General features: G+C 53.9%; 49 protein-coding genes across 49 annotated transcripts in view; 21 read left to right on the top strand and 28 right to left on the bottom strand.

Moving 5' to 3' along the window:
• CC84DRAFT_1161718 (uncharacterized protein) overlaps window positions 1-1,373 on the top strand; it is a gene marked incomplete at its 3' end in the record, with an annotated part of 1,380 nt that extends 7 nt beyond the window's left edge. Inside the window, exon 1 of the mRNA XM_018177816.1 lies at window positions 1-1,373. This exon is cut by the window's left edge and continues 7 nt beyond it. Within this exon, the coding sequence (XP_018041258.1) occupies window positions 410-1,373 (964 nt within the window).
• A 699-nt stretch (window positions 1,374-2,072) lies between these two features.
• On the top strand, window positions 2,073-3,396 carry CC84DRAFT_496959 (uncharacterized protein). Its single transcript, XM_018186535.1, has 2 exons — window positions 2,073-3,219; window positions 3,268-3,396. The coding sequence occupies exon 1, from the start codon at window positions 2,556-2,558 to the stop codon at window positions 3,117-3,119; it is 564 nt and encodes a 187-aa protein (XP_018041257.1). The 5' UTR covers window positions 2,073-2,555; the 3' UTR covers window positions 3,120-3,219; window positions 3,268-3,396.
• CC84DRAFT_1081241 (uncharacterized protein) lies at window positions 3,272-4,113 on the bottom strand (the record flags this gene model as incomplete). The annotated part of the gene is made up of 4 exons (XM_018173922.1): window positions 3,272-3,631; window positions 3,682-3,812; window positions 3,862-3,993; window positions 4,047-4,113. The coding sequence occupies 4 exons, from the start codon at window positions 4,111-4,113 to the stop codon at window positions 3,272-3,274; spliced, it is 690 nt and encodes a 229-aa protein (XP_018041256.1).
• A 3,698-nt stretch (window positions 4,114-7,811) lies between these two features.
• Window positions 7,812-9,233, bottom strand: CC84DRAFT_1139785 (uncharacterized protein; the record flags this gene model as incomplete). The annotated part of the gene is made up of 2 exons (XM_018176255.1): window positions 7,812-8,831; window positions 8,898-9,233. 2 exons carry the CDS (start codon window positions 9,231-9,233, stop codon window positions 7,812-7,814), a joined length of 1,356 nt encoding a protein of 451 aa, XP_018041255.1.
• Window positions 9,234-9,713: 480 nt separating this feature from the next.
• Window positions 9,714-10,819, bottom strand: CC84DRAFT_1214177 (uncharacterized protein; the record flags this gene model as incomplete). The annotated part of the gene is made up of 2 exons (XM_018182609.1): window positions 9,714-10,403; window positions 10,466-10,819. The coding sequence occupies 2 exons, from the start codon at window positions 10,817-10,819 to the stop codon at window positions 9,714-9,716; spliced, it is 1,044 nt and encodes a 347-aa protein (XP_018041254.1).
• A 316-nt stretch (window positions 10,820-11,135) lies between these two features.
• Window positions 11,136-13,233, bottom strand: CC84DRAFT_1184783 (9-cis-epoxycarotenoid dioxygenase-like protein; the record flags this gene model as incomplete). Its single annotated transcript, XM_018180774.1, has 3 exons — window positions 11,136-11,359; window positions 11,523-12,269; window positions 12,321-13,233. The coding sequence occupies 3 exons, from the start codon at window positions 13,231-13,233 to the stop codon at window positions 11,136-11,138; spliced, it is 1,884 nt and encodes a 627-aa protein (XP_018041253.1).
• Window positions 13,234-13,722: 489 nt separating this feature from the next.
• CC84DRAFT_1214175 (amidohydrolase-like protein 2) lies at window positions 13,723-14,862 on the top strand (the record flags this gene model as incomplete). Its single annotated transcript, XM_018182608.1, has 3 exons — window positions 13,723-14,429; window positions 14,486-14,679; window positions 14,735-14,862. 3 exons carry the CDS (start codon window positions 13,723-13,725, stop codon window positions 14,860-14,862), a joined length of 1,029 nt encoding a protein of 342 aa, XP_018041252.1.
• A 295-nt stretch (window positions 14,863-15,157) lies between these two features.
• CC84DRAFT_1113543 (uncharacterized protein) lies at window positions 15,158-16,032 on the bottom strand (the record flags this gene model as incomplete). The annotated part of the gene is made up of 3 exons (XM_018175359.1): window positions 15,158-15,799; window positions 15,846-15,908; window positions 15,979-16,032. 3 exons carry the CDS (start codon window positions 16,030-16,032, stop codon window positions 15,158-15,160), a joined length of 759 nt encoding a protein of 252 aa, XP_018041251.1.
• A 566-nt stretch (window positions 16,033-16,598) lies between these two features.
• Window positions 16,599-21,139, top strand: CC84DRAFT_1184780 (aldehyde dehydrogenase-like protein; the record flags this gene model as incomplete). Its single annotated transcript, XM_018180773.1, has 9 exons — window positions 16,599-16,646; window positions 16,695-17,028; window positions 17,088-17,257; window positions 17,302-17,379; window positions 17,437-18,240; window positions 18,857-19,280; window positions 19,328-19,848; window positions 19,961-20,215; window positions 20,267-21,139. 9 exons carry the CDS (start codon window positions 16,599-16,601, stop codon window positions 21,137-21,139), a joined length of 3,507 nt encoding a protein of 1,168 aa, XP_018041250.1.
• Window positions 21,140-21,680: 541 nt separating this feature from the next.
• On the bottom strand, window positions 21,681-26,487 carry CC84DRAFT_1161712 (uncharacterized protein). Its single transcript, XM_018177815.1, has 4 exons — window positions 26,016-26,487; window positions 25,800-25,897; window positions 22,699-25,746; window positions 21,681-22,563 (listed from the first exon to the last, which is right to left on the bottom strand). Exons 1-4 carry the CDS (start codon window positions 26,265-26,267, stop codon window positions 21,921-21,923), a joined length of 4,041 nt encoding a protein of 1,346 aa, XP_018041249.1. The 5' UTR covers window positions 26,268-26,487; the 3' UTR covers window positions 21,681-21,920.
• Window positions 26,488-27,932: 1,445 nt separating this feature from the next.
• Window positions 27,933-29,974, bottom strand: CC84DRAFT_1161710 (uncharacterized protein). Its single transcript, XM_018177814.1, has 4 exons — window positions 29,647-29,974; window positions 29,549-29,576; window positions 28,977-29,493; window positions 27,933-28,924 (listed from the first exon to the last, which is right to left on the bottom strand). The coding sequence occupies exons 1-4, from the start codon at window positions 29,856-29,858 to the stop codon at window positions 28,284-28,286; spliced, it is 1,398 nt and encodes a 465-aa protein (XP_018041248.1). The 5' UTR covers window positions 29,859-29,974; the 3' UTR covers window positions 27,933-28,283.
• Window positions 29,975-30,536: 562 nt separating this feature from the next.
• CC84DRAFT_1214169 (uncharacterized protein) lies at window positions 30,537-32,045 on the top strand (the record flags this gene model as incomplete). The annotated part of the gene is made up of 1 exon (XM_018182607.1): window positions 30,537-32,045. The coding sequence occupies one exon, from the start codon at window positions 30,537-30,539 to the stop codon at window positions 32,043-32,045; it is 1,509 nt and encodes a 502-aa protein (XP_018041247.1).
• A 2,597-nt stretch (window positions 32,046-34,642) lies between these two features.
• Window positions 34,643-36,917, bottom strand: CC84DRAFT_1161707 (uncharacterized protein). The gene is made up of 3 exons (XM_018177813.1): window positions 36,598-36,917; window positions 36,408-36,544; window positions 34,643-36,347 (listed from the first exon to the last, which is right to left on the bottom strand). The coding sequence occupies exons 1-3, from the start codon at window positions 36,891-36,893 to the stop codon at window positions 34,774-34,776; spliced, it is 2,007 nt and encodes a 668-aa protein (XP_018041246.1). The 5' UTR covers window positions 36,894-36,917; the 3' UTR covers window positions 34,643-34,773.
• Window positions 36,918-37,052: 135 nt separating this feature from the next.
• CC84DRAFT_1139765 (uncharacterized protein) lies at window positions 37,053-39,445 on the top strand. The gene is made up of 2 exons (XM_018176254.1): window positions 37,053-38,824; window positions 38,909-39,445. The coding sequence occupies exons 1-2, from the start codon at window positions 37,169-37,171 to the stop codon at window positions 39,254-39,256; spliced, it is 2,004 nt and encodes a 667-aa protein (XP_018041245.1). The 5' UTR covers window positions 37,053-37,168; the 3' UTR covers window positions 39,257-39,445.
• A 678-nt stretch (window positions 39,446-40,123) lies between these two features.
• CC84DRAFT_496797 (PR-1-like protein) lies at window positions 40,124-41,630 on the bottom strand. The gene is made up of 2 exons (XM_018186534.1): window positions 41,369-41,630; window positions 40,124-41,233 (listed from the first exon to the last, which is right to left on the bottom strand). Exon 2 carries the CDS (start codon window positions 41,176-41,178, stop codon window positions 40,171-40,173), a length of 1,008 nt encoding a protein of 335 aa, XP_018041244.1. The 5' UTR covers window positions 41,179-41,233; window positions 41,369-41,630; the 3' UTR covers window positions 40,124-40,170.
• Window positions 41,558-42,817, top strand: CC84DRAFT_1161704 (uncharacterized protein). The gene has a single exon (XM_018177812.1). It carries the CDS (start codon window positions 41,949-41,951, stop codon window positions 42,675-42,677), a length of 729 nt encoding a protein of 242 aa, XP_018041243.1. The 5' UTR covers window positions 41,558-41,948; the 3' UTR covers window positions 42,678-42,817.
• A 1,691-nt stretch (window positions 42,818-44,508) lies between these two features.
• CC84DRAFT_1084542 (alpha/beta-hydrolase) lies at window positions 44,509-45,784 on the bottom strand (the record flags this gene model as incomplete). The annotated part of the gene is made up of 2 exons (XM_018174058.1): window positions 44,509-44,715; window positions 44,771-45,784. The coding sequence occupies 2 exons, from the start codon at window positions 45,782-45,784 to the stop codon at window positions 44,509-44,511; spliced, it is 1,221 nt and encodes a 406-aa protein (XP_018041242.1).
• A 569-nt stretch (window positions 45,785-46,353) lies between these two features.
• Window positions 46,354-47,840, top strand: CC84DRAFT_1256617 (cellulase; the record flags this gene model as incomplete). The annotated part of the gene is made up of 3 exons (XM_018184639.1): window positions 46,354-46,604; window positions 46,663-46,844; window positions 46,896-47,840. The coding sequence occupies 3 exons, from the start codon at window positions 46,354-46,356 to the stop codon at window positions 47,768-47,770; spliced, it is 1,308 nt and encodes a 435-aa protein (XP_018041241.1). The 3' UTR covers window positions 47,771-47,840.
• A 160-nt stretch (window positions 47,841-48,000) lies between these two features.
• CC84DRAFT_496750 (NAD(P)-binding protein) lies at window positions 48,001-49,593 on the top strand. Its single transcript, XM_018186533.1, has 3 exons — window positions 48,001-48,844; window positions 48,892-49,272; window positions 49,321-49,593. The coding sequence occupies exons 1-3, from the start codon at window positions 48,230-48,232 to the stop codon at window positions 49,381-49,383; spliced, it is 1,059 nt and encodes a 352-aa protein (XP_018041240.1). The 5' UTR covers window positions 48,001-48,229; the 3' UTR covers window positions 49,384-49,593.
• A 1,653-nt stretch (window positions 49,594-51,246) lies between these two features.
• Window positions 51,247-52,110, top strand: CC84DRAFT_496745 (uncharacterized protein). The gene is made up of 2 exons (XM_018186532.1): window positions 51,247-51,541; window positions 51,597-52,110. The coding sequence occupies exons 1-2, from the start codon at window positions 51,441-51,443 to the stop codon at window positions 52,096-52,098; spliced, it is 603 nt and encodes a 200-aa protein (XP_018041239.1). The 5' UTR covers window positions 51,247-51,440; the 3' UTR covers window positions 52,099-52,110.
• A 273-nt stretch (window positions 52,111-52,383) lies between these two features.
• On the bottom strand, window positions 52,384-53,955 carry CC84DRAFT_1238036 (Clavaminate synthase-like protein). The gene is made up of 3 exons (XM_018183922.1): window positions 53,723-53,955; window positions 53,441-53,644; window positions 52,384-53,369 (listed from the first exon to the last, which is right to left on the bottom strand). The coding sequence occupies exons 1-3, from the start codon at window positions 53,927-53,929 to the stop codon at window positions 52,638-52,640; spliced, it is 1,143 nt and encodes a 380-aa protein (XP_018041238.1). The 5' UTR covers window positions 53,930-53,955; the 3' UTR covers window positions 52,384-52,637.
• Window positions 53,956-54,546: 591 nt separating this feature from the next.
• On the top strand, window positions 54,547-56,597 carry CC84DRAFT_1238032 (pantothenate transporter liz1; the record flags this gene model as incomplete). The annotated part of the gene is made up of 5 exons (XM_018183921.1): window positions 54,547-54,740; window positions 54,922-55,200; window positions 55,261-55,515; window positions 55,568-55,720; window positions 55,769-56,597. The coding sequence occupies exons 1-5, from the start codon at window positions 54,717-54,719 to the stop codon at window positions 56,594-56,596; spliced, it is 1,539 nt and encodes a 512-aa protein (XP_018041237.1). The 5' UTR covers window positions 54,547-54,716.
• A 254-nt stretch (window positions 56,598-56,851) lies between these two features.
• On the bottom strand, window positions 56,852-58,670 carry CC84DRAFT_1139754 (MFS general substrate transporter; the record flags this gene model as incomplete). The annotated part of the gene is made up of 3 exons (XM_018176253.1): window positions 58,385-58,670; window positions 57,698-58,338; window positions 56,852-57,586 (listed from the first exon to the last, which is right to left on the bottom strand). Exons 1-3 carry the CDS (start codon window positions 58,524-58,526, stop codon window positions 56,852-56,854), a joined length of 1,518 nt encoding a protein of 505 aa, XP_018041236.1. The 5' UTR covers window positions 58,527-58,670.
• A 1,117-nt stretch (window positions 58,671-59,787) lies between these two features.
• On the bottom strand, window positions 59,788-61,697 carry CC84DRAFT_1139750 (amidohydrolase 3). The gene is made up of 2 exons (XM_018176252.1): window positions 60,482-61,697; window positions 59,788-60,428 (listed from the first exon to the last, which is right to left on the bottom strand). The coding sequence occupies exons 1-2, from the start codon at window positions 61,656-61,658 to the stop codon at window positions 59,989-59,991; spliced, it is 1,617 nt and encodes a 538-aa protein (XP_018041235.1). The 5' UTR covers window positions 61,659-61,697; the 3' UTR covers window positions 59,788-59,988.
• A 651-nt stretch (window positions 61,698-62,348) lies between these two features.
• Window positions 62,349-62,838, bottom strand: CC84DRAFT_1173198 (uncharacterized protein; the record flags this gene model as incomplete). Its single annotated transcript, XM_018180016.1, has 2 exons — window positions 62,349-62,623; window positions 62,661-62,838. 2 exons carry the CDS (start codon window positions 62,836-62,838, stop codon window positions 62,349-62,351), a joined length of 453 nt encoding a protein of 150 aa, XP_018041234.1.
• Window positions 62,839-62,985: 147 nt separating this feature from the next.
• Window positions 62,986-66,016, bottom strand: CC84DRAFT_1238011 (uncharacterized protein). Its single transcript, XM_018183920.1, has one exon. It carries the CDS (start codon window positions 65,745-65,747, stop codon window positions 63,018-63,020), a length of 2,730 nt encoding a protein of 909 aa, XP_018041233.1. The 5' UTR covers window positions 65,748-66,016; the 3' UTR covers window positions 62,986-63,017.
• Window positions 66,017-67,385: 1,369 nt separating this feature from the next.
• Window positions 67,386-68,867, top strand: CC84DRAFT_496702 (uncharacterized protein). The gene has a single exon (XM_018186531.1). The coding sequence runs from the start codon at window positions 67,580-67,582 to the stop codon at window positions 68,711-68,713; it is 1,134 nt and encodes a 377-aa protein (XP_018041232.1). The 5' UTR covers window positions 67,386-67,579; the 3' UTR covers window positions 68,714-68,867.
• Window positions 68,868-69,453: 586 nt separating this feature from the next.
• Window positions 69,454-71,080, bottom strand: CC84DRAFT_1161701 (sulfide,quinone oxidoreductase/flavo-binding protein). Its single transcript, XM_018177811.1, has one exon. The coding sequence runs from the start codon at window positions 70,827-70,829 to the stop codon at window positions 69,627-69,629; it is 1,203 nt and encodes a 400-aa protein (XP_018041231.1). The 5' UTR covers window positions 70,830-71,080; the 3' UTR covers window positions 69,454-69,626.
• A 2,034-nt stretch (window positions 71,081-73,114) lies between these two features.
• Window positions 73,115-73,917, top strand: CC84DRAFT_1173194 (uncharacterized protein; the record flags this gene model as incomplete). Its single annotated transcript, XM_018180015.1, has 2 exons — window positions 73,115-73,137; window positions 73,188-73,917. The coding sequence occupies 2 exons, from the start codon at window positions 73,115-73,117 to the stop codon at window positions 73,915-73,917; spliced, it is 753 nt and encodes a 250-aa protein (XP_018041230.1).
• Window positions 73,918-74,125: 208 nt separating this feature from the next.
• CC84DRAFT_1173193 (uncharacterized protein) lies at window positions 74,126-75,413 on the top strand (the record flags this gene model as incomplete). The annotated part of the gene is made up of 3 exons (XM_018180014.1): window positions 74,126-74,419; window positions 74,590-74,978; window positions 75,089-75,413. 3 exons carry the CDS (start codon window positions 74,126-74,128, stop codon window positions 75,411-75,413), a joined length of 1,008 nt encoding a protein of 335 aa, XP_018041229.1.
• Window positions 75,414-76,246: 833 nt separating this feature from the next.
• Window positions 76,247-77,877, bottom strand: CC84DRAFT_1214152 (uncharacterized protein; the record flags this gene model as incomplete). The annotated part of the gene is made up of 2 exons (XM_018182606.1): window positions 76,247-77,541; window positions 77,592-77,877. 2 exons carry the CDS (start codon window positions 77,875-77,877, stop codon window positions 76,247-76,249), a joined length of 1,581 nt encoding a protein of 526 aa, XP_018041228.1.
• A 543-nt stretch (window positions 77,878-78,420) lies between these two features.
• Window positions 78,421-81,458, bottom strand: CC84DRAFT_1113501 (RabGAP/TBC). The gene is made up of 5 exons (XM_018175358.1): window positions 81,177-81,458; window positions 79,746-81,117; window positions 79,409-79,671; window positions 79,037-79,355; window positions 78,421-78,965 (listed from the first exon to the last, which is right to left on the bottom strand). Exons 1-5 carry the CDS (start codon window positions 81,321-81,323, stop codon window positions 78,631-78,633), a joined length of 2,436 nt encoding a protein of 811 aa, XP_018041227.1. The 5' UTR covers window positions 81,324-81,458; the 3' UTR covers window positions 78,421-78,630.
• A 156-nt stretch (window positions 81,459-81,614) lies between these two features.
• Window positions 81,615-82,756, bottom strand: CC84DRAFT_1161697 (uncharacterized protein). Its single transcript, XM_018177810.1, has one exon. It carries the CDS (start codon window positions 82,643-82,645, stop codon window positions 81,788-81,790), a length of 858 nt encoding a protein of 285 aa, XP_018041226.1. The 5' UTR covers window positions 82,646-82,756; the 3' UTR covers window positions 81,615-81,787.
• Window positions 82,757-82,803: 47 nt separating this feature from the next.
• Window positions 82,804-83,906, top strand: CC84DRAFT_1161696 (uncharacterized protein). The gene is made up of 2 exons (XM_018177809.1): window positions 82,804-83,701; window positions 83,752-83,906. The coding sequence occupies exon 1, from the start codon at window positions 83,055-83,057 to the stop codon at window positions 83,520-83,522; it is 468 nt and encodes a 155-aa protein (XP_018041225.1). The 5' UTR covers window positions 82,804-83,054; the 3' UTR covers window positions 83,523-83,701; window positions 83,752-83,906.
• Window positions 83,907-84,014: 108 nt separating this feature from the next.
• On the bottom strand, window positions 84,015-84,285 carry CC84DRAFT_1161695 (uncharacterized protein). The gene has a single exon (XM_018177808.1). It carries the CDS (start codon window positions 84,179-84,181, stop codon window positions 84,020-84,022), a length of 162 nt encoding a protein of 53 aa, XP_018041224.1. The 5' UTR covers window positions 84,182-84,285; the 3' UTR covers window positions 84,015-84,019.
• CC84DRAFT_1161694 (uncharacterized protein) lies at window positions 84,192-85,085 on the bottom strand. Its single transcript, XM_018177807.1, has one exon. It carries the CDS (start codon window positions 84,950-84,952, stop codon window positions 84,272-84,274), a length of 681 nt encoding a protein of 226 aa, XP_018041223.1. The 5' UTR covers window positions 84,953-85,085; the 3' UTR covers window positions 84,192-84,271.
• A 135-nt stretch (window positions 85,086-85,220) lies between these two features.
• On the top strand, window positions 85,221-86,567 carry CC84DRAFT_1161693 (uncharacterized protein). The gene is made up of 2 exons (XM_018177806.1): window positions 85,221-85,939; window positions 85,987-86,567. The coding sequence occupies exons 1-2, from the start codon at window positions 85,398-85,400 to the stop codon at window positions 86,456-86,458; spliced, it is 1,014 nt and encodes a 337-aa protein (XP_018041222.1). The 5' UTR covers window positions 85,221-85,397; the 3' UTR covers window positions 86,459-86,567.
• A 44-nt stretch (window positions 86,568-86,611) lies between these two features.
• CC84DRAFT_1081854 (uncharacterized protein) lies at window positions 86,612-87,466 on the bottom strand (the record flags this gene model as incomplete). Its single annotated transcript, XM_018173951.1, has 1 exon — window positions 86,612-87,466. The coding sequence occupies one exon, from the start codon at window positions 87,464-87,466 to the stop codon at window positions 86,612-86,614; it is 855 nt and encodes a 284-aa protein (XP_018041221.1).
• Window positions 87,467-87,762: 296 nt separating this feature from the next.
• CC84DRAFT_1113489 (Cse1-domain-containing protein) lies at window positions 87,763-91,201 on the bottom strand. The gene is made up of 3 exons (XM_018175357.1): window positions 91,062-91,201; window positions 88,460-90,824; window positions 87,763-88,411 (listed from the first exon to the last, which is right to left on the bottom strand). The coding sequence occupies exons 1-3, from the start codon at window positions 91,129-91,131 to the stop codon at window positions 87,970-87,972; spliced, it is 2,877 nt and encodes a 958-aa protein (XP_018041220.1). The 5' UTR covers window positions 91,132-91,201; the 3' UTR covers window positions 87,763-87,969.
• Window positions 91,202-92,046: 845 nt separating this feature from the next.
• CC84DRAFT_1083035 (uncharacterized protein) lies at window positions 92,047-96,524 on the top strand (the record flags this gene model as incomplete). The annotated part of the gene is made up of 2 exons (XM_018174000.1): window positions 92,047-95,361; window positions 95,409-96,524. The coding sequence occupies 2 exons, from the start codon at window positions 92,047-92,049 to the stop codon at window positions 96,522-96,524; spliced, it is 4,431 nt and encodes a 1,476-aa protein (XP_018041219.1).
• Window positions 96,525-97,514: 990 nt separating this feature from the next.
• On the top strand, window positions 97,515-99,199 carry CC84DRAFT_1256601 (peptidase S10, serine carboxypeptidase; the record flags this gene model as incomplete). Its single annotated transcript, XM_018184638.1, has 2 exons — window positions 97,515-97,854; window positions 97,914-99,199. The coding sequence occupies 2 exons, from the start codon at window positions 97,515-97,517 to the stop codon at window positions 99,197-99,199; spliced, it is 1,626 nt and encodes a 541-aa protein (XP_018041218.1).
• Window positions 99,200-100,627: 1,428 nt separating this feature from the next.
• On the top strand, window positions 100,628-102,409 carry CC84DRAFT_1082460 (sugar transporter-like protein; the record flags this gene model as incomplete). Its single annotated transcript, XM_018173985.1, has 4 exons — window positions 100,628-101,053; window positions 101,108-101,764; window positions 101,815-102,114; window positions 102,167-102,409. 4 exons carry the CDS (start codon window positions 100,628-100,630, stop codon window positions 102,407-102,409), a joined length of 1,626 nt encoding a protein of 541 aa, XP_018041217.1.
• A 5,133-nt stretch (window positions 102,410-107,542) lies between these two features.
• Window positions 107,543-108,814, bottom strand: CC84DRAFT_1084406 (uncharacterized protein; the record flags this gene model as incomplete). The annotated part of the gene is made up of 2 exons (XM_018174052.1): window positions 107,543-107,944; window positions 108,002-108,814. 2 exons carry the CDS (start codon window positions 108,812-108,814, stop codon window positions 107,543-107,545), a joined length of 1,215 nt encoding a protein of 404 aa, XP_018041216.1.
• Window positions 108,815-109,410: 596 nt separating this feature from the next.
• Window positions 109,411-111,299, bottom strand: CC84DRAFT_1184756 (beta-lactamase/transpeptidase-like protein; the record flags this gene model as incomplete). Its single annotated transcript, XM_018180772.1, has 4 exons — window positions 109,411-110,268; window positions 110,323-110,567; window positions 110,617-110,754; window positions 110,810-111,299. 4 exons carry the CDS (start codon window positions 111,297-111,299, stop codon window positions 109,411-109,413), a joined length of 1,731 nt encoding a protein of 576 aa, XP_018041215.1.
• A 262-nt stretch (window positions 111,300-111,561) lies between these two features.
• Window positions 111,562-114,540, top strand: CC84DRAFT_1139713 (glycosyl hydrolase family 3 N terminal domain-containing protein). Its single transcript, XM_018176251.1, has 3 exons — window positions 111,562-111,659; window positions 111,739-112,008; window positions 112,056-114,540. The coding sequence occupies exons 2-3, from the start codon at window positions 111,818-111,820 to the stop codon at window positions 114,187-114,189; spliced, it is 2,325 nt and encodes a 774-aa protein (XP_018041214.1). The 5' UTR covers window positions 111,562-111,659; window positions 111,739-111,817; the 3' UTR covers window positions 114,190-114,540.
• Window positions 114,541-117,702: 3,162 nt separating this feature from the next.
• CC84DRAFT_496509 (uncharacterized protein) lies at window positions 117,703-118,221 on the bottom strand. The gene has a single exon (XM_018186530.1). It carries the CDS (start codon window positions 118,149-118,151, stop codon window positions 117,843-117,845), a length of 309 nt encoding a protein of 102 aa, XP_018041213.1. The 5' UTR covers window positions 118,152-118,221; the 3' UTR covers window positions 117,703-117,842.
• Window positions 118,222-118,374: 153 nt separating this feature from the next.
• CC84DRAFT_496508 (uncharacterized protein) lies at window positions 118,375-119,123 on the top strand. The gene has a single exon (XM_018186529.1). It carries the CDS (start codon window positions 118,437-118,439, stop codon window positions 118,893-118,895), a length of 459 nt encoding a protein of 152 aa, XP_018041212.1. The 5' UTR covers window positions 118,375-118,436; the 3' UTR covers window positions 118,896-119,123.
• Window positions 119,124-119,555: 432 nt separating this feature from the next.
• Window positions 119,556-122,195, bottom strand: CC84DRAFT_496478 (uncharacterized protein). Its single transcript, XM_018186528.1, has 4 exons — window positions 121,719-122,195; window positions 121,505-121,668; window positions 121,081-121,457; window positions 119,556-121,030 (listed from the first exon to the last, which is right to left on the bottom strand). Exons 1-4 carry the CDS (start codon window positions 121,988-121,990, stop codon window positions 119,684-119,686), a joined length of 2,160 nt encoding a protein of 719 aa, XP_018041211.1. The 5' UTR covers window positions 121,991-122,195; the 3' UTR covers window positions 119,556-119,683.
• A 1,415-nt stretch (window positions 122,196-123,610) lies between these two features.
• Window positions 123,611-124,911, bottom strand: part of CC84DRAFT_1161688 (phosphoserine aminotransferase-like protein) — a 1,976-nt gene continuing 675 nt past the window's right edge. The window contains exons 1-2 of the mRNA XM_018177805.1: window positions 124,109-124,911; window positions 123,611-123,856 (exon numbers count right to left, since the gene is read on the bottom strand). The exon at window positions 124,109-124,911 is cut by the window's right edge and continues 675 nt beyond it. Coding sequence (XP_018041210.1) covers window positions 123,789-123,856; window positions 124,109-124,911 — 871 coding nt within the window. The 3' untranslated portion in view covers window positions 123,611-123,788. The remainder of the gene's footprint in view (window positions 123,857-124,108) is intronic.

The following is a 124,911-nucleotide window of genomic DNA, read 5'->3' as shown; positions in this document are numbered from 1 at the left end:
CCTAGCTCCTCATCAAAATAGTCACTGCGATCTTCTGTCAAGCTCTTTGTGACTACCATCTCCTGATTTGGCCAGCCAAGGCCCTCCCAACATGAAGGTCTCGCCCCTCCTTCTGTACACCGGACTTGCTGCCGCCGCAGACGTCCTCGTATGTACAGACGAGTCGTGCTACGCGACTGATCCTTCTCTTCCTCGACCTACAGCAATCACTGGTCCCGATGGAATATCCTCCTCTCTGATCCCATTCGTATGGACAGACTTGACGCAGCTATCGGTCACAACCACCATCGAGACGACAATCACGCAGACTGATAGCGGTGCGCTGCTCATTACACCTACAGTGAGCGTGGTTGTCCAACCCAAAGGATACTGGTGAGATGGTTTTTGTCTCAGGGCAACATTTTGACTGATGTTCTGTAGGTGGCGTAATCAACTCCTCGGGCCGCCAGTGACACCGCCTGGTCCACAAGCTGGCAGTACGACGGATATAATTATTGCTCCACCTGGCACCGGAGGAGGTGCAACACCGCCGCCTGGAACTCCGACGCCTGTGGTTTCGACTTCGAGCTCGACTGATGCTGGTGGAGTGATTGTACCGGTACCGATCACTTTGGCACCGCCAGGCCCTCCGCCGAATCCAGATCCTCCAGCGCCTGGTAACCCAGATCCGAACAATCCTGATATTCCCGATACTCCTAGTACTCCCGATACTCCTAGTACTCCCGATACTCCAGACCCTAATACTCCAGACCCTAATACTCCAGACCCTAATACTCCAGACCCTAATACTCCAGACCCTAATACTCCAGATACTCCCGATACTCCTGGTACTCCCGATACTCCTGGTACTCCCGATACTCCTGGTACTCCCGATATTCCAGACACTCCAGACACTCCAGACACTCCAGACGACCCATCCAATCCAGATAATCCATCCGACCCAAATGATCCAAACCCCAACCCCAACCCAAATCCCAATCCGAATCCGAACCCCAACCCAAATCCGAACCCAAATCCCACCCCAGGTCCCGATCCAGACCCATCGAACCCTCCTCAGCCCAGCGATACCGGCAGCGGCGAACCCACCAAGACGGACACCACAGGCGGAGATCCGACACAAGCGCCAGAACCTACGGTACCTCCAGAGCTAAACTGCGATGAGCCCAAGACAGCAGAGCAGTGCACAGCGTCCTGTATCGCTAGCACGGCATCTCCAGATACCACGCTTACCACAGAATGTACGACAACCGTGTGTCGCACCGATATCGCCTGCGACGCAGTGCCTACGACAGTATCCGAAATCCGGACAAAGCAAGACAACCCAGCTTGCACGCTTGCGCCTTCGCTCAGCCCGGACGGACGCAGGCCGCTAGGGGACGCGCAGGCCATCTTGGATGGCGCGGACGCGATTGAAGAGCTGCTAGGAAGGATAGATCCAGATCTAGCCGAGGACGGAGACGGACGTCCGAGTAATGCGTCTGCGACGCTCACACTGACGACGCTGGCGACGGTTGTGGTGTCCTCGACGACCGTAGAAGCGCCCCCGCCTTCAACGAGCGAGGAAGCACCCCCACCTCCCCCTCCCCCTTCGCCCACACCTACCGATCCTATCACGGATAGATGGACCATGAAGATCCACCAGCAGATCATCGGCGACATCTGGCAAGTCGAGTAAGTCCCTCCGTCGTCAGTCCTCCTCCTCTCGCGCCACTAACTCTCCCAAGTTGGTCCCTCATCGACTCCAACAACCAAGAGCGCAATCACAGCATCGGCTCGCCCATCATTGCTGAGCCGGCCTTTCCCGAAAAGAACCCAATCTACATGGACGTCTCCGAGCCGCTGGACAAGGACAAGACATGGATCAAATGGAGCTATAAGGGCGGCTGTGGACCGTTGGGCTGTTGCGATGCGCTGTGGAGCACGGCTGGACACGTTGATGGGCAGGGGCAGATTGGTGGGTGTGGGGATAACGGGGACTTTGATTGCGACGATGGAAAGGTAGAGTGGCAGGCATATGGGAGCGGGTGGGAGAGGTATTTCGATTGTAGGATTAGGAGTGGTTTGAGCGGGGGGCAGCTGTAGAGGATTGAGGAAAGAGCAAAGGCATATGGGAAGAGATGGCGTGATTTTGAGTCTGGGGAGTTCTGGAGCTTGAACGCAGGCAACGTAAACTACGGTATTTGGACTGGGCCACCTTTTTACCCGTTTCCGCAACCGCGTGTAGACTATTGTTCGGAAGAGTTCAATCGCAAATGATGGACAGAGCCAGGTGCATGTGCGCGGTCGTACCCCGTGATTTTGACTCGGCCACCGGCGGAAGGCGCAATGTGACGTAATGACCAGTTTGGAAAATTCCAGCCCTGTGAGAAATCTGATGCCCATCCGCAAATAGGGAAAGGACCGACCGAGAGTTGCTGGAGTATTACTTCGTATATCACGAGCGAGGTTAGTACTTGGCGGAACATGACTCAGTCCTTATCGATAGAGCGCTCTTCCTCATCCAGCGAAAACATCACGACAGAACTCGACCGTAATAACCCACCAAACCCGGCAGAATGTCGCTCACAGAATCCGCTCCTCCGGCACCAGCGCCCGTCCAATCGCTCATCGCGCACGACACATCCCCCCAGACTCACGATGCCGCGCTGCACTCGCTCGCGATTCAGATCAAACACAATCTCCAATACCAGCACAACTGGACTGCCCTCGACACACACACCCACTCGCCGCTGACGGGCGCCCTCCTCCCTCGGCCGCTCCTCTCCGGGCTCCCACCGCACCGCCTCTACGTCCACCCCGACGAGCAGATCGAGTTGCTCAAAGACGCGGACCGCGCGCGCAAAGCGAACCGGGAAGGCGGGCCGGGCGCATTGGAGGTGAAGGCCGCGCCGGAGCGCGAATGGATACTGCCGGCGCGGTTGAGCGAGAAGTGGACGCTGCGCAGGCTGGCCGAGGTCTTTGATGGCGTTAGTGAGGTGCCGCCCGAGGAGGATGGCACCGTGGGAGAGACGAGCAAGTGGAGGCGGACGAAAAGGGTGGTGCTGGCGACGGTGGACACGGACAGCACCGTTGTGTACTATATCGTCCAGGACGGTGTCGTGAAGCCGAGGCAGAACTGATTGGGCACAGCGACGAGGTTGCGACAGACTTGCGGTCATTGGGAAAGGCCTAGTAACGGGTGGGATACAGCCATGCGGATGCGTCTGTGAACCAATATTGGTAAGCTCATGACTGCTGCTACGTGCACACTTTCTGACACTCAGGCAGTGCTCTACGGTATCGCCGAATATATCGTATCCCCCGGCCCCGGCATTCGGTAGAAATGCTCCAGATCCACCTCCCTCTCATCCGGCAGCTGATGCCTTTCTGCCCACGCTCGCACGCCCTCGAAGTCTCGGCACCGATGCTCTGTGTTGAAATCGACGAACGGCATCGGCTGCGGCATGCTCTCCAGCTTATACCACACCTGTCCAAGAACGCCAATATCCGGCACACACATCAGTTGTTGCCGCAAGATGTCCAGACAGTGCGTGACGTGTATACGCACAATATCTTCGCTGTTCGAGAACGGTGGCTTCTTCTCCGTCAGGTAGTACTCGTAGTTCCAGCGGAGCGACTTGCGCAGGATGTTCTGCACACCATTAACGATACTACGTAACGAAGCGAGAGATGTGCGTTTACCAAGCAATGCAAGTGGTGCAGTCCTTCCACGTTCGCGACGAACCCGCCGCCATGTATATCTTCCACTCTCACCTGATCACGGCGAAGTCCAGTCTTTTCAGCCTCCTCGAGCGGGACGACGATTGGTCGGTCTTGGGCTCGCATCAGCATCGACTTATTAGCACCGTCTTGTAACCTTACAATCAACCCCGAGAGCTTCCCACGCCGCATCGACCTCCGGCCCAGCGCTCTGCCGATACACGTTCTCGTGCAAGAACGTGCCATTGAATCGCACATCATGCCACTTCGGCTCGACCTCTTTCACCAGCAGCGCTTCCCCTCGTTAGTGTCAATCTGCTTTGGGCACGATAAGCGAAGCTTCTTACAATACTTCGATGTATGCTCAAGGCAGACCTCGTCTGTCGCTTCGAGCAACACTCGCTTTTCCCACATGTTCAATACCACGACGAGAACAAGCAGCCAGACGCAGCTGGTCACCACGCATGACTTGAGACCTACGCGCAAGTCTCGCTTGAACCGCTTACGTTGAGATCTTATCATGCGCGCATTGGGTCTGGAGGAGGGGAGGAGCGTCTCCGTATCCTCGGCGTCTGGCGGCGGAGGTGGCTCTACGGGAACATTGAGAGGATGGAAGAACATGCCGGCAGGGTGTGAGTGCAGAGCGGCCTGGAGTCTGCCTCTCAGGTACTTATTGACGATAATGGTACATTCAGCAACAGCAAATACATCTTTCGCAAAGACGGTGTACACATGCAAATACCCACCTCATAAACTCAATCGATGGTGTAATATACCCTTCCGCGTCAATCAATTCGCTAGCCGTCTTAAAAGAACGCGGTTATGTACGTACCCACGGCGACAGCTGTCAGTGCGACGCGCTGCGGCACAAGGGAGGCCCTTGGTTCCCCTTGGTAGCAACACGTTGCGCCTGGTCGACGGGTCACACGTCGCCCGAGACAAGCAATTTCCTCAACAGGAACACTTGAGTTACGGGCGTACAGATGAGTTCATGATATAAGATAAAGCTGGCAGTAGTCAGGTATCTGTTTTCGCGCGGGCTTCTGAAGAAAAGACACATCCTTATCTCCCCTCTCCCCCGCTCCCTCTGCTGCTTGAAAAAGTCAATCAGCCTATCTGGTCAGATCTCAGATATCAAGCAAGGGCGTGTCTCCGCCTCCACATCCAAGCATCACCACGGTACCTCAGCGCGCTCGTCGACCACCATGCGCATTCTCACACTCCACTTCCTCGCCACCACCGTTACCGCAGCAGCGCTACCACCTGCGCAGGGCCAGCTTAGCAGCTACGGCCGGTACCTCAGCTACGGGCATTACAGCGGGCCGTATGGGGATTATCCGAGCAGTGCGCCTGCGGCAGACGAGAATAAGGGGGCAATTGAGGGGAAGGGTGTCGAGCCAGCGTGCTCGTACGGGGGTGGGAAGGGGTGTGTTGGATAGGGGCGCGGCATAGAGGCAGGAAAGGAAATGGAAGGTGATTAATTAAGGTTGATGGGTGGGAGTCGTTGATCCAGGGGATGTAAACACACGTGAGGGAGGTGATTTGCTTGTCAGTGCCACTTCGTCATGTGGTGGGCAGAGACTCCGCTGGTTACTCACGCAAGTGAATCCTCAAACGTACACATGATGCAACTGCACCTGCAAAACTTGGATGTAAAAGTTGGGTACATTTGCAAGCCTGTTCTCGCCTACGTTTACTACAGCACAACTCGCTAATGAGTCGAAATGTACACTGTCTGCGTCAGAACTCTACGTGGCAAGTCATCTGTTCGCCCAATGAAACAAGACCCGGCTCCTCTGGCAATGATCTGGTCATACTGCGTATGCCGATCATTTTTTTGCCGCAAAGGTCTGACAGGATACAGAGTGCTGAGCCATACCACCGTCGACTTGGCCTGACCCCGTACTTATCGATACTACAACCATGTTCATTCAGTCATCCATACAATCAGAGCTCGACATTCGCTCAACTCCTCAGGCCCAGCGAGGCGGTCCCTCCCGCAGTTGTACCGCACCGGAGACTGCAAGACTCTAATTACCGCGATCCCCTTTCTCGTATCCGGAACTTGAGAGACACTGGATCTTATCCCAATGTTCTTGGAACCGGGTAGAAGTATCCGGATTGTAGTTGGGGCAGTTCAATATGAAGTATATGGGAGACCCTGGCAACACCTGCTTTCATTTCTCGACAAATGTCGCTCCTAAATTTCTTTTTCGTTTTTTTGGCAACCATTGAGCCATCCTCACAACGCGATCATGTGGGTGCTTACAAGGCACAAACTTGCACCGTCCTTGTAAACATTTCCGCACTCCCGGTCCTATGATCGGTGTTGAGGTAGGCTCGAAGTTCGCCGGCTGTGGACGAGCTTTCTTCTCTGCTCTTGGGTGTTGTCCGCCGAGGCTGCCGTCTTGGTGTGATCGTTTACGTGACCTCTACCGTCTCCGTAGTGCCGCCTCGGTTGGAACATAACGGGGAAGCTCGAACGAACGGGGAGGCGCAAGCAAGCAGTGTTTAGGTTGTAAGCTGTGTGAGGTGACAAGGCCGAGATAATTGTACCTATTGCGAGACATTAGCGGCGTTGTTTGCAAGCTTGTTTAGCGCTCTGCTTGTTGTTGTGTCGGCATTCTTCGATACGACAACGCGACCGCCCTACGGATCTGCCGGTATTTCTCAAATAGAAGTGAGAAGTGAGGCTCTCGCGGTAGCCTTTGCGGCCGTGTAAAAGAGCTGTGGACGCTCGTGGGCCACCGCGCATTTGCAACCGCCCCACAACGAGCACACATTTTGAACATCTCTCGCATATCCCATTGTATTTTTCGCGTAATTCTTCCCCATCTACTATATTGTGCTTGTTTTTCCTGGCGCGCCCCGGCTCCCGTTACTCCCAGAGCTCGACACACCCGCCTTCACTTGCACGATTTCCTAATCGGGCCTGCAAGGCAGAACTTTTAGCGCCGTCACATGACGCGCCAGTACTAGCGCCCCAAATACGTATATTAGAGATCCCTAGACTCAGTCGGGCCTTCTTCCTTTCCCTCCACTCTCATTCGACAAGCATTTCGAGTCCTCAAGTTGCTTCGACCTCTTCAAGCCTCTCCAACATGACATCATTTCAACCACCTTTCATAATGTCTCATTCCTCCTTCACTTATGAGGTTCCTCCATACCCAACTTGAGTGCCGCCTTCACTCCACTTCACCTCATCCAACCTGCTTACCGCACATTCACCTGAGTCACAACGACATGTCGACCTCACTTCAATTTTTGGTCTGGTAGGTTCTTCAACGGTTCCGTTACCCCCCTTGCTGACTGACTCTAGTCGATTTTCGCCTCATATCGGCATCATTGATCAACCTTGATCATCCTTCATCGGCATCCTTCATCAAACTCCATCAACCCCCTTCGACCTTCTTCGACATCTTTCATCAACCTGCTACTTCCTTCATCAACACCCTTCATCATGGCTTGGATGGTACAACGTGGTCAAGAGGTGGATCGCATCTCATGCTCGGTTGCAGCGACTGTCTTGCCTCTCAAGGTCTTGCACATGGGGCATGTAATACCTACCAGCTTGAGCACGTCAGGTTCGACTGTCATGGTTAGTAATTTGCAGGCTGTGTGGAATCTGAGGGCTTCGTGCCTGGCCTACCTGCAAACAGAACACCAAGCGACTGAACAGGGCTGTGCTCGCGGTCGAGTGCCTAGTCCTGCTTCTTGATGCTCAATGCGCGGTATTGTGGTTGGCTTGGAGGGTGGTCTTATGAATGGTGGTCGGTCTTTGGGAAAGTGGATGGCCTTTGGGCTTGGTGGTTACTTGTCTCATTCACACACTGGTGTACATGTATTGGAGGATGGTGGGTGGTCGCTTGGTCACATCAATGTCATCACTCGCAAAGAGTTTCACATCATAATGCCTTTCTTCTTATGTCTGTGATTACTTCATCGTGCGATCTCACTGTGCATGCCGTGTGCTAGCTACGCCTTGTTGTTCCCCTTCTTGTTGATCGCTCGCTGTAGCCTTCACTACATTAGATCATCGCGCGCTGCCACACTGTCGCATACCGCCCGCTATGTCGTATGGTGCCTAATTGTACCAAGCTATCCATCGCAATTCAACCCGCAGACTTTCTGCGCGATCTTTCGCTCGTACTGGCCACCTGCTTCAGCAGCCACGTCTCATATCTCTCCCCTATGTCTTTCTCCCACTCATCGCCCTTGACTACGCTTACCGCCCATGTCTTAATCAGGGCACGCCAGTAACACACTTCCGCCGCGGCACTGAGATAACCTCTCTCTACAACCGTCTCTCGCTGGTTCCGCGCGATACGCTGCGCGACCTCTGGGTGCGCTCGCAGGAGCATGATAACCTCTTCAAGGTCCTCGAACTTCGATGAGACATAGATCGCGTTGGCGGCCCGCCAGTCCCTCACAGTCTGCAGAAGCGGCAATGGCGCTTCATGTCGCCCATTACTGTGTCCCTCCCCACCGCCTTTCGCAAAAGCTGCAATCAAATCTTCCGCCACGATCGGCTTCATCAACCAGGCAGTATGCGTCAAGTACGTCAACGGCGAGGTGATTAGCACGCTCTCGCACGCCTGGTGATAGGGCAGCCTGCCACTATACGTCACGCCCTCGGTGTACATAACGTACTTGTACCTGCAGAAGTCTTCGATGGCCAGCGCGTTGTCGGTACTCGTGTTCAGCGCTGCGACATCCGCCCACTCCCTGTGCCGCGTCGCTTTCAGTAGATCTTGGCGCAGCGTCGGGTGTCCGAGGGGATTGAACCACGGGGTACCGCGCCAGGCTACTTTGTCAATTTTTCTGTCGAAGGGAGTGGTTTCTTCGAGCGAGGCAATGCGCGAGACGGTGGCGTCGAAGGCGCCGAGGGTGGGACTGGGCCAGGACCAGAAGGCAAAGGAGGGCATGACGAAGAGATTGTAGTCACTTTGCTTGTTGGGTCGGGAGAAGGCCCAAGAGTGGTTTCTTGGGCTGTCGTTTACGACAAAGGCGAAGGGCGTGTTTGGTAGCCGAGCGGGCGAGGTGAGGAGCGCGCGGTGCAGCTGGGAGAGGATGGCGGTGCGTTGGTGGAGGATTTGGGAGGTCTTGTCAGGCGCGGTGGTAAGGATGTAGAGCTGTGCGAATTCAGCTGGTAAATATTCCTATGGGCCATACAATGCAAATGATGGAGGGCGACCTACGCGGTTATCCTTGATCCAGCCTTGTACGAGGCCTTGGTAGTCGCCGTCGTCTTTTGTCAACATGACCTTTCCGCTATTTGCAGCGTATTTAATTTCTTTGAATAGCTCCGGGAAGCTTGCTCTGCATTCAGTTTCGGATAGATCTAAACGCTCCGTCACAGGTTGTCCGCCGCCCTTGTTAGGATCCTCGAAAGGCAGTCGACGCTGCGTAGCGAAACCATCGCGAATGATCAATGGAACGTACTCATGCTCATGAAATAGCACGATGAACCATATCCCCAAGATCAAAGAGACGATTAAGAGATAGCGAAAGCCAGGCTTTGGATAGTGCTTCATCGCTGGCGGGCGATATCATTTTCCCAAATCAGGCGACAGAAAAGCAAGAAGAAAACATGCCTCAATCGCGATGAGGAAGGGCTCCTCAGGCCATTCCAAGATGGTCTTGACGTTCGATAGATGCAAGTCCATCCACTAGTGGTCGGCAGTCAGGGTTAATTAGATTGCCTCACCCACGGAAAAATACGGGGACGCCTAATCTAATATATTGCAAAAACGTGAGTGGCCGATCGCAAGAAAGCTTGTGCAGAACTAACAAGCGATATTGGAGAGTTGGAATACAGATGGAAAAAAAAGTGCGGGGAAGATATCGTAGGAAAGAAGGATTTTTGACACGCACAGAAAGGGCGCCTGATTAAGTTCAGTTTGTTTTATGTTCCCGTCATCTCTCTCGGTAATTTTCTCATCGTCTATTATACAGATGATGCATTGCATTTGTCCAGGACGACCCCCTCTTCAATACAAGCGACAGCCTGATGCCTATGCTGCGTGCATGCTCGCTTCTTCGAATATCGGCACAACGATCTCAGTGTCAGGCATATACTCTTCGAGAGGCATCAGCTCCTCAAGAAGCAGATTCGAAACAGGCGGGGTTATTGTAATCTTAACCTGCGATATTTCTTGCTTGGTGCCTTTCACCGTATTGACGAACGGTACGATGGACAGGTCTTCTTGACTGGTCTTCAGCTTGCGGAAAATACGCAGATTGATACCGTGTCGCTCGGCTGCACCTTGTAGCCACCCATGCATCGCTTCGGGTGCGTGGCAGCAGACCTCAAGTTCTTTCAGGTTTGGTATGATCGGAGGTTCTGCATCGATGTAGTGCTGCAGTGGTGGGAGGATATGATGCTCCTCGCTCTTGTATACCAACAAAACAAGCTTTTGGAGACTGGCAGGAAATCTCTCGCGCATGCGATCATCGGTCAAGGATTGAGCACCTGATTTGCTTCCAAGGAACACAGAGATCGAGATCCGCAGATGATTCAAATTGCCTAGAGAACTGAAATCGATTGGAGTGGCGGTTTCGTGGCAATCATCGGGATGGCCTCCAATGGACAAAGCAGTCAGAGTTTCAGCACGAGTAGAAAGCACTGATATCAAGGCGTTGAAAAAGCGGGGATGTTCCGGTATTGCACTTTTGCGAAAGTCGAATGCAAAGGTACGCAGCGCCTATTGATCAGAAGGGTATCCGCGTTAGTGCACTGTAGCAGGGGATGGCATGGAGTTCTTACCGGAAAGGCGTAGATTAAGTCCACTAAAGAGAATGAATCCAAGTACGCATCTGAAACCTCCAAATGGGGAATGGTGATGTCTGGGCAGTAACGACTGCTAGTTTCATCGAGCCTCGATCGAATCGACGTCATGACATGATTCATGTAAATGAGATTGTTCATCTCGAGCTGGCGGAAATGTAGATCCCGATCCCCTTCTAGAGCCTCAAAGTTGTAGACAAAGACGCTCTCCAGCTCTGGAAGATCGAAGAAAACGGAATGACTGAATTGCCGATTACGTTCGTGTTTTGCATCTTCCACAATTGCGATTTCTCGCAAGTTGGGTAATAGGTGCTGAGCTAGACCGATGAACATCGCCCAGTGCTGTCTGGACTCCGCTGGTAAGCTGCTGTTTAGAGTACGAAGTTTACATGCGAGACGGAGGAGAACTATTAACAGCGCCTCCGCTTCGTCCCAACGATCTCCTCGGTCCAAAAAGAGACCAGCTATTGAATTAATATTCTCCCATAACACTGGATCCCGACTTCTCAACGGAGTTTGTTGGATAGGTGTACATGGCGGCCACTGATCCCCAATTTGTAGATGCTCGATATAAGCCGCGTACTCCGGATGTTGCAGCAAGTGTATGACCAGCAAGCGAAGCCGTTTGTAGTTTACTTCTGCATCGCAATCATTGAATGCGATGCTGTGGTACAAGTGTGCTGTCGCGATCCGGTTCAGCAGTTTCGATGCAAGGGCGAGATTGGCCAAGGCTGGAATCGAGGCACACGAAGCTATGGCAGAGATAAGCTCTTCTGGAAGAGCTATCAAAGAAGCGGCCATGATATTGCAGTCTCTCTTGGGGTGGGGTTTGGGTCGAAGGGACGTAGGCAGCAGCCAAGGAGGACAGAACGACTTACATAAGCCACACCTTCCCCGAAGTAGAGACCAGGTGTCCTTTGAAAATGCAGGTGTATTGAGTGAGCAACTCGTCACGTTCATCCCTAATGCCTGTGGGCTCCACTCGTGCCATTTGCCTCCGACTTCCCAATCATCTGATTCAACTTCCCCTCCTCACCTTTAAATTCACCTCGCTCCACCATCCTCTTCTGCCAAGGCAACGGTTCCTTCGCTGGTACCGCAGGCCCCACCTTGCCGCCCTCCTTCCTCCTCTCATACCATTCGTCCACCTCCCTCTTCTCAATGAAATTTCCATGCAGCCCCAGTCTCAGCTTGACCGGCAGATGCACCGCAGCGAGCGGACCCTGACTAAGATTCTGCGCGTCAAAGATGAGTATATCATTGCGTAGCACGTCGAGATGATTCAGCAGCGCCACAAGATAGCCTTCACCCTCAACAGTCGAGCCTTCTTTCGGCACAAACACCGGTTCTTGGAATGTGCATGTAGGACCAGCCCACCATGTATCCTTTTTGCCCGTGTCCCACTCGTAGTGCCCGATGACGTTGAACAGGCCTCCCGCTGGAGGTCCACATTTTTGGAAGTCGTAAGGCTTGGTCGGGTCAATATTGCACTGCCAGAAGTGGTTGTACTTCTTAGTCAAGACGCGGTCATCTATGCGGGAAAATTCGCCATTGATGCCGAAGACTCGCGCGGGTTGAACGCGTGTGTGGGTGGGTGTCTTGGGGTCAAAGATCCAGCGATAGGTATCGGAGACGAGCTTGTTGCGTTGGAGGAGGGTTGTCGGTGTGGGTGTTGGGTTGTCCGGCGGGAAGAAAAAGAAGACGTTGTCGGAGGCGACAGTAAGATCGCAAACAATGTGGCCCTTCTCATCTTCGTAGCTACCAGCCACATGGCCGTGAAATCCTGTAAACATAAATCAAGCTGTATCTCCTGAAGTTTGTCATACGTGCTTACCGTTATCGGCGCGAAGCCACACAATGTCTTCGGGCTTCCCACCCCGACGAGGCACGATTCCATACCACTGGTCTTCATTCGGATCCCATGCAAACTTGTTCCCTCCTTTCTCTACCCGTTCCTGGTTGACTTTTATCGGCGTCAGTGGTAGTATGAGATAATTTTTTGTGATTGCACAGTCGTGTATCATGCCGCAAAAAGGTGCCTTGTACCAGCACTCTTCCGTCTTCTTCCCATCCTTGTTTATGGTATACACAACGATGTCACAGCTTGCATCATATCCATTGCCACCAGCCTCATACCCAAAGCATATCATCTCACCCGTATCCGGGTCAAACTTCGGATGTGCGGTAAAAGTAGGGGACAACACTTGCCCATCGAAATCGTAACGGCCAATCGTTTCCAATGTAGTCGGGTCCATCGCGAACGGCGGTCCATCCTCCTTCGTCGCCAGCAGAACGCCTCGCCAAAACACGATATTGGTATTCGATGCCGTTCTTATTATACCCTTAACCATCTCATTATCGGTATATGGATTCCGATACTTGCCTAGAAGCGCCTTCCTCGCGCTTCTCTCCGCCTTGAACCGATCCGTGTGCACGAAGCGTTGCTTGAAGTCCACATGTCCGTTCTCGAACTTGAACGCTGATACTGAGCCGTCACCGTTAAAGTGGATGTCTTCTTCGAATAAAGGCGGGAATTGGTGGTCTGGCTGCACTCTGTAGAAAGTCCCGTTGATGTCTTTTGGGATTGAACCTGTGGTCTCGCATTCAAAGATGTCCGCTTCCAAGCGCGAGGGCTTGTTGAAGCCTTGGAAGAAACCGGTGTCTGGGAACTTCACTTGACCTCCCGTCTGATTACCCTCATGGTAGGCTGGTGGAGGCGGAGAAGCAAGTGAGAAGATGTGTGCCATGGTGAAGACTGCTGGTGCGAGGAACAGCGAAGCTGAAGCTCCGACTTAGGTACGCGATATTGATCGTTCAGTGTCACAAGAACGGCATTTGGACCATAATGTCTCGTGACGGAGTGTCCAGTGGGTCTGCAAGGCATCCTCCAAAACGCGGGCGATGTGGGGAAAGGGTAGCGCGCGGGGTAGCGAACCGTGAACGCGCATGTGTAGGCCGGGTCTATGGAACCGATGAACGAAGGCGCAAAATTAGAATTCGGTCTGATGAAGCCGCGATCATATGCGGGTGTTAGCGTACATGGTCGCTTAGCGGTAGGGTAGTGCATACAGGGGCGTTTACGCTGTGGGGATGCTCTTGGTACCAGCCTGCTCTGTATGCTGAGACTATCGATACTGAGACGATAATAACTTGCTCTCTCAACTACGTCTTTCTCCAGCACAAGGATATCGACTCAGCGTACAGTCCCTGCGGAAGCCATAAAACTGTTCGGCAAAATGAAAGGCACGATAGCAGTAGAAGAGGCGATTATCGACCAGGCCGGCGTCGAGGCACATTCATTCGCACAATTTCAAAATCTCATGCGTCCAGGCAGCGACCCGACCACGGGACTTTCAGCACACGAAAAGCGACTCTTGGACATCCATGGCGAACGCCTGAAGAGCATGGACGAACACGGTGTCGAGTACATGCTTCTCTCGCTTACATCACCAGGCGCGCAAGGCGAAGCAGATCCAGGAAAAGCGAAGGAAATAGCGAGAGTGGCAAACGACTATCTTGCTGGCGAAGTGAGGAAGAACCCAACAAGGTTTGGGGCACTGGCAGCACTCTCGATGCACAACGCGAAGGACGCTGCGGATGAGCTGAGAAGAGCAGTCAGGGAGCTGGGAATGTTCGGCGGTCTGGTGAACGACTTCCAATCACAGGGAGCAGATGCAGAGGAGAAGGTTTACTTCGACACGCCAGATTACGATCCGTTCTGGCAGACCGTTGAAGAGCTGGATGTGCCGATATATTTCCATCCTCGATATGCAATCCTGCAGGATTTGAGGGAAGGCACGAAGTATGGCGACCGGAAGCATTTGCTTGGTGCGGGTGTGCAGTTCCATCTGGATCTCAGCTGGCACCTGTACGCGATTTGCTCGTCTGGTATCTTCGACCGATTCCCCAAAGTTCAGATCGTCGCTGGGCATCTTGGAGAAGGGTGAGTCGTCGTCGTCGTTGAGCAGCGAGAGATACAGGCGTACTGACATAGCACAGAATTCCCTTCAACTTGTGGAGAGCAAGCCACTGGATTAACCATCCTTTCAAACGCGGCTCGCGGCCAATGAAAGAAGATTATAGTTATTATTGGACACACAACGTCAATATCACGACCTCTGGTAACTACAACACGAAAGGATTGAAGTTCTGTATCGAGGAGATTGGCCTCGAGCGTTGCCTGTATGCGATTGGTGAGTCGAATTAGTAACGTGGAGAAGGGAGGTTAGGTATACTGACTTTGGACAGATACGCCCTACGAGACAGTGGAGGAGGGTCAGCAATGGTGGAAGTTGGTAGACCTACCAGAAGACCAGAAGGAAGCGGTTGCACGAAAGAATGCAATTAGATTGTTCAAGCTCCCTCTTGAAGAATGATCCAAGGTTGCCTGGAGTCGAGCCTTAGAATAGAGAAATAGTAGATCATGTTTCAGAGGCTGCTGTAGAGCGAAGAACATGACCTTGTTCCGTTACCGAGCGCATGAAGACCCTCCCATGGTGCGCGAGTTGAACTGCGACACAATAGTGACTTGTAGCGATTCGTGTCCCAGTATACATCTACAAATTCCGCACGCAAGACATGTACTGGTTTTATGGAGACGTCATGATGAAAAGTGGTTACGGCAACGTGTAGAAGAATCACAAGTTTCGTTTCAATTTTGATTAATATGATCTACGCTTCAGATTTTGGTTTGCTCAGAACCAAAGCCGGCGTGCTGCTTTTTGGGTCTTCACCGTACGGAGGTGCCCTTAGATCCTCTTCCGCCACCTGTTTCCCGGTTATGGGGTGTGCGTAGTGGAAAGGGACCACGCGGGTGTCCGGCCAGAGCATCGGGTTCTCGCAGAGCTCATTCGGTCCGGCGGGATCTTCGGGGTATGTCTTGGACATAAAGGGGACATAGTTTGGCTTGGTGTGTGACCAGCCTTTCTCGAAGGTCCCGTGCCAGAATGGAAAGTATCTCAGTCTGAAGATCTTCCATACGCCGTCTTGCTTGATGTACTCGTTCTCGTATACGCCTCCCTCCCACCACTGCACAAGCCCACGGGGATGTGTGTCCTTAATGCTCTCGTGCGTACCGGCAGACATCATGCTACGAAAGCGACCTTTGGCGCGGGCGCCGTCAGCATCGATGTCTACGATGCCCTGGATCTGTGGATGATCGAGGAGAAAGCCATGCACGGGACCATTGCGGCCGTTCACGAAGGCTTTGGCAAAGCGGCCGACATACAGCCGCTCAACGCCCTCCTTGCCATTGTAGCGGCCACCTAGAAACTCTACGCAAGTATCTGGGTGGTCGGCGAAGAGATCGGCCACCTGCAGCTGTTAGTGATGCGTACACTTCATGGGTGGTCGCACTCACCTCTCTATAGAGACATTTGTCGAGGTAATAGCCATATGTGTACTGGAGCTTCCTCACATCCTCCTGAGCTATTGGCCGATTAGCCTCGGCAGTGTATGACTAAGCATCGCGACCTACACCTCACCAGCGACACCTCCTTCTGTAGTTGCGCAACTAACTGCTTGAGCTCTTCGATTTCGCTGCCCATTGTGATCGTATGATATGGAATGTAGTCTGAATACGAAAAGGCCTGCAAGCTGACCTTCTTAAGCTGCTCGTTCGGCTCGTTCGGTGCTCGACGCCTCGCAGGCTACAGCTGCAACGCCCTGCATGGAGCTCTTTTCCCATTATGTCCCAGGCTCGCGGCTACGCTGCTCCTCCATTGGACCGGCAATTAGATTACCGTTCACAGCCTCTTCACCATGGCGGTCGTATATGACCGATGTTGCAACGCGGCGGCGCGGGGTCAAATGTAGCGCTCGCACCCCACCATGCCCGCGGACGATGTCCCGCGATGTGGGGTCCTACTTCCAGTCTTGCAAACTCTCTCAGTACATCTTGCATTAGACCTGTCAGCTGTGACACGCAGCCACGGCAGTCTCCAATTCTACAGCAGCACGGATAACATTGCCGGCACTCTACTTGTACTAGAGCCTGGTATTTCCCCAAGGAACCATCACCGGGAAAAGAGTTGCATAGCTGCGCCTCACCGTGACAATATCGATAACCCCCAATATTCTGCGCATTTGGCCGCACACGATTAGCCTCGGCAAGATGGGACTTCCAGAGCACATCGAAACTCGCCTGTTCATCAATGGGGAGGTTCGTTTCTAATGCTCCTCTTGATCGACACATGCTCATCTAGTACAGTTTGTCGAGTCTTCCGATGGCAAAACCTTTGATATAACCAACCCCGCCACACTAAAACATGTCGCAAAGGTTTACGAGGCATCGGAACAAGACACTGACCGAGCAGTCGCCTCGGCCAAAGCTGCATTCCCGTCATGGTCAACCCTATCGCCAGCCCAACGTGCACCTTACTTCAAGAAACTTGCTGCGTTGATACGCGAAAACAATGATGAGCTTGCTGCTCTTGAAGCTGCGTCAATGGGAAAGCCAGTCGGGACATTTTTCGATGGCTTTGCGGCGGCTGGAAAATTTGATCACTACGCAGAAGCTGGCCATACTGTCCAGGGAACCACCAGTGAGTAGATGTTCTGGCTCTGCTGCACTTGAAAACTCTCTCAGTAACACCCATCGTAGGTGTACAGACCCCCGGGTTCCTGAACTTGACTTTACGACAGCCGTACGGTGTCGTGGCTGCTATCATCCCTTGGAACGTTCCTCTGCTCTTCCTGGCAGGAAAGGTAGCTCCTGCACTTATCGTGGGTAACACAGTCGTGGTAAAGAGTAGCGAGAAGGCCCCTCTGACTGTGAGTTAATTGCTCTGACTAGAGACTGATACTCACGTGGATAGTCTGCGAAACTAGCCACACTAGTCCAAAAAGCTGGATTCCCTCCTGGTGTCTTCAACATAATCACCGGATTTGGAAATGTAAGCACGTATCATGTTCTCGACGATAAGCGGGTGCTCACTAACCACTCAACCTAGGTCAGCGGATCCATGTTGAGTCACCATATGGACGTACGCGCTCTGTCGTTCACGGGATCAGGACGCACAGGCCGGATCATTCAAGCGGCTGCTGCCAAGTCGAACTTGAAGGCAGTCTATCTGGAACTGGGCGGCAAGTCCCCAGCAGTCATCTTCGAAGACGCCGACCTCGAAAAAGCAGTTCAAGAGACCGGCTACAGCGTCCAGTCGAACAGCGGACAGGTCTGCATGATGAACTCCCGTATCTATGTGCAGGATACGGTATTTGACAAATACCTCGAACTCTTCAAGGAATTCCTTACTAGCAAGGTAAATGTTGGCGACCCTCTAGAGAAGGGCATCAACCACGGTCCTCAGGCGGACGAGGTCCAGCACCAAACTGTTCTTCGATACTTGGACATGGGCAAGCAGTCCGGTGATCTGGTTCTCGGTGGATCGGCACCCTCAGACCGGGAAGGATACTACATCCAGCCAACGGTTTTCACTAATACTCCTGAAGATGCTCAGATCATGAGAGAGGAAGTATTCGGACCGGTCGTAAATATCAATGTTTTCAAGACGGAAGAAGAAGTCCTTGCCAAAGCGAACGACACCGAGTATGGGCTGTACGCAGCAGTCTACACACGGGACATCAGCCGGGCATTGCGATTTGCGAAGGGTCTTGAAGCTGGCACAATCGGCGTCAACTGCACAAGTCCCACGACCGGAGTAAATGACACGCCTTTCGGAGGCTACAAGTCCTCCGGCACAGGGAGAGAAGGAGAGCCATTCTACTCACTGAGCAACTTCCTTGAAACGAAGTCAGTGATCATCAAACTAGACTAGATGTTCCCCGTCCACCATGATTCGCTGCCTACTCAAGCACCCTCAGGTACATAAAGGAGAACGTACGTTTCTCCGCGATAGAGCATATTTTAGCGAGCCAAGCAGAGGTTCATCAGCAATTGCTAAGCAATGAAACTTTGATGAAACAACAGTCATCTGCCCCGGCCGAGAGGCTACCCACTTGAGCATTAGCCTGATCGCCCTTTCTCGGCTGATGGCGCTCGCCCCTGGCTAAGGGCCCCCACATTTATGAACAGCCCGTAATCCCCGCATTTTCCCCAACAGCATCTCCTTTGACGCCGGGCTGGCTTTTCCTATCACCGTGCGACCTCCGCTCTGGTCGCATCATCGAATAATATCAGGCGTAGCGACCGATACGCGACACGGCGTCGGGTCCGATCATCGCCCGAACATGGCCGACGCGTCGGCTTCAATGGGCCACGCCCTGCAGCCGCAGCCACAGCCCATGCGCGGCCACGGCACCCATCGTGTGCATAGCAGCTGCGACAGGTGTCGGAGCAGGAAGACCAAGGTATGAGAGGCGCCCTCCATCACAGCTCGCCTAGACACTAATCGCACTAGTGCATCGATCCAGGTAAGCAGGGATTGTGGTTCTGTCGTCTGCGAACGTGTGGGGGCTCACTATTCCGGCGCTTCAGTTCCTGGGCCTTGTCGATACTGCGCGCGCACTGGGTCGGTATGCCAGATTGCGACACCTCGCCGCAAGCGGCCCTACTACCATGTCACCGAGGAGGAGTACCAGTGCGCCATGCGTATATTGGAGCACTTCTTTCCGGATCGTGAACTCAATCTAGTCTCGCTTAGACAGATTGCCCAAGACGTCGTCGACGGAAGGCTTGTGGGGTCAGTCGCTGAAGGCGAACCTCTGCCCTCGGTCAGTGAAGAGACTACGCCGGATGAAGGGGATTCATTACACGAAGCAGAGCCCGTGCTCGATTCGGTGAACGATCTACATGAACCCCTGGGAACCATGATGAAAGACTCCACGGGTCGATATCGTACGTGTGACGATAGCTTAGCATGTCTGCCGACTAAGAAGCACCAGGATACATTGGTGCACATTCGGAAATCCCTTTCAATGCTGCCGTCTGCTCAATGGGCAGAGAAGCAGAGTTACGGAGGAATCCCAACATTATCGGGCCTCCTAAGGTCGGACTCTATCCTCCGCCCCTTCCCACAGCAATGACCAATGAGATCGGATCACCCGGTCGCTCCTTCTTTCTTCCGCGGCGGGAGCTTTGTGACTACTACATCTCTAGGTTTCTCGAGGATGTACACTGTACACATTGGTTCTATTCAATTGAGCAGTTCCTGTACCGGGTGGAGTCGACCTACACTGGCAAGGCGGGAAAGTTGAGTAACTCATGGATGTGCTCACTGTACGCCATCCTGGGACTGGGCGCCGCCAATTATGAGGAACCCAGCGGACAGTCACCGCTGCCTCCTGGCTCACCTGCCGCGTCAGATGAGAAGTCATCAGAAGACTACATTGCGCTCGCAAAGGAGCTGATACCTGCAGTGTACGATGAGGCAGATATCGACAGCATACGTGCGCTAGCTATCATGGTAAGTACACATTGCCAGAGAAGTGCGAAAGCACTCAGCAAGGCAATATTTTTTTATTTTCCCTCAAAACTCAGGAGAGTTGGCTTTATCGTAATTGACTAATATCTCCCAGAGCATCGCATTGGAGAATCTCTGCTCAAGGACAGCATCGTACCTCTACATGGGCGCAAGTATCCAGGTGGCGTATTCGCTGGGCCTGCACCGAGACTCCATCACGGACTCTGGAGCGTCGATGGAGCGCGAACAAAACCGTCGCATCTGGTGGACACTCTTCAACCTCGACCTAGAGATTGCGTCCCGAGGCGGAAGCCCCACCCTAATCGACGAACGGTACCTCCGCATAACCACGCCCTTGCCCTCCGAGCAGGTATGTAACCCCCATCCACAGCCGCGTCTCACACCCGCTCACGAAAGATAGATACTCTACCCCGGCATGCACACACCCCTCTCCTGGCTCACAACCTCCGTCTCCCTCTGCCGCCTCAAGCGCGAAATAATTCAAGCCGTCTACACCGAGCGCTTCCTCAACTCCCGCACGCTCCCCTTCACCACCGTCTCCAAGCTCCTCCTCTCCCTGCAGGGCTGGCAACAACTCATGCCGCCGCACCTCAAACACGACGTCCCCGCCCCACCAACCCACAAGCGCGCCGTTGCCGTGCTCCACCTCCAGTATTGGGCCGCCACAATCCTGCTCTGCCGGCCGTTCCTGCTGTATCTTGTGCTGAAGCACAGCACGCTCCCGCCGAGCAAGAAAGTCTGGTTCGAACGGATGGGCAAGACGACGATCGATGCGGCTCAGAAGAGTCTTGCCATCTTGCAGGCCATGGCGTCTGAGTCTACGCTGTCTAGCCTGACCGCCTTCGACTCTACATGCCTCCTCCGGCTCGTTATGGTGTTCATCCTGGCGTTCGCGCACACGAAGCAGCCGCAGTACCGGTCGCACATCGAAGCCACCATCGCGTTGATGAAAGGCCTCGAACAGATCGGCTTCTCCAAAATGGTTGCGGAAGAAACACCCCTCCGGCTTGCCGACCTGGGTATCCCCATCATCGAAAAGCGAGGCGAGGGAGCGCAGACGCAGCTTGTGCTGGATGACGAGCTGATTGCACAGCTGTGGGGCAATCTGGATCCGAACTTCATGACACCCCTGCAGACGCAGCAGAGTCTGGACCTCGCGTTCGACGACACGAACTACTCGGATTTGAATAGCGAGATGATGCAGTTGACGGGGTTGGATGACTCGATTGTGCTGGATGCGAATCACCCTTATTCGGGCTTCGACTTCCGGTAAGGTCGCAGCCTAGAAAGGAAGGAGTACCTCGGCGCTGCACACATTGTCCACGGATATCCTTCAGAACACCTGATGGAGTAGCTGCATGGGTCTGCACCTTCGCATTGTAGCAGCATGCCAGGCGGAAGCACCGCAAGCCGCGCCGCAGCGTCGACACCGAGCCCGTCTAAGCCTTGTGGGCCGCACGCGATAGCGGAGCCCATGTCGGTGCACAATCGAGAGCATGACTGGACCGACCCAGCGCGGAGTACGCAGACGTGCCGGCACGATCCAGCACGCCGGCGAGCTGACGTCCGCGACTAAAAGAGCACAGAAATGGCACCCCGACGTAGACGAAAGCGGGGTACTAGTGTAATAATTATGTATATACATATCATAGAAGCAGGCACATATGGAGTACACATAACGATTGGCCAACGCAGTATAGCAAGACGTATAGATTCACCCACTCATCACTGATTAGCAATAACACACTCTCGATCTCACCAAACTTGAGGAAAAAAAAAACACCGTGCGCATCGAGGAGCCATGTATCTCAGAGCAAGCAGAACGATCATGTATTTATTGAACCCTCCTGCCACGCCTACGTGGCATCCCATTTGACCTATGCCATTGGGATGTGTCCATACCGCCCAAACACCGATTGCAAAAGCCACGAAGAATGCCTCGCAAACAAATAGCCATATGCATGAAGTATTACTTTTCCCATGTGTAAGCGCTATACTCATACAAGTGTGGCAACACGACAACCACATAAACGCCCCTCAAACGCTGCAGATTTCTACGAAGTATACCTCCACGTCTCCCCAGCATGCACCGCCGGCGGCGGTTTCGTATCTCCATTATCGCTGATAGGACTATACTCCGGCCGTTGGGGTGTATTCGGCTTCTCGCCAGGCGGGGTGGGTATCGCCGGTGCAGCCGTGCTGGGTGGAGCCTGAGGCGGCGTATAGCTCTGAAGCGCAGGATCGATCACGGAAGGCGTGTCACTCTTGGTGGGTGGTTGCGACGCGCTCGGAGGACGTGGCGCCATGGGCGAGGGAGCAAGAGTAGGCGGTGGGGCACGCGACGATGGTCGGCTCGCCGGGGCTGGAGCCAAAGTAGGTAGTGGACTATGCGAGGCCGTCGTGCCTGCTGGAGCTGGTTGCTCAGGTGTGTTCCCGAGATGTTTGAGCATCGTCTCCCATTTCGGCGCTCCCGATAGGGGCCGAGGTGCTTTGTTTAGATCTTGCCGAAAAGCATCTGGCGACTGGAACTGTGCAGTTGGCCTCGGCATAGGTAAATTCTGGGGCATCATTCCCCCGAACTTTATACCCATACCAGGACTTGATTGATCCGATCGCATGGGCGGCATCCCATTCGGGGTTCCGCTGGTTGCTGTAGGTATTTTTGGAGCCCACTCGGCCGTAAACCCACCATTTGGACTATAAGGAGATATGTAAGTTTTTGCTCTCCTCAGGAAGGCGTTTTTCAGATAAGGATATTTGGTAACGTAGGCAAGATATTCAACTTGCGACGAAGGGGCTTGTGTGGAAAGGGAAGAGTGCATTGTGGCGTACATTGGAGGTTTGGAGGTCCCGGCGGGGTTACTCATTGTGTGGGGCACTGGCACGCCGCTGTGAAACTGTGTTTGTGAGCCAGGTCGGCCTGCAGACGGACTGTAGACGGGTCGCGGTACAGGTCCTTGGCTCTGAGAATACGGCGAAGGAGGCAGGTGATACAAATTTGGCGGTACTGAGTTTGGTGACGGAGCCGGCTGAGCATAATGGTGGAAACCAGTAAGCGGCGGCGGTCCGCTTGTTGACGGCGACTTCGCGTGAGTGGAGCATTGTTGTGGCGGAGCGTAGGGTATGTAGCCGCCCTGCGGCGGCCGTGAGGAGTGGTAGCTCTGTTGATAGGCTGTTTGCCCATAGGGAGAACCGGGAGACCGATGGTCGTAGGTGACATTCGGCTGATGCGCAACGGGCGAATTGGGGTTCTTGCTTGTATTTGGTTGGTAAGCTGGAGCTCTGAAAGTAGTCATCATCGACTCCTTGGGCTTGTATTGGTAAGGCTTCGGTTGCTGCTGCATGGGTGTTTGAGGTTGGTAAGACACTGGCGCAGGCTTGATGGGATACGTCGCCGGATACGAGCGCTGTTGGTATTGGTATTGGTAATTCGGAACGATCGGCGCTGGAGGTTTAACTCTATCCAAGAAGTTGCTCTTCGGGTTGTGCACGCGTTTCGACAGATCGTCCGTATACTGTGGCCTAGCTTCAGTCGAGTTCTTGCCCAAATAGTGCCACAGGCGGTCAGGTTTGCTGAAGTCCACTTTGGAGATCTTCTTGATCACGTCCGGAGCAGTGTTGAACTCGGCCCATTTCTGCTCCGAGTTGGGATCGTGGAAAGGATCGCCAACCTCGGGAACGCCATCGGTGCGGTTGCTAATGTCAAGCGAGGCATCGTTCTCCTTGAGATGTTCGGGCAGCGGTTTGGCGTTGGCTGAAGGTTTCGGTCGCTGCGAGTCTTCTGGCGCGAGCTTCAAGATGTATTTCCACTCCACTTCGACGCGGTCACCGTCAGGTAGTACGTCTACGACCAAAGCCTGCTCTCCGGAACGGTTCTCGACCACCAGGCCACCGTAAATTTGGTACATCTCGCCACCAACATATTGAAATTGAATAGCGTCCTTCGGTTTGAGACCCTTCGCAAAGTTCATGACGAACTTATCTTTCTCAAGGTAATCCACGTCAACGGTCTTGTTATTTCGCTTCTTCGGTCGGTGGAAACGGCATCGGAAATCGTATCCATCGTAGTAGTATTCGGTGCCCTCCTCGTCGAAAGTCGGCATTGGCCCAAGGTCCACCTGAACACCGGCAGCCATGGCGCAGGTCGCGTGGAAAGCGCGCGTGCACTTCTTCTGCGAACACTGGAAGACAGCTCCACGCTTTGAGCGGCAGTAGTTGCACTTGAGCTCCAAGCGATCTTTGCCGATATTGGCGACATTGCAAATGGTTTCGACACCGTTCTTGTTCAAGATGTAGGTTTCCGGGGTGTAGTCTGCGCAGATGCGATGCGCCTTCATGCCATTATCCGTCGGCAGAAGCTCGTCGTACTCAACGTCATTTGGACATAGGATACAAGGCATCCCACGACCAGGCACCTTGATGCGAATGCGAATACGTCGGACCTTCTTCGGCTTGGGAGCGTCTTCGGGTTCCTTGTTGCCCCTCTTGCGTTTGTTGCCTGCGGGCCTTCGTCCAGGTTTCCCCCTGGCCTTGCCAGCAACGCTGGGAGGTGGACTTGGCAAGTGATCAATCTCGTCTTCACCCTCAGAATCAGTCTCTTCGATGTACTCCGGCGTTGGCTCGCCGCGCAACTTGCGCTCAATCTCATTTACATCGACCCAGACACTGTCAGACTCGCATTCGCACTTCTTAGCAATCCTGCCGTAGCTCAGCCAGGATTCGTTGGCGAAATTTACCGATTCAGCGCAGTTGTAACCAATATTGTACCCGGAGTGGTAGCCGTAAGGGTATGTGATGACGAATTCGCCCTCGTAATGGACCAGTCGGTTGACCTTGATGTTGAAGTCCTTCTCAAGTTTTTGCGGCGATATGAGGTAGGTCTTGTGGCGCAGGAACTGCGAGCAATTCTTTGCATCGTTAGGCCAGATCTGTTTCATGGCCGCTTCGAAGCGTCGGGCGTCTTCCTGCGAGATGCTGTACCATTGCTTGGGAGCGCCGAAATGGATGTAATTAATACTGTATAGATCAACGTCCTCCAGATGCCATGCGAAGGTAGCCTTCCACATGCCCAGGTACAGATATGCGGTGTTGACACCGGGCACCTTGGTCCCAAGAACGTCAAGCAAATTCGGAAGCTTCGCCACGTTCCAGCTTGTCGTCCTGTCGTCGAACAGAGAGCCAGGCATGTCGGCTCCGTACATTGGCTGACCGAAGTTGATGGTTTTCCAGTAGTTCTCTTCCAACTCTTTGCAGCGGTCAGGCCCGAATTCAGCCAAGTTCTCGAGATGGTAGTTGAAGCTTTCAAAAGCAGCTTCGTCAATGTAATCAGCAATTGCCGTCCGGTTGTTCATGCGGCGAGATGTAGTCGACTTCTTCGTGTCGCCCTTTGGTTGACGGCCGCGCGGCTGGCGGCCACGTGCTCGTACCGGCGACTCCTCACGTTCTTCTTCCTTGATCTTCCTAACCGACGTCTTCTTGTCGTCCTCCGGACCGGGGGACTTTGGCGTTGGCGGAACATCAATCGAAGCAGTGTCATCGTCATCGACCTCTTCCTTCTTGGCGGCGCGGCCACGCCGCGGTCGGCCAGGCCCACGTTTCATGGCGGGTGAAGCGTCGGCGGTTGCGGTGTTGGTCTGAGCTCTGGTGGAGCGGTTGCGCGACGGGGCTTCAGCGGCAGCTCTCCGACGCTCGCCCCGCTTGACTGGCGGTTGGTGGTGGGCTTCCTCCGTCACTGCCTTCCACTCAGGCAGATTGTATGATCGCTGCTTCTCGATATTTGCCTGTGTGTAGATTCCGTGCTGGCCGGCAAATTCCTGGGTGATGGGGTTCTTGACTTTGATCGTCTTCACGGCCTCGCTCAGGTCGGGCAGCGATTCGCGCCTACATCAGTGGTGAGTTGGGCTTGCCGAGCGTTGGTGTGCAATTGCGCTTACCATTCGGTTGGGGGAATGACCTTGACGATCCCAGACTTCATGCCGTACTTGTCGATCTTGTCAATGAAGCGTCGAAAGTTGCGAAACTGGTCCATTGTCTGCAGCACCACGCTGTTAGCACTCCACTGTCGCTTTGCGCAAGCACGCTGAAGCTTGCCGCAGGCGGCGCAAGCTCCCTTTGCAGCGCGGCGAGAGTCTGCAAGGTATGCAACGTACCGGCTTGAAGACAGGTATCTTGCCGCCGTCCCAGTAATGGTCGGGCTCAATGTCCTCGCCATCGTCGCTGTCTATGTCTGACAGCTCCGACGACAGCCTCTCGTCCCGCTTGTCCATGTCTTCGCTCGTCGGCGGTGTCAGCGCAGGCTTGTTCGCAACGTCGTCGTGTGCATCCTGGTGGGTGGGCGTCTCGACCGACGGCAAGACCTCTGGGGGTGCAGGCACCGCGGGCGCGGGCGCGGGCGCCTCCATTGCAGGCGGCAGCAACGGCTATAGGCGGCGTGCGTGGACTCGAGGGTGATGGTGGGTGAGGCTGACGGGCGTCGCGCACGTTCGCAAGGGCGGCATCCGTCGTCGCCACGCAGCGCTCTCGGGCAGAACACAGCACACTCGGCACGCTCACGGTTGTCGCATATGCTCGTGGGGTCTCACGAGACGTCGTATGGGGGTGTTCGAGTGGCGGACGGGCGGTGGTAGGCGTTTGGCCCGCAAGTGCAGGTTGGGGAGGTGCAGGTGTCTGCGAGCGCCGCTCGGACCAATCGTAGCTCTATCCGGCCTAGTTTGCAGGGCAAGTGGACTGAACATCAGCCGATGCACGTCAAGCTGCACGCTCGCATTCAGCGTTATAGTTTGGCACGGGAATAATGGAAGGTGGATTTCCGTGCTTGTGTCGTCGCGAAAGCGTCCATGCGCTTACAAGGCGGATGGGCCTCTGCGCGCTGCTATTATGTCAACTTCGTGAAAAGGGTGCAGTTCACGCACGTCATTCCGTTCTCGATCGACCATCTTATCTGATCAAGATCAAACGGCCACACACGGTAGTCAGGAACACATGGGATGTTACACTGCTGACGACAGGTACGTACCGATTATCTTAATTCTATCCTTGCGTTTATATAGCGTACATCTGTTCGGCTGGGTACCGGTAATGCTTAGTACGACAGCACGACACTCCCTGGCTAAATAAATGATCATGGCATACTTACTTGTTTGCTCTAGCTGGTGAGCTGCGGCATTAGAACAGCGGCTGTTGTTACGTCGACAGTCCCGCGCTTGTCCGTACCAGTAGCCCCAACATACTCCCTGTGACCAGGCAGCTCGTACACGTACACTGGCTCTGCTTCAATTGCTGGCATTTCTTCTCTCGGATTGTAGAGCTGTGGCGAGTGCAAATCGACGTGGTATACCGGTATCTGGGGTACGCTAGCGCACCAGTCACGCAAACCTGTACGCGCAGCCAAGAAACGACAAATCTGACCTCCGGACGAAAGTGTTGGGCGCGCGGGAAACAATCGGATTTAGCCAGTGTACGTAGCAGCATTGCGGGTTGTTTCAAGGACTGCTGACTTGTATCCCGCTCAGTGACTGTGAGAGTCAGATGGAAGAGGAGACGGCAGAGCCCACTCCAAACTCGCGATACACAATTTGTAGAGTGACCTCTGCCCCGAAATGAAACAGGCACAGAGCAGTTCGATAGTCTCTATACCGAATCCGCTGAATCGGCGCTTCCCTGGAATGTAGCCAGGCCTATGGTTGCGCACTGTTGATGGGATGCTTCCCTCCGCGCGCGGATGGCACAGCCAGAACATGGCAAAGTGGATCGCTATTAGAATTATGGGTCAAATCAAACGCAAGATGCACAGATTGCCCGTGAGTAGAGTCGCGGCACAATCATGTGTCCCCGTAATACGCGATCACCCGCGCGGCGGCGTTGGTCCCACTAGTGCAGGCCACGTTGGTTCCCGCATCCACACTCGCCTATCTCATCTCATCGGCGCAATCCAGCGATGCACCCCTGACCTGGGACCGTTTCTCCGTTTCGTCATACTGCAGGTCCATCGGCCCGAGCTCCATCCTACGCGCCAGCTATATCATCGTCAGACTTTCACTGAGAGAATCATACATGGGCAACCAGCACGGTCGGGAACGAGTTGCATTTTGTTACAAGCCCATTGATTTTGAGCACCCGCATCCCGTAGCCACTATTTTACAAAATGGCCCAAAACCCGAGGAAACCAAGATACCAAGGCTCCGATGCTATGCTGTGAAGACGACTAGGCTGTACACTCTTTCATGCACGTTCCTGTAGTGCTTGATGCCCACATTCCATGCGATCCGCTCAGACAGATGTTCCAAACATGCCAGTACAACAGTGTAGTAAAACAGCGAAAGAAGCGACCCAATGAGTTAGTGGAATCAACTTCCAAACCCCCGATTCCAATCGTGCAAGAGTGTGCTCAGAAGAGAAGGGGCGTGTGCTGCCTTGTTTTACTGCTGCGACGAGTCACCTCGTCCTCCGCGGAAGCCTCCGCCTCGAGGACCACCACGGAAGCCATCTCCACGGCCACGTCCACCTCGGCCCCGTCCGCCGAAGTCACCACGCGGGCCGCCCCTTCCCCTTCCACGATAACCACCTCGGCCCTCTCCTTGGTGTCCACCGCGTCCACGTCCACGGTTGTGTGAAACACTCTGAAATCCGTCGTCCGCAGGAGCTGCAGGTGCCGCCTCGGGTGTATCATCGGCCCAGCTCTGGGTGACATTGACAGCGGCAGGCGCAGCCGGTGTCTCGGTCTCAGCGGGGTTACGAGGAACGATCTCGAATGACTCAGCGAGAGGGTCGTCGGAACCAGGGCCCGGCTTGTCCCAGTCGCCTCCAGCCTGGTTGGCCGCACCAGCATCTACGCTTGAGGCTGCAGGAGCGTTCGATGTGTCCAACTCTGCGCCAGTTACGGTACCGGTGGTTGTGCCGATTTCGGTCAGTCCTGCGTGGGCGACAGTTGGGTCTGTGGAGATGGCCGCGGGCGAGTCGGTCTCGGGGGCCGTGGGCTGAGACTGTGCGACATCGTCTGCCCACGCCTCCTCGGCGGCGAAAGGAGCTTCCTCAAGAGCAGCCTGCTTGACCTGGGCGTCTAGTATTCATCAGTACACGCACTATCTACAGCTAGTGATCTTGAAACTCACAAGTGACGCTGAGGATCTCGCCGTCCGTTGAAGGCACACTGTCGTGTGACCCCTCAATCAGCTTCTCAGCCGCGGCTACAGCGGAAGGATCACCGCCATAGACTTGCAGAAGCGCTCCCTCGAAGGCCTTGGTGAGCTCGTTGCTGTCGTCCTCTGGCAGCTGACGTCGAGCAGCCGCAGCGCGCAGGAAACGAGACAAGGTCAAAAATTGCTCGCGAAAGGTCTTCTTGACCTCTAGCGCAGCCTCCTCCTTGAGTGTGTCCCTCAGCTTCACAAGCTCCTCCGAGTGTCCCTTCTGCAGGATCTCCTTCTCTTGAGCTGCCTTGCTCTGGAGCTCCTCCTCGAACTTCTTGTACGCAGCGAGCTGCTCCTCGAACTGCGCAAGCTGGCTCTGGAGTGCCGGGCGCTTCTGATATTGGGCTCGCTGGTCGGCGTTGATCTTGCGTGTAGAGACAAGCTCATCGAGGGATACGTCAGGGTTCGCGGCGACGATCTCGGTGACTTTGCTCATAGCGTTCTGTAATAAAGTCAGCTGAGCCGAGATCGATGTGGGGGGTAATTGCACAACTTACCAGCTTCTTGTTCACGTTGCGAACATTCCTGGAAGTGTTCGCATCAGTACATGCTGCTCGCCGAAATGCAGATGACACGGGTCTAGATCCCCACTCACTTCTGAAGCTCCCTGATGTACAGGTTATCTTCCCCGCCATTGGCCTTGCCTGCCACGTCAGAGCTGTTGGCTCCTAGCTCAGAAGTCGCTTTGTCGGCAGTAGGCAGAGTGGGTGTTGCTGAGGCGGCTTCAGCCTTCGCACGCTTCTTGCGGCTCGACTTGGACTCTCCAGACGCAGATGGCGGCGGGTTTGCAACGATGTCGGCACCCATGGTTGATTAGAACGGGCTTTCGATGGATGGCGATGAAGAGAAGTATATGCGGTGAGTTCGAGAGCAAATGTGTGAGGAAGAAGTTGATTTGTGTGACGGTTTACGGTTTTGGAAATTCGTCGTGAGTCGCAGCTTCCCGCAACGCGAGCAACGACGAGCGCCAAGCCACTAGCACTGCGCGTGGAAGCTACTAGATTGGTTAGGCATCAATGTCGGAACCTCCCCGTCTCGATCTTGATTATGATTGTTGCAGATTTCAGGCCTTCCCAAGATCACATGGACGCCCGCGAAGCCAGATGTCCACGGTGCAGAGACTAGACCTTGAAGATGCACCAGAATGACGTTTACCGAGATAACATCATTGTGCCCGTGTCAATAATTTGAAACACAACGGGACTTCTGAGCCATGGGAGCTGTTCCTATTGCGGCTGGCCATCCTTGCGACTGTGGAAAAGGGTATACGAGAGTCCCACCACGAGTTGACGGGTTTCATTTTAGAAGGCACCATTTCTCTAACTAAGCGTAGCCTAGGCGACAGACCCATTCAGGGGTGCGCGTGAATCCTGCAAAGACAGCCGCGACAGTATAAAAACATGTACTTCACATCAATCGCGCGACGATTACTCTAGTCCAGACAACTTGAACATGAAAGAGCCTGGGACTGCCCGAAGTCAAACGATGCGCTCCCTTCCCACCGAACTTTGGGAGCAAATATTCTCCCACCTCGAGTGTCCTATGCCAATCGACAACTGGTGGTATTACGGGAGCCAATACGATGTGTCCTCTCTCAAAGATCTTGCCTCCCTATCGCTTGCATGCCGAACCTTCCAACACATTGCCCAGAAGTTCATGTACCGCACCATTCTAGCAGAAGCCTTCAGTCAGGAGGACTCCAAAGTTCGGGACGAAAATAAAAGGCTCCTAGCTCGATCAATGGTCCAAAACCCGCGGCTAGCCGCTCATGCGAGGAACGTTTGCCTTGACTCATTGAGAAATGGAGAGGATGTAGAGTGTGAGAGCCTCTTAAGAAGGGCAGACGTTGGGGAGCGGGAGAAGAGGTGGTTGAAGATGGCGATGATGAAGGAAACGAAGATCGGATGGAACGGTCGACTACTTGCGCTCATGCGAAACCTACAGGTCGTGGATGTCGCGGTGTACAGGGATGCATTCGACATCGCAGGCATGCTGAGCGGGAGGTCAGATGTCGAAAAGATTGTGCAAACAATAGCGGATCTCAGAGAAACAATGCGTTTCACGTATTCGCGGAGATTGGAAGAGGAGCAGCTTCTGAGGGCTATTCCAACGCCCTTCACCGATGAGACGCTATCTGACAACGCCCTCCCGCACCTCAAAGAGCTCCGCATCAGACATAGAGACAGCGAATCAGGCAGCATCAGCATCGCCGACATCGAAGCCGTCCTCCTGCACCCCGGCCTCGAGCGCCTCTACCTCCTAGGATTCGACTGGACGTCCTTCAGCCTTCGGAAAACCCGCTGGCCTCTCCACCCCAACCCCGCCATCCGAATCCTAGATCTCAGAGAATGTTTCATCGACGCGACCGGCCTCCGCGACGTCCTCACGCGCTTCAGAAACCTGCACACGCTGCACATCCTCTTCGGCGACAGCCGCAGAGACGACCCAAGCTTCGACACCGACAGAGAACAGTTCGACTTGGAGGTCGACCTCAGTGCCATGGGCGCCGTGCTGAGGGAGCACGGGCAGAGCTTAGTGTCGTTCGAGCTGCATACAACCGGCTACAGCTCGTACAGCTCTACAGATGGACAGGTCGATTCGCTCAAAGAGATGACCTCGCTGCGCCACCTCAAGATTGCGGAGTGTGATTTCACGGGCCACCGCAACCGGTGGGAGAATGACGGCGTGCTGGCGCTGGAGGACGCCCTACCGGCGGGGCTCGAGACGCTGTACCTGCACTACGACGACCGCTGGTTCGGGCCTTGCTCGCCGGACAGAGGACTGTTCGTTATGTTGGGGCGAACGCTGAGGAGCGGGAGATTTTCGGAGTTAAAGGAGATCAAGGTGGAGAGATATCTGAACGATTCGACGAAGGAGTTGGAGCCCGAGATTGAAGGGTGGGAGGTACGCATGACGGAGGCGCATTTCAGGATGGGGGTGAGCAGCAGCGGGTGCATGCGCCTGTTGATTGAGCTCACGCCTGTTGATGACTGAGAGTTTGGTTTATTTCGAAATGGACGCGGAATTTGAAGTGTTGATACGCATGGCGGAGGGGGACCGGCGAGCAGCGGATGTATGCAGCTGGCGATTGAGTTCAACCGTCTTGATGTCTGAGATGGTTGCATTCATGCGGCCAATACCTATGCAGGAGATACTGATTCATTCACCCAGCTGCACTTCAATGCGCTCATACTCGCGCAAAAACTCCAGCACATCCTTGCTCTTCCTTGCCTCCGCGATGCCCCTCGCAGTCAACCCCTTCCTCGTTCCACCCTTCACCTTCAAATCTAGCTTTATCCCCTCGCTAACGAGATACCTCGCAACCTCGATGTGATTCTTATTTGCGACCTCGTGCAGTGCGCTCCACCCATTTACACCAGACACCTGATTCAAATCCGCCCCTTTCTCCCGCAGCTTCTTCACCATGTCCCCTTTCCCCGCTTTCGCGGCGTCCAGGAACGGCGACCGCTTCTTCTTGTCGCGCGTGTCGATTGCGGAGCCTTTGTCAGCGAGCGCCTTCACGATGGAAGTCCGGGATTTCAGCACTGCTTCGTGGAGGGGCGTGCGGTCGTCCGTGTTCGTGATGTCGAGCTTGATACCCGGGAACGCGAGGAGAGTCTTCAGGCACTTCAGACGGTCACGCGAAACGCAATAGTGCAGGGCACTCCACCTGTGGGTTGCGGTTTGCTGGTTGATGTTTGCGCCGCAGGCTTGCAGCGTCTTGAGGAGCTCGATGTTTCCGGCTTCGGCGGCGTCGAGGAAGGCGGTGCGTTTCTTGGTGTCCTTGCGGTCGACCTTTGCGCCCCTTTCGGATAGCAACTTGAGTACCGCGGTCTTCTCTTTTAGGCTGGCTAGGTGCAACGCGGACCGTCCTTCTTTGTCGGAAAGGTCGAGCTCGATTCCTGGAGCTTTGCAGAGGGCGTCTACAACGTCGCGCCGGCCGTCTTGTGCGGCTAGGTGGAGGGGTGTTTTGCGGTCCTTGTCCTTTACGTTTACCTTTGCGCCCTCTCCGATTAGTGCTCGGACGATTTCTACCCGGTTTTTCATCGCTGCGATGTGTAGTGCTGTACGTCCGCGGTTGTTCTGGAGCTCTATGTCTATGTCCTTGAGGCTGAGCAGACTCTTGCAAATTTTGACGTGTCCGCCTTCGGCTGCAAGGCTCAGCGCAGTCCATCCCTTGTCTGTTTTCTCGTTCGGGGGAAAAGCGTGTGTGTCTAGAAGCTCTGCGACGCGAGTTTCGTATCCCATTGCTGCATTCTGGTGTAACAAGTTGCGTCCCCTCTTCCAAGGAGACTCCTTTCCAGCCGGGTTGGCATTGCTGCGATGTATATCTTCAAGAATATCGACGCAGTCGCTATCCGCTTTTGAAAGGTTCCTTTCTTCTGCGACCCAGTCCACCCTTCCCCACATAGTGTCGAAAACGCGCTGTCCTTTCGGTTTCTTGAGCCAGCATAGTGTTTTTGCGATCGCTGATAGCAACTTGAAGTACAAATCCTGATAGCTAAAGTACAAATGTTCTCTTAACTCTCCCATCTCTTTCTTGTCGCCTGGCTTACTGTAGCATTCTCCTTCTTCAAGCGCACGGCGCACTATGATTCGAGCTACGAGAGCGACGACTTCACACGCCGCTTCTTCCTCCTGACGGTAATTTTGCTGTATTGAGAAGACCATGAAAATTCCCGCTACCGCGATCGCGGCGGGTGGACTTGCGGCTATTCCGGTGGAGACAAGTTCTTTCGTTTTCAATATGGTCTGGACGACTTTGTCGAAAGTTCCGTTCTTCGGCTTCATGGCACTAGCCTCGGCGTTGATGAGCTTGAGCATTTTCTGCCTTCCATTGGCCGAGCTCAGGTGGCCTGATGATGACAACCCCTTGCTTTCGGAGTGCTTCTGAACGACTTTGTGAAACTTGTCGAGCTTACTGTCTGGGTCATGCTTCAGTCTTTTGTAAGCTGATCGCCACAAGTCGTCGTCGCGACGGTGCTTGCTAGCGTTTGTCGCTGTTGATACTACTGAGGACATTATCCAGTGAAATTGCTAACGTGCTAACGCGACACTGGATGAAGTTTCCTTGCGTTGCCTGGTGATGAGCGGTACGAAGTCTGGCGCGTGTAGATTCCTTCGGGGTTTTGGTCGGGACGAACTGAGATAAGGCTAAACCGCATGATATATTCATGAAGAGAACAAACGAAGTTCGTGACAAAGCAAGCATTATATCATGTCGCGTGCCTGATAGCTTAGGGCTGAGCAGGCTCCAGCCTTTCGCCTTGCATGCGTGCGGGGCTGTGTTTTGATTAGTCCGCAGGAGGGAGGTGTTTCACCGCCCGCCAGCCCCCACCAGACCTTCCGGGACTACCAAATTACATACTTCGCATTAACGCAACCCATTCCATCCACCTTCTTCAGTGAGTCCCAAACGGAAAACACAAGAGACATCCACATTCACAGAGGCTCAATTTGCCAACGACGCGCTCGAATTTGGTGCGAAAGTGTATATTCTAATAGAAAGGGCTCAACACTTGCAATGGGTGCGGTAATACCGTAATCATTGTTAAGAGTACGCTTGCTCTAATAATACAAAAAACAACAACATCAAATACTATTTATACTATCAACGTTTTCCTCCCGAGAAGCAATGCCGCTAAACGCATATGCAGTGTAGAATTTCTAAATGTTAGTAGGATATACATATGCAGTGGTGACAAAATCATGGTCCTTGAAATCATAATGCTGGCCGATGGGTCGGAGACGGTACCTCCAAAGTAGAACGCCTTGCATAAGTGCGATCGCGATCGCGATTCGCGCTACTTTGGCTAGATTCTGTGGGGGGAGGCACTTCAAGTGTGGCTCGTCGAGCGGGTACGGCGTTACAATCAGTCCCTGGAAATGCCGCCCTTGTAGGAGAGGGTACTTCAAGGGTAGCTCGTCGCGCAGGTGGCCGACCCCGTTCAAGGTCCGGGAAGCTCGTTCGCGTTGGTGACGAGGCCTCAACTGTTTCGCGTCGTGTGGCCATTCTCTCTGGGCTCTCAGAAAAACCGCCCTGTCCAAGCACTGGGCTGGTGTTGGGGCTGAGATCAACATCCGGAAATGTAAGATTACTTGGTGAAGGGCTGACGGCTCTTGAGTTCTCCTCCCGTAAGACCACGTCTCTCCGTAGGCTATACTGCCTCTTGAGCTCAGTCAATTCAGGATTACGTGCAGCTTCACCAGGAATTTCTGGGAACTCGCGCGCTCTACTATTGTTGTACTGTTTCGCATCGTATTTGTTGTGGGCGGCAGACCCGAGTTTGTCGCCAGCCTTCTGCAGCATCTCGGCAACTCTGCGTCGCCCGCCTGGATCCGTAGATCTGCGCGGATGAGTGCTGTCTGTTACGAATGTTTCATGGGACCTCCGAATGCCTATAGGTACGCCGTGGTCATCAAGACTTATCTGGCTTGGAGAGCCATCGCTATCTGGCTCGAGGGTGAACGTCGGTTGCCGTTGGAGGTGATTACCGCATGCACACTCTGCGGGGCTGTTGGGGGTGCCAAGTTGTTTTTCTCCTCCAGTCATGGCGAGAACATACAGCGATCCGAGAGCGGCCAGAACTGTACCGGCGATAGGACCCCATTGCCCGACCGAGGCTATGGGCTCGGTCTCCCAGCGCACTTGGTGGCTGAAGAAATTGATTTCTCCGGCAATAAGGATGGCAAGAATCGCGCTGCTGAACAGTGGAATCTCTATCACGCCCAGCACTCGTCGAATAGCGCCATTGATGCCGTCCATGTGCGCCTCGGTGGCACCGTTCGTTCCTTCTATTGGCTCTATGCTCCTGTTCCGCTGAGTCTCCTCACTGTGTCCGAATCGCCGCTTCCAGTGAAGCGCGAGGATCTTGTCCCACGTAAACATCAACGAGACGACTGCGGGCACGCAACATGCTGTGGCTAGCAACATGCCAGTGTTGAATGTCAAGGTTGTCGGCACAGGAATAACGCCGATATTAGCGGCGGGACCAGCGCGCAGTGGGGAATAAGGGCTTTTGGGATCATTTTCGTCGCAACTCAAACCGCATTTGGTGATTCCGTAGGGGAAATTACTCCCACCCGGAACTTGTTCGGGGCAGATGATGGGCGTAACACGGTAGAATTCGACGGCGAGAGCAAGCAGGCCCGCCAGAATGAGGGCGGTCCACAGAAAGATCAAGTTGCGACCGGGGTCGTAAAAGTACGTCTTGGACAGGCGAACAGTGAGTGGAGCCGCTAGAATGGCTATGGAACAGACCTGGAATGCTCCATAAATGTCCATGTCGACGACGCCTAGAAGACAGAATCAGTGGTTGAGGCACGGCGTATCCTGGGCGGGAGTGCGAAACGGACCATTGACGTGGAGCGAGGCAAGCACGAGGGCGTGTAACGAGCCGACAGCGGGCAGCAGCAGCGCAGCGGCCAAGCACGCCTTTCGAAGCCACACAACGTTGCGCGCAAGCACACAAGCCGCGACAAGAACGTAGTAACTGGGTCGTTGTGAGCAGCAGTTCGGTCAATCGAGGTGTCGGACGGCACATACAGCACCCGCGACCCGGGGCCATATTGGCCGGAGACAGGCCAGGCGCAGACGACTCGCAGGCCGTCAGTCGCATTGCCTGTGGCGCGAACTGCAAGATCAGCCAGTTCTGGCGTGGGGAACAACGCCGGCATAGCACCTGGAGGGAGCGGCTGGGGTTGAGTCCATGAGGGACAGCAGCGAATGTGGCAGAGAGGCTGACTTGCGCGGGGGACACCACGGTGCTTTTGAGCCTCATGCGAACTGGCATCGAAGCAGTGACCGGAAAACGAGGCCAATGGGGCCAGCAGGGCAACCATGGGCGACGTCGCAGGCCACCGTCATTGAGGCTGTGTCGACACCGCGTGCGATCTGGGGAGCAGGAGCGAACCACACGTGGAGGAGGAGGCTGCGCTAGACCCCAATCGGCTGACCGCAAACCTTGTTGCACCGGTGAGAATTCAGGCCAGCAACCCGCACCTAAGAATTCCAAGCACTGCAGACCCAGAGCCCAAGAAGCACAGCAGAAACCTCGCTGAGGTTTATTACGAAGGTAGGTGTCCTGTCGCAGGCGCCTGGCCAGCGCAACCCCGACATGTCATCTGGCGACCATGGTGGCATCGACCCATTGGACACGAGCGTCATTCGCTCGTGGCGCTCCATCATCACGCTTGTTGTCTTTGTCCTCACCAACATCATCGTCCTCTTTCCCTTCCACGTCCCCCTGCCGGTGCCTGTGGTAGCACGAGATGCATTTTTCAATGCTCTTGCTTCCCTGCGCGTCATTGCCCCTCGCAAGGGCTCTGCGCGTAGCCCCAATCAGAAACTGCTGTGGAAGAGGTTCCCCATGAACTTTGTCACTGCGCCGCTGATTGCAGACCTTTTCCTCCTCGCCATATTGGCCATCGGCCGCAGCGAAGTGCATGATGGGACTGTCGGCGCAGACAACATTTCACCGCTGGACATCATGGCCTTCTTCCTCTCCCTGGCATACATTGCCATTTCCATTGATGCCTCAGGCCTCATTCGCTATTTGGCCTTCAGAGTGCTCAAATGGGGAGGCAAGGTCGGACATCGACTTTTCTTCTACCTCTACGTTTTCTTTTTCATTCTGACCGCCTTCATCGGCAACGATCCGGTCATTCTCTCAGGCACCGCGTTCCTGTCGTACATGACGCGCGTCTCCAGCAACATCCTTCACCCGCGAGCTTGGATCTACACACAATTCACCGTTGCCAACATGGCATCAGCCATTCTTGTCTCTTCCAACCCCACCAATTTGGTGTTAGCAGGAGCCTTCGACATCAAGTTCATCAACTACACTGCCAACATCATCGTCCCTGTGGTCATTACGGCTATCGTCCTCTTTCCTTTCCTCTTGTACATTGTCTTTGCAGACGAGTCGCTCATCCCAGTTTCCATCAAGATGCACGAGCTGCCAGAGGAACTGAGAAACAAGAAGCCCGTCAATCCCAACATCCCCAATGCTCGTGCAAACATGGAGGAACAAGAAGAGGAGCACATGAATGATGAGACCGGCCAGCTACTCTCGCTTGAAGAAATTATGAATCCATTTCTCGACAAGAAAGGCGCTGCATTTGGTGGTGTCATTATGGGCATGACACTCATCGCTGTACTGGCATTGAACGCCGCATCATCCTCCAGTGGCGAGCATCCCGTCTTTTGGGTCACGGTTCCTGCCGCTGTGATTCTGATTGTATTTGATCTAGTGCTTGGGTGGCTGAATCGCAAGGAGACGCGTGAAATCGCACGCCAAGGTCGTGCGCAACTTGAGTCCAAGAAAGAGCAGAAGGAACGATTGCAGCCTGTCCAGGAATCACCTCTTCTGGAGCCGTCCGAGTCGGATACAATCGCCGAAAAAGGCGCGGTGGAAAGCGACAAAACCCGGCCAGCAACATCGACAGCTGGAAAAGAAAGACAACATGACAAGACACCTACTACTGTTGAAGAAGGCAAGAGGGAAGCTCCACAAGACCGTACCACCTTGTCATCCCTCATTGCCAAGTCATGGCGCTGGCTGCAAGAGACATTCCCGACATCTACCACCGTCCTCGCACATCTCCCTCTCGCGTTGATACCATTCGCCTTCTGCATGTTCGTCCTAGTCCAAGCGCTCGTATCCCACGGCTGGGTCGCAGTATTCGCCTTTGGCTGGGACCACTGGGTTAGCAAAACCGGCACCGTCGGCGCCGTCGGGGGCATGGGCTTCCTCTCTGTAGTCCTCTGCAACGTACGTCCCTTCCTCTCTTCTCTACAACTACCTACTCCTTCCCTCCCAAAGCGACCCCCGCTAACAACACCATTTCATATACAGTTCGCAGGCACAAACATCGGCACCTCTATCCTCCTCTCGCGCGTCGTCCAAGCGTGGCAGACCATCCACGCCCAGCCCGGCGCCCCGCCCATTTCCGACCGCACCTTCTGGGCCACCGTCTACAGCATGGCGCTCGGCCTAAACTACGGCGCCTTCAGCGCCGCCTTCTCCGCGTCCCTCGCCGGCCTGCTCTGGCGCGACATCCTCGCCCGCAAGCACATCCGCGTTAGCAGGCTGGATTTTGCGCGGGTGAATTTGCCCATTATTGCCATTAGCATGGTCGTCGGATGCGTGGCGCTGATTGCGGAGATCTACATCGTCAGGAGTAGTGAACCGTATGATAGGTAACATAGTGGGGTGAAGGTGGAATTGAAAGAATGTTCTTCGTTTTCTGTGAGGTTCGGCTGCTTCCAAAGATCGTTGAGAGGCAGATCACGTGCATCACGTTTCGCCCGTCTCGGATGCACCTTCGAAAGGTGTGAACGCACTTCGCCATCATCGCAACTGAAACAAGCTACCGCCCAGTTTGTTTGCGCCTCGCGCTCGCAGCTGACGAACTCGTCTGTTCTGCTCTCGCTTCTTGCCGTTGTCGCGCATCAAACCAATCTTCAAGCACATGCACCAGTGTGCATGCGACAGCGGTAGGCGCCGCACTTGCAGCACAGCCGGCGCGCGCTGCAACCCCCCAACCGCGACATCACAACGTCGCCTCTGCTGCCCACGTCCCAATCACCGCGAAACTCGCGGGTGCCGTGCTGCCCGCATTCCAACCCAAGCATACCAGCCCCTCTGCTCACTGCGCACCTGACCCTCCCACACAGTAGATGAACCTCACATCATCCCATCACAGCACATGCATCACAATCCTCTGCACTTTTCACTAGGACGAACTTTTTGATTCTCATCATTGCATTCGCGCGCACGCGGGGTAAGAAGTGAACGAAGCCCCCAGTAGCGGGCCCATGCTAGCAGAGCAGATCGGGCCGGGGTGCGAAGTATATACACGTGAATCGAATCTGAATCTCCAGCCCGCGTTGACCGACCACAGATCAGGCCTCCTGGCGGGCAAAACAACACGCGCCGCTCTCCACAGGAAAGACAGTCAAGATGCTGAACACAGCTCCACTCATGCAATGCAAAATGTCATGTTGACCAGCAGCCCGACATAGTCATGCCACGAAGTTGCCAAATCAGATGCAGCGGATAGAAAGGAAGGAGGGCAAAATGGTGGAAAAGAAGCAAAAACATGACATAGGGCGGGATTAGTCGGCCCACGAAAAGCCCTGGTACGAGTTGATGGGCGCGGCGACATTTGCGGCGTACTCGCCCTCGTAGTTGCCGGGCGGCGAGTAGTTGCACACGGTGTACAGGTTGAGCGTGGAGGATTTGCCGTTGATGGTCATCTTGGAGCCGCAGTCGATGGTGACACAGCCAACGTGGGTGGTCTTCTTCCAGAGCACCTGGGTAAGGTGACCCCACTCGTGGAAAGTGTCCATGTTGGGAGTAGCGTCGAAAGCGCCGTAGATGTCAGCCTCGGCCTTGTACCAGGACTCGGTGATACCAGCAGTCGCGTTGTAGGCGTCGCCGGAGACGGTGAAGAGGTTTTGACCCTGGCCGTCGACGACGTGGTGAGTGAAGTCGCAGTAAGCAGCGGCGGTGCTGGCAGCAGATTCGCAATCGCTGCTCCACTCAAGGTTGGATGCGCCGTGGTTGGCACGAGCGCGGTTGTGGTGCCACAGCATGGCGTCTTTGTAGTCAACACCGGAAGAGAGGTAGGCCTGGTCATCTCCCGACTTGTGCTCTACACCGTAGACGGGAGTAGAGGAGGGAGCGGCAGCGGGAGTGCTAGAGGGTCGGGGAGCCGAGGAGGTAGGCGGCACATAAACGGAAGAAGGAGCCACATATACGGAAGAGGCAGTGCTCGGCTGCACATAGACGGGCTTGGATGAGCTCGGTGCGGGCGCTACAACATAACCGGGAGAGCTCGGGCTAGGCTTGGGAGCAGGAGTCGACTTGCTGGAAGCCTTGGTCGGGGCTTGCGATCTGGTGACGGTAAGAGTTGAGGAAGCCTTTGGGGTCTGATAGCCGGCGGGGGTGCTGATCTCTTCCTTGCTGACGGGAGTCTCTGCGGGTTGGCCAGCAGTGACGTATTTGGTCACAGTTACGATCTCGAGGTCGATCTCAGTAACCATGACACGCTTCTCGAGGGGCTTGGCAACAGCACCCAAGGCAAGGGCCGAAGCCAGGAGAATGGAAGTGCAAGAACGCATGTCGAAAGGAATCCGGTTGGCGTAGTGGTGGTTAGTCTGAACTTGAAAGGTTTGACTAGTGGGAGTCAGTTGATGTGAGAACAGAACCAAACAGGAGCACAGAATCGGCTTGTGCTTTATAGGCAACACAAAGCACGTCGAGATAGGAGTCGACTCCGGAGGCAAGATGTGTGGATCATAGGGAGCTTACGCGGTTGTTGAGCGGACGTTGCAATCGGGTGCGACTTTGGCGCACTTGTGGCCGAAGGAATGACTGAAGTGGGATAACTGGAAAAGAGTGTGGGTTCCCGGTAGACAAGCTACACAGAGGAAGATCGCTGATCAACAAAGGAGTGAGAAGATCAAAGAGATGGGGACGCACCACGGGGCCGGGAGTGCAGGTGGTTTTAATGGGCCTAAGATTAGGCGAGGGTAGAGCAAACGTGAAACAGATGGCAGCCACACTCAATCTCGCGGATGCGCCTGTTCCTGCTTCCTGTTTCCTGGTCGGGGTCCTGGTCGATCCTGGGGCAATCTCAATGCGCGCGGGAAGGAGCAGGCACCCCGGGTCTTTATTCACTCGCTGTGAAGGGCGTGTTTACATTCTGCAAGGCACAACCTCTGGAACACAACCTACGCAGCGCTTGCTGGCTGCGGCCAGCTGGCAAATTCCAGCCCTCGCAGCCCATGGCATCAGCAGCCGCCCGCCGCGGGTGCAAACGGCCGTCAGCCATCTATTCGAGGAGTCGAGGCGGTGATGAAATCCGGCAACGCTGCATGTGCGCTGTTTGATGAAGGGTGATCTGCTAATTTGGTGCGGGCCGCTGCTCATTGGTGGTCCCGCCGCCAGGGCAGGATCGACTCTGGGTTTGGGAAGGCGCTGCCGTGGGGGAGGCAGGTGCTGGCCCGAGCGCGGCAAGGCCCCATGGCCATGTTTGACATATTCACCGCACCAGCCTCACATCCCCGATCCACCCTCGACACCGCAGCGATCGTGCCGGGGGTCTAGACACAGGCACGCGCGGGCGCGGGACCATCGCCCTCCTCAAGCAATTCACAGCTTGCACGCACGCGCTCGGCGCGCATGCTGCACGACATTGGGCCCTGTCGGCACGCACTCACTCCTCGCTCCTGTACCGCGCACGCAGCATTACCGGCAGGACCGTTGTGGCGCTCCAGCCCCAGACCTCGAGCCTGCCTGGCCCGTTGCACGCCGCAGAAAACAACGACAGCTCATTACCGAGCATGCGGTGGCACATGACGAAACGGTGCGCGAAAATACATCCCAGGCAGTTCATCTAAATTATTATACAACTTCCCGCGTGTGCTCAGGAGAGCGGCCCACGAGTCAACATTCCTCCGAACGGCGGGGCCTGTCCGCGTCGATGAGTGGAGAGCATCCATGTCGAGCGGCAGCTAAGACCATGCCTCGTGATCCTGACGGGACGCAAGATGAACGATCATTTGATTCTCTGGTCGAGACATTGCTTCTCATCTTAGTACCAGGGCGCGTCAGTTGAAAGGCCCGAACGATTGCGCGGCCTCACACCGCCTACCGGCGCGGTCTCTTTTGTGCGTGCACATTCGCCGCGTTGCACGAAACGTTGACCACTGTGTCATCCTTTGAAACTTACTTGCCAAAGAAACGATCGGTAGCACCCGAGGTAGCGAATAGACAGTACTCATGGCGTCGACGTTGACTACTCTTTCGGGCGACGCCTCCAAGCGTGCTTGTTGATTCAGTGTGCAAGGCGTCCCGGACTAGTTCCCACGACGTGGAGAAACCGCCCGCCTGTCATGCAAACATTGCAAAACATGGCTCCTCTTGTGCATGCCCTGCACGCCACTGCAGTCACTGTCCTGCATCATTCAGCGTACATTGCGTCAAGATCGATACTTTCGAAGAAGCCACACAACCTATGTGATAACTGCGCTTAGGTATACCCATATTTATCGGCCTGTGTCGAGGGAAGTTTCACGCTGAGAGAGAGATGCCCAGGCTGACAGCTTGGTGCCGTTCACCTGTGCCATTGAAAAGGTATACAGGGGCATTACCACATACGCTAACCCTGCTTACAGTAGCATCATCAGTTGCATGAAGATTGCAGCAGCCGTTCTTTCTGATGTCGAGTACTAATTATACAAGTAGCCCGTATCCAATCAGCCCATCAGCGTGTCCGGGTAACACCGGGCATTTGTACCGTAAATCGCTTTCTTCCATGATCACGATCGATCATGTAGTTCACCATCACTATTTGACTCTCAATACGTCATCAAGTATACTACTCAGAGTCGCTTTTGCCGCTCTTGCCTGCATCATCAGGGCAGCCGGTATACTGGAACGTGGCGTACCGAATGTGGTCAAACAGGACTGCGCCGCTCACGTCAACTTCAGCGCGGGCTGCAAACATTGTTCCGCCATCTTGGACATAGTAACACAAAGACCCTTAGACTCGGTCGAGTTTATTCAGAGAAGCTTGTTCATAAGGTTCTATAGCTCTGGTAGCATTCCTTCACTGTCATCCCAGCGAGCCGGCGCCACTCATTCTTAAATGGGTGGACTGTCAACGCTATTACACGCCACCCTTGCTTTGAGCGCAAAGGGCGGGTATGTAAATGATCTAGGCCTTTCATTGACTGCTCCAATACAGAAAATACAATAGAATGCAAAGCAGCTTGGCCCACAACGTCGTCTAGTCAACTGTGGACTGCCAGCGTCTCTCAAGTGCTCGAACCCTGCCTGCCGATTATCACCCTGCCCCGCTCAAGATCACCCTGGCGTGCCTACTCATATCCGATCCTGTTGCCAACGTCGCCGCTTCACGGCAGTACATGCAGCGCATAAAAAAATCCTTTTGGGATTGCTAACTTCTATTGGTGATTACAGCCGCCCTTGTCGAACCAAGCCATCACAAATCTTCGTCTCTGGGGCCGCATACGCGTATGCGTTGCTGTGTGTATCATAGAAATCCTATCGATATTCTATCCGCCATCCCGGCGCGGTTCCTAGGCGGAAGGGACTCACCCCGATTACCAAGATATCGGTCTCCGACGCCGATGTCCGTTCGCGGGTAGAAAATACTGGGCCTAAGCGGGTCGGAGCGATAAGCCCTCATACAGTTGTAACGCTCATACAGTTGTAACGCCAGGATCACATGGTACATCCTGAACGGGAGGAGAGGCTGACATGTGGACGTCATGAAGTAACGACAACAAGAAGAGACTGTGTCTTTGCAGTCTTGTTTAGGTTTGTTTTGCTAATGATGTATGCCGTTCAGCCGACACAGCAAACTCAACAATGCCTATTTTGCAGACAGTTCACATGCTCGTTTTATCAAAAGCCCCCACTCACTAGTAGCCGTGCTTGTTCTCAACAACACCGGATGCGCCGCCGCCCTTTCCGAACATCAACCTCATGTCACCTACGATTCCCTCGGGATTTTCGAATGCCGCAAAGTGACCACCACTCTTGTGCTCGGACGCGAATGCAATTGGCCCCAAAGACTGCGCCCAGCTCTTCGGAAGCAACGCGAGCTCTTTCGGGAAGTAGCCTAAGCCCTGAGGTAGATCATCAGTCTTATCCAGCATGATTTTCTGGAAGGTGTTGACTTACCAGCTTCACATTCGGTATCCACGTCTTGTACGTCCTCTCGGTGGTGTACTCTCCTTTCAACGCCTCGTAGTAAATTCTCACGCTAGCTGCGGGCCCAGCTCGACTCCACCAATACACACTAATCCAATCCAGGATCTCATCGTCCGTCCAGGGATAGCTGTCAGTCCAATCGTGCAATTTCTCATATATCCACGCCAGAAGCGCCACAGGGCTATCATTTAACGCATATCCCACCGTCTGCGGCTTCGTGCTCTGAATCTTGAAGTAGCCAAACCCATGGTCCTGGAACCACTGCGTGCGCTCGAAACCCGCTTTTTCATCCGCACTAAACGTGCCTGTGAGATACTTGAATCCTAGCGTTAGCAATGCAAGCGGGTTCTTATAAGGCGGCGGACAAGCCACCATGTTGATGTGCGTCGCCTTCAGCGCCTCTGGATACAGCATCGCCATCGTCCGTGTGATAAACGTGCCCCAATCCCCGCCCTGGCTCACATACTGCTCATACCCCAACTTGATCATCAGCTTGTGGCACGTCTCAGCATACTGCTTCATGCCAAACCCCTTCTTCTTCACCACTCCTGAGAAGCCAAAGTTCGTCAGCGACGGCGCAACAACGTGGAATGCAGGTCCGCCATTCTTCTCGCTGTCCCTGAACAGCGGGAGCAGTTTCGCGACTTCCAAGAAGTGTCCCGGCCAACCGTGCACGAAGAGCACCGGGATGGCATTCGCGTTCGGCGAGACCTGGTGCACGAAGTGAATGTCGATGTGACCGAAACCGTCAACGTCAATGGGTGTCTCGTAGTTGGGCAAGGCGTTTATAGACGCTTCGTGGCGCCGCCAGTCATAGGTTGTGCGCCAGTGGTGGACGAGCCGCTTGATGTCGGCTAGTGGCGCGCCATGCTCCCAGCCTGCGTCTTCGAGCTCGTCGGGGAACGTCGCGAGGGCAAGTTTTTCTTGCAGGTGCTGCAAGCGGGCGTCCGGGATGGAAAGCGTGAAGGGGTGGATGTCGGTCATTTTAGTATAGATATGTATGTTTGTTGTCGTGTGCGTCGATGATCCTGGTTCACCAAGATACGTTGCTTAGGAGAAGCGATGGGTAATGCGGAGGCTAAACTACCTCGGGTGAAGTGCGACACGAGCCATCAAGGGATTACCTTCCATTGTCTGTGACCATTTACTCATCCACGCTTCCTAACATTTCCCTCACGATGCACAGCCATGGGCATTCGAATGCCATTCGAATGCAATCTGTTATGAAATGTGTTGTATATTCGCCGAGTTCGACATGAACCAGGAATTAATTGTAGTCAATTGGGGCGTAAATCTGCCTCGCGCAAGAACGCACCATGATCCAATACGTACACTGCGCTTACATTGTACACGAGACCTTATATTGCCATATGCTGTCAACTAGGCGGTCGGATTGCCTCGTACAGTCACGAAAAAGTGTTCTGATTGGCTGACTTCTGCTGCTATATTGCTTAATCTATAGCCGTGCAGAGTGTGATGGATGCTGTCGAATATTTGAGAGCTTGCTCTGCTCCAAACCCGAATTCTTATTTTACCTTCGATTGTTCTCCAGAATGATTACGGCTTTTTGCCTTACGGTGCTGTGGGCTGGTGTGGGCGCCTTTCCTTCGAAAGGGGAACAACCACTGGCTGCCTGTGCGGAGCCCGTTGCTCTTAATGCTTCAACAAATATCTGGCTGAGCTACACACTTCACCCGCATAGTATCTACAGACCTTACTACGCGGCTGCTGCTGGAATCGTCAACGATACGGTATTGAAAGACAAAGCCATCAAGGTGGCTGAGACAGGGACTTTTCTGTGGATGTAGGTCAAACAACTCCATTTGATCTTCTTGTGGATCTGTGACCTGAGATGCGAACAGCGAATCAAACGATGACATCTTGAAGATCGATCAAGCTATCCAAGACGTACCCTGTGGAAATGTTCTCGGCCTCGTCATTAATGGTCTTTCACATGCGGGGTGCGATGAGACCATTGGGGAGACGCCGGGGGCGAAGGGGACGAAACGTCAATCCGAATCGTATTTAGAAAGCTTTATTGCCCGTAAGTATCATAACTAAGATCTAGACATGTACTAAGCCACTGTTTCCGCAGCCATCGCAAGGCGCATCCAGCAATACCAAAACACAGCCTTCGCACTTATCATCGAACCCGATATCCTCCCCTTTGTAGTCCGCAACCCCTACTACAAAGAGTGCACTACATCGCAGCTCGAATACCGCTCCTCCATCCCCCAAGCCCTCAAAGCCCTCGACTTACCCAACACAATCACCTACCTCGACGCCAAACACGCCGGCTGGTTCGGATGGAATCCCAACCGTACCCCTTACGACACCAAAAACATCGCCCGCGAACTCACCGTCGCATGGGAGCGCGCAGGTGGCGCCGCACTGAAGCAGTTCCGTGGCGTGTCCGTCAACGTGAAGTCGTACAACTCATGGGACATGTCTCCCGGTGAGGCGTTCAGGGATGAGAGCGCCGTGTGCGCGGATCTATTCAACAAGGCGCGCAACGAGCAGCGGTATGTCGCTCTGCTCGGCCAGTCGTTCAAGGCGATCAACTCTACGTTCCCACTCCACGCTATCTTCGACTCGAGTCGTAGCGGTGTGCAGAGCATCCGCCAGTATTGGCACGACTGGTGCAATAACAAGTGGGCGGGGCTTGGGCCTAGACCTACTCTCGAGCTCCAGCGGAGAGTGCATGCGAGGGATCCTAATTTCGACGCGTTTGTTTGGGCGACGCCCGTTGGGTTCAGCGATGGGACAAGCGAGGTGGGGGGGTTGGGTTGGCATGCGAATTGTTCTTCAGAGGTTGCTTATATTCCTATGCCTGAGAAGGGCGCTTTTAGCCAGAATTACTTTGAGACGTTGCTAAGGAGCTCTAGGGGCGTCAAGTCCCGTGGGTTCGGCAATGGCGTGGTTGGGGGTGAACAGGGCGTTAAGTTGGAGAGACGCTGTGATGGCAAGTGAGAACAACCATGGTCTATTGTACGCAACCCTTCCGAGTTGGATCTCGATACCTACCCAAGTAACACCATGGCTCAGCCTATGAAGGCGATGCTGCACATGACATTCTGGTATTGGCAACACCTGGAAACGTGTGCTGTTGAGTAGAGAATTTTCCTGACCTGCATTCCGGAATCTCGAGCTCTAAGGCATCAAAGACTCGAATGGCCTCAAGCTCTTAAGTAGTTTAGGTTGCGTTCCAAATCCAGGCAGTAGGTTTGTGCAAAAGCTGAAGCTCGATTCAGCTCGCGCCACTGGCCAATGGTTCATCTTCGGGGGTTAGACCGGACAGACTCGTATAACCAGAACCTCAGCTGACCGGAATATCCTGCAACCATATCCCGACCCTTTCTGCGTTCTTGAAAGAAAACCGGCGATCCAGCTTTTTACGAAGCTTTGCATGGTAAGTCATTGCAATTTGCAATGGCTAATCACATGATAGCATGGACGCACTCTCGAAGAGGTCCTCCAGATGAGGTCCTCACTCTCTCTACGCTGCCGGTACCAGCACTCGCCAGATCGAACCAGGTCCGAGTCAAGATCACGCACTGCGCTTTAAACCCCGGAGCGAGCATCATTATGCAGCTTCTGCCATTTATTTTTCGCGTCTCAACTGCTATTCCAGAGATGGACTTCGCGGGCATAGTAGATGCTATCGGGATTGAAGTTCCGCCAGAACGAGATCTTACTATCGGCAGACGAGTTTTTGGCTCCATCCCAGTCTCTCAACACGCGGGGACGCTATCGGGTGCGTTAGGAGAATATGTGGTTGTCGATCACCAAGCTGTTGTAACGAGCCCAGAGGGTCTTGAAAGTCATGAGCTTGCCGGACTTCCAATCGCAGGTTCTACAGCTATAGAGCTGGTCCAGGCTGCAGAGCTGAAGCGTGGGGATAGCGTGTTGGTGAATGGCTCAGCAGGAGGCATTGGTCATTTGGCGCTGCAAATGTGCCGTGAACAAGTCGGCGAAACGGGCAAAGTCGTAGCTATCTGCTCGAAGGAAAACTTGGACTGGGTGAAGCGGCTCGGAGCGGACGAAGTAGGAGTTCTAAGAGGCGAAGACGCGTTCATACTGACACATGCTAGGTCATTGATCGTACAGCCCATTGTCCCTTGCACGAACACCTGAAAGTGATGTTCGGGTCATCTCGATTCGATGCGGTCATCGATGCGGCCGGTGTCCAGGAGCTCTTCAATACTTGCCCCGAGATACTGAAGGAAGGGAAACCGTATGTCACCGTGGGCCCAAGGCCAGGATCTTACACCATCCTTGGAATGCTTTCGATGATCAAGTCAATGGCGGAGAATCTCTTATGGCCCAAGATACTGGGCGGCGTGGCTCGGGACTACCGTCAGGTCACGGGGATCGCTACACCCAAGGCAATGGCAGACCTGGTAAAGATGGTGCAGGCGGGGACCCTGAAAGTTCATGTCGGTACACTTGTGAAGATCGAACAAGCCAAGCAGGTAAAGTTGCCGGTGTACCTTGCGTTTCACTGGAGCTAAAAGATATAGGGCTATGATAAGTTATTGAAAGGTTCAGTATCAGGCAAAATTGTGGTTGAGGTCAGTCAATAGGAAGCTGGCATAGACCACCGGTCTGTCATGAGCTAGGCTCATACGAAACCAAATGAGAGAATGTATCTCGAAACAGGTAATCGATGAACAGTGGATGGTAACACTTCCCTGGAGGCTATTTATAGCCAGAGAAGTTAACGCTAGCCATATATAGCCTAGTGAAGGATTCAGAAGTGCACCTGCACCAGTTTAGACCGGCCCAGTCTCGTCTTACGGACACTGAACACACTCGAACTTCATCATTACCCTTTAGCAATCGCATCTTCTTGTCCCTAGAGTATGGCGACGCTCCGTAAGTCGTGTCGCAGCTGCGCCAGCTCAAAACGCCATTGCACGGTTCAACTTCCCAGTTGCGCACGTTGCGTGCAGAGAGGCCTCACGTGTACTTACGACCTGCAGCCGCTCAGTGGTGCAGACATAAACAGTAAATGCTCCGCTAGCCTCCTCCTCAAGGGCATCGGCTTCGATACTACCGGCTACTGTGTTCTTGACCGCGCAGAAGCATACAACAAGCACTTCGGAAGCGATCTCGACCCCTCCTTCTGTCCTCCTGGACACCAAGAGGCCCAGGAGATAATTCAGCAATGTTTTATGAACGTCCCGGAGCTGTTTACGTCTCTACGTCCTGCAGTCTTCATCCATCCGAAGCTTCAAATACGAGGGGGTCGGTCATACTTGTCATTGATTCGAAGTCCATTAGACAGCGCCATGTCACTCATCTACCTTCAGACCCTCGCGGAGGTTGATGTCGGCGCAGTGCCTCTAGAAGAGGAGTTGACTGCCATTCAATCACTTTTGGTCTTCACTGCACCAATGCTTATATCCGAGCAGCCAGTCAAAAGGGATATAGCTGAGCCGTGGTTGAAGGTCGCAGAGATCTGGGCTCAGCATCTTCTCGGTACTGTGAGCGCAGATTTATTGGGCGACAGAACGCCTTGGCAGAATTGGCTTCTTGCAGAAAGCATACGTCGCACAATTACAATGGCATACGTCCTCATTTGCTGTTTCAACGCATGGAAGCACGGATATTGCTCGAATTGGTTACTGCTTGAATCACTGCCTTTCGACAGCCGGCCTGGACTATGGATGGCTGAGTCGCCGCAAGCTTGGATTGCTGCTGCTGGATCTGGGACGGGAAAACTGGTCGGCACGAATCTTACTTCTCTACACGAGTTTGGTGAGCAGATGAGAGCTGTAGATTCCACTTTCTGCGGGGATACTTTCCTGTCTATGATGGCTATGGCACACAATGGTAGCTCTGCTGTTCACAAGGATTCGAATTGATCGAAGTCAGCATCACGCTCGGCTGGTCTGTATGTCGTTCGAAAGATTCGAGTGTCGGACTGGACGCCTCGAGGCTACCACGCGTCTCGTAAGCCTCTTCCAGTTACCTAAACCTTCGATTCAAAGTCGTACACCTCAGCGCATGGTGGTCCTAACAGATCGACTATGTTGCACAGCTTTGAAAAGATCGTACCCCCCGCCAAGGTGGCAACCGAGATCGACTATTGAACCTATACTCGCGTATACATGGGTTGAACAAGCTTTCGTTCGCGATGAGCTTGAGCAGCGCAAGGAAGGCCAGACACATTGTCCCGGGCTTACATCCGTGTTTCCACCTAAATCAACAGGGCGGCTAGACATCCCGGAAATCACGGCCAAGACCATAGAGGCCGATTCTCCTGAGTATGACGTCCAGCTGGGAGATAGTGTGCGTCGAAAGGAAAGGTACACGAGGGGAATATCAGCAGCGCCGGAAGGAAGTCACCCCACCCTTTACCAACTGCCAAGCTGATTGCGACGACCGATTGGTCATTGAGTGGTGAAGAGATTTACAGAATTGCTGCGTCCAAGGCATATCTGCCCGTTCCGCCGAGCAATTGAGTACCGCGATGTCCATCGCCAAGCATCCCGACTTCTTGGCCCACGGTACTGTACCTGCAGCTTTAGCCTACAAAGGGCATTCTTCTGTCAGCTGTCAGTATTAAACACGAAAAATCGTCGAATAGACTCCATCCTGTTGATCCAGACAACAACACTTCCACCAGGCCATCAATATGAAGTTCTTGATAGTTTTCCTTGCCACGGCAGCCATTGTTCTTTCCCAGGACACTGTTTCGGCTACTGGTGCTGCTTGTGAGCCTCATGGCGACCATTGGTGAGTCCGACTGGAGATGGACTTTCAAAGTATCATGGGCTAATCGTTGCTTCAGGCATTGTCCTTCAGGTGTGCCCGAGCCCACAATACCCCCAGCAGCAGAGCCCCCAGAGACAGGTGCTTCAGCAACTGCTCCAGCTACTGTTTCTACTGCAAACTCAGCGAACGCTGCAACAACCGAAGCTTCAACATGTGAACCCCACGGAGATCATTGGCACTGCCCATCCGGCGTATCAGAGCCAATAACGCCTCCCCCCGCCACAGCGACAGGCGAGGACCATGATCACGACGAGGATGACCACGACCACGAGGCTACAGCATCTACGTGTGAACCCCACGGCGATCACTGGCACTGCCCATCTGGTGTGGCCGAGCCGACTTTCCTCCCTGCCGAGACAACCAGCGCAGCCTCGACAACAGGCACCGCTTCTGGTGCTAACTTGGCTGAGAGCGCTGCCGCTACCTCGAGCCAATTTGGTGGCGCTGGAGTAGCTGGCAGACCAGGGGACATAGTTCAAATGGCAGCTGCTGGAATCTTGGGCTTGCTTGTCTTGTAGCTCGTCGGACCGTAGCCGGTGGCGCTAGGTCGTTCTAATGAGCGCAGCCTCTCCCACATGATATCGGTCAATTTCTAAGAAGACTTCTCCAAAATTCGTGAAATACACATAGTTCATCGAGTGAGACCAGGAAGCTGTAAGAAAGATTACCCCAGCGAAAAGATAGCACAGCCCTGAATCAGGATACATGCTCGGTTATGCATTATTGCCCTGGGCATGAGTCACACGGATGCGTTGACATCCTCTAGTTGAGGTGATTTAGACAGTACACTACCTAGTCGGCCTTAAACGATCTACCCCTACCTAGCAGTGACCTAATAGGCGATTAAATACTTCTAATCCACTTCAATTCCTCACGAGTTTGTCTCCCTGCACCATTCATGGCGCACGGAACCCATCATTATGCTCGGTTCCTACTCCGATTAAATGTATGTAGTCACACCGCGAACAAACATGCAAACATTGAACAAGATCGAGATGTTACTGCAAATGGACATGACCCAAAGGCCGTTTCATTAAGAGTACTGCTTGATAAATCCCTACTCTTTGTACTTTTGGTCGTGAAACCCAGCCAATACCTCCACTTTCCCGTCACCTCGTTCCGCCCATCTCTTCGCCGCAATCTCTGGGTTGAGCTGCAGCGTCTGCTTAGCTTTAACCCATTCCTCCATCGTCACAATCTTATCGAATCGTGGCTTGACGCCTTCCTTCTCCAGCACTGGAGAGTCAGTGATGGGTAGCAACTTGGTGTCGTTGTGCGGACGTGCAAAGTATAACAGTCCAGTCCGCTTGAACTCTCGCTGATCCTGTGGTGGCGCCACGACACGGTGCACTGAAGACTTGAGCCAGCCACCCGTGAGGTGCGAAATCGTGTCTGCGAGGTTCACGGTAATGGTCCCAGGCTGAGCTTGCACCCACGTCCAGTTGCCGTCATCGCCGAGGATCTGCAGCCCAGCAACGGGCTGTCGGAATAGCAGTGTTACTGTTCCAAGGTCGGTGTGGCCGCCAGTGGCACCGTTCTTCGCAGCCGCCCACTCCTCATCTGTTCGGGGGTAGTAGATCATGTAACGGAAGTGGTCTTCAGACTTCTTTTGGTACGTGTGCTGCTTGACTAGATAATCTTCGTCCGGCAGTTGCAGTACGATGGCGAAGAGTCGCAGGAGAGGGAGGACCACGTTGGCGTGGAGTGCACGCTGAAAGACCTCGATTTCGTCGATATGTGCTTCCAGAAGGGCAGGGTAATTGTACTTGCCCTTGAAGTCATCGATGAACTTGGCCATGTCAGCTTCTCCACAATTACCTGTCTGACTTATGCGAGTCGAAAAGTTCGCTGCGTTCTCACCTTAGGGATGTTGAAGACCTCGATGTTGTCCCTGGCACTTGCCACTAGTGAACGTCCCGGTCGACGCCAGCCATTGTAATCCGCTTCAGCATAATTAATTTCGTACTTTTCTTTCTCAGAGACCGGCAGCTCAAAGAAGTGCTTGGCAAGGGTAAATTGCTGGTCGATCTGCTCCTGTGTCAAGCCAAAGTTTTTCACGTAAAACTGGAGCAATATCAGTATTCTAGACCAGCTATAGGTTCCAAGTAGCTCGCGACTACTCACAAATCCAACATGATGCACAGCGTGTTCAAGTTGCTTGGCTAAACGTTCTTTACCGCCGGGACGGGCATAGTCTTCAAGATCGAGTGTGACGAGTTCTGACCATGGAAGATCCTCCTTCGTTTCTGGGGGGTGGACATATGGCTCAAGGTTTGCGAAGTCGTATTGACTGTAATCCTTCTTCGCGTCCGTTTGTACTTTCGTTGCCTCAATTGCTGTTATGGACATGTCGACTGATTAGACAACCGTTCTGGTCTTCCAGTAGTATATGCACGCTTGATAGAATACGATGAGCTGTTTTAAGTAGCTATGGTCGATATCACCAACACTAAGACGTTTACTAATGAGCTTGATCACAGGATCAACATCGAACGATGTCATGTCGCTATCTGTACCCCATATTTCGTCATCAAGCACTACTGCACAGTTCCGAAGAAGACCCTCCAATACGCCAATGATCTGCGTATTGATTTGCGGGTTTGAGCTCACAAGAACGGAATCTGCGCTGGAGTGCAGGCTAGCGAGTAATTGAGTCCCTGTCAAGGACGTTACATGAGTCTCTAATTTGTCGATTGTAGCTAATTTCTCCCAAGTACGCGTAAGGCGCATTGTTTATCAAGCGGTTCACGTACACATTGTGGCCGTTATCGGATGGCGCAATAAGCTCCCCGCAGCACGCATCGGTCCGTCCCACTAACAACCTCGCATCGAAACCACTCGCGGATGTAGACAGAGGGTGCGCCTCTAAACTTCCAGCGGATACACAAACTTCGAAAGCTAGGATTTAATGAGACTGACAATTGCACAAATTCTACCTAGGTTTCCTGAATGATCACAGGCGGCAACACTTAGCCTCGGATGAAAGATGCATCTGAATTAGAGACCAAACGAGCGATAAGTAGCCTAGCAGCTGCGGTCATATCTGGGAATCATTTGGAGGGCCTACTTTGGGGGGGACCGGGTGGAGCTCCAAGGATCTTCACCCTCGTCTATGTACTAGCGAAGCCTATACGCCATGATGGACACAATCGCGTCATCTGTATCACACTGCTTTCTGAAAACGAAAAGAGCCTGAAGTAAAGGCCGAAGAAAACTACGTTGTTTTAGTGCTCCTCGTTTGGACGACGTGCTGACATGCTGAAAACCTTCCGAACTATATATCTCAAAGCCCCGGGGAACATCCCACGCAGAATCGAACAACCTAGAGAATGACTTCCAAGGAGGTAGGAAATCTTGAGAGGACAGTTGACAAAGCTGCATCTTCTCCAAGCATTTCTTCATCGCCAGAATCGTCTTCTCTTGAACGGCCTCGCACATACAGTCGACCACGGCGAATTGTTCGTTCCATCCAGCGGCATATCTGGGACGATCCAGACAAGAGCAAGGAAGAAAAATGGTTCCTCTTCAAGCTTGATCTGTTCCTCCTTAGCAGTGCTTGTCTGGGCTATTTCAGCAAGAATTTGGATCAAGCCAACATTAACAATGCATATGTGTCTGGGGTAAGCACAACCAGTCAACCGCAAAGGCATCAATAGGCGACTCTCGCTAAAGTGAATTAGATGAAGGAGTCATTGAAAATGTATGGCAGCGAACTGACCTACACGAGCAATGTCTTCACAGCTGGTTATGTCGTCGGTCAAATGCCTGCAGTCATGCTGGCTAGTCGCGTTCGACCCTCAATTCTCATCCCTACGCTTGAGATCATCTGGTCAATTTTGACCTTCTGTTCTTCATCTGTCACGAATGTCTCGCAACTATATGCGATCCGCTTTCTAGTGGGTTTGTGCGAGTCCGGATACTTTCCCGTCATGATTGTGAGCTCAACCGAGTACTAGGTTCCAAGTTTTATCACTGATCCGCTGCCAGTACCTGATAGGAAGTTGGTACACCAAGGCCGAAAGAGGGAAACGAGTCGCGTTGTTCTACTGCACTGCCGCACTTGCCAGTATGTTCAGCGGCTATATCCAGGCAGGTGCATATAGTGGCCTTGACGGTGTCAGGGGGCGACAGGGTTGGCAGGTATGTACTACACCCATTGAGGTCCTGTATTCAATCTCATCGCTCCAGTGGCTTTTCATCGTATGCGGCGTCATATCCCTCCCGATCGCCTTTCTAGGATACTTCTTCATCCCAGATTTTCCAGAAACCACACGAGCCTTCTATATTACCAAAGACGAAGCCGCGCGGCAGTGTGCACGTCTCGTCGAAGAAGGTCAAAAGCCACTTGGACACAATCCGTGGAATCGAAAGAAGCTGTTGCGCATTGCCAAGCAGTGGCAGTTCTGGGTTCTGCCAATGGGTTACTTCTTCGTGCAGACGAGTTTCCCATCTGAACAACCAGCTTATGCGCTATGGCTGAAATCTACTGGCCACACGGTATACCAGAGAAATGTTTGGCCTACGGGCCAAGTCGCAATTGGTGTTGTTGTCCAGCTTCTCGCGGGAATGCTTTCGGACTCGCCATTGCTCAAGGGTCGCCGGTGGCCAGCCATTGTCGTCATGCAAGCCGGCACCTTGTTTGGAGCCATTATTATCGCTGTTTGGAACGTTCCTGATACACTCAAGTATGTCGCATACTACTTCACGTATTTTGCCGCCGGCGTTCCGGGGCCGTACTTCGCTTGGTACTCAGATCTGATACCGCACGATCACGAGATGCGTGGGTTTGTCATTGCTATATCCAACATGTTCAGTTATATCATGAGGATATGGTGGACTAATGCTGTATGGCGGACGATTGATGCACCAAGGTACAAAGCTGGGTTTATTGGAGCGTCTGCAATGGGTGTGGCGATGATCCTTTTGACCGTCCTGTTGCGAGTACTACAGAGTAGAGACGACAAGAGAAGGACTGATGACGGTGCTCCGGTCGAAGAGACCGAAACAAAGGTATAGGTCCTAGAAAATCCAGCGATTAGAAACTTGCTTAGAAGTAGAGGTGGGGAATGCGATAAGCATACTTACCTCGAATGTACTGAAGTGTGAAGAAAAGTGAAAAAGATAGAAATCAATTTGAATCATCAGCACAAGTATCATGCTATGCCAAAACCTAATTACACCGACCCGAAACTGATCCTGCAATTGACTTGATTGACATGATATATATCCCATCTTTCCTATGGAAGGCCATTGACCAACCCGCGCTGCAATTTAGATGACCTGCTCCATGCGATGCACGTCAGAATTCCTCGTCCACGTCCGAATCTTCTTGCCCAAACCATAGTAAAGCGGGAACGCAAACAACGCAGGGCCAACTGTGCACGCAAAGATGACCATAGCGGTTGTGATCCAGCCGTCCTTGCTACTATGCGCCAAGTCGAAGATCCAGTAGCTGTACGAGAAGGCGATGAAGTTCTTGAACACGGTGGCCACCACCATGATCTCACCGGAGATAGGCTTGTAGCAATCGATAGCGTAGGTGATCGATATTGTGGGAACAGTCGTAACGCTGAAGCCAGCGAAGCCGTACCCCCAGACTACAATATGCTCCCACCCCCAGTGTCGCTGGTATCCGATACCCCCGAGGATGAGTGACAGTATGGTGATGAACATAAAAAACCACAGTGCCGGCAGACGCATCTCGGGCTCCCGAATCCCGTTGTTCTTGCGAGTAGCCCGTGCGGCAACCCAGTCAGAGAAGGGACCTGCAGACGCGAGACCCAGCAGGGCACCGATGACGAATGCAAAGTTTGTGTATCCAACGTTCTGTGGACTGAATAGGTAGGGCGGAGCAGCAAACATAACCGACTCGGTGATGTTAAAGAAGAGGACGAGATCTGCAGGTCCAGCAAGCATAAGACCGGCCCAGAGAATGATGGGATTGAAGAAGACCTTAACAGGTGTCCAGGTGTCGCGCACAACGAACATCTTCCAGCGGGGGTCTGGCTTCCGGAAGGGCATGAACTGTGCTCGCGAGGGTCGACCCTGGCCAAGAGGAGGCAACGCAGTTTCACTGCTCATTTGGCGATTGCGGATATGGGGATCTTGCTTCTCAACAGAGCTTTGACCACTGCCATCTTCTGTGATAGCAGCTTGACTTTGATTTGATTCTGGAGTCGTCGCGCCAGTGTAGCCCTTCGTGTTGTCGCGGTGATACTTCGTCTCTGGGAACGTGAAGAAGATCAAGATGATCGCAAATGCAGACAAGCCGGTCTCGAGCCAGAAAAAGGATTTCCAGCCATGGTGAGCGGCGATCGATCCGCTCATGACTGGGCCGAGGAACGCGCCGAGGAAGTAACCGGTGAAGTACACGCCAGTCCAGGCACCACGCTCATAGAGGAAGAATACGTCGGCGATCATCTGCACCGGGATAGTTTCGCTTGTCGCGCAGACGACACCATTCAGTGCTCGAGCTGCGAGAAGACTTCGGTGAGAAGTGGCAAGGGCCTGCCAAATGCAGGTGAGCATGATCAAAACAGCGAAGGTCAAGCTGACTGCGCGACGGCCGAAGATATTACTTAGGGGAACAATGATAAATCCAGCGACTCCGAGCGTGATGACCGTGATGCCGGTCAGAAATGCAAGCTGGGAGTTGTTGAGATGGAACTCCTGGCCAAGGAGTGGGAACATTGGTGCGATTGACAAAGCTCCCGTGACTGAGATCCACGTGAAGAGCCATTGACTTGCCATTACCATGACTGCGACAAGATCAATATCTTGAAGGATAATCAGCCGGCGACCTACGTTTCCATTTCTTTGACCAGTTCAAGGGATCACGGGGATCGTTTGAAGGCGTAGGAATCAACGCCTTCTTCTCTCGGCCATCTGAATTCATGATCTCGGTACCCGGCACCAGGTCGACATTGGGATGTGTCGGCGATGTCATGTTGGAGGTTGACACGAACCAATTCGGCGGTGTAATAAGTGAACAGTTTATAACGAGGGCGCAGAGGCTGTTCTGTGGACTGGGGCGACTGCAAGGAGTTGACAACAACAAAAGTAGCCAGGGCTATGAGTCCAGTCCTTAAGTAAAGTCTCACATTGACATACCAAGACCAGGCCTCCAGAACCCTTTGTCGGAGCCGGAGATGGCTAATATGATGGCTATCATGTCGTGCTGCAGTAAGAACCATGTCCGTCGTGGGACGAGTGAATCAGCTGTCAAGGTGAAGTCGAGACAATTGCCCCAGGCCAATCAGACGGGTGGCTGTGCACCGATAAGACGGCTCCAGGGTGAGTTTAGCTCGGGTAGGCACCGTCCCCACCGGCCCGCTAAATGTTGAGATGACAGATTGGGATCACTGAGTGTGCGTGGCAGTTGTCATTCGTCAAACATGCGGATGTCCTACCGATCTGCTAGTGGCGTTTGCGGTACCATCAGCCACTTGACAACTGACATAGCCAGCAACGTCCAACGTAATTATTTAGACAGAAATAGTAGACGGGCGGGGACTTCACCGTGATGGCCAACTCTATATCGTTACCTTTAAATGATCTCTCGTTCGTCGTTCACAGCCTGTATTTTTCGCTCCTCGCTTGCAGGTGCCACCTTCGCGGAACGCATTCCGTATATGCCACCTGCAAGGCGCCCCCGAGTCTGAGTTTCAGCCATCACGATTCAGCTGTTGAAATGGCAAGTCTTCGATGTTGTTTGCAGTCCTTTGGTTTTTTTCACTGGCCGGAATCAGGGTCCCAAGAGTTGGCGGCTGCCTGGTGCGGCTGTTTGGGGATACACGGACCCTGGTGGAGATCCCGAAGCCAAGCTTCGGAGTGCGGGTGCGGGGATGCGAAAATACACACACTCCGGAGAAAGTCATTTGGATCGCACGCGCGTTCGCTGGAGTGATAGCTACAGGACAAAATATTATGGCTTTATCGGTTGTGGCTGAAAATAACTGTGGAGCCAAACCCCCGAGCCCGCCTGAGCGCGTTTGTAGGGCTGGATCTCTACATAGATACCTTCACTGAGAGTGTACTATTGGATTTTGTTGAGATTGACCTGCCGGTTTTCCTTTTTCATGCCGGATTCAGGCACACTCTGTGACGAAAGGTGTAGGTGCTGAAATCGTCACGTGAATATTCGTGCTCAAGTCAGAGACGATGAACAATGTTTCGAAATGATCCTGCCAGAAAGACTCTGATAATCTGACACTTCACCGTTTGGATGGAGTCAACCTAAATTTGCGATGATGGTGCTTATGAGTAGAACAGACGGTATCTATGGTATGTTTAGACACGCGCCCAGCCCAAGAGACGGAAGTCGTAAGCCATGCGTAGCGGCTTTCCACCATAAACAAGAGTGTTGTCAGCAACAAATTATGGAGCTAGCCAGGTATGGGTGAGCCAATTCACGATACTTCGCTATCCCAAACACATTCTCCCTCGAAGTACGTCCTTAGCACTGTGGCCCCGTCGAAATCTCCTAGGCTCAAGTCTTTGTCGAGCATGATGAAGTTCGCCTTCTTTCCCACTTCGATACTACCTACCTCTTTATCTGCGCCAACAGCCATTGCGCCGTGAAGGGTCAGCATACGACATAGCGCTTCACCGCCACGCTCTTTGGACCCGTTCCCCACCGATTCGACCACCCTGGACACGGGGCCAAATAGCGAAGGGTCTGCTGTAGCGCCCCAATCGGACCCTATAGTCAGAAACACATCAGCATTTAGCATCTTCCGAAAGTTCCAGTCCATTAGGCCTTCAGAATTTGCGGTGAAAGGATGCACAAAGAATTCCGCAGGTGACATCTCCGCTGTCACGTTCAACTGCCTGAAGCGCGCATACTCGTCTGAAAGACTATTAGCAGGCCCTTCTTATTGCTATTGGAGTCAGAGCAAGTACCATCATGCACGCCACTGCAGTGTGCAACCTCATGTCGAGGCCCGTTAGGATTTGCTGCTCTTGCCTTCTCTATCGCGTCGAGTGTCATGCGTGTGGCGCCATGGCCGGTACAATGAACTTTCACAGTTACACCCTGTGAATCATACTTTTTGATCGCCTCGGCCGCATCTAACACTAGCAACTTATCTTGATTCGGTTTTTGGTCGCTATCAAGCTCGCAATGAGTGAAGAGTGGTGGTAGGGGAACACCGTCGAGTAGAATCTTCACAAAACGGGTGTCCACGTGTTGACTTCGAAATTCATGGGCTTTTTGAATGAGTGGATGGAGGGTGTCCTTGGACTCGTGAGCGATGAACTCTGGTCCATGGACAATATGAGTCGCAACGTTCATCCGCAATCCCCCCTCTTGGTCGAGTTCGTGAAGCGCATGAAGAAGGAGAGTGTTCGCACTCGCTTCCTGGCAGCTCGTGACACCTGCTTTGTTTGCAGCGTGTATAGCAGTTTTGAGCACTCTCTTGACCTGTGCCAGACTAGGCTTAGGCATAGCAATCATCGCCTTGGTCGCTGCTGTTTCTCCCAGCTCCCCAGTCAGACTTCCATCCTCCCTGCGAAAGAACTTGCCACCTTGGACATCTTCTTCATTCTCTAGATCATAACCCGCTTTTTTCAACGCCTCTGTGTTCAAGAAATGCGAATGCCCGGCGCCTCCCACTACCACGACAGGTTGGTCCGGAAACTTCTCGTCCAGGTACTTCCGATCCGGCACGCCGTTCGGAAAACCAGGGTTGCTATACATTGCTGCCATGACCCAGTCCTGGCGCGCGTTTATGTATTCGCACCTACACATTCCGTTTTGGATCTCCTCAGCAATGGTTTCACTGGTACTCTCCATTCCGATATCAACATCGCTTGTCAGCATCATGCCAGAGTAAAGGAGGTGCATGTGCGCGTCGTGAATGCCAGGCATGACAAATCTCTGCTTCAAGTCGACCGTTACAAGGCCCAGTTCCTTGGCCGTATTCTGTATGTCATCATTTCCGCCGATATAGGTAAACCTGCCGTCGGGAGATACGATGAAGCCGGAAGCCCACGGCTGCGCGTTGTTGATGGTGTATACTCGTCCATTGATGTACGCAACACTATTTTCAGGTGTAGCAGACGATATCGAAAGAGTCATTTTATGCTTTGATATGAAATGTTGGTTGGTGTGAAGGGTCCAAGTTGGGTTGTACAACCCTGAATATGCTAATGTTCTGAGGCGGAATTGCAGGGCGGAGTCATTCCGCGGCCACCGGTAGCTTTATCATGACCACGCGGAACGTTATCCATAGAGAGGAGGACGTCAATTCTAAGCCTCTATAAAAAATGGAAAGCGGGTATATTTATCCATAATTCAAGTGCGGGCGATGATTGTCAAGAATTAAATCCCAAGTCCGTCGATGAACTACGGGAAATCTTGCACTGGCACTTTGGCGCAGCTGCGCAATCTGATAGTATATGAAACATTGACGGCGGCAGAGTCACTCCGAGCATCTGATGGAACGGCTCCCCTCTTTCAACATATGACTCCTTCCATTCCTATTACACGCGCTTAGTTCAGGCTCTGATGGCGTCGATGACCGTCAGCTTAGGATACTCGTATGAGCCATCTTCAAGCATTTCTTCTTTGGCGCGGTACCACCTTGCTAGTCACAATGTCGGCGACTGTCACCATGCGACCATCTTATAAATAGCTTATGCAAGTATCCAGGCTTTTTCAGAAGTGCTTCAACAGATCGATTGGCAGCTGCAGAAACGGAGCTCAAGTTTGAGCCATGAGGCTGCGTCCATTTGTCATTGTGTATACTCTTATTACCCAGTGCTCGCGTCACCCATTCCTGGTAATTTGCGGTTTCTGGTTCATCAAAGGAACAATGGACGCAGTGAGAGGCATTGTCGCTTCTTCGCGTGAAGTGCCATTGCCTCTGGTGAAGTAGGAATTTTGGAAAGCTGTAAGGTCCAGTGCTGGGGCTACAGGGATCCCTTGACGAGAAGTTTCCTGGACAGCCATCTTCCCTTGTAATGCGTGTACGAACGCCAGGTCGGATATTGCATGGTTGGTCATAATTCGAGCGTTACCCAGACCGTACGGTGTAGGCATCCCTACCCATCCGTTATAGCCCTCTGGAATGCCCCACACTATTCTGATCATAGCAGACCCGGAACTTTCCAAATGTGAAATTGGAAATACTTCCGATACTTGCGAAACTATTTCCGTAAACGTCGTGTAACGGGAAGACTCCAGAACGGTTAACAAAGTCAGGTACGTTGATGTCGAGGTCATCTTTGGAAAGTTGGACTGGGTTGTCGGGAGCCATGGACCGCTCGCCCATGCCACGGATCAACACTAACCACATCATAAATACATTCACTCAATTCCTCGATTGAAGAAGTGCTGGACAGTTGCAATAGGACGGAGCCCGAGAATTTCACGTTTCCAGTCCTAAATTTTCATTTTATTTAGGGAACGAAAAAAGGACCACTTCTTAGATCAATCCTACGTGAGAGCAATCAATTCAATCGCCGCAAGTCCATACAAAGCCGCGGCATTGGTGGTGATCCAGTCCGCTTCATCAACAGGAGTTAGCACCTCACTTCCATTGAACCTGACCGTTGCCCAAGGGTCATCAGGACTCAATTCGTCTGCGCTGTTGTCATTCAGGAACTCGTTCCACGCTCTCTGTGAAAGCGTTGCATTGTTCCTCTTGTTCGCGACATACGCCGTCAAGCGCGAGTGTCCTTGTCTCAAATTAAGAGAACCGAAGTCCTTGCCATACCGTGCCTTCTGCTCAGCTTTCGAAGCTCCGTAGTAATAGCAGTAGTCTAGCCACGCGTCAACAAATGCTTTCGAGATCTCTGGAAAGTGTTCGAAGAGCTGATCGAGGGTTTCCAACACGCCGAAGACGGCGGAGAGGTGAGATACTGTGATTGTGCCGTTGTTGTTTGGATCCGTTGGAGGTGGCGCCCATGACCCGTCCTCCGAGTTGTACAACGCTTCGCCTGTCACAAAGCCAAACTTCAACTTTGGGAACGTCTTCGCCGTCTCGATAAGCTTGTCGCGTGCCTCTTCCCAGCGCGGACCGCGACGCTCCCACTCCAGTAGTTGAGCGGCTGCCACGCCTGCCCAGTCAGTACCGAAGTTCAGGTACAGAGCCGTAGGATCAGGCTTGTAGATGACGCTGGGATCGCGCACTTTGCGACGGGCGTCAACGAGTACGAAGGCTTGTTCAGCTTTCAGAGCTTCGTGAACCAGGTCGCCTGTCCGCTCATCGCCACCAGACAGATAGTAAAACGTCTTGCGGTACACTGGTGTAGATATACGAACTTGCTTTGCACTGTCGCCCCAATGTTGTACACCGTGTCGAGTGCCCAAACCAGTAAAGTTACCCAGATGGTACGAATCTACTTCCCCACCGTGACGAACCTGAGCTTCTGCTAGACGATAGACGTCCGCGCGTCCGGTGCGCAAGAATTGATTCCAGAAGAACAGATCCGGGGAAAGCTCGCTATTGTCCCATGCATAGCCTCCGATATCGTACTTCCATTGGTGTCGGTCCGTATCGTAACCATGCATGATATCACCATGGTCCCAGAAACCATACCAGCGGCGCTGCTCAATTTGATCTCTGTAGAATTTGATGAGAAAGTCGAGGTGAGATTCGATAGTTGCTGTATCGGTAGAAGAGTTCGACGGCGCTCCTCGAACATTCCAATAAGAACCAAGTGCTCTGGTCTCCTTGATGTATTCAGACTCGGCTACAAGCACCGGTGGTTCATTTGTGTGATCTACCAAGGTGGAGAGACTTTCAGCCGGGGGCGTACTGTCGAACGCGTAGATGAAAACCTCATTTGTCCGCGCAATTCCATAGGGAGTATTGTACCGGTCTTCGTAATCTTCATAAGTGATTTCTAACGCATCGAGCTGCTTTGCGTACGTGTCTTCACCCAATCCATCGTGATATGGACGTAGGTCCATCGGCTCGGCAGAGGGACTGTAAAGCCAGACGGTTATTGATCCCTCATCGCTCGCCGCATTGGAAACATCGAGGCTAGTTGGATACTTCTTCCAGAAGTCACGAAGCCCAACTGCCAGGCCTCCAACGGTAGCGCCTCCCAGATATGCCAAACCTCCAGATCGCGTGCCACCGGGAATCTTTAGCCAGCTTTGTCCTTCTTTTGTCCGTTTCTTGATGTTAAAACCATCAGGTGAAAGCTGGGTTAGGCGATAGTCGTTCCAGGTAGGGATCCATTGAAGACGAGTAGAGGTTTTGGTATCCCAAGTGCTGTTGGGTGGCGTCTTTTCTCCATTGTATTGAGCAGTGCGTACTGCTTCCCCAGGGTCGCGACGTAATCCAGTAATTCCTTGCACGGCCTCGTGCAAGATGCCCCCATCCGTTCCCGCAATCCTCACGTGTCGATCGACTAATCTTTCACCGGAAAGAGGTACATCGAAGCGGATACCCAGTCCCGAGATGAAGTCGGATTTGGCATCGCCATCGTACACAATGGTGTGCACTGTCCGAATGGCGTCTGAGTTGGCGTACAGGTAGAATCGTAGCGTAAAAGGAAGCCAGTCTTTGTGGGAACCAGCTTCGGCATGATGAATCCCCTGTACTGTCACTAAAGCGCGTATCTTGCTCTCTTCAGACACAGTTGCGTTGTAGATCTTGCTAAAGAAGCTGGAGTATTCGATCGCGCTTGCATCTCCCTCTTCAGCTATTCCAGACTGCGACTTCAGGATCAAGCGACCATTCTGGCCTACGATCTTGCCATTTAGAGTTTTGATCGAAGACACGACTGCGCTTCCCGATTTGGCAAATGAGACTGCAATCTTTCCAGTGTTGACGCTAATCGCGTCTGATGATTCTGTGACCTGAATCGTCGATGAATTGCTGGTTTGCCTCTTGGAAAGTCGTGCGGTGCCGTTTCCAGATCCTGAAGCCGTGATCGTATATTCCTCGGCGGTGTTTTCTGATGCTGGAATGGCGTGTCCAGTCCATTTGATCGTGCCATCCGGCCAGAAAGCTGTTATCCAAGACTGGAGCTCTCCCGACGAGGCTGTGAACGAGGTAGCATTGGCAAGATGTTTTCCACGAGCCCAAGGAAGACCGAATGTAGTACCGCTATTGATCTTTGGCGCGCCTTCCAGCCACTTAACCTTTACAGCAGTATCTGTGGTGGTGGCGAGCTGGAATAGGCCCACTAGGGCAATCGCAACTCCGCGCATCTTTGAAATTGAAGGCAATGAGGCGTGACGAGACAACGAGAAGTCATGCCATGTCTATTAAATATACTCGCGGTTAATGTGCTTGGCCTCGGTCATTGCAATCATAAATCTCGCAACCACAATGATCAGCAAACCGATGAACGCTCACTTCCGGAAGACCTTCAGCGGCGCTCGGAGAATTTAATGGTCCCACAGGGTAAACCCACCATGGGTATGGTCGCGAATCCACTGGGAATGGCGTATGGCGAGGTTGTGGGGTACAATGGCGTAGAATCGGTCTGTGTTTTTCCGCCAACCCTTTCGGTGCGATGATCGACCGAGCTTCTCGTGGCGTCGTCCCGAATTCGCATTGCACATTTGAACCGTCTTTGGGCCTTTATTGATTGTATACTTGCCAAACGTAACAAACCTCTACTCATTTATTCAGTCCATATTGCCAACAGGCATATTTTTTTTTTTTGCAAATATCAAATCGTGAGACCACCATCGACGAAACCCGCTTATTGCTGCGATCTGTCCATGAGTGTGGTTGCTCTTGAGTTCCGCTTGGACATCGGCTCGTCATTCAACCTTTCGTGGAGTATGATGAGTTCACGACCGGGTAAGGACTTCTTGTCACTGTCGCACCGAGACCTTTACCAGGCGGAGGCCCTCTGCATAACGCCAGGCGAGAATCAAGGTTGCGATGCAAAAATCGCCTCACGGATTTCTGGGAGGTTCCCCTCTTGCCGAAGCAATCACAATAGCCAGGGTATGCACTCCACCTTGGCTGCGGAATACTTTGTCAGTAACGCGCAGTGCACGAATTCCCAATATTTATCAGTTTCAGTGCAACTGAACAGCCGTGTCAAGGAAGCGGGTTCGTTGATGATGCAACTGCAAAACCCACCAGCGCGAGAAAGATGTTTTCCCATCATAGCAGGTTTGGCGAGGAACCCCTGTCGTGTATGCCTCCAGTGTGGAGTACCAGTACCCACGCAAATCTGGACGAAAAACGTATGCCAACGCGGATACTAAACGCTGGCGATTGAATAGTGTGAAAAACCCATGGCGCAAGCGTACAGCCCACTCGTTGAGTTTCGATTGCCACGTTGTGTGAGCGATTCGATGGTTCCAGTGCGAATGCATACCACATCTGCAACGATCGAGGCATTGCTTGCTTTGCGCCTCAACTTGCGGGCGATCTCGGACATTTGATGTGGCTATGAGGAGGCTGGTCGGAGTACTTGAGGCAGATCATGGCCCCCAAAGCTTCAGGTCGGGCTTCGGCGCCACGGGTCAATAACGGCGCAGGGGTAACGCCCAGGCTTGCATGGTGCGAAAGGTTCCCCATTTGTATAGGCCGGTCTTGGCCGCTTCAAATTGCGAGTAGCGGAGCTTTGGATTGGCCCGGGCATCCCGACTGGTCGCCGTACGACATATTTGGCCCTCAAGGCGGACATCATGGTTCGGGAACGCGGCAGCTACAGGGTAATAGCAGCTCGGGTCCAGCTCTCCAAAGCGCCTGGGTACTCTGGGAGCTTCAGGAAGATCTTAACATCGACTCGGAACACAAGCTGATTATGAAGTTGTAACGAATGCTCAAAAAGGCTAGTAGATGCCCTTATCCTGAAGTTTCTTTCGGGCATGCGTTGGGAACACTTGAATGCTGTTCCCTGTACTACCGCCAAGTACGCATGGTCCCACGACCCGAGATGTCGGTTGTGAGGCAGCGCAAAATAGCCCGTGGGTCTTGTCCTACATGAAACTGGGTGGGACTCCGCTTGTCTTACATCACCGTGCGCTTTCAGTCTTCCTCAGTGCAGCTCTGCACTTTTACCATTCCGCCCTCGATGGCACATGTACCAGAAAACCACCAATCCTACAGCAATCTCGAGGTTGTTGAGACAGACGGGCAAGACACGTTCAAGTATAAGGCTCCCGAGTACGCAAGCGGACCGATAGCGTTGGATCCACATGCCTCCCCAGAGGTAGTTCCGGGCCAAGGCGTTGCGAATCAACCTCCCATGTACAGCGCGTCACAACCCACAGAAGTCGATATTGACAAAGAGGTGGTTTCTTCTCCGGGAAAACGGCGGCGACGACTGATTATCTTGGGTGTTTTAGTCGGCATTGTCGTGATTGTCGGTGCTGTTGCGGGAGGAATTCTAGGATCGAGACATGCAAAACGCGCATCAGAAGATGCCACACCGACAGAGGCTCCCCAGCCAGGCAATTCGCAGGACCGACAGGTTCTTAGCAACTCGAGGATAGCCGCCGTGAATTGGACAAGTGGTGATGACAACGGCGTCTACTACCGCGCCGTCTTTTGGCAGGCCGTCACGAACGACTTGATGGCATCCATATGGGAGTCCGATACCCAGAAATGGACGAAGGTCAATCTCACACTCAACGGCTCAATGGATGTGAAAAATGCGTACAACGAACAATACGTATCTCCCAAACCAGGAACCCCGCTCGCGGCCACTGTACGTCTACACAACACATTCCCAAAGTTCGCCACAATCGCGCTGTTCTACCTCTCCAACCAGAACACGGTTGAGCAGATGAGCACCGATACCATCACAGCGAAGACGGGCTGGGGCATGTGCTGCCTATCATCTATGAGTGGCAGGAAGACTGCGGCGGAGAATTCGCAACTTGCAGCGTTCACCGTGGCCTGCAAAGGAAGCCAGTGCCAGTCTGGAGGTGCAGGTGATTGGATCCAAGTAGTGTACCAGGCGGCGAACAAAAAAGTTGTCAGATTGACACAGGAAGACTGGACCAACCAGAGTCTTGTGACTGGCGATGACGTGCAGTCGGGGACGGGTCTTACGATGACTTCAACAGGATCGCCATACTCGAATGACAGTAGCGCGTTCGTCCCGAAGATGTATCTCCAGACGCCAAAGGAGTTGCAGGAAAAGTTGTGGTGGCCGTCTAGCGGATCCAGTGAGTGGAAGTCAACGCCTCATGCTGCTCATTAGCTCACCCAGATACAGGAACAAGAATTGAGGGATCGCGCACAGGTGGGGATGGCAGTCCATTGCAATTGTCATCCGCTGTTATTCCTGCTTCCCAAGACGCCGAAGCAGGGTCATATAACGATCTTCTTCTTTTGTCCATCGCCAGTGACGGGAGTCAATTGCTGATCAATCAATACACGAATCAAACGACCAAAAATTGGACGGGGAGTTCCATACCCGAGCTTACTAAAGCTCCTTCTACTTTCAACTTTACGTCAGGCGCACTGATAGCTTCTCCTGACGAGCCGCGGTTTGTAGGGCTGCAGAGCAATGGGAGCATTCAGTCCTTCAAGATACGCCTGGATAATACAACGAAGTGGGAATATGAAGGGGTTGTGCTGTCTGATTAGAAGCGGACCGAATTATAGTTATCGGTATTCTACCAAAGCATTTGATGAGAGGGTCATTACTGAGGCTATCTCTATTCAGCTCCATGATCGGCTTTGCCATGGGCAAGCAACCGAAAATTCAGCATGGCGTCTGTAATCTGGGCGCAGTCAGTTATGGATATTACGATTCAGGTATATATGACAATCCGGCCGAAGGTCAAGAAGGACCTAGATACTCTCTGTAAGTCTGGCTTTTGAAGCCTGACTGAGTGGCACTGTTGCAATTGCCCACGACGCAACGCAAAATAGTCAATAAGTAAGGCAGGGCATGGATCCTGTGCGGGAAAGCGGTGAAGCACAAAAAAAATAGCAACGAATCTGTATTTAGCTTCCTTGAACATATTGGGTCATCGTTTACATCGGCTGATCTTACAAAAACACCAACTATCTTTTCATACTCACATTGTTTAGACCTTCTCTTTTGCCTGTCTTGGGATGAACCGGTTTGTACTTCCCAAGGCAATATCGACACCGCATTGTTGCGTTCACCGAATGAACCCATTGGGTCCACCCCAGCGACCCTTGACCATGTGGTTCTGGTAGACCCAAGGGAAGAAATCCTTCTTCAGGTAATAGAAAGCCTTCTTTGGCGTGCCTTGATCGATGCCGAAAAGCTTCCCAAACGTCTCTTTTGGTACACCACCGTACTTGAACTCTGCAAGCAACACCTTGCCGTACTCGGTCAGCAAGGGGCAAGAAGTGTACCCATCATAACCCGCCTGGACATCCTGCCCCTCCATACTTCGTAGCAAGTTGCTGACCAGGACGGGAGCTTGGGCGGTAATGGCGGCGGCAGTCTTGGAGGTCGGGAGAGATGACGCATCGCCGGCGGACCACACGTTGAAGTATTTCTTGTGCTGGAGCGTAGCTTGGTCTACATCGACATAGCCGGCTTGGTCAGCGAGATTGCTGTTCTTGACAAAGGCGTACGGGCCCATCTTGGGCACGGCATGCAGTAGATCGAATTTCTTCGTGACTTTGTCCGCGCCGTCAGGACGCGCGAAGGTGGCAGTATTGCCGTTGATCTCAACGAGGTCATGCTGGAAAAGACCCTCGACGTTCCTCTCCTTTCGCAAAGCTTCCAGAGTAGCGCTGTACTTCGGTACACCGAACATGACCGGGAGACCAGTCGCGAACGAGATGTTGATAGGCGATGAGGCAGGATCGTTGTAGTTATACAAACCTGTCCGCCGCCAATGATCCGAAGCCAACCACATGATTTTTTGAGGTGCACCTGCACACTTGATGGCTCCAGCAGGGTGGGTGAAGATGGCAGTGCCCTTCTTGAAGTCTTTAATGTTCCTGGATGCCTTGTCGCAGGTATCGTATTTGAATATGGTGGAAACGGGGGACTTTGGATCGGCCAATGCCTCGGGTAGACCTTTGATTGTGCTGGTGTCGACGTTGATACCGGGAGCGACCACGAGCTGCTCGTAATTCAACTTGTCCCCATTGCTTAACGTAATGAGATTCTCCTCTGGGACGAACGCGCCCACTTGCTCGTTGTAGAACTTTAGCTTTGGGTCGACGAGCTTTGTGAGTGGCTGTCGCAGATCTTCCTTGTTCTTCAAGCCTCCGCCGACTAAGGTCCATCCAGGCTGGTAGTGATGCCATTCGGCAGGGTCCACAACTGCAATGTCATCCTGGGTGAATTTTCCGGTGCGGAGAAGCTGGTGGCTGACTGTCATTCCTGCAGTTCCTCCGCCAACAACGACCACCCTGTGACTTCGAGAGGAAGCGGCGGCGGAAGCTACAGAAGCCAAAGTCCGAGCTTGTGCAGCTGAAACTGCTCTTTGGCACGCCCCAGGAGTACGGAGAAGAGTCGCCATGATATGCAATACAATGATCGAAGTGGAGGGAAGGAGGGCGTTCGAACGTGGCGGGAACAAAGGTTCTAAAGTTCCTTCTCTAAGAGCGATTTCGGCGACAGGTAAAGACCGTGGGTTTTCGGTGGGTCAGCACCAGTCCTAATCGACTATTTCACACGGCTGGAAATGAGGGCCCACACAGTTTTCTCACTTTTAGGGCCCTAGAAATCGCTTCTATAATATATAAAACGGTACTGTAAGCTTGCGCGTGGTTGGATGGTTAGGCGTTACTAAGCCGATTGCGTGATGACGATATCCGGATCGGGTTAGTGCGACTGAGTCGTTCAAGACACCTTCTGCTCACTCTTCCTTGCCTCGAATGTACATTAGGTGATTCTCACGGAATTTTTTTTAATTCGTTTTGTCTGAGGAATATTCTTCTCTTTGACATATACCGTTGTTGTCTGAGTGTAAATGAGGAACACGATTCAAAATTCGAGCGAAAATTCTCCAGGCTTTTCCTTTCCCTCTACCACAGACAGAGTGCCACGGATATATGCGTCCTGACGCCACGAATCATGAATGCGTAGGAAAATCTGAGGTAGTCTTGCATAGTATAATCCATTTAGTCGGATGCATTTGACGAATGGTTGTCGGGGGTACGGTGGAGGCTGAGTAGAACACCCGTGATTGGAGTGCGACTACTGGTGAGTACGGAGAAGCGATGAGCGATCCTATCAGTGACATCGCACCATCGTTCAGTATCAACATCTTTGCTGAACGAGGCTGAAATTACCGAGGACCCTGTCGGGCAATGAAGAGACACTCTAGACTATAGCAGTGAACAAGAAGGCGAGCAGGGGTCATTGTTGCCGGTAAGGTGGGAAGGGGTTTCTCTTGTCAGTAAGAGTGACCAGGGGTCGTTGTTGCCAGTAAGTATGACCAGGGGTCCTTTCTGTGGGCAAGGTAACACTGGACCAAGAGTCGGTGTTGTCGGTAAGGATTGGCCAAGACACCACTATATCTGACATGCGATCTGGAGTGCGTGCAGCTTGGCTTGTCTTAAAGCGGAAATTCTCGAATGGGACGAACAGTGAGTCGCCCCTCATTGGTCAAAACGAAACGCTACGACCCGTTATCTGGATGAAGGCCGTATGCCTCGTCTACGCCACCAGCCGAACAATATGCCAGCGAAAGACTCCGTATGAGGTGTTCAACCACTGCCCCATCTTCTGGAGTATAAACCCACCCACCGCGGGAGTCCTCCTGCCCCTCATTTGTTCATCCCATTGGAGTTCTAACAAATCAACAGTGCATCTTCGTCAATGTGTACCCATGGCTCACTATATGCTTGGTCCTGCGTTGCTTTGCGCACAGATCGACCCATGTCCACCTCTGCGAACGCCAACGATCATTCACAAGAAATAAAGATCCTCACGGTTAAAATGGCGCGACACTCGCTTTCGGTGCTTTGGGCGTTCTTTTGGCGGTTGTTGGAGTCGCTATTGCAGCGCTCCAGGTGCGACACCGGCGACGAAGGCACGGCGTTGTTTTGAGATGGCATACCGGGAAGCGCGCAAGAGGTTCCGATCTCGCTATCTAGAAGCAATGGAAGTAAGGCATCACATCTCGGTCCCAAGTCCCAGCACTCACTGTATTGATGCAACTAGAACTCGTTCTGATACCAGGGTAGAGCTTTGTTGAGAGGCATGACTGAACAGCGCTGGCGAGGTAAGATGCGCGCGAAGCCACTCTGGATTGCTGAGCGTGTTCACGTTCGCTTTTGGGCAGTCTAGAGGCAACTTTCAAACCTCAAACAATCTTTATGATGTCGCAATCTTGAAACATTCGGTACCGACAGCAAACCGCTTCTCGTTATCTCAATTACCTGTGGTGTCCATTCATGTGCTGTACCTCCATTAAAGTTGTGTCGCTGATCGGGGATCCTACATGCGTTTCAATAACAGAGATCAACCATCTCTGAAAAGGAACCGGTCGGAAATGCGGTTGGAGGCGAATCGGAACTCAAGATTGTCCAGTCTGGGGGAGCAATCCTCTGTAGCCTGAAGCGCTGTGACAGGGATAGCAATCTTGGCACGTCGATCATCCGAGGCTCAACGTCCAAGCTCCAAAAATTCCGTAAACCACCACGCATACACACCACCATGTTCGCGACGGGCGCTAAAAGGTACATACTGTCCGGCTCCGATAACAAAGTGCTTAATTGATTGTTAATAGTGTTGGCCGCGCGGATCTCCACTCTCCTGCATCGTCGCCTCGATCGAGTCCTGATCCTGATGTGACTGAATTTCTCCGATCCCGCGCTCAGAGCGAATTCATATTCACAAACCGAGAGAATGACTCCGGAGAAGCTCGCGATGACGCCGCTGAAAGCGATGAAGAAGCCGAACTCGTGCTCTTTGCGGGGCCGTCGAAGGCTGGCGATTCGCACAAAATCCGTCTGACGTCGCCAGAAGCGTCTGGGGAGCCTGGTATGCGAGTGCAGAAGCCAAGAAGCTACTACTTTGCGGATGAGATCACAAGTGAGAGGGAGAAGGAATATGTCGCAGCTGCAGTGACCGGGGCGGACGTGTTGGACATAGCCAAGATACCGTGGCCTGGCTGTGCGGTACCTTGGAAGGTGCGCACGATCACGTCTTCCGGGCTGAAGCAGATTGTCCTCGTTGGTCATCCTTCTGTCCCATTTGAGGTCGACGAACAAACCAAGAAGAGGACGCGCAAGGGCAAGAAGAGCAGGATTGCTTTGCGCAAGAAGATGCAAGCCACCAACGACAAACAAGCCGAGCAAGCGCGACTTGCCAAAGAAAAAGAGGAGGCCGAACGTGAGAAGCGCACGAGACGGAATCGCGAGAAAAAGGTCAAGCGGAAAGCGCGAGAACAGGCAAAGAAGGAAGCAGCAGCTGGCCCGGGAGATCCCACGCCTGCATCTCCCGGATCTGAGACTTGACATCGCTGCGCGCATCGAATCAACGATCTCCTCGGCCGCATCGTTAGCAAGAACATCTAAGTGCTCGAGTCTCTTATTTTCAACCTACGCTGAGGCCCTTCCAAGTAATTAGGGCCACCCAACCCCTGGTGTAAAGCTGGTGCTCCGCGCGGAGCCTCCAATCCTCTCGATCAGCTCGAACATACATCGCAAATCTAACGCCGCAGCGATGTCGGACACGAACGCCAATTTTGGCGCGACTCATGACGAGCCTAGCGTTGTGATGGACATCGACCCGCCTGATATGACGACTCATCAACCTGAAGCCATTCATAACCAATCCGAGGGATTCGCGCCCAACGTGGCTGACAACGTGATGGGCACACCACTTCCCGATGTTGCAGCAAACGCCTCAACGACCGAAGTCCATGGCTTGGTACCAGTGTCGGACGAGACAACAGAGCCCGTAGTGTTGCCTCAGGACACGGAGTGGATAGAGGACCATGCATATCAAGTGGTCACAGTTAGTGACTCCATCCAAACACTCTTCGCCTCTTACGCCAAAAGCTTCCCAGCCCCTTCCAAGATTGGGGAGGCTATATAGAACGTGCACACCGGCCGAATACTTAGAATAATCCAGGACCCAAGGGTTTCAACTACGTCAAATACTTCGACCCAGCGCTCATGACAAAGGTACGAGCGAAGCACGACCCCTGCCTCGACAAAGCCAAAGCCTTAGCCGTCGTCCTCCTCGAGCACTACTACCCCGCGGACCAAGGCTACCGCGTTGAGCACGCCGCATTCCCTCTCGTCCAGTTCGGTGGCTGGCGCACCTGGATCTATCCTGAAGACTGCTACACCGCGACCAAGCGTAAGTCCGACAACATGAAAGCAGGTGTCAAGAAGAACGCTGAACCCGTCTATGAGACATGGGCCGGCAATATCCTCGCAGACAAATTCCACCGCATCTTCCCTGAGCACATCGCCGGCTACGTGGCGCTGAACGAGGTGCAGTATGAGGACGGCTCGACGGGTTGGGCACAACACACGTATCTCGCCATCATGATGGACGACTTGGACACGTTCGAGCACTGGGTTCCCGAGAAGCTGATGCGGCCCGATAAGGCCTTGTCTCGATGCCGCGCGCCGATATCTTGAACGACGCCATGGGTCGCCAGGCTGGCGTATCTAGCGGCTACGCAATACTCATGTTGGGTCCACGCTTCGAGTTCTACGATTACCATGCGAAGCCGGCGTGGGAGGAAAAGCCGTGGGAGCACTACCTTGGTCCGAACCCCGAGGATGCAGACTACGACCCTGACCTCGCCGCCGAGGACGAGACATCGTTCTTCTCGCACCTTGGTGGCGGCGACGTTGACAGCGACGCATGGATCGTGGATATCCGCTCGAAGAAGCCTGCGGAGACGCTCGCGGCTGTCGATAAGCTCTTCAAGAGCGTGGTCGGGCGCGACGTTGAGTACCGCGACGGCTACGCGCTGCCGGGGCCCAAGATCTAGGAGTCTGCCCTAGACAGCACCACATTGGCGATTCATTCAGCACCTGTGTCGAGGCAGCGGCCCTGCTCGTTCTTTACTGCTGGTCAAAAATTGGCGCACCACGTTCAGCAGAGATGAGTGGAATGGGTACTGCTTCAGCGAGCTGTTGATGAAATCGAACTGCGGCGGAATGGACCATAGGACGGCGTGGGACAGTTGTGGTGGAGGGATGGCAGATTGTAGTACTGTGGATCTGAACTGGGGCGTGGCAAAGCAGACGCGGAGAATGTCCGCGTTGGGAAGTTCGGAGGACGGGCGTAGGTCGCGTGCACGCGCACTTTGTGCACTGGAGTGCCGACTGCTCCTACAGCCGCAGTACATCGATATCCTCTACGTTCCAGCATGATATGTTAGCACACCGATGCTGTTTCCAAATCCAATACAAACAAGCGAGACGAGTGCGGTGATGTTAGACATGCGTTCTACACTCTACTTCCAATGCTATCAAGGTTAATGCACAACTGTAGCCGTACACGCAGAGTGCTCAAAACCGAGACAGTGCCTATGAAGCGACCAAGCACGTAGACCAGTACTAAGCCGAACAGAACCCGATCACGCTCTTTAGTGGCGAGAGAACCAACGCAGAGGAGGGCGGCCAGTCGACGAGAGTCCTGACCGGTAATCAGACTCCAACGACTTCCGGCAAGAGAGCAAGCAGTGCTGCACCACACGCCTAGCTCTAACCCACTCCCACCGTTGCCCCATCCGATCAGCCCGTTCTGCCCTGCACCGCACCCTCTACTCTCCCACCCCGCCCACCCACTCCTCTGCGCACCGCAACCAATTCGCCCATCCTACCACCCTCCAGCAGACCTACTCCTCCTCCTGGACCTGGACCTCTCGACCTGTGCCTCCTTCACCATCCCGCTGACATAGCAAAACGTCCCCCTCTTCACCTTCTCTCGCACGAACTTCACCTTCCCCTCGACCCCCTCCGGCATCTTCCCCCTACACCCGTCCAGCGCCCACTTACACGCTTTTGTAACCTCGGCATACATGTGCGTTTCCTTGTTGTCGATGCGCACGGCGTCCTTGCCCTTGTCCCTGCGCAGCCGCTCCAGCACGCCCATCATACTGCCTTGTATCCAGGCGGTGACCCTGTCGACGTCCCGCCCCTCGCGCGGGAGAAGGATGTAGAAGGGAGACGACGACGAAGCGCGGAATGTGCAGGTTAGGAGTGTGAAGGACACGCGGGCGGCGATGTACGCCTTGCCCGTAGTCTCACCTGGGTTGTCCGACGGGCACAGCGGCAGGCGGGCGAACGCGGGGAGCGGATATCCAGCTGTGGGATTGAGGAGGGAAAAGGGAGAATCGGCGAGCTGGACTGCGTTGTGGATCTGGGCGTCGGTGGCGGTGCCGCGGCAGAGCTCTTTGGTGTAGAAAGACGCGTCGATGCAAGTGCGAGCCCAGGGGCGCGCAGTGGAAGCGGAGAGGTGTTCCTTCACCATACGCACAGCGGAGGTGCCGTAGGTAGAGTCGCTCGCGCCGCGGAGCCGGAAGCAGAATGTCACGAGGGCGTCGAGGGCGGCGTAGAAATGTGGGCGGAGGATGGAAGAGGGGAGGAATATGTGGATGTAGTACGCCCAGTAGTACATGTAGGTCGCGAGGTACTCGTACGAAATGAGTTGGGAGGTGGGGTCGACGAAGACGACGGGGATGTCGAGACGCTTCGCGTAGTCTTCGAGGGTTTGGAGGTCGGCCTGCTTGTTGGGTTTGCCCAGGGGCGAAGGCTTGACGCCGGAAGTGAGGTCGAGCGCAGCGGTTACACTGATAGCTGTGAGAGCGGTGCGGAGGTCCGAGGTCGTGTTGTCGATCCAAGTGAGGAGGAGGGAGAGGATGGGGCCGTGGTGCCAGACGACCTGTTTGACACCGGGGCGCTGCATCTTGAATACTCGCTCGATGGCAGTGTTGATGCGCTTTACGGCGGCTTTGTTATCGCTCGAGGAAGTGTAGTCGATGCCGCGGACGACGACAACTGCGCCGAATGCGCACACTGTGTCATTGAGGTGCTTCTTTCCGCCGGACATCAACAAATTGCGGACTACCTCGCAGATTCGCTCGAAACCATCTCCTCCGTTCCTTCCTGCCGCTAATCGTTGTAAGCATCTGCAGTCACAGCTTAGTGGAGGGATCATCTACCTTGCTCCGAAGAAATGATGACCATAGCTGGCTCCTTCTTTCGCCTGCCCTCGTGCTTCTCCGTCTCAATTTTGAGCTTGACGATGACCTGCGTCAGGTGCAAGAAGTCATCGATATCATCGCCGCTCTCCCATATATGCAGCGCATCAATATCGCACACAGTTTCGATCGCCTTCTTTGACATGCCTTCGAAGCCATCCTTGTGCTTTGCGGGAATGTTCTTAACACTCTTCATGAATTCGACCAGATCCTTGCAGGAAGGCCCAGCGAAAGAGTCGATCGGCATTTTGGTGTGAGCAGAAGAGTGCCTGGGGTGATATCTCATCTCCGTCAGCCGCGAACTGATCCCATTCTTGCTTTGGCCTACCTCGTTCCCTTGGATCGATGGTAATAGTGACTATGGCGCCGACGATGTTGCAATTGCTGTGGTTGTGGGGACGGCGGTGGTGCTGAGTTTCTGGGGTCTCCCGGACGAGCAAAAGGATAACCCCACTGAAGACGAGTCCGCACCTGCTTCGGTGAATGTGCTGGTTGCTGGGGAGAGATCTGTGCCTCTGGTTTGGGCTGTGGAGGCGGTTGCTCGCTGCCAGTGTACTGGGTGATCAAGCACTTCAAATATTCCATCGCGGCGTTATCCGTAGCCGCAAGCGGACTGATGTCTGATTGCGTTATGAAGGATCGGATGCGCGTGAACTGTACAGATCCCCTGACTGTGAAGGTGGATGGTTAGCAGCGGCCTTGCCGACGACAGCACAGCGAGAATGAAAACAGCGGCGGACAGCGAAGCTGCGGTGCTTTTCAGCAAGGGTGTTGACAATTGAAGAGAGCTGTAGTTCGTTTGAGAATTGTGAAGAGACAGGTGAAGAGGTGAGCTTGTAAACAGTCGCGCTAAGCCCTGATCGTCGAGCCTGGCTACGTATGTAGGTATCTACGCCTTACGCCCGCGTGCCTTCCTGGTGCCTACGATGTACCCAAATCATGCGAAGATGAACCCAATGATGTGTGCAAGAAAATGAAACCAAAACTATGCGTGGCTCCCCTATGAACCGACGCCGCCACCATGCTTAACGACATCGTCCTTCTCAAGCTTTTCGATTTTGCGACTGAGCAGTATCCTTAACTCAGGGCTGATCACCCTAGCATCCGCGTCGACGGTTGGTTGTTTAGCGTTCTCGGTAGCAGATGTAGATGCCTTCGCATTCGAGTCTGATGGACCCTCCGAGCCTTCGATGGGTTTCCGCTGCCGCATTCCAGGTGCAGATGGGAAGTTCCCTTTCTTATCAATCATCTCAACCGTTCGCTGGAATCGCCGATAGAGAGACTCGGCACGGACTAGTGTAGACTCTAAGTCCATGGTGCCGGATAGCTCGTTCACTGCCGACATGTCAGCAATCTGTCAATAAGTATACCACGTTACCCTTCTCAAAAGCACCGCCTTGACTTACCGTATTTCAGAACCTCGTCAAAGTGCTTCAGGTGAGCCAGGATGACGTCGCGATGCTTCTCAAGTATCGCCAACGCGATGAAGATGTGAAAGTTGCTGCTGAGGTAGTCTGTCCAAAGCCCTTCCCAGAGCCGTAGAACGTCGGCCCACTCAAACTCGCGCTTGTACCACACAAGAAGCATTCTGAAAAAGAAAAAGAAGTTGGTGGAGTCGGCAGATTGGAGGTGAACGTAGAGCTTGGGGTCCATTAGCTGAACAAGATGGTCAAGAGTGGTCAGCTGCTTGCGCATGCCGGATTGGTCGCGAAGGAAGTTGCGCTCCTGCATAGCCGTTAGTATGAGCAAAATTAGGCCAGTTGTAAACTTAAACGTACCATGCGCTCCATGAATCCAACAAACCCCCAGAATGCAATAGCGTCGTCCTGCATGACTGCGTAGATGGGAGCCAACAAGTCGCTCATGCCTTGCACGTAGCCCAGGTCCTTGTTGTATTCGTTGTAGGTGAGGAGCATGTCCTTCATCTGCTCCAGGTGGACGTTAGTTCCGACATCTGCGAACGGCGAGTCAGGGTCTGGATGCGGGATGTCCTCGCCCATGAAGATTGGAATAGTACGATCTGTTCTATGCACATCCTTCTCTATAGCGCGGACCCCATAGAATGGGACAAGTCAGCCAAATATGCTCTGCGGTCAGGGATATCAGGGTACGAACCTATCCTGTTCTTCTGCTCCTTCCAGTATTCTTCGGCCTCGAGAGAACCATACCCGTCGACCATCCTTTCCCACCATGCACCCTTTAGGCGAATGTACTCGTCTCGTCGGCTGTTTAGATTCGCCTTTCGCTCTTCTTCGGAGCTGTTCCAGTCATACACGCCTAGGAGGAACAGCCACGCTTCTTTGCGGACGCCATCGTCTGGATGCAGACCGCCATGGAAGATGCGCTCCTTGACTTCGTCAGGCGTGACCTGGAGACGTCCATGCCTGTCGAACAAACCCTTCCACTCTTCCAGTGTGACGGGTTTTCTGCGATCAGCCATCGACATGCGATCCATGTCAAGGATCTCGAAGTCTCCCACATCGCTCTCTTCCATGGCTAGGACGTCCTTGGCTGTCCATATTCTCTGGTTACGGTCGCGTTCGCTTTGCTCGGCGATTCCCATTGCCCATCGTGCCAGATACAACCGTGCGCTATCAAACTCCTCTTGTAGTGTCTGCACTTCGGGGTTCTGGATGAGCCGTCGTACTTGCGGAGGGAGGTTCTTGTTCTCGACAACGGCCTGTGCGGTCCTCCGGGTGAACGTTGTGACTTGGCTGAGCTTCTCTAGAAAGCTCCACCTCGCCTCCTTGAGCGCCTTGGTGACCGGGTCCATCCCGCCGTCTCTCTTGCCTTGGTCTTTCGACGATGAAGCTTCGCCTTGTTTGCCGTCGTCCTTCTTTGCCTTGGGCGAAACAGGTGCATTTCGGCCGACTGCTCGCCTGTCCTCCTCGGTAGGTTCAATGAGGTAGATGCTGTTGTCCGCTCCCGACCGCTCTACGTGGACATACCTCTTCAACCATCGCAGGACCTCGTCGCCGCCCCAGAACATACCGCCGCCATCGCTGAACGGGTCGAAGCTCTCCTTGGCCAGCTTCTTGCGCTGCATGATGGTAGACTGGCACTCGCTATCATGGAAGAAGAGCGCCGGGAAGCTGTCACCTGCGCGTGTATTGACCACCACACTGCCGAACCACCATCCGATGCTTGGAGGGCGGACCAGCAGGGAGTAGACCTCGCTGACGGGAACAGCGAAAGCATATGTGCCAATCGAGGACGCGTGAGATGTGGTGGTAGGCGGCGGGGGGACGAGGTATGTTTGTCGCGGCGGGGACGAGGAGTCGGACAGGTCGACTTTCACGTAGGTGTCGTATGCGTCGCCGAGGGATGTCTCGGGCAGCCAGGCGAGCAGCAGGGAGGATGCATGTTCGCTCTTGGACGAGGACGTACTTGGGCGGGCGTCGTTGTTCTTCACGGGGGCTTTCTGCTGTACGAGGGCTATGAAGCCGGGTATGTTGTCTCTGGCGGAGGGCGTAGGGTGGATGTAGACCTGTTGAGTGAGACGTTAGCCGTCACGCCACCGTTCAAAGAGCCATGTCGCAAACGCACTTTGCTTTTGGTGTACAGTAGCTTCACGCCCCGCCCGCTTTCGGTGTGTCTGATGGTGTTGTACTCGCCCTCTTCATCGTCGCTCAAGTCATAGAAGGATGCCGAGGGCGAGGGCGGGCTACGGGTGGAGGTCGGGGACGAAGCCATGCGGGGCACGGCGGCTACAGAGGGCGCGGGTTATTCTATCGAGGGTCTAATGATGGGTTTTTGGGGTCGGCAAGTATCAATATATTGTCAAGGTAGCTCACAGTGAGTATCTAGGAAGCCGCGCCACGGTGGAGCTGTTCCGGAGGAGCCATGTTGAGGTAGCCACTCCCCAAGCGCCTGATGACGTCCCGCGCTGTGGCGGGGCAGGCTTAGTCCAACACTACGCACACGCCGAACCATCACCACGCATGTGCATGCGTGTTCACGGGGCCCTGGGAGATTTCACTGCGCGTGTGATTGATTTAACCCTCTGGACGCTACTGTTCAATTATACACCCAAAACTCCAATACACCTCTATATGCAGCCATTTCGCGTACTGCCGCAGGCCCGTGAAGCAGTGCCCCCGCCAGCCCATGCGCCCAAGGGAACCCAGATGCGCCGATGCTAAGTAACAAGAACACGCTCAACGCATGCGCGGCCCATTTGGCAGGCCCATGCGTCTCCTCTCGGGCTGCTGCGGCGGCGCACTGTTGTATGAGGGCCCATAGGGGTCGTCGTTGCCGCCAGACCACGGCGAGTTGGCCGACATGTTGTAGTTCTGCGGCCTCCCTCCTCCCGAGTATCCACCAGTGCTGCCACGATCGTCGGGATAGGGCGCGCGCCCTCCACCCGCCTGCGGTCGGTCATACTGACTGCGCATGCCACCTGAAGGCGCTGGCGAGGTTGTGGGGCTTGGGTTCTGCGAAGACGATGGGTTCTGCGACTTGCCCGACCCCCACAGGCGTGCCTTTAGCCTGTCTTGTGCCGATGTTGCAGAGCCGCCCGTCGTCTGAGGTGCCAGCTCGTTGCGGAAGGACGAGGCGCTCTGCTGGCTGCCGGCGCGCTGGCTGGGCAGCGGTCTGCCCTGCATCTGGGGCTCTGGCGATAGCGAGTTGTGCGCCCTCAGACCGCCTCCTCCTCGGCCTTGCGCCCGGCGCAGCGACATGGGCTCTTGCTGTTGCGGTGCAGCCTGCGACGGCGAGTCCCATAGATCACCAAGCCCCCCGCCACGGCCCGTCATGGGCTGCTGCTGTCCCATCTGGCCGTACCCTCGCCCTGCTGACGACACCATCTGCACCGGCGCGGCCTGCGGTGCCTTGGGGTCGGGCGGCAGCCATTGCGGGAATGGCCGTCCTTTCTCTGTGTAGTATGCGCGCAGCGCGCGGGCGATGTGCGAGTCGTCTTCGGTGTCGCCGTCGGCTTCGTCTGAGAGGAGGGTCCGCCGCAGCGTGTTGTACTTGGACGTGGTAGTCGTGAGGAGGTTGTTGAGGTAGTTCGACATGGTGGGCGCCCTGCAAAGGTCGTCTCCGGCGTCAGCGAGGCTTGCGCGCCTTGTCGAGCGGGTTGCTTCGCTGTGTGTTGGTTGAGGACGGTGTGGGGTCCCGGGCTGCAGCTGCCAATTTCACGAGCGTTTGGAACGACCTGCCAAGCGACCGCCTTTCTACTCGACCACCGTCTTGATCCGTCTCATCGACCGTTCAAAACAACCGCTCCGACAGCGATTTCAACGTGGCGTAAAAGCTCGCGCTACGAAAGTGGAAGCTATTCGAGCCTGAGTCGAACCATCTTTGTGCAGCTTGTCCAACCCACCGGAGCGTTTGTGCTACACAGTGCATTCCATCCGTCATAGCTCCAATATCTACGGCCTTGAACCTTGCGTGGCTCAACGGTCAATAGAAAAGGCGGCGAGAATGATGAGCAACCACAGCCACCTTCTAATCCAAATTCAACTGGACTTCATCAGCCTGACGATTCGTCTTCGCCATCATACACGCATGATTTCTCCTCCAAACAAAACCCTGCCTTACTACTGTGTCAGGATCCTAAAGTGGGGGCGAATCAACGTCCCCATTGAGTGGGGCAATACTCTGGATTCACAACGAACAAGACAGTTATGGGCACATTCATCGCAGGCTGTGAAAAGAGCGTTTCTCCGATCCATTGTCGTCCTATCAAAGCACCGAAAATTATGGGTCATATCAAACGGTCGTGGTGGACATGACACCAGAGGAGATGTTGCAGGTTATTCCGTCAGAGGTCGAGATGTTGGAGGAGAGACTTGCAAGATGAATGCTTACAATCATATCGTCGGACTACCCCAATTGATCTTTCCCATGTGCACTTTCCGACCTAGATCAAGCACAACTAGTCATTACTGAGACCTTAGACTAGTACCGCACCAAGTTCGAAAAGCTAGGACAAAGGCGATGGCTGCTTGTCGAAATGTGCTGTACGCAACGCTCGTCAGCCATCATTACGAATAGTTCACTTTGGACTCGGACGGACGGCTCTACCGTAAACCCACCAGATAGGTGAGTAGCGAACGAAGCAGGAAGAAGTACACATTCACACCGTCCGTCATAACTCCCACGACTGAAAGTATCCCAGCGTTCGACGGTGTTCGCTCCTCCGCGCCTCCGGGGAACGACTTTCAATTTGCCTACTGGGACAGCAGCAGCCCACTCTCTCCGCCCAGGCAGAGGCACTGGGTTATAGTCCTGCTCCAATCCCTAATCTCTCGTGACACGTGCAGGCTCACGCGGTTTCAGATGAAAACTGCAGACCATCTGAGATACCAACACGTATGGCTCCAGGTACGAGGAGCTTGAAGATGTCAGCCATTTCGGAATCGCATGATCGCCGACCAGGGCGTATCTTATCGTGCTCCCAAACTAACATTTGCACCTCGGGAGAAGGGGATGTAGAAGCGATTGCGAAGACGATCATCGCTTACAGCATGTGCGTCCGCCGTCAAACATCTGTATGGGTCGAACGCCTTTGGATTTGGAAACGCTATCTTGTCCTTAAGATACCACATTGGCGATGAAGTACTCGTCCCATTTCGATGATATAGAAACTCTAGCATCTACACTTCTATCAGCCTTCTAACGAAAAACGACAATGTTCATCACATCTTCGCAACGCCAACTTTCTCCAGCACGAACGCCCCCGAGCCCTCCGCGAAGACCGTGCCACGCCCGTCTTCCACCGACCCCCACGTCTCAACCCACCGCCCCTTCTCCCGCACCAGCTTCGCTCTGACCTTCAAGATACACGGCGTCGCAATTGCCTTTTTGTATTTCACATTCAGCTCCGACGTCGCGCTCGTGTTCTCGTAGTAGTACGAGAGAAGCGTGCCCATGACCTGGTCCAGCAACGAGGCCGTGACCCCGCCGTGCAAGCGCCGCACGCCGCCGTCTATATCACTGCCTATGGATACCAGAATAATGGCTTCGGCGGCGGAGGGGTCGGCGAGGTCGAATGCTATATCCTCCTTGGCTTGCTGGCGTTTGGCCTCCACTTCGTACCTGCCGGCATGTGGGGTGTCGTGTATGGGTGCGCTTCCGGTGAAGATGATGGTGTTGTCGACTTCGCGCGTGTGGCCCTTTCCGGGCCGATAGAGTGATAGGAATGCGCGGATAGCATCGTCGGTGAAGAGCGTGCGCGCAAAGAAGGTGTTGGAGACGCCTTTGCGGTTGTCGGGGATGTGGCGTTTCGAGATGTGGGTGATGGTTGGGTCGGAGAGCAATTCATTGCACCATTCGTGTGCGGTGAAGTCGTCGATGTGCTCGTGTGGGGGGGAGGTCATGGTGGTTGGTAAGTGCATGGACTGGTCGGAAGGGTTTCACGGAAGCAGTCTGATCGGTGAACTCATGTCATTCAGTTGATAATTCTACGGTACTAGCGCTGCGCTGTGCATCCGCGACTCCTCAATTGCGATGGGGACAGCTCCAACGTCCCGAGGTTGAAATTGGGAGGACAATTGGACCCGGACTTAAGCTGCTAGCGCCGGCTTGTCACCAGCCACAATCTGTGGCGCGCGGATGACGCACCGCATCTGCACCTCCAACGCGTCCTCGTACGTGATGTGGAGCTGAGAAAGTGTGCCGTCTTACCGCCTCTTGTTTCGCTTTTCGACGACTTGCTCCTCTCTGTCCCTAGAACGGGCGATTGTCTCTCCTTCACCATGGACTGTCATCCCTGAGCTGTGCCCTCGAATTCTTCTCTTACCTGCCGCTTCGGCTTCCTTGAACATGGCAAACCGCCGAACCAAGGCCACCACAATTGCCCTGGGCCTGGCATGTGCACCATTCCTCTGCTGCTGGATCATAATCGCCTCGTGCTGCTGTCCGCGCCGCCTCCATCCGCACGGCGAATCCGGCGAGAAACGCCGCTTTGAGAAGCGCCAGACCATGGCACCCCGTCCGTTGCCCGTTCGGCCACCAGAGCGTGCTCTCACCATGAGAAGACGTACTGCAGAGCCAGAGAGTGAGGTTCAGCCGCAAACGCCTCGCGGGGTGACTCGCAATCAGTCCGCATCCCGGCTGATGCAGCTTCCACTGGAACTTAGGCAAATCATTTATCGCGCTGCCATTGGCGATTCCGTGATGCACATGGTCACCAAGAAATACAAGCTCGGCCACCAGCGCTGCAAGGCCCCCACCATCGCCGAGTGTCCAGAGCAGTACAGCTTCTTCAGCCCCGACAATGTGTGGTCGCCGCTGGGTGAACCACTGGACAATCCACCCGCCACAGACGGCGATATCCTGCCATTGCTGCTGACCTGTCGCCAGATGCAAGTCCCTCCTCTCCGTTTACCTTATCTCGACTAACGTAATGTAGATACTCCGAATCAATAGAATACCTCTACTCAACCAACACTTTCTCCTTCTCCGACCTCGACTGCCTCCGCTACTTCTCCTCCACCATCCTCCCCCACCGATGGTCCCTCGTGCAAAACATCGACATCGAATGGTGCATCTCGTGGCCCATCTACGACCCCCTCGCCCAAGCCCTCCTCATATCCCGGCCCGCGTTGTACCCACCTCACGATGAGGCGACGTGGGAAGGTACATGGCGTATCATTGGCCAAATGCCTAGCTTGAAATGGCTCAGGGTCAGGCTGATGTATTTCGACGGGTTCCGGGATTCGGCCTGCGAGGAGAAATTGCTCGCGCCGCTGCGGCAGGTGACACTGCCGAGGACGTTTACTGTGCATTTGAACTGGGCTGGGGAGGAGATTGAGGGGGCGCCGTTTCGGGCGATTAGGCCTGGGACGAGGGAGTCGCTGTTTCCAGATGAAGAGTGGGCATAGACAGCAATGGCATATCTAATGCTGCTATTGCCCAATGTCGTGTATACGCTGGCAGCGCATACTCTTTGAAATATCTATATCGTCTAGCTCTACATTCATTCGTTGTATATCGTCCGACACTCGTTCCCTTCCCACCCAGACACTACACGGTGCTCACGCATCCACAACCTCATAACTAACCTTACTAATCCCCTTCTGCCGCTTGATCCCCCTCACCACCACCCTCCCCAGCTCCTTCAGACATGCCACATGTGTCCCTCCACACGGATAACTCCCCAACCCCCCGATATCCACAACCCTCACCTCGTCCCCCTCCCCCACCGCCGCGCCGTCCAGTCCCGAGATGCACTTGGTCCCGGCCTCCTCGCCCGTCCAGAAATGGATAGCAACCCCCAAGTCCTGCGCCACCAGCTCGTCCACCTTGTCCTGAATCCTCGCCTTCGCATCGCCCGGAATGAGTCCAATGTTCTCCACAAACGCCGCGCCGGGGTAGTGACTCGCCTTGCCGTCCCGCAGATCGCGCGGCAGCCCCGCCTCCCCCGCGCGACTCAGCAAGTGAATCGCCAAGCCCAGCACGTGCCCGGCCGTGTGCAGTCTGCTGTGCAACACCCTCGTGGGCACGTCGACCGCCTGCTTGACCTCCAGCCCCACCTCTGCATCCGTGAAGCGCGGCTCCTCCGGCGCGAAAGTGCCCAGGTGCAGAATCGCGGCCGAGGCGTCCACCTTGCGCACCTGGTGCACCGTGAACTTGGGATCGTTTCCATCCGGCGTTGGCGACGTCAATGTTATAGTGCCTACATCTGAGGGCTGGCCGCCGCCTTGCGCGTGGAAGATGGTTGACGGGGATGTCAGGATGTACGGTGTTTTGGTGGTGTCTGGGGGCGGCTTGAAGAGGGGCTGGGTTGACGCCGGTAGGGAGCTGAGGGGCGCGATGGACGATAGAGTCGTGTTGTGCGCATACATCTGGCCCTCGCGGTGGTAGACAGGGTCTGTTCTCTGGTCGGCCATGGTGGGCGGTGCAGCTGAGTAGTGATATAGGACGTGGGATGGATATTGTGATGTGCCGCGGAGGTGGGATTGGAGACTTTGGAGATGAAAGCGTGTTCGCATGTGCTGGGGACGTGTTGGGCTCTTGAAACTCTTCCTATGACTGTCCGAAGAAGAAATCAAGAGCGCACATGGAAGATTCGAGATATCGATGTGCATGTACAGTGCCTAGACATGCGCCCTAGATGTCGTACCTCATCGCTACTAGCCTAGACTAGGAAGGTGCGATCGCATTCAATGCAGGGACCATACCACAAATTGTGAGAAATAGTCACGACGCCCTTGACGACTTGAACACGTTTGGGGAAGAAGTCTATTATATTTTCAGGGCTGGGCGAGGTATACACAAGATGTCGGTCGACCTACGTACCTACCCGCTCCCTCCATGTCCATCGCCGCGAAGCTGGTATCATATCATCCTACACGCTCTCTCAAGTCCGTCACAAACTGCCACATCACTCCACCTACTGAATGTATTCCTGCAACGCCTGCCTCGTCACAGGATCCAACCGCTCCTGTACGAAGGTAACGATCTTACCGCCGTGTCTTGAGTTCGCGTCCTTCAAGAACTGTCCAACCCAAGCCTTGACGTCCGTGATCTCGGGGAAGGGATCCCGAAGCGGCTTCTTGCAGGTGTTGAGTGGAGTGAAGCCGACACCAAAGCTGACCTCATCGACATCTGCGTCTGCAATGAGATCATCACCCTTGCTGACCTTGGGCGGATTGACTAGTAGCTCGATGAGTCGCTGCGTGGTCAAATTCCAGCCCTTGGGATATCGGTCGACGAAGGCCTGTGAATCAGTGAGGGTCTTGGTGAAGGAGACCACAGCCGTTTTCCGGTCGATCGGGCGAGTCAGCTTTTGGGTATCCGGGAGAACAATGGTGAGGTAAATGCCCTTGAAAACACTACCCATAGTCAGCAAAGGTCCGATTGGTCACAACTATGGAACTTACTCATGCTGGACTTGATCAGTGATGGCGATGAAGAAGTCCGCGCCCATCCCTTCCCGGGAGGAGATGAAATGGTAGAATGCAATGAAGCGCTGCGCAAAGTTCTCCGTCCGCATACTAGACAGCCGGGTGATCATGAGCTGGATGATCGTAGGGTAGTATTGTTGGAGCGCCGAGACTGGAATAGTTGCAACGATTGTCTCGATGAGCTCGAAGGCGTAGGTCTCATTGGCCTTGGATGTGACCAGCTTCTGGAAAATGCCGAGTATCGGTTCAAGCTGATTGTTTGCCACGATGGTCTGCGCGTCTCGCAAGATAATTGCAGTGAGTAAGCGGACTAGAGCTGGAACATTGCTCCTTGTCTCCCAAACGCTGGGCTGAATGATGACTTGTGCAAGACTTTGGTAGTACGCAGTGAGGGCACCAGAAGGATTTGTTTCCAGCAGTGCGGCAAGGAGTTGGAAGACGTATGGTGCGAACTCCTCGACATTGTCTGCCAAGATGAGCTGGAAAGGCTCGGCGAGCTTCGTCTCGAACAGCTCGTTATGTGCTGGGGCCGCAAACCGGATCAAAGCACCGAGACCTTCGAACAAAAAGTACTGGAACCGGGGGTTGCTTGGGTTGTGGCGTATAATCTTGAGAATGTTGATGAAGTAGCCAAGCACCAAATCATCTATAGGCAGCACGCCATCGCGGATGAAGATCAGGACGCGCATCACGCATTTCATGAGGAACTCGTTCTCTTGAATTTTTTCGGGGGCCGTATCCTTGGTAACGAGCTTGAAGAGATGAGTGAGCAGGTCCCTTGATGAGCCAACTACCTGGTCTCTTGGGATGACCGAGGCTTTGGTGTTCTCATCTGTGAGGTACAGAGCACGCTCCACAGCAATTGCGGCATAGGTGTGCACCACGTAATTGGAGTTGCCCAGGTGATTCACGAGCAGAGGGAAGGCGGCGCGCCATAGATCGGGCGAAAGCTGGTTGCGGAAGTTGTACAGGAATTTCACAGAGTCCACCTTGAGGATGAGACTGACGCTTTCTCCCTCCAGGTCAGATGCAATGTGGGTCTGGAAGAAGTTCAAAACGTCGACATGGGGGTTCACGCTCACGACACCCTTCCCGGCCGTGACGGTTCCCAGAGCAGCGATAGCCGAGAACAGGTAAACAGCGGTATCCTTGTGCTTCCAGTTTTCCTGGGGGTCCTTTGTATACTCTTGGAGGTAGCGATCAATGTAACTCTGTGCCGTGCTCGTCACGAGGTCCTGGTAGCGCTGCATCAGGGTGCGCAGGAAATTGGTGGCTGCCCTCCGCCTCGTGTCGTTGTCTGAGCCCTCAAGATCTCGGCGGATAAACTCAATCGGCTCGTCTTCGAAAAGCTCCACATCGGATTCGCGCAAGGTGAGGTTGGGCAAGATGATGTGTTCCATGATCTGGACCAGCACTTCCTGGTTGTTGAAGGACTCGGCATGTTGAGTGGAAGCAACACTCGTGAGGAACTGCAGTGCTTTGCTGACCAAGATGTCGTATCTAGTCTCCAGGTTTACAGTGCTGAGGAACTGCCATGTCGACTGGACAAACTGAGGTAGCTGTGCGCCAAAGACATCCTCATACTTTTGCACGTAGAGCATCAAGACCTCGAATATGCCCGCGCGTGTGAACTCCAGGACACCGGACTCGTCGTCGCTGTCCGTATGGAGCGCGGCATTGTCGTAGATGAGATATTTGTGCAAGAGCCCGGCGATTGCGGCAATGTTGTCTTCGAAGACAGGAGGCAAATCCTGACACGAGAGGTCGTAGAAGAGCTTGACGATTAGATCGAGCTCGGTGAAGGCGCCCTTGAGGGCCTCGGGGTTATCTTGCGAATTCGCGATGATGGAGTCGACGCATTGGAGCTGATTGAGGAACGGCTCGCAGAACTGAGTGAGGACGTGGTTGATCTCGGTGAAGAGGGCGTCGGAGCGGAAGAGCGGTCGCCATCGCTTGAAGATGGAGTGTGCTACGCGCAAGACACCAATGTTTACCGTGGTGTTGTCCTTGGTCAGTCGCGAAACCAGGTCTGCGACCAACGTGTCCCACCGCTCGTAGAAATCGCTGTCTGCAATCACGCTGATGGCCTCGCCAAGCTGGGCCTGCAGGTTTGGCGGCACGCTGACCATCAGGCCGATCAGCTCGCGCTTGATGGCGGTGACCTCGTCTGCTGGCAGCTGGTGGGCGCCATTCTCGTCGACCCAATGGCGCTTGATGTGGTTCTTGAAGTACAGGGCGCTGGCGAGCCGGATGGTAGACGGGAACGAGTCACCGGCCACGATCTGGAGGAGGCGGAGGGAGAAGCCCGGCTTGGTCTGTTCCTGGGAGATGGCAGCCTCGGCTGGGGAGTGTTAGCGGGGTCCTTGCATTCCCACTGGGGGTTCGCCATTGCCTGTCTGAAAGGCGGTGGCCAAAATTGGAGACGCCAGGGCTAGGAGTCTCGAGGCATTTGCTTTGCTGGCTACACATGTGGTCTGCCTGCCCAGAGCATACGGTCCCCACGTGAAAGCGCAGGCGGAGCTCAGAAATTTTGTTGCATGCTGCGCACCAAGCAGCGGCGGGGCACCCACGGACGTACCTTGCTTGTTTTGACGGGGATCCAAGCTGGCCTCGAGCAGCGTGGACAGCGTGGGGATGTCGGTGGCCATGGCGGGAGGGCTCACCAGAGGGGGTGTGGTGGGAGGGAGAGCGAGGCGGTGGAGCGCAGCGGTGGTTCTTTGGGCGTGTTTGGCTTGCGGCGTCAAAACAGTGCCAGTGCGGCGGAAGCTCTGCGCGCCCAGGGCGCACGGCGGCCCCGGCTTTCCCCAGATTTCATGGTTTTCGGTCGCAGAACGCCATCGCCGCTGCCGTCCCGTCCCATGACCAGGCCGCGCCTTCTGCTCCCACGCCCGCCGCCCGTCTCTCGCCACGCCCACCGTCAAAATGAGCTCCCGCCATGCCTGAGTCTCCGCGCCCTCGCAGCCTGGCCCACCACTCGCCTCCTCGCCGCCCCCGCCGCCCAGCGCTTCGCAGCCCCGCCCGCCTGCCCGCCGCATCAGACCCGCTTCGATGAGTGACTCCGGCCTGCAAACGCCGCACACCCACCGTCGCCACAGATAGCTGCCAGAGACGCGGCTGCCTAGCCCCCCGCTGCACCCGCTGCGAGTACTCACATGTCTCCGCCGGCCGACCATGTCCCGCGCACGCCCGACCGTCGCTCCTCCTCCGCCGCCCTGTTCGGCGCCTTCCGTTCGCTAGCTGGTGGCCGTCTGAAGAGCGCAACACCGCCGCCCTCGGCCTCGTCGACCATCTGCACCCCGGCTCGCGCTTCGTCGCTCGCCGAGACCCTCGTCAGTCCCTCTTCCTCGTCCGCCGACGGCTCCCTCAAGCGCATAAGCGAGCACATCGTTGCCAAACATGCGCGGCCGGTGCTGGGCGGGCCGCCGGAGCTGGACGGTCTGGTCGAGCAGCTGGACACGAGCCGTCCGTTCGCTGAGCGCGTGGCTGCTGTCGACAAGATCTGCAAGATCATGGAGGACTACACGATCGAGAACGTGCTGGATCTGTGGTCTCGCGCGAGCGATATGCTCCTCCCAGAGCAGCCAGAGAATGTGGCGGAATCTGGATACAGACTGCTCCGATACTGCGTTGGCCTGCCCAAGCTGAATACGCTCGAGCGCAGCGTCCTGTTCGATGCCGCCTGCCTGCGCAAGACCGACCGCAGCTTCGACAAGCGCCTCGACATCATTGCTGCTCTCACCAAGGGCGGTCGCCACGTCGAAGCCTGCGAGTCGGCCGTGGCCCATTTCGTTCTGGCTTCCTTCGATGTCGTCCCCAGGCAGAGTGTGGATGCATATCGAGCGTCACGCAAAGCCAGCGGGAGCAAGAAGAGCGCGGAACCCGCCCAAGAGCTGGAGAACCTGGCACAATTGTACCAGTACACCATCGACCTCTGCAAGTTCAACTCCAAAGTCTTCAGCGACGATGACTTGGAGCATCTGTTGACCAAGGTCATATCCATATGCCAAGAGACCAGCCGGCTACCGGACATTGAGAATGCCATTCGACTGTTCGACACCATAATCACATACGTACACATACCGAACCGCTGCCTGCGCCCATTGCTCGAACTTCTTTGCGCCATCCACCGGCAGTTGGACGATCTCCAGAAGCAGACCTGGACTACTCTGAGCAACCTGTTCAAATCGCACGTTGGCCAAATCGCGGTAAACGCTCTTCTGCGCACCCTTAATGAAGGTCCCGTCCGCAAGAACCGTGACTCTAGTGCATACAGAGGAACGATTCAGGTCCTGCAGCAACTCCTCCTCGAAAACGGACGCAATGGCCTCCCTATTGTGCCCATGTCATTGTTGTTCCCTGCGCTGAAGGCATCGATGCATAATCCCCACAAGACCCAGGAAGAGTTTGTAATGGATCTCATCGACGCAGTCCTGTCAGATGCCTCGCTGAAAGATCTGCTGCTTTCTGAGGTGGACTGGACTGAGCTCTTGGACATTATTCTCACGTGTGCTGAGCGAGGCCATGAGCGTTTACGGGCTCAGTCAGAGAAGCCAACGGATACCGGGACCCCTAGGAGTGGTTCGATTTCTCGCAACGCTTTGTCGAACGGAGCTGGTTCAGTCGTGTCCAACGGCGACGAGGCTGGCGAGGTGATATCGAATCTCGACCTGGCTGTTCCTGAACCTCGGATAGAGACCTTGTCCCGTCATTCTGAAGACAGAGTCTTCAAGATCTTGACCAAGCTGGACGGCATAAGCAGCGAGCTTGATTTTGTGCAAAAGGATGCCGTCATGGAGCTATGTATGCGTCTGGCCCATTGCCTCAGTGATACCACGACCGAGAACGTGATCAAGTACTACGTTGACGAACGGTATCTGCATCCTTCAAATGGGAAGTGGCTCGAAGCCTCTCGCAGCATGGTATCCGGCATCATCAAAGACAGCAGCAGACCCCGTTCACTCCGTATCATGGCCATCAAATCACTGCGGGAAACATACAACACCGTGGAAGTCCTGTGTCCGAGCGACCTTGTTCTTCAATGCGGGACGCTCCTATTGAATAACATAGAAGACGAGGAGGATGTCGCCGTTCTGAAAGAACTGGTCGATTTTGCCGTCGAGGTCGCCGATCGAGCGTCTTGGGACAGCTTTTCAGACATAGCCGCGCTTCTAAAGAGACGGATGCAGCGTACTGCGGCGCTGCACCATTCTTCGGAGAGTATTGCACACGCACTGTCTGCTTCTTTTCAGCTCGAGAGCGATAGAGCGTTGGGCTCTTCTTGCAATGTCATCGCTACGGGCTTCGTGCGCTTGTTTATCCGAAGCGTCCCACGTTCTGCTCGTAAGACGCGGCTTCTGTACGAAATCCTGCGCCATGTCGCGGGTACTGACGGTTACGAGAGCGATGCTCGCCTCACAGTCTTGCGGCTACTCTGCCGTTTACGGGCAGATTCCACCCATGCCCTCTTCGTCAATCAATCTTCAGAAGGCAGAAGTCTGGCTGCGGTGCTCTGCCGGACAGAAGAGACAGCCGCCACTTCTGCAACAGACAATCCTCCCAGCCAGTCGCGACATGATGAGCAGTCACCATTCCGAGAGCAGCGAAGGGTCTCAGGAAGTCCACTCCCGCCCACCAACAAGCCCCTTACCCGCTTTTCCAATTCCGCCGGACGTGTATCGAAGCCAGTACCACCCCTTTGGATGTATCCAGGGCCGAAAGGCTTGCCCGAAGAGCCTTCCTCCGACGTTAGCCGAGTCGTCTTCTCTCACATCAATCCCGAATTTTATCCACTCAGCGACGACATTCTGGATATGGAAATTACTTTGTGGCTTGAACTAGCCATCTCCTTGCTGCAAAAGTCGCCCGATTGGGAGGTCTACAGCTACGTTCTTGTGCACCTGGGACCGCAACTGTCGAACCAGTCCCTGGTACGAAGCTGCATACCTCAACTCAAGATGCTTCGCAATGTTCTCTGCGAGCAGATACGCAATTCTTCTTTCCAGGAGCCTCCCCCACACACTCTTCTTAAGAAGGCAGACGTAGCTGTGTGCCTGTTCCATCTCCTCACGGTGCTCATCAGCTATCACGATTACTTTGAGAAGAGTGAAGAAGATGACCTAGTCAAGGCGTTCATCCACGGGATCACCAACTGGGATAGAACGTCGAAGTGGTGCATACACGCGCTGTCAGTCTGCTGCCTCGAGTTGCCGCTTTCCGTCAGCAAATCCTTGGATATCGTTGTACAAAAAATGTCGCAGATTGTCACAAAGCCTGCGACAGCCATACACATCCTGGACCTCCTCACTTCTCTGGCGCGCATGCCTGAGCTGTACAAGAATTTTCGTGAAGACGAGTTCAAGATGGTTTTCGGTGTCAGTTTTCGGTACTTGCAGCATATTCGCGATCAACGCGAGCGAGCTGCTACCTCAGCCGCTCTCCACAACAACCATCGGTCCCTGCGCCACAGCGGACCTTCACGGGAAATCACCTCATCCCCCGACGCAGCCGCCAAGCAAACAAAGCCTGTCGAGGACGACCTGCCGCAGTATCTGTACTCCCTGGCCTACCACGTCATCGCGTTCTGGTTCATGAGTCTGAAGATGGAGGATCGCCCAAAGCTGATGCCTTGGATAGCACGAAGCTTGCGTTTCACAGATGGCATGGGTAGACAAGCGGAATTAGAGGAGCAAGGTCAAGTTATTGTGGACATGATGAATCTGGTCTGCTACTCGGACCGCGACGAAACCGTTCCAGACGACAACTTTGCCAAGCCAGGCGACGGGGAGCTATGGAAGAAGTCTTGGATCGTTGGGCACAGCTTGGTGACCATAGAGACGGCCGCGAGAACGGGCGTCTCTCAGATTATCAACAGAAGACCCGTAAGTATTGCTCCCATCGTGCTCAGGATTACCAGTAACAACCATAGTGTGCCACCCGCTGCCTCTCAGTGCGACCTTTGCTCGCTCCACCCCCGCGCCATCAAGTCGCCCTGACATTCGGTCTCGCCGCGGAAGCTTTCGAGAGCTCCTCTTATATCGGCATCCTCCCTGAGGACATCTTCCAGACTTTCTATGCGTCTCTGAATTCAACTTACGACCCGCCTATCGTTCTCCCAGACGACGACATGACTCGTCGCGCGATTGCCACCTTTGATAGGATTTCAGCCGTCGACAGCTACAAGGTCGGTGTCATTTACATCGGCGATGGCCAGACAGACGAACGCGAGATTCTGATGAACGACATTGGCCCGCCCGCTTACACGTCCTTCCTGAGCGACCTCGGTACCTTGTGCCGCCTCAAAGGCGCAAAGTTCAACACGGGCGGCCTCGACACCCGGAACGACCAAGATGGTGAATTCACTTATTGTTGGCGTGATCGGTGCATCGAGCTCGTCTTCCACATTACGACCATGATGCCTACGAACCGCGACGACGGGATGACCTACCCCAACAAGAAACGCCACATTGGCAATGACTTTGTCAACATCATCTACAACGACTCTGGTCTCCCCTACAACTTTGATACCTTTCCTTCGGCATTCAACTATGTGCACATTGTCATCTCTCCCGAATCTCGCGCATCCTTTGTGGACCGCCGCCTCGACTCCGACCCCGAGGGCAAAGACCGATACTATAAGGTACAGGTAATGACCAAGCCTGGTTTTCCAAATATCTCGCCTGCAGCAGAGACCAAGATCTTGGCAGGGAAGCACCTTGCCGCTTACTGCCGCCTCATTGCCATCAACGCTTGCGTTTTTTCCGCGGTCTGGTTCATCAAAGACGGCGGCGAGTCTGTCTCGTCGTGGCGCAACCGACTCCGCGAGATCCAGCGTTTGCGCGAGCGCTACGGAGCCTCTGATACGCACGTCTTTACATCTCCCTCGTCGCCCAACAACCAACAGCTCCAACAAGGTCTCTCAAGCCCACCATCACGAGAAAACAACCTCGCCAGTCAGTTCAAGCGCACCAGTGTCGTCACCTACATTAGCGAGGGCACTAACCGAAGCAGCATGACCAGCAGTTCGCATGATGTCGCGCTATAAAAGTCGGGCTTCCTTCGGGGTTCATGGTGTTTTGTGGGAGCATTTACATATATACCCTTTCTGTTTCGTCGTTTGTGGTTGCTCGAAAAATGGTGTCGGCTGGTATGAGGTGTTGTATGAGTTTTGCATTGCATGGCGCCGGCATACGGATGGGTAGGATAAGAGGAGATACAGAAAAGTTTTTGCGTGTTTACCTATCTGATGCTCTACAACGTGGCTTGGGGAAACTGCATGGCTCTGGTAGCAGCCGTATCCAGATATTGACCCGGTGGGGAGTACCTGGATGGTTCATGCCAGCCCAATCTATGACGTATGGGATGCAAAACAAGCTTCGTTCACAGGAGCGATAAGCTGCGGTGACGCTCGGCTTGTGTGCGACAAGGTTGTAGATGTCTTTCGCAGCTGCCTGTTTGGGGAAGAGCGGGAGAGGCTGTAGCGTAAGCTGACCCGAGCAAACCCTGCGCCGCCCAACGCAATAACAGTGTTGTCAAAGACTGTCGTCAAAGTATAGAAATAGTCACTGCTAGCTGAGTTCATGCGGTGCGAGACGAGTAGGGCTCAGGGCGAGTGCTTGGGAGAAATTGCATCTATTCCCGCCTCCGGCTATGTCTGTTACGTGACGCACAGCAGTGTACCTGTTGCAACTCCTACAGCGCAACGACATACCCGGTGGTCGACCGGCAGCGATCTACCAAGCGTGCTCGCCCGTCGATAATCGCGCCCCTCTCGCACCAATTGCCATCCCCAGTCAAAGTGAGATGCCTGTTCGGGCCTCGTATCTTCCCCGCAACCATTGCTCCAGGCAGATGGCTCAGGACACTGCCCCGGCCGCAGACATCGGCACGGTTTATTCGGCCGTTTTCTCTTGACGTAGTCTCGTAGCGAAACGAAATGTCTTAGCCACCCTGTGCCTATAAGACCCGCGAGCCCTCCCTGCTCGCAGACTCTTTCGTTCCTACGGCAGCGTTCAGGTATCAGCCAGTCCACATCATGACACGCTTCTCGACACTACTCGCGCTCGGCTGCGCGACGCTCGGCGCGGCCCGCAAGCCTACGCTTGAAGAACGCGGTATCCCCGTGGACCCGTCGGGCGTGAGGACCATCACGTCGCCGCAGGGCGCGCAGATCCGGTTCAAGCAGCCCGGAAAAGATGGCGGCATTTGTGAGACTACCCCTGGAGTGGATGATTATGCGGGATACATCAGCCTGGACGAGAAGACCAACATGTTTTTCTGGTTTTTTGAGGCGAGGACGGATCCTAGTAATAAGCCGTTGACACTATGGCTGAATGGGGGGCCGGGCTCGGATAGTCTAATTGGGCTGCTTCAGGGTAAGTGATTCAAGATTGAGGGCGAAGACTGAGCGGAGGATGCTAACTGATGTGTGCAGAACATGGGCCCTGCAATGTCACCGAGGATCTGAAGACGCAGCTGAACCCCTACTCTTGGAATGAGGAGTCCAACATGCTATACCTTTCGCAACCAGTCGGCGTCGGCTTCTCATACGAGACTACCGAGACAGACTCAGAAGGTCGCTATTCCCTGGTCGATCCTGATACTGCCAACACCACCCACGCCGCTGCTGTCGGCGCATGGCATATCCTGCAAGCTTTCCTGGAACTTTCTCCCCAGCTCGACCCCGACATCCAGAATTTCACCTTCAACCTCTGGACAGAGAGCTACGGCGGACACTACGGCCCAGGCTTCTACAATTACTTCTATCAACAAAATGAGGCGATCAAGAACGGCACCGTCCAAGGTTGCGAGCTCCGAATGGACACCTTGGGTATAATCAATGGCATCATCGACGAAGAGATTCAGGCGCCCTACTACCCCGAATTCGCAGTGAATAACACCTACGGTATTAAATCCATCAACGACACCATCTACACCTTCATGAAGACCGCGTACTACATCCCCGACGGCTGCCGCGATTGGATCCAGAACTGCAAGTACGCGCTGCGCCAGGACGCCGGCTCCGAAGACACCTACTTTTACTGCTCGTCCGCAACCTCCATCTGCCGCTCCATGGTCGAGGAACCTTACTACTCGTACGGCGGCCGCGGCGTCTACGACATCCGCCATCCTTACGACGACCCCACGCCCCCGGACTACTTCATGGACTTCCTCAACCTGGCATCCACGCAGGAGGCGCTCGGCGTGAACATCAACTACACTTCCTCCAACGCGCCCAACGTCTCCTACGGCTTCCAGACTACCGGCGACTTCGTGTACCCGCTCATCGACGACCTGGAGGAGATTCTCGGGTATGGAGTGCGCGTGGCCATGATCTACGGCGACGCGGACTACATTTGCAACTGGTTCGGCGGCGAAGCCGTCTCGCTTGCCGTGAACTACACGCACACCGAGGACTTCCAGGCCGCGGGGTACGTCCCCTTCCTCGTCGATGGGGTCGAGCACGGAGAAACCCGCGAGTACGGCAACTTCTCCTTCACGAGGATATACGAGGCGGGCCATGAGATTCCTTACTACCAGCCTGCTGCGAGTCTGGAGATTTTCAAGCGCGTGCTGCAGGGGCTCGTCATTCCCGATGGAAGCAAGGCTATCACGGCGGATTATGCGACCAACGGGACCGCGAAGGCAACGCATACGGAGGCTTTTGTGCCGTTGCCGCCGAGCGGGACGCCGAGTGCGAGTGCGAGTGCTGCAATTTAGGGGACGGCAATTGGTACATAGATAGGGAAATGTAATGGACCTGTATGATTAATACGTGTTGATGTGATACTTGGATAGCTCCGGGGTCCAGGTGTGAGATGGGTTGTCCAGCACGTGTGACGAACGCACGTGGTGATGTCCGTTTTCGCAGTGGATGTATAATTTTGCAGAAACGGCCTTTCCTGGTTGCTTGTAAACCTCCTGTCGAACAAATCAGCAGAGAGCATGATGTTTCTGCACCTGATATTGACTATAATTCTCGATTGGTCCCTGCTGCTGGATGTGAAAGACGTCTTGCACGTGACTCGAGGGTCCCGGGCGAGCAAATCTTGAGCTATATGCGAGTAACGTTGGAGAACAACAAGCTCCCCATAAGTGTGTTTTTCGGTGATACTGTGGCTGTAGCCAATTGTAAATCTTCCGGACTCCGCTTTGAATACAAAAGTGAACGATGTCATCAGATCCGCTAAGATGGGTAAGTTCGATTCCAGAGCAGAATGTGCATGGCGAAATGCATGGGAGTCTCGTGCGAATCATGGACTTTGCGCATGGCAAACGCGGCACAGTCGCGTGGCTTGGCTTGTCAGGTGGCGCATGCAGCTCGGTCGTTTCCGTCACAATTCCAGCTTCGTGACAGCGTGCTGGCCGTTGCAGGCGTGTAACGTTCTTTAAGCATTGGTCCAGTGTTAGGCTAACCATGAAGGAAAATGGTTTGTTGATTGTGATCCAGCAAGATTACATGATCTGCATTTCGTGTAGGAACGATGCTGTGCTACACATGGGCAGCCAGCCTGAGGTACCAACCAGGTCTCCGGGGTCACCGAACGGTGTTCGCTCGTGCTGTCGAAATTCGTTCACGCCGTTGACGAATCCGGCCATTCGACGACCACGCGCCCATGTCCGAAGTACGACATTCCCAGCTATGGCCACCTCGGAGGAGGGCCTACAACTGATTCCCTCTCTTGTCGTACCTCTGAGATCTCTGTTCCTTAGTCCTTAGACTAATAGTGACATCTGAGGCCTCGACGCTTACACCCAAGCTCGAAATTTTCCATGCAGTGGGAACGAAGCGCAGGCGGAAAATTCCCATGTCGTCATTGATACACTTACTCACAAAGCGATCTCACTTGTCTTGCCTTTTCGAGCTTGGTCTCCCTCCACGAACCCGCGAACCCCACTCTCTTTATTCGATCGCGTAGATGCTAGCGTCCCGTTCCATAGATCCTAGTGCATGAGGTAGTCGGTAGCGCGCTCGCAGCGCGCCTCTCACCGTTTGCTATATTACCCTGTCGGGAACCCTGCATTTGTCCTGCACTCTGGACGCGCTCAGCTCGCGTGTTCACCATCGACCAGTTTTTAGACATGGCGAACAACTCTTACAACGACCCGCTGGGCCTGGACGAGACGCAGAAGCCTCCAATTGAGAAGATGCGGACACAGGTCGAGGTGCCTATCTACAACGATGTCGAGCGAGTCGCGGCGACGGACATGTCGTTCGGGGCGATCCTGAAGGGTACGGCTGCGAATCCCATGACTACGTTTGAGAAGAAGGCTGCCCTCATCAACGTGGAGATCGACAACTTTGGTTTGGGAAGGTACCAGATATGCATCTGGTTTCTGTGCGGGTTTGGGTACTTCCTTGACCTGGCGTGGTCGCAGGGCGTGGGCTTAATTGCTTCCGCTGTGTACCAGGAGATGAACGTTCCGCCTGCGAGACAGGGAGACATTTTCTCATTGGCGAATGCCGGGCTTGCTGTTGGCGCACTTACCTTCGGCGTGTTGGTGGACATCATTGGGAGGAAATGGGCGTTCAATTTGACCTGTTTGATCACCTCCATCTTCGGACTGCTCATTGTATGTCTTGCGTTATGATCTCTCCGCTCTGACAGCTTGCTAATTCCCTACCAGGCTGCGCCGAAGTACAACTACGAAGCTGTATGCGGAATCTATTTCCTCGCGAGTCTTGGACTGGGAGGCAACATTCCCATCGATGCCACCATCGCCTTGGAATTCCTTCCTCAGAGTCGCCGCAATCTGGTCGCCCTCCTCTCCCTCTGGCAGCCGATTGGTGTTGTGGCCGCATCCGGTATCGCATACGGCACCGCCGCTAAATACCGTTGCGATCCCACTCTTCCTGCCTGCAACGCCGTGGGCGCAGGAGAAGCCTGCTGCTCAGTTTCCAGCAACATGGGATGGCGATACGAGGTCATCATCCTCGGCTGCGTCACCCTAATCATCTTTTTCCTCCGCTTCTTCGTGTTCACTTTCCACGAGTCGCCAAAGTTCCTCCTTGCCAGAGGAAAAGAGGCCGAGGCGATTGAGGTACTCCACAAGATTGCGAAATTCAACCGCGCTCCGCCGCCAGCACTAACCTTGGAGATGTTCGCAGCGCTCGACGAGATGGATTCCAATACATCCACCGTCAGTGTGGAAGGCCCGCGAACTCGCAAGGAGATGGCCAGAAAAGTGGGCAGGGACATTGGCAAAGAGCTCAAGCGCTTGAAGGGAGTCTTCGCGAACAAGCTGCAGTGCTTCACCTTCATTCTGCTCGCCGTTGCGTATATGGTGCGATAGCTCGTTCCTTCTCTTCGACTTATGCTAATCACTCCCAACAGGGCGACTACTGGTCTTTCAACCTCGCAGGTGCCTTCCTGCCTCTCATCCTCCTGCGAAACAACGTCTCAGACGGCCGCGGTTCCGTGTCGGACACGTATAAGCAATACGTTATTATCTATGCCCCGGGAGTCATTGGCGCGACACTTGCCCTCGTATCCGTGCAGATGCCGCTCGTCGGTCGCAAGTGGTCGCTCGTGTTTTCGGCTATCTGCCAGGGTCTTGCAATGGCCATGTATACGCAAGTGAAGAACACGGCGGGATACGTGGGCTTGAATGCTCTCGAGTATATCATGCAGACGGTAAATGAACTCATTGTCTTCTGTAGAAGGATCCCGCGCTAACTTCTAAAAGTACTTCAACGCCGTGCTGTACGCCTCTGCCCCCGAACTCTTCGACACCACCTACCGAGGTACTGTCAGCGGTATGTTGTCTTGCCTCGGTCGTATAGCAGGTATTGTCGCGCCATTTGCAGGCGCCAGCTTCCTCGCAGATCAGAGCTCAGGCATTTTGTGGCTGGGAGCGGGCGGTATCTGGCTTGCTGCGCTTGTCATGGTGTTTTTGCCAGTCGAGATGAGGAACAGACAGATGTTTTAGATACATGCTCTCAGTCACGACATAGATAACGAAGAAAAGAATGCGTGGCGTCCACGCAACAAATCTTGAACAACAGATTTATCGAGATTTCTAAACATTTTGCTTTTGGGACTGTGGGCTAGATGGAACTGATCCGTTGTAGCTCGTTCAACGATTTCACTTGGTATGGTCTTTGACAAGCCGCTCACTAATGGTGAGGAAGCAACACAAGCTATATCACTCTTGAAGGGCACGATAAACAGATGACCACGCAGCATGAAGGTCTATGAACCATTCTTTGGTATTCTGAATTTTCCGAATGGACGATCCGCATCTTCTGCCCTCACCCATGGGTTTCCCCCCCCCCCCCCCCAGAAAATGCCCGCGTTCCGGCCGAATGCCCCGTCCTGGATTAGTTTTCGTGCTCCCCATCAACGTAAAAAGGAGCGAAGTAATTGCCATTCAGGCTGAGGACCCTTGAGAGGCCTGGAAATCCCAATTCTCCTCTCGAACGAACCAGTTCTCGAGACGCAGCTCAAACTTCAGAGAGTCGAACATCTCCTTAATGTTGAAGCTTGCATCCTATTATTGGACTCCGCGCCATTCTGCACGCTGATCCGCTTTGAAGGAAAGCTCGCATTCCTCGGCCCACTGAATACCGCTCACTTGGTTATGCAACGATGGATCCAGAGAAGACTTTTCGCCATCGAAATGATCCCCCATCCCATCGATGCAAGAAGCGCACATCATCTGGTTATCGAATTCTTCTTGCAATTGATTGTGGAAGTCATGCGTCTCGTTTTCGAAGTTTTAGAACCCGTCTTCGAATTGGTCCTCTTCCATCTCATAGACTTGTTGAGTGGGGTGGAATAGGTATAATGGGGGCCGCCAAGGCGTAATCTTCTTGCATCTTAAACCAACGTGCCAGTATACAGCGGCCGTTTAGGAGCGTTCAGAGCCACAGAACCGACTCACTGGCAGGCTCTCGTCTTTGATGTTCCGTAGATCGTGTCTGTATTTGGTGTTCGCACCGCCTCTGTCCGTTGCTGCCGCCTTGTTGTCTTTGCTCTGCATGTCTCCTATGGCTGACTGCAGTTCGTTCTCCCGTTGTGATCCATAAGCTTTTTTCATTGCCTTTCGCAGTTATCGCTCCAACTTCCTAGTCCTCCATGACAGTAGACTCTCCGCAGAAGCCCTCTCCGTAGATTAGGCAAGAGAGTTTGGCCGCCTTGAAATGAGGTCACACCCTTTGCCTTCTCCATCAGCACGACTTGGTGCGTCTCCACCGCGCTTTGGTGTGTGTGTGTGTGTGTGTGTGTGTGTGTGTGTGTGTGTGTGTGTGTGTTGGGGTGGGGGAGTCAAAGGCGCCATCTTTGTTTCGAATTGCCGTGGAGTTGTGTGGCTACTGTGTGGTTTAGGTACTGCCTTGCACCAGGGAGAGAGTCAGTATTTGACCTACTGAGCGGGTGCTTCATGCTATCCCGTTTGAACAGCACGAGACGTTCAACTGTGCACGGCACACTCGCCCGCAAACTGCCTATACTGCGAATTTTCACTGTGATCGCACGAATACCACAATCATGAATATCCTGTGCTCAGTAATTAAGGAATTTCGCAGTCAATTCGCTGGAGGGCATACATTGCAACTTTACTCAACCACTGTCTCCAAGTAAATATGTATCCAACAGCAAGGCCTGCGTCGACCAACGTCATCTGAGCATTACCTGAATCATAAGTATGCGCGTCCTTCGGCTCCAGAACACGAGGACCGTCCCATATCGTTTGAGAGAGTAGTGCGACTGGTCAGTCGCAGAACCATGCGCTGCATGAAAGCTCACATGGGATTTGGCACCGTGCATCAAAATTCCTAATGGGGAAATTCTCGATACGCCGTTGATCGCTGCGCAAAAGTACCGATGTGAACTGCGACGGCGGCGGTTGTCTCCGCCGACGTCCGAGATCGTTGAACATGGGTCGACTCTTTCAACGATTAGAACAACCCACAGCACGATCCATATTATAGTAACGCTTACTGCCACAGAGAATCGACAACAACAGTTCCCAACCATCCTCATGGTCTCTGCCGTAGCCAGTCTTGATATTCAAATCGCCCTCTTCTCCTAGGCCTCAGTGTCCTGATATTGTCGTTCTTTTTCAAGTCACAAGCATGACACAGCTTCACGAAGAAGGCTAATGGCCCAATCGATCAAATTACAGTATCTTTATTTGTTGCAGAGCACCGAGGTGTGAAAATTAAGCAAACTAGCTAGACGTACAAAAGCGCAATACAAGCGAGCTACTGCTCACGGGCACGTCTCCACACCCTCGGTATAAGGAGGCGAACCGCGTCGGGAAAGGTCCAGATCGTGAGACTAGGTTGAAAAAGGTACAGAGTGTAGGATACCGACATTAGGGCATTCGGTTGGGGCTGGATTTTCGGACAAGACAGAAATGATAGATGGTGTTGGACGCTGAAGTCGAGAGAGTTGTGTAGCGATTTCAGCAAATTTTGACGAACAGAGTCGCAAATCCTGTTCCCACAGAGTCTACCGTACCGTGAAGAGCACAGGAACAAAATTCATTGAACTCTCCATTGAACCAGAAGCCTGCATACGCCTAGTTGTTGGTGCAAGACGCGATGCAAGCATTTCCTTCGGTAGGAGAAGTGGGTATCTTCGACATCAAATTTCCATATATCTGCGAAGAACACCTCGTCCTCTGGTATGTCTCATTGCTGTTCTTATTCAACATTTAAAGGAACATTTCACGGGTATCTTCTATGGCGGAAAATACGTAGGGCTAATAAGATAGCTGAGACCTAGAAGTCCTGATCTCGGAGCCTGAAATAACGCAATGCAATGAGGGATGCTGAAGAAACAGCCCGAAGCTAATACCTGACGTTTGTACAGATTTCAAGTCTATGGAAGGTATGCCTCCTCAACTTACTTCGAGCCAGTGGTCCAAATCAAACTTCCTCATGTCCTCGAAAGGACCCTGTAACGCCCCTGAATTATTGAATTTGCACACTAATAATAAATTGACATTAGGATCCATGAAATTAGTTGCTGCTGCAGCTTTCATTTCCACCTCACCTGTGAAGTTGCCCTCTAACACGGAAGCCACGCATTGCAAAGTGGTACCATTGATCACCACCGCACCAAGAGCCAACAGAATCTTTCTGCCTCTTCAGAGCTGGTTGAACGGTGACACGCCTGCTTCTTCCCGTTGGACCACGCTAACCATATTGCCTGAATAAGTAGGCCATCAGTCTCGATTCCCTCAAATTGAGCTACCAGTGCGGCATTCTGACCGCGTTCTGGAATTCAATGTCAGTGGAGGTGATCCTGAATCCCCTCGGCAATTTGGGTAAGAGAATATTGAATTGCATGCCAGCCCCTGGCTCCGTCGTCTAAGGCAGGAACTGCACCATGCTCTGTATGCTCGTCAAGATCTTCTTCGTCATCAGAACGAGCGCCTCCGTGGACTTGGTCTTGATCGTATAGTCCCTGTTCGTGTTGTTCGAGTTCAGCTTCGCTGTGCGATTCCTCGAGTGCAGCGATTCGATTGCGCCCCGATCGGTCGAGTCCCGTGTACACATGCAGCCGCGAGTTTCCATTCGGTAGCCGTCTGTATCACACCCCCCGGCTGGGTCTCCATATACAGGGCATCCGGAGTGTTGCCATCGACACTCTATCATGCAAACAAAGCAGAACTAGTAGTGGCAGTTTTCGGAAGTCACATGATTACAGGCATCGTAAAGTTGGATCCAGGTGCGGCATCGAGGGCATGGCTTGATGCGACAGTCAAGCGCGTAGTCCAGCAGCCAGTCAGGTTTCGCAGATGGATCATCGGAGCTGTCAAATCGATGGTAGACACCCTCACACAGAGTCTTACAAATCATGCAGGTCTCTGTGCCACACGAGTAACATTCAGCGACTTGGCTCTGAGAAATACCCACGTCCCTCATCCCTGACACAACAAGGATGAAGCCATATGTCACACTTCACACAATGAACACAGAGGCCAGGCGTCAGCGTCATGATGCAGTAGTCTTCCGCCTTTCTCTTATACTGCCGGATCTTGTCCAACCCCCTACGGTTCCGATCTAGAGAGACCAGACATTGGTCAATATCCATGCCGCGACGGTTGTCCAGCGAAGGACAACAGCGAGCACGAAAATACTGCCAGCCTGGCGTGAGTGCCATTTTCGATATGGCGTTTATGCAATCCTTGCACAAAAAGTGTGCGGCGCAAGTGGCCACCTCTTCTTCGCAGCAGCTAATAAGGTCGTGCTCGAGAAGGAACTCTTCCTGACAACAATCAAATTTGTTTTCGCCAAGCTTCTTGGGAGGTGACTCCTCGTCTGCTGTGATTGCCTAGAAGTAGTCCACTCCCAATAGCTTGACGTGTTTGATCACACCGTGGAGACGCTTCAATGTATAATTCGATTGACGTGGCGCTCAGGTATGGGTGGAGCGGGAGAATTTTTGCGTGCGATTGGGTTTCGACAGAGAAATCGCGCACGCGAACAGTCGCCGGGAGCTCTGGAGTGTGAGAAGTGTAGCTGGCAGCGGACTCTCTCGAGCCAAACAGGGATATTTTTCGCGGTGTTTCGTACGCGCTGCTTGTTCGTGGTCGGTTCTGGTTTCATGTGACTCTGAGTCGAGCTGTCGGGGTTTTGATCCGTGCGGTCGAGCAATGAGAGACAGTTCAGAAATGGTGAGCCATGTAAACGCTTGTACTCGTGGTAAGAGGCAAGGGCTAGAGAACGATAGTGTTTCATCGAGTGATGCACGCCATCCGAGTGCGACTTATTGTTTGTCCCCTGCACGGTAAGAGCCCAGAAGTTCGTTAGAGACGTTCGAGTTGAATGTATTAGCCACGCACGCTGGACCTATGGAGTTGCCGTTAACGGAAAGAGATGCCTAAAGATATGAGACCAAAGAAAAGGCCATGGGTCAGAAAGCAAAGCCTCCCTGAATGGCCAATCAATCCCCGATACACCGGGTCCAAGGTCCCAATCTAGGCACCATCGGCCGGCGCATGCATCACTACTCAACACTACTTCAAATCAAAACATTGCGGTTTCGCGCACATTGCCTTACAGCACGTTTAACAGCCGATGCAGAGGCCCCAGTCTCGATGATTGTAGGCCTATCTACCCGCCGGTAAGCTCGTCGCCCAAGGATAAGCCTCTGGCATAGCTTTCCAACTTCCCAGGTCGTCATAATTCCTGCTCGTCGTCTTTCCTTGTAGAACCTTCTGCACGAACGGCAGCACGTCGGCATACCCGCCCATATCGCAGTGTCCACCCTTGGGTATGCTCATGCCGAGTTGATCTCCAGCACCTAGCCACTTATACACTGCCTTCGCCGCCGGGAAAGTGACAGTGGCGGTACCCTTTGAATCCGTGAACTGGTCTGAGGCTCCTTGCTCGAGGATGACAGCACGTGGAGCGATGGCCGCAACTATGGTGTGCGCGTCGTAGGGAAGCTGAGTGGCATGGTTCACGAACTGGGATATGCCGGAAGAGGTCCACCAGCCTGCGCCGGATTTCTGCACCTGCTGTTAGAGCTGATGACGCAGTGATATAGCAATCGAGGTGGTGCTTACAGAGTTCTCCAGATTCTCGCCCTGCCCGCTCAAGCTGTATCTATACGGCCCAGCCCCCTGCACGCCAGAACACATGGGCATAGTGACCGCAATGCGTTTGTCGAATAGACCAGCCGCAAGCGCTGCTTTCCCCAGGCGGGAGCATCCTGTGACGCCGGACTTCTTTGCGTCAATCTCGGGGACTTTGAGTTCTATGCCATCAAGGACGCGATGGAAGCCCCACGCCCACGCAGTGAGTACGCCGATATCTTTCCCATTGTATAGTGTCCAGAAGCTACCAGTCTTGCTGTTGCTATCCGCCGCAACCTTCCCGTAGTCAAATGTCACCACCGCAATACCCGCCTTCAGATAACTGTTATTATCAATGCCTCCAATAGCAATGATGACCGGAAACGGCCCACTCCCACTCGGTAGATTCAACGTCGCCGAGATTGTCGCCGATTTCCCTCCTGCAGCGATCGTAACATCAAGTTTTGTCCCGCTGCGGGACGCCGTGACGGTTTCCTGCGAATGATCAGGATAGTAGCCGTACTGGTATTCCTGAAGTAGCTTCAAAATCTCAGGCTGCCGGCACTGATACCACTCGTCCTTGCTTTTGACTTTTGTCTTTCCGTCGAGATAGAGGAAGGGGTCGGGCATCGTCTTTACGGCGGGCAAATCGGCCGCTTTGGGCATGGGACTGGGGGTCTGAGGGCATGTCACGTTGGACTGTCGTGGGAGTAGGTCGAGGAGCTGCAAGAAGGTAGTGCCGGATGCCGGTGCACCGCTGACGGTGGCCGCGCAGAGAGCGAAAGCTAGGTAAGTGACATGCATCTTGAACGTATTGGAACCGTTTGGTTGCAGAGCCATGCTAGCTCTATATCATTAGGATGCAAAGAAAGACGTCCCCACATCCTGATCACGAGTAGCGTCGTTAGTGTCGAGACGACGGGAGGCCAAGCCCTGTTGATAAATCGCAGAGGAACCTATTTCATATATGGCCATGTGGCGATCGAATCAACAGTTGTTTAGCGTAGAGCTTGATTAAGATCAACATGCGAACCATGACGCCGCTTGCCCGTAGTCTGAAGGATTGTACGATGTGTGGTACATCTTGTCGGTCGCTTGAATCTTCGTCCAAGCAGCATTCGTGGGTACGAGGGGAATACTTAACGAATCTGACCGAAACACGGTGATCTTGTTGGTGACATTTTGGGAGGACCGAAATAGATGCGGACTGTGTATTCCGGCTGAAATTGGGAAGGTGTGGGGCTCCGTATAAGTCGTTCGGCTAATGTAGACTACGTACAAGGCATACCTTGAATCTAGGCTACGGCAAACAATCTTAGAGACGCTGAAGGAATGTGGGCCAGAGACTTGCGCCCTAGCAAGTGGGGTCAGTCGTCAGGTCTCGCGATTCGACTGACCTGCTACAACTCCATCTGCTCTGTCTCTTCCACATGCGATGCAGCATGACCATGCGCGAAAATGCGGACCAGACTGGCTCTGAAACCTTCCAGATCAATGTCGTAGACGAGCCCGCTCCGACCTTTCCAGATGACGGCCTGGTTGATAGGGATGCCGGCATACCACGGCCCCTCGACGTCGTTGACGCAGAAATCGTCCCAGACATCTGTTTCTCCTTTCGGTCGCTCGCTAGCAATCTGCAAACGCCAGATTTCACCCTTTTGGTTCTCCTCGTCGCGATATAATAATGTTGGGACCAAGAGCAAATACCACGGTTTGTCGTCCGGTCGGCCGAGGGATCGAAGGAGGCTCGACTGCAACATGTTGGTCGAGTTGGATATAAACTCTTCTACAACCAACCCACGGTGGTCAACCCTCAGTATCAGGGACGAGTTGAGTCTGGGATCCGCGGCGATGTACCGTCCTGCGTAGCTCTCCTCTAGTGTTGCAATCGCAATCTGTTCAGCCGCACGGGCCAGTTCGATGGTAACGATTTCACGCAGCGTTTCGAAAAAGTCGGAAGGGCCGGCTAACAGTAGGGTGACTCCTAGATCGTACTGCGGAATCAAGACAATCTGAGATGTATAACTTGGAAGGCCGCCACCTTTGGTGATGAATCTGACTGCGCGTTGCGAGCTAGTCAAGACGCGGTCGCTCTGAAAGATCTCCCACGGCATGCCATAAAAGCTGTGCAGGTCTTTGGACGGCGATACCGGGTGCATCCAATTGAGAGCGTGTGTGATGCCATTGTACCTGGTCAGAACATGGCGCAAGAACTTGGACATGTCGTTGGACGATGTAAATATGCCACCAGTGGGATTCTATAAAGTGTTATTGATAGTTAGTAATGTAAAAGTAGGGTTCCTAGCCTGTACGCCCTCGTCCACATCCCAGTAATGCGGCCACAGGGGAATCACGCCCTCACTGTCTGGTGGGTTAGAGAAGGTACTCCTACCCATCTCCAGCGGCTTAAATATAGCTTCATCGATGTATGACTCGTATGCTTTATTTGTAACATTCGCAATTACAAGCCCAAGCAATTCAAAGGCAACGTTGGAGTAGGTCGACTGTTGGTTCGGCGCGAATGTGGGATGGTCGGCTTTGACAGATCGAATCAGGTCTAAAATTCTCAGCCACCGAATTCCACCAACTTTCGATGCAATGCGTACCGCTTGCGGTGCATGGGCTATGATAATTGTCCGAGTACTCGTCGCAAGTCATAAGGCCTTCTCTCGACACCGGCGGAAGCCCCCATTCACCCGTTATTTGGTCCATGTTTCCAGCATTGATCATATCGGATTGAGCCACTAGAAACGTCAGGTACACGTTCTGCGAATGGCACACAATGCATTGGCCGCCTACGTTCGCGCGGTATGCCACTGAGCTGGCTTGCCAGAGATCGCAGCGTTATATCCTTCCATGGCAACGTGCCATTCTGAGGTCCCTTCAGCTCAGTCAAGTACTTCTCTACAGAGTCGTCAAGGCTGAGATTACCTGCCGCATGTTGCTGCAGCAAGCCCAGCACAGTGAACGCCTTGGTGATGCTCGCAATGCGGTAGAGTGCGCTCCCGTCGACCTGAGGTATATCGGGACGAGATGCATTCCGTGCGCGCGCGGTATGGTGGAACTCCCATAGCGATTGTTTTGAGGAAGTGACCTCGACGGATATGGATGTAGAGTTGTATTTAGGGTCACCTAGAGCGATTGTGAGTACATCGTGAAGGTTCGTCCAGGCATCCTTCAAAATCGGATGGTCCTGATCATATTCAGGCGGAGGAAGCGCATACGACGGCTCATAGCATGTCGCGGCCGCGAGCCCTACGAATGCGACGCCAAACAGTGGCAATAACATGGCAGTTGAGCGCGTTCCTAGCGCGTTGGCGTGGTGATTCTCCCCTTTGGCGTGATGGTGGAGAACCATCGGAAGTCCGCCTCGGCCTTGGCGCCGTCACCCTCACAAATGCGCATCGGTCCAGCACCTTCACATCAACCATCTCGCCGGCCGTCGCCTCTCCCTGAAGCTCAGACACGAACTATTTCTGAAAATTGATTCGTGCGATTGCTGAACGAGTTGGCAGATACTCCACCGAGTACCACAATGTCGGTCGCAGACAATCCGTCGCAGGCCGTTCCCCTCACGCATACGCATATTGCGTTAATTAGATCGAGCTGCGTGAGGCTCAACACCAGTATGGATCGCCCGAAGCACCGGGTAAGATCACTCCGAACACCCTGCCTTTGTTAGCCAATTCACCCGATGAAAGCTGCAAGTGCTCAGTACATCGCAATAGTATCGACACCTATATCTTCATCTGCGTTCCGCTACGGTCAACAGTGTCTCTACTCAAAGCAAATTCTTAAAACTTGAACATGGCCCGTCTTTGGCTCGTTTCGGCCGTTCTGGCACTGGGGCAGCTGGCTTCCAGCGACAGGTATCCCGACTGTGTCAATGGGCCATTGGCTGGCAACGATGTCTGCAACATGGAACTCGATCCATCTGAACGTGCAGAGGCACTCGTCGCTGCAATGACCATTGAGGAGAAATTGGCCAATATGGTGGAGTGCGTACTACATGCAGATAAGAGACAAGTGCGCTGACCATCCAAAGTCACAGTCAAGGGGCGGAGCGACTGGGTCTTCCCAAGTACGACTGGTGGAACGAAGCTCTCCATGGAGTCGCTGGATCTCCAGGTGTTCGTTTCGCAAGTTCTGGAAACTTTTCTTCAGCAACATCGTTTCCGCTTCCAATCACCATCTCTGCCGCCTTCGATGACGGCCTCGTGCAAGCTGTGGGCCAAGCAATTGGAACGGAGGCTCGCGCATATGCGAATGCCGGACGTGCTGGTCTGGATTTCTGGACGCCAAACATCAATCCTTTCAAAGACCCTCGATGGGGTCGCGGTCTGGAAACACCTGGTGAAGACCCTTTCAGGATTTCGAAATACGTGGAAGCATTGTTGAAGGGCATGGAATGGTCTGGCAAAGACCCCGGTCCAGGCGACAAGCGACAGGTTCTTGCAACATGCAAACACTACGCTGCATACGATCTCGAGCGCTGGAACGGTGTAGTGCGGTATTCATTCGATGCGATTGTCTCGATGCAGGACTTGGTAGAGTACTATCTACCACCATTCAAGCAGTGCGCTCGAGACTCCAACGTTGCCTCCATTATGTGCAGCTATAACAGCGTCAATGGTACCCCGGCTTGTGCGAACGACTATTTGATGACCACCGTGCTCCGGGAACACTGGAACTGGACCAGCGACAACAATTATGTTGTGAGCGACTGCAACGCAGTGCACAACATATATGCCGACCACAAGTGGGTCAAGACGGCAGCCGAGGCAGCCGGCAAAGCTTTCACCGCTGGAACCGACAATGTATGCGAAGCTGGGGGCTGGACGACTGATGTTGTAGGAGCTTTCAATCAGTCGCTCGTCAGCGAAGAGGTCATCGATCGAGCATTACGTCGTCAATATGAAGGGTTGATACGTGCAGACTACTTCGCCGTGTTCCGCGATGAAGTAGTGGGCCCACGTTCGTACGGCCCGGAAAAAGTAAATACGAAGTCTGCACAATCACTAGCTCTCCAAGCGGCAGTCGAAGGTACAGTACTTCTGAAAAATGACGGAACTCTTCCCATCAAGTTGGCAAAGAACCAAAGCGTTGCAGTTATAGGATTCTGGGCAAATGATACCTCCGGCGTCGCCATGCTAGGGAACTACTTTGGTAAACCAGCAGAATATCGAACACCGCTCTGGGCAGCACAGGATGCCGGCCTCCAGGTGAACTATGCGACTGGTCCAGCATCAGGCACAGCGAATTACAGTGCCGCAATACAAGCAGCACGAGATTCCGATATCGTGGTCTACTTCGGCGGTATCAGTACGGCCTTTGAAACAGAAGACAAGGACCGAACCGTGATCGCGTGGCCGGAAGTACAACAAACACTCCTGCGTGAACTCAGCGCTTTGGGGAAGAAAATTGTCGTAGTTCAGCTAGGGACATCCGTCGACAACACCCCGCTCCTCTTAAATGAACACGTCAATTCCGTGCTCTGGGTTGGCTACCCTGGAATGTACGGGGGCCCAGCCGCGTGGAACATAATCACCGGTAAGACAGCGCCCGCTGGCCGTCTTCCCATCACCCAATACCCCGCGAACTACACTGCGCAGGTTCCAATGACGGATATGTCGCTCCGACCCAGCAGCAAGAACCCCGGACGCACGTACAAATGGTACTCTCAAGCGGTACAAGAGTTCGGCTTTGGGCTGCACTACGTAAATTTTACCGTACGATTCGACTCCCGCTACGCCAACCATAGGTACCCGTCCACCCAACACTTTGCTGGATGCTCTTTTACTTCCCGTAAAGACCGCTGTCCGTTTCCCTCTCATGTCGTTCAAGTCAAGAACAACGGCAATGTAACATCCGACTTTGTCGCTCTAGCTTTCGTAACTACAACAGCTGGACCTACCCCTCATCCAATCAAGGAACTGGCTTCGTACAAACGTCTGACTAATATCAAGCCTGGAGAAGAGAGATCGGTGCCGTTAGGTTTCACGGTTGGCAATCTCGCAAGAGTGAATGAGCGCGGCGACACAGTACTGTATGAGGGTGAGTACTGTTTGGTGCTTGACGTGCCGCAACAGGACAAAACTTGTTTCAAGCTCACTGGTGGAGACGTGGTGTTGGATGTTTGGCCGCAGCCGAAGGTCGGGAACGCTACTCTTGTTCGCTAGAAACAGACGGTTTCTCCTCAGAGACGTTGGTAAAGATTGATTCTGTCAAAATCGCTCGAGGCCGATCGTTCGATTCCGGCAGATTCATAGTGAACGCAAAAACGCTGGTGTAAATCTCCATCTCGAAGCAGCTTTGATCGGCATTTCGTTTTCGAGCGCGCCAACCAGAATTTTGCGGTTCATTTTATTAATGTGTGGACATAATCCGGTGGCGTGGGTGTACCTTAATATGTGGAAATCTTTACCGGCCTTAGCACCTCCCTTGGCTAATGCGCATGGATGAATGGATATCCACTTCAAGGTGGGATCGTCATTGTCCATCTGGGAAGCGATACCGGAATCTAAGCTTATATTGACCTCGAGAACTCTCCGCGGTTCGTATACGCACTCCTACGTAAGTGGCGAGCGCCGCGCAGACTCGGTATGCAGTGACATCTCGCGCAATGGTAGAGCAGACCAATCCTGTTCCACATCCCGGGGCCTCCTCTGAAGCATTCTCTCACTAAGTCTTTTCGAATCCGTATGGATTACAACGGTAAATGATTTCTTCCTGCCATAGGATCTCCGGAGCTGGATTGAGGCTAGACTGCTGGATCTACCTATCCAGCACCGGCGATGCATGCCTCAGATTCTGCCCTATTCAACAGCATGGCAAACATACGCTTCATATCGGAAAGCACATTGTACGATGTCGTGCTACCCTCGAAGCTTCGAGAACGCTGCACCCTCTCATATACGCATTCTCCCGCACCAAACTAAGCAAAGATATTCTGCATGCCGTAGAGCAATAGGTTCGAGAGCATCTTCTCCCCTTCTTGGCCCGCGGAAGCACGCTCGATGTTCGGATCCGACAGCGAACAGTAGAATCGCCTTATCGGCAATGAAGTGCTCACTGGTAAAGATGGAAGGTATAAAGCCATGTAAGGTTGCACGTCGGTGAAGTGTGTGGTTCGTACAAGTCTCGTGATTTCGTTGGTTGTAGATAACAGCCATCATGCTCTTTGATGCTTCTCTCACGTTGCTCGGCTTATCCAGCATCGTTGCAGCGCAGAACCTTACATGGAGCCTTCCCTCCGGCATCCCTCGCCCTTCGACTTGGGTGTCTTTACCGTCCCCTTCTGTTTCTGCGTCTCTCAGCTTCGGCGTCCCGCCATCCAGTGGCCTTTCAATCCCGTTACCAACTCTTTCGCTGCCTCCGCCACCCAATGTCACCCCTCCGACTGCGCGCCCGACGCTGCCCTCGTTGTCACTGCCTTCGCTGCCACTACCTACAGCTCTACCGTCATTGACACTTCCACTGCCTAGCGTGAACATCTCGCGGCCAGCACTCCCTTCGATCTCGCCAATATCACCTTCGAGCTTGTCACTTCCACTGCCGACCACCTTTATTGGAGTTCCCACAGTTCCAATCTCAAACTCAACTCTCCCAGTTACGCCGCGACCGACACTGACATTGCCAACATTGCGCCCACCGCCGCCACCTCCAGTCTTCAACTCAACTGGCTTCCCTACGCTCACTCTTCCAACGGCAAGGCCCTCATCGCCCATCCTCAACTCGACTCTGGCACCACCTTTCCCAACTTCGAGGCCCCTTCCGACAACCAGTTTTCCCACTCCGAGTCTACCGTCGTTGAGTTTGCCTTCATTGAGCATTCCCACAGTCGGGCCCTCGCCACCCGCTCTCAACTCGACTGTTGTGCCACCTTTTCCGACAACGAGGCCGCTTCCGCCCATATCACCTCCAGTCCTCAACTCGACTGCTGTGACACCATTCCCAACATCGAGGCCCGATGGACCCATAGCGCCGACTCGGCCGGTGCCTTCTGTGTCTTCCGGATCTGTCATCACACCATCCTTTACCCTTCCGACATGGAGTCTACCGACACTTAGTGTCCCGACGGCCAGGCCTTCACCGCCGGCCTTCAACACTACAAATATCGTGCCACCAATTCTCACGACAAGACCTATACCGCCGCAATCTTCGTCAAAGCCAATACCTCCCGTCCCGACATTCAGCGTCACCACACTGAAGCCTTGGCCCCCTGTTTTCAACACGACGATAATAATACCTCCATTCCCAACCACAAGGCCTCTTCCGCCAATTTCTTCTTCTTCTTCAAGAACAACTCCTTCAGTGCCTTCGTCACCAACATCTATTCCACCTGTCTCATGGCCGGTGCCGACATCTCCTATACCGACAACATCAAGGCCGACACCCTCGGCGCCACCCACTTCGAAGCCTTCACCTCCTACTTCGAAGCCTTCGCCTCCACTGCCCCCAACAACCAAACCTTCCGCACCTCTACCACCGACATCTAAACCTTCCTCGCCTCCAACATCGAAGCCTTCCCCACCTTCACCTCCAACATCGAGGCCCACGCCCCCACCTCCTCCTACCTCGAGACCAACTCAACCACCACCGCCATCTTCATCCCGGGCCACGCCAAGCACATTCATAACCAGTCCCTCCCGCACGTCCAGCAAGGCCCCCTCGCCAACGCCTACTGAAGATCCCTGGGAGCCATGCGATCCAGACGAAGACGACGACTGTTGGTGCGACGATGACGATGACTGGTGGGGTGACGACGATGACGATGACTGGGAGTGGTATTGGCACAAGGGCAGTCACCAGTACCACAGGCATCACCGCCACGGCAAGAACGGAGAAATGATCAAGCATGTTGGACATAGGTTGAAGAAAGTCGTGGGCAGAGGCGAGGTTGGCGAGCGGCCTATTGGAGAGAGACCGATCGGGGATAGGCCCATTGATGGTAGGCCCATTGATGGTAGGCCCGTTGGGTGGGGAAGAGTGTAGAGGGTAAACCACTATCATTAATAATATCTATCATTCGTTGCTGATACATATGCCTTGGTCAACTTGAGACAGTCTTTCTGATGTCATCACTCTTTAGCTGTTGAGATCTCTTCGTGTTTTGATCCCATTGATACAGCGCGTGTAAGCGTCGGAGAAGTCGTAACATCGTCCGAATGTATTAATCTCGCGCTGACTTCATACACACCACAGTCAGCTCCCATCTCAATGGCCGCTGTCGTGTTCCCGAGAAGTTGGGGCCATAGCGCATCCAAGCAACTCGGCCCAAAGACCTGTGTCCAGTTCCGCTCCGTGCATGCTGTGCCCAACTTCTACTCATGCATCTTGCCCGTCTAGTTCTGGACTGGCTATTGTTTCCGAATTAGTCGAACTCGACTGCTCAAAGGGTGGCTCGTCGGCTGGTACTCAATTTCTGGCCGGTGAGAACCGAGTTTTTGATATCAATATAAGACAATGCAGACATGTACCGAAAGGTACTAGATGAGTGTACCAGTGACGTGGAGTGTGATCAGTCTAAGAAGGGGCCGAAACTCATTCTAGAAGGAGGTTAACATACGGAAGAAGACGCGCAGCGCTCCAAAAATAAGATCCGCTCTTGAAGAATATGAAACAAAAAAAAAAGATGGCCTTGCCTGAATCTTCCGTTACGAAATGGTATGGCATAGGAGAGACGGCTATGAGCTTGGGCTCTTGCTAGAAGGCAGTGATCTTGACTGGGAATTACGCAGTCCGCACAAAGCTCAATGGGATAATGGAACCGTATGGTCGAAACACTGGTCAAAGCCTCCGTGACAAGATCTCCCTAAATTAGTATCAACAGCTACCTCACACCGATCCCTATCAAGTCCCAATATGAATTCTTCCTGTTAATCAAACCTAAGGCAAAACAAGCCAACCACTGCCCCGTTGTCGGAGCCAACACGATCACCATCGTCCCAGTCCGCACGTCCTCTATTGCCCAATCCATCAATTCTGCCCAGCATAAGAGTGTCAGGATACGTACTCCTGTGGGCTGTATGCGCGTAGTCAAGATGCGTAGAGAAAAGTTCACATCGCCTCGTCCTTGTGTGGTCAAGTGCCAATTTCCACAGACTGTCAACGAAGTCTCTTGTAGGCGAAAACCATACATCGTGCTGATAGGTTCGTGTGCGTAGCGCGTCTATTTCTTTCCTTGTTGAAGATCACAAATCGGACCGATCACTCTTACCTCGCTAGGCAGCCGAATCTCCTGGAAGGTAGGAGATATTAACTTTGATACTGACCCGCGTTGTCTCGAACACTGAGGTATGAGTAATGCATACAGTTAACCGGATGGGACCTTTGCTTAACACTCCCTTCGTCACAGCGATGAGTATACTTTCCAGGAACATTGTAGCTAGTCAGCATCGATGGTTCCATAGCATAGGTACATGACATGACCTACAAAGCAGCATGCTCTCTGAAGACTGTCTGGATGCTACATACTACGAATATTGCTCGGGAACATGTGCTACTTCTTCAAGGCTGTCTGCGCCGGCGGCCTGCACACTATCGCAGCACAGATAAGCCCACGGCTCTAACTTCCATTACATGCACATCCTCTTCCTCCGCTCTACAAGCTCCCCCTCACAGCACCCTCGCATCACCTTCCACGCCCCGCTTTATACCTTGCTGCCACGCGTCCGCGTCAAACCCAGCGCCCGCAAAGTCCGGCACCCCACCCCAACGCCGCTGCGATGCACCGGACACGGCTCGCAAACGGGCCTTCCAGCGGGCTCGGGGCTTTTTTGAAGACGCGGGACGGGACGGTAGGAGCACTTGCGCACGGAGGTGCGTGGTCCCGGGACGGGATGGGGACGTGCGAGCCAGGTGGCTGATGCGGCCTGAGGCATGAGGAGGGACTGTGCTGTGGGCGTGTGGGTGCTGACGCGTGTGGGGGACGGGATGGACTGGCGCGTGAAGGAGTGTTGCAGAGACATGCAAGAGTTTGCAGGACGGCAAGAAGCTGCAAGAAGAGGGTTGCGGTGATGATTTTGCAAGCAACCGCGACTTTCAAACGAACAGGGATTCGTCGGCGGGATGTGTGCATCGACGGTATCACGAAGTCAAGCAGAAAAGGCACGCGTTATGTTACTCTGTTCATTCCTCTCCAGACAAGTGACGGGAAGCGCACCTTGTGCGTCATAGTACATACAATCCCCAACTTCGGGGCACCGCTCACACGTCCTACTCTCCTGCACAACGAGCCACTCCGCACCAGGCTCCATCGCCTCGTCTGATATTAAGAGAAAAAGCCAAGTTCGCAACAGCGCAAGCGAGATGGTAAAAGAATCGATGGGAAGGAAGTAAAAAGGTAAGGGAAGCGGGAGCGATCGCGTGAGGCATGAAAATCTTCAAGCGGCGACATGCGGGGGGAGGCAATTGCATTCAAGAGTGTGCGCGTGTGTGATGTGTGCAGTGGCGGTGGGGTGGGGTGAGGTGCATGTGGTCAGGGGTCTTGCAACAAGAAGCGTAAAAGACGAAACCGCGAACGCCGCAGGACTGGCTTCATGTGCCAAGTCTGCGCCTGGCACTGCCTGTGCTGCCCAGACGCGCGCGAAAAGAAACCCAAACGAACTAGTAGTACAACGGCTCAAGCCGGCCGGTCTATCGAAACTCACTGGTGCGAAAGAAGAGGGGCGTTCAGATCCAGCCGTTTGCTGGCGGACTGCGCGCCATGGTTCCCGCGCCGAGGGGAATGCGTGCTGTCGGCGATGGGCTCGTGCTCGATTTCAGCGAATTCGAGCGGCTCGCGTGTATGCTCGGCGTGGCGGGCGATGTGGGGGAGAGAGTCGAAGACGGGGAGATGGGGTTCATCCTCAGGCCGCTGAGACCGGGGGCAGTTCGCAGAGGTGCGGGAGGCTGAAGGGCAGGCGGTGGTCCGGGTATAGCGGAGCGAGGGGTTGGAGGGAGGATCTTCTCGCGTTGATCTTGGAGGTAGGTGGCGGGAGAGAGAATGGGGAAAGCAGCAGTCTTGCCAGGACTGTGCTTGGCGGGTGAGCCGAGGGTGGCACCCTGGGGTTTTAGAGGGCAAGGAAAGGCGACTGCTTGTAGGGTCTCGCCTTCCAAATCGGAGGGTGTAGTGTTGGTCGAAGGGTTTTGAATGGGAAGCCCAAGAGTCTCTACGCTGGTCTGGCTCTCGTCGCGCCGTAGAGGGGGAACAGGTGGTGGGTCCTGGCCGTAGGTCGCTGCGCCTAGTATTGCTGGTGCAAGTGAGAAGCGGAGGCCAATCTGCACTGTTGCACTGCTGTCGGTACTCTGGTTGCGGTTGTGACGTCCCGAGAATAGAGGTGGCGGCTTCACGAGGAAGCTGAAAGCTTCTCCCACATCGGTGATAGACTTAGCGTCACTGATAGAGCCCTTACGTGATTGCCGGCGCATCGCGAGCTGAGAGAATCGGCTCTGAGGTGCAGCAAGTTTGTCTGGGCTGTAGACAGTCGCAGGCAAACGGGGAACGTCTTCAGCCCGTGTTGGGAAAAGCGAGTAATTAGACTTGTTGCGCCTATGCAGGCCATTGCTGCCGTCCTTTTGCTCCGCGAAGAATCCCGTCTGCACGGGGTCCGGCGGAAGCGGCCACTTGGTGGGATCGATAGGGCCTTGGGATCGAGCGGAAGCCGGAGTAAGCGGGCGTTGCGGACGGTCGAAGTAGCCTGGCTCGAAGTCGAATCTGTTCTTCTCCGGGCCAACATCTATGAGGCCTTGTCTGCTTTCCGGGCGACGGCCGCCTTGCAGCGACAGTGGGCCACTGATGTTCATCTCGAGATCGCTGGGACCGAACAATCGAAGCTTCGGGCGTTTCTGTTTTGCGTTGGCGTGCATCTCGCTCATAGGTTTGATGACAAGGCGCGTAGCGTTGACACGAAGGAACAGATGTACGAAAGCGATGACAATGCCGGAACAGAACAGAGCGACCTCGGCGATCCTTGACGTAGCATATGTGCTGTTGAAGTCCTTTCGGTGAGCTTGCACTTCGACAGGTAGTACGAGTGTCTGTAGAACCGGTTAGTTAGCGTCTCGATCCATCCTGGGCTTTAACGTACGTATAGTAAAGCGGACATGATCAGGTAATAGCACATTCGCGAAGCTGCAATTCGCTGGTTTGGATCGACCTTGGTAGTGCGCATCAACTGGATGCTAATGATAGCCGCCAGTATTAGGAACATGCCGATGAGGATGACGAGAACGACCATCATGAGAAGCTCGTAACGCATCGGGAACCAGATCAGGCTCGCAAAGCATCGGTTGTACATGGGCCAGACAACCGTGGGCATCCACATCATCAGCGTCAGGAAACAGATGAATCCGATACAGATTATTGTCGTCCATTTTCCCTTTGGCGCGAATCGTTCCGCTTTGAGAGCTCGCATCGCCATATCGATACCGAAAACTAGAGTTATAATACCCAAGAGGAAGATCGCTATACGAATCAGTCGAGCAAGCATACGAACAATTGGTTGTACGCACCGGGAAGGGTGATCATGGCCAGTCCTCGGCATTGGTTAGATAAAACACTACTGAGAGAAGTGCTCTGCACTGCTACAAATATAACTTGTTGTATAACCGCACCAGTAGCCAGTACGAGTGGGAATGTCTCTGCGGGATGAACGTTCCGGAGCGCGGCGAATCGTCTGGCAACCGTCAGTTTTGGATGTGTGCAAGTCTGTACGCCGCCACTCACACTTTCTTCAAGGGCGCCTTCAGCGCGGCTGCTCTCTTCGCATCCGAAATAATCCGGTGGACCGTCAACAGTGCCAACCCTAGACTGAAGGCGCCCAATGTCAGATGCATCGTGCGCAGCGTCTGGACCTGAGCAAGCTTGAGGCTCCCAATCAACGTCCGGGTTTCGTTCTGGCTCGTCCACGGGTTCTCACGGACAGCCGAGGTGTTGAGGGTCATGTTGAAGTGCGACCGCACGTCGAGGTGCGGATGTCGGAGGCCCCATCCTTCCATTTTTCCAGCTCCTCGCAGAGAAATATACAAGAACGTTGTTTGTCTCGCTGGTAACCAGCAGCGGCTGAAGGGAAGGTGAAATTCACGTATTCATGGAGGCAGAAACGACTGCTGCCGAACAAGAGATCGTAACCTGTTCAGCTCCAGTCGTAAGTCGTGCCTGAACCTGCCAGCAGTGAGAAAGGAAAGGTAAAGAGCGTAGGCATGAAAGCGTGGAGCCAGGAGTGAGTGATGAGACGTCAAACAGTATTTGTGGAAACCTGGACTCGGACCAGTAGCGCGGGGTTTCGAGACAGCGGTCCTGAGGCGTCTGTCATTCCGCTGTGTGGTATGGGAGCATTGGCGCCCTCCCAATCGGGCCTTACGAGAGGTTGTAACGACGCACGCTAACTTGAGGGGGGTTTCAACATCATGCAGCCCGCGTGCGCCAGGGTGCCTAGGCGGGTGCAGCAAGACCCGTTCGTGGGCCGTTGCTCTGGATGCCCTTCACGCCGCCACAGAACACGGGCTGTGGAGATTGGCTGTGCTCGAGGATGCGCCATCCAAGCCCAGGAGCCGTACATACGCGGAGAGCTGTCGGCCCGGTGCATCTACACATCTATCTCCTCTACGGTGCCATCGATTGATTGTCTAGGTAGCGCTCCGTCATACCTCAGCGCTTCTTCGCATCTTCATCGTTTCGTTTCCACCTGTAGCTCCATATTTAGAGCCTTGGTAGCTTGATCCGGCGCTTTGAGAAACCATCGATTGTGCGAGGCGACCGCTGGCCGGCTGTGGTGAGGTAGGAGAGCTTGGGGTGTGGTTGTGACGTTGTTGGATTTAGGTGTGTGTCAGCCTCTCGCTTCCGGGGTATGCGAAACACCCTGTCAATGCGGCGCTTCCTCACGGAGACCCTCACGCCGGGGATGCATGAGAAAGCAGACGGTAGCTATGGCCTGTATTGGGCACAGAACCGCACGCGAAATGTCCCGGTTGGTGCATTTGCTGAGCTAGAGTCGATGAAGCACGCGCGCTAGCGTGATCTTCCCCAGGTTTGCAGGCGCCCTCAACGACTCAAGTACAGAAACCTCGAAAGGTGATAAGAGCAGCAGGAGCTTGCAAGCTGACCGTGCCCCAGTCAAGTCACGTCGCAATGTTCGTAGGGGTGCCAAGGGGCTGCTGTGCGCATCTATCCTGAGCACATCACATCACGCGTTTGTGAATGGCCTAGGGCGACAATGCTCCAAAGATAACAAACCTCAAAAGCCACCTCCGTACCGCTGTCGCTGCAGCAGCCTCGCAAGGTCATGGTGGGTCATAAGATGCTCTCTAAGCCGGAACACGGGCTGCGGTAGCCTTTGAGTTCAGCGGGTGGCCGGCACCAAGAAAAAAGCTTGATTCGTCCCACGTCTCACGAAGGAATCTTTGGGACAGACGGCACCGCAGTCCGACCAGTCTTCACGCATCAGGGCCGCCACACGTGGAATTCTTCCAGAACATCAGGGCTGCCAACGACCGTGGCGCAAGCTCTGTCCTACGTGCCTCATCACAAACAACCGATTATGCATTTGATAACGGCTGCGCATATTGGCAGAATTAGATGAAGGTAGTAGTGGAGGGTGGGCATGTTGTAAGGTTGGTGGAGATCAGCACGGAATAGATTTCTACCTCTCTCTGCTAACGGAAAGCATCATGTTGAACGACGCTGGCCAAGATGTGCGTGCCATAGCAGCGTAATTCTGGGTGGCTGGGTGCATATTCTGGTCCACTACAAAAGCTGCAATATGCCGTTACAGCCTCGTGTGCAGGTGCCCTGCCCTCATGATTTCGTAAAATCCTCAAGGTATGCCACTAGCTTCCTCACCCCCTCCAGCGACACAGCATTGTCTGCAATGCACAAATGGTTAGCCAGAGCTGCCTTGGTTTTGCTTGCAAAAGATGATGCTTGGATGACATAAGGGGATCGTCCCGGGCAATCTTAAGATCGACGCAAAGGATCTGGAACCTTTGCCAGGCTGACTGGTACTTTGACCTTTCCGTCCATGCGCGTACATAGCATAGACGAGTACCTGTACTTGCTCTAGGAATTGCAGGCCGAAGTTGAAGTGGCAACGAATGGGGAAATATAGCTTCACTTACAATTGCTTGCGCGAATGCCACCCACGCTGCGGTGGCCCTTGAGGCCTAGCAGACCCTGCTTCTCAGCACCCGCAAGGAATGCCTTCTCCTTGTCAGCGTCTCCACCGTGGACCCTGAAGCAGATGTTCATCCTGCTGCGGACCGTCTTGTCCGGGACTACCCGGTAGATATCCGAGTATTTGTCAAGAGTATCATAGATCAGACTGGCCTTCTCATCTGATATCTCTTGTTGACCACCGATTCGCTTCGTGCCGTATGTGTTGACAAGGCCATTCATAACTTGGCCAGCAACCCACACATCGAAGATGGGCAGCGTGTTATAGAGCGAGTTGTTCTTGGCAATAGTAGGATAGTCAAGCACAATGGGGCCCACAGAGAGGTTTAGCTGTCTCAACAGATCGGGCGAGGCCGGTGTGGAGTGAGGCGGGAGCAGGGACTTGCGTATGATTACGATGGCAATCCCCGTGTTGCCAATGTTCTTCTGGGCGCCGCCGAAAATAACGGCATACTTTCGCACGTCGACCTTCCGCGAGATGAAATTGGAGGACATGTCTGCGCAGACAAGAGGAGCATCATCGCCTTCGAGGCTCTTCGGAAAGGCGGGGAACTCGACGCCATCGACGGTCTCGTTGTCGCAGAAGTAGGCTAGAGCCGCTCCACCACCCGACGTGCGAGGCGTGAGGCTCCACTGGTCTTCGGGCGGGATCACGCCAAACTTGCCGCCGTTGGCCTTGCGCGCATCTGTAGCGACGTTGACGTGTTGCGCGCCGATCAGACGTGCAGCTTCTTGCGACGCCTTGAGC

This window comes from Paraphaeosphaeria sporulosa (assembly GCF_001642045.1).
Source record: "Paraphaeosphaeria sporulosa strain AP3s5-JAC2a unplaced genomic scaffold CC84scaffold_2, whole genome shotgun sequence".
Classification (NCBI taxonomy): domain Eukaryota; kingdom Fungi; phylum Ascomycota; class Dothideomycetes; order Pleosporales; family Didymosphaeriaceae; genus Paraphaeosphaeria; species Paraphaeosphaeria sporulosa.
Note: the sequence above shows the minus strand (reverse complement) of the source record. Positions and strands in the feature narration are given on the sequence as shown.

Coding starts and splice junctions, on each gene's coding strand:
- CC84DRAFT_496959 (XM_018186535.1), top strand. CDS start 2,556: ATGTCGCTCACAGAATCCGCTCCTCCGGCACCAGCGCCCGTCCAATCG.
- CC84DRAFT_1161712 (XM_018177815.1), bottom strand. CDS start 26,267: ATGGAGGCGCCCGCGCCCGCGCCCGCGGTGCCTGCACCCCCAGAGGTC. Junction 25,898..26,015: donor AGATACCTGTCTTCAAGCCG/GTACGTTGCATA, acceptor GTGGTGCTGCAG/ACAATGGACCAGTTTCGCAA. Junction 22,564..22,698: donor GGGACCTCCAAACCTCCAAT/GTACGCCACAAT, acceptor ATCTCCTTATAG/TCCAAATGGTGGGTTTACGG.
- CC84DRAFT_1161710 (XM_018177814.1), bottom strand. CDS start 29,858: ATGGGTGCCGACATCGTTGCAAACCCGCCGCCATCTGCGTCTGGAGAG. Junction 29,577..29,646: donor TACATCAGGGAGCTTCAGAA/GTGAGTGGGGAT, acceptor GAACACTTCCAG/GAATGTTCGCAACGTGAACA. Junction 29,494..29,548: donor GCAACGTGAACAAGAAGCTG/GTAAGTTGTGCA, acceptor ACTTTATTACAG/AACGCTATGAGCAAAGTCAC.
- CC84DRAFT_1161707 (XM_018177813.1), bottom strand. CDS start 36,893: ATGGTTGCCCTGCTGGCCCCATTGGCCTCGTTTTCCGGTCACTGCTTC. Junction 36,545..36,597: donor GGCCCCGGGTCGCGGGTGCT/GTATGTGCCGTC, acceptor ACAACGACCCAG/TTACTACGTTCTTGTCGCGG. Junction 36,348..36,407: donor TGCCTCGCTCCACGTCAATG/GTCCGTTTCGCA, acceptor TCTGTCTTCTAG/GCGTCGTCGACATGGACATT.
- CC84DRAFT_1139765 (XM_018176254.1), top strand. CDS start 37,169: ATGTCATCTGGCGACCATGGTGGCATCGACCCATTGGACACGAGCGTC. Junction 38,825..38,908: donor TCTCTGTAGTCCTCTGCAAC/GTACGTCCCTTC, acceptor TTTCATATACAG/TTCGCAGGCACAAACATCGG.
- CC84DRAFT_496797 (XM_018186534.1), bottom strand. CDS start 41,178: ATGCGTTCTTGCACTTCCATTCTCCTGGCTTCGGCCCTTGCCTTGGGT.
- CC84DRAFT_1161704 (XM_018177812.1), top strand. CDS start 41,949: ATGAAGGGTGATCTGCTAATTTGGTGCGGGCCGCTGCTCATTGGTGGT.
- CC84DRAFT_496750 (XM_018186533.1), top strand. CDS start 48,230: ATGGCTAATCACATGATAGCATGGACGCACTCTCGAAGAGGTCCTCCA. Junction 48,845..48,891: donor AGCGGCTCGGAGCGGACGAA/GTAGGAGTTCTA, acceptor GACACATGCTAG/GTCATTGATCGTACAGCCCA. Junction 49,273..49,320: donor AGATCGAACAAGCCAAGCAG/GTAAAGTTGCCG, acceptor TAAAAGATATAG/GGCTATGATAAGTTATTGAA.
- CC84DRAFT_496745 (XM_018186532.1), top strand. CDS start 51,441: ATGAAGTTCTTGATAGTTTTCCTTGCCACGGCAGCCATTGTTCTTTCC. Junction 51,542..51,596: donor GAGCCTCATGGCGACCATTG/GTGAGTCCGACT, acceptor TCGTTGCTTCAG/GCATTGTCCTTCAGGTGTGC.
- CC84DRAFT_1238036 (XM_018183922.1), bottom strand. CDS start 53,929: ATGTCCATAACAGCAATTGAGGCAACGAAAGTACAAACGGACGCGAAG. Junction 53,645..53,722: donor CCAAGCAACTTGAACACGCT/GTGCATCATGTT, acceptor ATATTGCTCCAG/TTTTACGTGAAAAACTTTGG. Junction 53,370..53,440: donor AGGTCTTCAACATCCCTAAG/GTGAGAACGCAG, acceptor GACATGGCCAAG/TTCATCGATGACTTCAAGGG.
- CC84DRAFT_1139750 (XM_018176252.1), bottom strand. CDS start 61,658: ATGACTCTTTCGATATCGTCTGCTACACCTGAAAATAGTGTTGCGTAC. Junction 60,429..60,481: donor CTGCAGTGGCGTGCATGATG/GTACTTGCTCTG, acceptor ATAGTCTTTCAG/ACGAGTATGCGCGCTTCAGG.
- CC84DRAFT_1238011 (XM_018183920.1), bottom strand. CDS start 65,747: ATGCGCGGAGTTGCGATTGCCCTAGTGGGCCTATTCCAGCTCGCCACC.
- CC84DRAFT_496702 (XM_018186531.1), top strand. CDS start 67,580: ATGGCACATGTACCAGAAAACCACCAATCCTACAGCAATCTCGAGGTT.
- CC84DRAFT_1161701 (XM_018177811.1), bottom strand. CDS start 70,829: ATGACAGTCAGCCACCAGCTTCTCCGCACCGGAAAATTCACCCAGGAT.
- CC84DRAFT_1113501 (XM_018175358.1), bottom strand. CDS start 81,323: ATGGCTTCGTCCCCGACCTCCACCCGTAGCCCGCCCTCGCCCTCGGCA. Junction 81,118..81,176: donor TACTGTACACCAAAAGCAAA/GTGCGTTTGCGA, acceptor CTCACTCAACAG/GTCTACATCCACCCTACGCC. Junction 78,966..79,036: donor TGACGAGGTTCTGAAATACG/GTAAGTCAAGGC, acceptor ACATGTCGGCAG/TGAACGAGCTATCCGGCACC.
- CC84DRAFT_1161697 (XM_018177810.1), bottom strand. CDS start 82,645: ATGTCGAACTACCTCAACAACCTCCTCACGACTACCACGTCCAAGTAC.
- CC84DRAFT_1161696 (XM_018177809.1), top strand. CDS start 83,055: ATGATGAGCAACCACAGCCACCTTCTAATCCAAATTCAACTGGACTTC.
- CC84DRAFT_1161695 (XM_018177808.1), bottom strand. CDS start 84,181: ATGTGGTATCTTAAGGACAAGATAGCGTTTCCAAATCCAAAGGCGTTC.
- CC84DRAFT_1161694 (XM_018177807.1), bottom strand. CDS start 84,952: ATGACCTCCCCCCCACACGAGCACATCGACGACTTCACCGCACACGAA.
- CC84DRAFT_1161693 (XM_018177806.1), top strand. CDS start 85,398: ATGGCAAACCGCCGAACCAAGGCCACCACAATTGCCCTGGGCCTGGCA. Junction 85,940..85,986: donor CTGCTGACCTGTCGCCAGAT/GCAAGTCCCTCC, acceptor AACGTAATGTAG/ATACTCCGAATCAATAGAAT.
- CC84DRAFT_1113489 (XM_018175357.1), bottom strand. CDS start 91,131: ATGGCCACCGACATCCCCACGCTGTCCACGCTGCTCGAGGCCAGCTTG. Junction 90,825..91,061: donor TCCCCGTCAAAACAAGCAAG/GTACGTCCGTGG, acceptor AACACTCCCCAG/CCGAGGCTGCCATCTCCCAG. Junction 88,412..88,459: donor ACTGATCAAGTCCAGCATGA/GTAAGTTCCATA, acceptor GACTATGGGTAG/TGTTTTCAAGGGCATTTACC.
- CC84DRAFT_1139713 (XM_018176251.1), top strand. CDS start 111,818: ATGGCCCGTCTTTGGCTCGTTTCGGCCGTTCTGGCACTGGGGCAGCTG. Junction 112,009..112,055: donor AAATTGGCCAATATGGTGGA/GTGCGTACTACA, acceptor GACCATCCAAAG/TCACAGTCAAGGGGCGGAGC.
- CC84DRAFT_496509 (XM_018186530.1), bottom strand. CDS start 118,151: ATGTATGGTTTTCGCCTACAAGAGACTTCGTTGACAGTCTGTGGAAAT.
- CC84DRAFT_496508 (XM_018186529.1), top strand. CDS start 118,437: ATGACCTACAAAGCAGCATGCTCTCTGAAGACTGTCTGGATGCTACAT.
- CC84DRAFT_496478 (XM_018186528.1), bottom strand. CDS start 121,990: ATGGAAGGATGGGGCCTCCGACATCCGCACCTCGACGTGCGGTCGCAC. Junction 121,458..121,504: donor GGCCATGATCACCCTTCCCG/GTGCGTACAACC, acceptor TGATTCGTATAG/CGATCTTCCTCTTGGGTATT. Junction 121,031..121,080: donor TCATGTCCGCTTTACTATAC/GTACGTTAAAGC, acceptor CCGGTTCTACAG/ACACTCGTACTACCTGTCGA.